Source organism: Phacochoerus africanus, chromosome 15 (genome assembly GCF_016906955.1).
Source record: "Phacochoerus africanus isolate WHEZ1 chromosome 15, ROS_Pafr_v1, whole genome shotgun sequence".
NCBI lineage: Eukaryota > Metazoa > Chordata > Mammalia > Artiodactyla > Suidae > Phacochoerus > Phacochoerus africanus.
This window is the reverse complement of record NC_062558.1, coordinates 101,424,976-101,561,639: the sequence shown is the minus strand read 5'-3', so window position 1 is coordinate 101,561,639 and position 136,664 is coordinate 101,424,976. Positions and strand designations below refer to the sequence as shown.

The following is a 136,664-nucleotide window of genomic DNA, read 5'->3' as shown; positions in this document are numbered from 1 at the left end:
TTTGGTTAACACTCACTCAAAGTCACTATTGTTTTGGAAAAGATGATCTGTTTAGCTAGTTCTGCAAGGATTTTACAGAAGGGAAGTTTGTATAATGGCATCATTAATGAGCATGTTTCTGAAAGTAGTTCCTAAGCTGGGCACAGATGCAGGGGTCAGTATCTCTGGCAACGTCCACAAAGCTCTGCACCTCACTCTGTTGCCCATTAAGAATCTCCTCCTTCCCCTCCTTCGGCCTGACCTGGCGCTGGCTTGTTCCTTATCCGTCAGATTCCCTCTTGGAGGACATTTTCTTCTGCCTTTCCAGGCTCTAAAGCCTGGGTTAGGTCACTTTCCGAAATACTTTCATTGACCTTGTGTTTTGCCCTGCAGGGATGGCCAAGTCTTGTAGGTGTTGCTTTGCCTATCTCTGCCTCAGCTCCCAACAGACTGTTAGTGAGTGTTATGAAGAAGACTTTGGCCCGGAGTTCCCATTGTGGCACAGGGGAAATGAATCTGACTAGGAACCAGGAGGTTGCGGGTTTGATCCCTGGCCTTGCTCAGTGGGTTAAGGATCTGGTGTTGCCCTGATCTGTGGTCTAGGTCGCAGATGTGGCTTGGATCCTGTGTTGCTGTGGCTGTGGTGTAGGCTGTAGCTCCAATTCGACCCCTAGCCTGGGAACCTCCATATGCTGCAGGTGAGGCCCTAAAAAGCAAACAAAACAAACAAACAAAAAAGAAGACCCTGGCTGGCCAGTCCTGTTCCTACAGATCATAGCACAAAACAGAAGTGAATGGGTGGTGGCAGATGGGGGAGGGTGGAGTGGGATGGTTATGGAGACTCTGTGTCTGTGTTATCTCTGCAACATTTCTATAAACCTGAAACTATTCTGAAATTAAGATTTATTGAAATAAATCATAAAAAGAAGGAAGGGAAGAAAGGAGGGAGGAAGAGAGAAAGGAAAGGAGAAAAGAGAGAGAGAGGACAATTGACAAAATCAACATCTCTTATGAGTGCACCAGCAACTTTTACAAATGGTTCTTCCTTATTTAATATTTACCATTTTAGCCCAGTGAGGTAGATGATTATTAAACTTACTTTACACATAAAGAATTGGAGCCAAAAAAAAGTTTAAGCAACATCGGCGGTTTCATTAGTCAATAAATAGCAAATCCAACAATTACATTTAGATATTCTTGTTCCTGAGGCCCTGCACTGCCTAAGATCCTCCCCATCAACACACACACCTAATTCCCCTCAAGTTCAACAAAGTAATAATCTATGCCTCGTGGGGAGAAATGTGATTGATGAGCAAAGGAATGCAGAAAATTTGGGGTTGACTTAAACAGCTCTCTTAATCCAAGGCTTCTCAGAGCCTTTAACATGCTCATCTGCATTGTGAATTAGGGGCTATGATATACACTGTTCCCCAGGCTTCTTGTCTTATTTATGGAGTCCTTGGAAGAACACCTACTGAATGAACACCTTATGGATGCTTGTGTTCTGGGGAGAACAGTTGAGACATCTCTAAAGGTCATTTTTATTTATTTATTTTATTTTGTTTCTTTTTAGGGCCTCAGCTGCAGCATATAGAAGTTCCCAGGCTAGGGGATGAATCAGAGCTGCGGGTGCCGGCCTACACCACAGCCACAGCAACTCAGGATCCGAGCCACATCTGCAACCTACACTGCAGCTTGCAGCAATGCCGGATCCTTAACCCACTGAGCGAGGCCAGGGATCAAGCCAAACTATGTCAGCTATGTCAGGTTCTTAACCCACTGAGCCACAATGGGAATTTCGTTATTGTTATTTATTTATTTATTTGCTTTTTAGGGCTGCACCTGCGGCATATGGAAGTTCTGGGCTAGGGGTTGAATCCGAGCTTCTGCTGCTGGCCTATGCCACAGCTGCAGCAATACGGGATCTGAGCCTTGTCTGTGACCTACACCACTGCTCATGGCAGTGCCAGCCAGATCTTTAACCCACTGAGCAAGGCCAGGGATTGAACCTGTATCCTCAAGGGTACTAATCTGGCTCATTATCACTGAGCCACAACAAGAACTTCCAAGAACTCCATTATTTTTATTTTAATAACACATTCCTATGGGCCTCCAAGGGCAAAGAAATACAATTTTAATGATGGAATTTTGGGCGCTCTACCAGATGTGGGAGATATTTTGGCATCCATCTGCATTTTACTCAACCATGCCATATAAGTTCAAGCTTGTCTCTTCTACTCTAAAGATATCCTTACTATTGAACATTTCATTTCAAACAACATTTAAACATGCATCTTCCTGGAGTACCCATTGGGACTCAGCTGTAACAAATCCAACTAGTATCCATGAGAATGAGGTTTCGGTCCCTGGACTTGTTCAGTGGGTTAAGGTTCTGGTGTTATTGTGAACTGTGGTGTAGGTCACAGATGCAGATCGGATCCTTCATTGATGTGACTGTGGTGTCGGTGGTAGATGCAGCTTGGATCTGGCATTGCTGTGACTGTGGTATAGGCTGGTGGCTACAGTTCTGATTTGACCTCCTAGCCTGGGGATTTCCATATGCTGCAGGTGTGGCCCCAAAAAGACAAAAAATAAATAAACATATCTCTTCCTATTTTAAAAAGCTGGGAAGGGAGTTCCCTAATGGCTTAATGAGTTAAGGGTCTGGCATTGTCACTGCTATGGCTCTGGTTTCAGCTGTGGCATGGGTTCCATCCCTGGCCCAGAAACTTCTGCATGCTGCAGGTACAACCAAAATAATAATAATAAAGCTGGGAGGAAGAAAACCCTCAATATCTTTTAACCCCCAAGACAACTTTTATTTCTTCTCCTCTAATATTTTAAAAGTCATTGTCAACCAAAATGCCCTTACTAAATAGCAACAAATTGATTTTAATACCCCCTCTGCATGTACATTCATGAATACCCTACATTTTTTCCCCTTCTTCCTGGTAATAGCACCTCTGAGCTGCCTTTGAAAAAATTGTTCCTCTTCCCCCTTCTTAGCTGTTTGATGTGTGTGGCTGTATTAGTTGGGGTTCTCTAAAAAAACAAGACCAATAGGATATATATAGTTATAGCTATAGATAGGGCAATCTATATAGTTCCATCTATCAATAGATAGATAAATAGATAGATAAATAGATAGATAGATAGACAGATAGATAGATAGATGTATACATAGAGAGAAAGATGTATTTTAAGGGATTGTTTTATGTGATTATATAGGCTGGCAAGTCCCAAATCTACTAGGGTAGGCTAGCAGGCTGGAAACCCAGGGGAAAACTGCAGCTCGCCTCTAAAAGCCATCTGTTGGCAGAATTCTCTCTCTCAGAAGACGTCAATCCTTTTCTTAAAGCCTTCAACTGATTGGTTGAGCCCCACACACTTAATGGCAGACAACTTCTTTACTCAAAATCTACTGTTTTAAATATTAATTCCATCCAAAAAATATACCTAGACACACCTATAATAGCACCAAACATTTGGCTACTGTGGCCTAGTCAAAGGGACACATAGAATTAACCACCACGGTGGCACTGACACCAATCCCAGGGCCTGTGCCTGTACTTAGCCGGAGAGGGGGACCGGGAGTTCCACTTGGTTAAGGCAACTGGCCCATCAGTTTGGTTGTGAGCTTTGCTGGAAGCAGCAGAACACAAATTCTTTTTTTTTTTTTTCTTTTCTCCACTGTATTTGAAGTGGGAATATTTGAGGTGTTGAACTGATGAGGTTGTGAAGAGAGCTTGTGTATCTGCAAGAGCGGAAGGCAGAGTCAACCCACTCTGAGAGGAAAACCACACTAAGAGGCCAAGCCTGGCAGTATCAACCGAGACCTGGTTGATTTAGTCCTGAAATTGAAACCTAGATTACCTGCTGTTACTCAGCTCAATACGTTCTCAACGTTTGCTTAAGCGGAATTCTTACGGCTAAAAGAATCTTAACTAATATGTCATCAGAACTTAGGATCAGCATAAGAAATTCTCTCTTATCAAAGTTAGTTGTTACAAATTGACTGTTACAGAGTCAGGCTCAAGTAAGAGTAACAGCCTAGACAAGCCTAGGAGAGATGGCAGAACATGTATGACCATCGCTTCTACCAAAGGATTTTTTTTTTGTCACTAGAGGGCGCCAGATACTATATCAGCCAAAGGTCAGAAGACAATTGAATACTGTTTCTATGTAGAACTGTATTTGGGTTCTTGGGAAATGGAAGGAAAGAGGAGGGAATGCTTTGATTGGGAAATTTTGTGAATGAACCTGATCATACAGACATTTTCATCTTCCTGAGAACATCTTATTTTTTATGAGGTTAAGAAATGATGTCGCCAAAGCACCTAGCACACTCAGTAAGTTCTAGTTACTGTTTGGCACTGTTCTACCTAAATGAGGTACCTTTACAGGGCAGGTTGCTAACTGTTAGCAGGTTTCTAACAGTTCAGGTGGAAAGAAAGACAGGTTTAGGAGTTCCTGTCATGGCTCAGTGGTTAATGAACCTGACTAGAATCCATGAGGACACAGGTTCCATCCCTGGACTCGCTCAGTGGGTTAAGGATCCGGTGTTGCTATGGCTGTAGTGTAGGCTGGCAGCTACAGCTCCAATTAGACCACTAGCCTGGGAACCTCCATATGCAGCGGGTGTGGCCTTAAAGAATACGAAAGAAAGAAAGAAAGAAGAAAGAAAGAAAGAAAGAAAGAAAGAAAGAAAGAAAGAAAGAAAGAAAGATTTAAACCCTAGTTCAATTACTTCACTGGCTGTGCGTATCTTTGCCTAATATTTAATCTCTCTAAGTCTCAGTCTTCTCAGTAGGCAAATATGAGGGATTTCAGTGATAATAATTTGCCTGGGAGTTGGTCTTGCATCGAAAGGAAGGAAGAAAGAAAGAAAGAAAGAAAGAAAGAAAGAAAGAAAGAAAGAAAGAAAGACAGACAGACAGACAGACAGGTTTTTAGCTTACAACCTCTTTTCTCTACTACTGTGTGAGTGGATTCACGGGCCTAAAGGTGCAGCCCAAGGAAAAGTGCCTGGAGTCTGGCTGACTGGGGCTGGAAAGCTTGGCCACAGGGATGTGAAACAAGTTATTAGATCTCTCAGTGTCCCAGTGTGAAAACTGATATGCTCACTTAACTCATGAGTAAGAACTTCAAAAAGACAATGGATTAAAGAACATTTAAACTTTAGTGGTTAGGAAACAGAGCATTCTGGGCAGCAAGTGGTTAGAGGAAACAGCTCTTCCATAGATTTTATAATCCAGTTGGGCACCCCTCGCCTGAGTGCTCTAAAAGCACAGATATTCTATGAATCCACACTTGGGAAGTGGGCCCGCTCCCAGGTGTTCAGAACCAACACATATGAAAAGATACCACTTTTCAAGAAGTGCTGATCTTGGGCAAATGAGATTTAGGGCTTAGCTTCAGATAATGTTTCTTAAGCCTCATTCTACCTTTCATCATTTCTGTGGTCCATTTGTACTTTCATTTAACTACTATATATTTTTAAGTCAACTTGCTTTGTTTCTTAAGTGGTTTATTTTTAAAAATAAAATGTTACATTATAACCGTAAATGGAAAATCAGCATTCCTTGCCAAAGATAGAAGGTATTTATAAAAATAAATACACAACTATTGAACCAAAACATTTGCCTGCATACCACCAAAAAATCTTTCCCAAACCACCAGCAGTAAGGGCACTATACTTCTGGAAAGTTTGATTTAAGGCATGGAAGTCTGTTTTCGCCTTCCTCTCTGCCCTCAGCTGACCATCAGAGAAAAGAACAGCAAACCTGGGCATCAGGCCCATCTCTAGGTGATGTCAAGAGTGAAAGATGTCAGAGCAGCATAGAGTTAGGGGAAGCCATTGCCTCTCATGCCCCATCTACTGCTGGAGGAGTCCAATTGGGGGGGGGGGACCCTCTACTGGGACACAAGTCTTTCCCCATTTGAACAGGCCAACTGGTGGTTCAAGGGAGATGATGGATGGGGAAGAAGAAAGGGCTGCAGAGAGTCCTATGAAGCTAGAGAGAGAATGTGGGGTAAGGTGTTAGAGGAGAGGGTGTTGGAGAGCAGGAAACCAATTTAGAGCACAGAGAACTTGGAGAGAAGGGAGAAATAGATGGTTTTGTGCCGAAGATGGCCTTAGCCACCTAATACAGAAGAGTGAGAAGGGTAGACCCATGGATTTAAACCCTAGTTCAATTACTTCACTGGCTGTGCATATCTTTGCCTTATATTTAATCTCTCCAAGTCTCAGTCTTCTCATTAGTCAAATATGAGGGATTTCAGTGATAATAATTTGCCTGGGAGTTGTTCTTGCATTTGTAATTTCATTTTAATTTTGGCAATGTGCAAATGGTCCTCGCAGGACCACCAAGATCACCAACACATCTTAGAGTGACAACTTACGTGGGCTTAGCCTAACGTTACCAACATCAGTGCCCTTTTATCTACTTGTACTGCTGCTGCTTCTTCACTTGGTTAGAGAGCATCAGCCTGGCCTTCATCCCATCACCTTGGCTTCTCCACAGAGAAAGCAGTATATTTTGAACTTTCTGGAAAAGAACTACAAAGAAATCACAGGCTCAGGCTCTCTGTTCCCATGACCATCTGTTGTCGCCTCTGATCAGGTCTGGAGGTGATATGATGACCCTCTTTCTCTTTATACATGACCGGTAGACAGTCCAAAAAGCCTCATGAAGAACTAAATGCAGCCTTCATGTCTAATTTGTGCAATACCTGTGGTTCATTTACTAGCTCAATTTCACAACATGGGTACTGACAAAGATAAGAACCAAGGTCTTAATAACCTGCTTTGTGATGTGCTTCAGTAATTATTATAAAGTGATTCAAAAACCATAATGAGAAATACCCAATAAGAGAGGGTGGCATGGATATTTGATTTTAAATTGTCTTAAATTGCTTTAAATTTCATATACACACCACCTGCTAGGAAGGATGGTTCTCTAGAAGACTCTCTAGAAGTAGGTCTCTGTCTGCTGGTTTGGAGAGGCTGGGATGGAGCAAAACTGACATGGCACATGGGAGTTCCTGTTGTAGCTCATTAGTAATGAACCTGACTAGTATCCATGAGGATGTCAGTTCAATCCCTGGCCTCGCTCAGTGGGTTAAGGATCTGGCATTGCCATTAGCTGTGGTGTAGACTGCAGATGAGGCTCAGACCTGGCATTGCTATGGCTATGGTGCAGGTCTGCAGCTGAAGCTCCTATTTGACCCCTAGCCTGGGAACTTCCATATGCTGCAGGTGCAGCCATAAGAAGCAAAACAAACAAACAAAAAAACAAAACCAGAAACAAAAACAGAACCTGCTGTGCACAGGAAAAGGAAAAGGGCGGACGATTTTAAGTGGGGGTAAGGATCTTTGGGTGGGTAGGGTTGGGTTAAGGCAGGAGCCAGGGAAGTGATGTCAAGGTGAGATCAGCAGGAATGACTTGCGGAAAGACTTTTGTTGTTGTTGTTACTGTTTTGTTTTTGTTTCTGTGGCCACATCCATAGCCTATGGAAGCCCCAGGGCCAGGGATCTAAACTACACCACAGCAGTGACCCATGTCGCTGCAGTGATGCCATATTCTTAACCCACTGTGCCACAAGGGAACTCTGGGGAAAGATTTGTTTGATGGGATTTCCCCCCTCCCCCCGAAGGAATGTTCTGCATTGTGCCTTGTTTGATGGATCCTCTCATTGTGGAGAATCACAATAGGCTTGGTTGGATTGGGTTCTTTTGGAAGGGTGAAGGGGTCAAACAGAAGCATGGAGGAAGGGGGTCAGTGGACCTCAGATATTTATGTACACTTAGAATAAGACCTGTCAGAGGTCAACAAAGGCCTGGCTCAGAGAACTTGGGCCACATCTGCCTTTGGAGGTTGTCATAGTACATTAAATAAAGCCAACAGAAATCAACACAAATATCGGAATGGGTTGCCAGAAACTGTGGGATGCCTTACATGTTTCCATTTGGCAAACTGATGCTTTTTACACTTAAAACGTCAGTGCAGAATCTCATTTGGAGCTGGTGGCAAGAATCTAATTTGGGGCCCTTCTTGGATGTGAGACCCAAAACTTTCATACCCACTCCCGACAGCCTCTGACCTCCACCCACAGAATCTCAGGTTGGAGACATCTTTGGGGCCACCAGAGTAACACCTCCCTCTTTGATCCCGACTCTCCTCTGTGACAGTCCCAGGCTTAGCACAAATCCTTCCATTGATGGGTCCAGCTCTTTCCCAGCGTGGTTCATTTTAGGACACTTTCCAATGGTTAGAAATTCTCCCTGACATTATAACTTGTAGTTCAGCATCTGCTCTGCAAAGAACACTCCTTATAAACAGGACTGGAAGAGTGAAAAACGGGTGATAATAATTCTCCCCTCAACCCAGGGTGGGGAGAGGCATTTTTGCCATGCTAAACCTCCCCCCCCAAGCCCTTCACACACTTGCATGTAAAGAGTTTTTATCCAGGGGACAAGAATAACAAAGCCTGACTCCTGATCATAATAAAGCTGGAGAAAGGGAGACTTCTACTGCAGCCTGCACACTGAGGAAGGACACAAAGCAGGCATTCCCCCACTCACCTGGCTTTGACATCTCCTTGGAATTTCCAAGTCATCTGAGGGGTTTATCAAAATTCTTTTAAGTTTTTCTTTAAATTTATTTTTATCTAAACCATGAACATATGTTGGGAAGGATTGCTTATGGAGAAAGGAATCTTGAAAACCAACAAAACTAAGGTATTATGAATAATAATATCTAGAGTTCCCGTTATGGCTCAGTGGGTTAAGAATCTGACTGGTATCCATGAAGATGAGCATTCGATCCCTGGCCTTGTTCAGCGGGTTAGGGATCCAGCACTGCTGTGAGCGTCGGTGTAGGTTGCAGACGTGGTTTGGATCCTGTGTTGCTGTGGCTGTGGGGTAGGCTGGCAGCTGCAGCTCCAATTCGACCCCTAGCCTGGGAACTTCCATATACTACAAGTGTGGCCCTAAAAGAAAAAAAAAAAAAATCTAATGCTTAATACTAACACTTGACACAGACATTTGTGTGTTCTTTGCATTCTTAGCAACTTATCTAAGCCTCCTAACTACCCCATGAAGTAAATCCTCTTACCATCCCATTTCATAGACAAGAAACTTGTAGCAACTTAATGAAGTCACATGGTTCCTAGGTGGCTGAGGTGTATCTGACGTCCATGCTGAATCCAATTCCTCTTCAAAAATATTACATTAATGACCTTATGATCAAGATATAAACTCTCTAAGGAAGTACAGAGCCTGATTGTTTTGTTCTGTTGAACATGTGATTGATTTCCTGTTGATTAATGTCATACTTTCTTCATTTTAGCTTCATAAATGTCAGGCTTTATTTCCTAAGTTTCCATGAGCTAAGTGAATCCATTATTGGACTGAGCAGTTCTAGCAAGTAAGAAATTTTGCTGTGTTTACATCCATTCGCCCCTTCTGAGAATTATAGCTCTTGTCCATGTAAACTGTATTGAAGCAAAGACCATAAAGATGAGGATTGTGTGGTCATAAGGCCACACTCCGACTCGATGCTTTCCAAACCTTGGTATGCAGATAAATCACCTGGTGATTCTACTCCAAGTCAGAGTCTGAGCCAGTAGGTCTGAAGAGAAGCACGAGGCTCTGTATTTCTCATAAGCTCCCTCATCCTGTCCTTGGCACATCTGGAGAGGTCACTTGAATTGGCAAGTCAACCAGCTCAGGGAAACCATCCATCAATCCAGTGGTCTGATCTCATACAGATAAAAACAACCTGACTCCATTTTTAACATTTTGACCAGGTGTGTTATTAATGGAGTATCTCTTTTATGGTACGAGGTAGGAAATGTAGGGAAATCAACAAACTAAATAAGGCCCTAATAAACATATTTTTATCCAGTTTCCATTTAGCTTATTATTATACTCCTTGGGCCAAATTTTCACTTAGCAGAAACCAGTCATCCCTGACTACATAAACAAAACTTTCCTATCGAGAAAAAAGGGGAAAAAAAACTTAGTTCATTTTCAAACACACTGAGTTTTTATTTCCGTGAACAGAAAGAAAACTGGCCACAAGCTTGCCGATCCCTTCAGCCAATCAGAATAATGTGACCATAAATGTCCATGAATTCCCCCCTCAGTGAATCTCTGCCTTCTTTATTTCTGTCGTGGGGACATGTATCTTACAGTTCTGTGCACATACTCTGCCTTTTATGTCTCACTTTCCCCTTCTCAAAAAAAAAAATAAAAAAGCTCAGTGGAATTGCTCATGTAAAATTTTTATGTTAAACTTAGTATATATAGCATTTGATTACTTTTTAATGATAATATCTAACACTTGTAGAGAAAATACCATGAGCCAGGTACTATTCTAAGGGCTTCATAAATATGTCACTTAATGCTTATAAAAATCCTGTGAAATAGGTCTTCTTATACCCATTATATATGTGCAATAAAAGGTGAGGTCTAAGGTTAAGGATCTTGCACAAGTCACACAGCAAGTCAATTGTCGAGCTGGGATGTGAAGCAATTGATTCCTCTTTTTTTTTTTTAATGTATTGATTTGAAAAAAATTTTTTTGACTTCACCCATGGCACACAGAGGTCAGGGACCGAACCCACACCACAGCAGTAACCAGAGCCACAGCAGTGACAATGCCAGAACCTTAACCCACTGAGCCATCAGGGAACAACCAAACAATTGCTTCTTGCGTTTAACCATATGCTCCTCTCTTCCTGAGCCAGCACATATGAGCTAATTGAACATTCACTAAGTATGAAACACTTTTCCAAATATTACTTTAATTTTCATACTCACATCTACGAGGAAAGACTGCCGTTTCTTATTCCCATTAGCAGGTACCTTGATCTAGAGTCAGACAAAAGGACTCGGTTTTGTCTGACTCTAAAGCCTGTGCTCTTTGCACCATATATAGATCTCTCCCACCCTTTCAGTGAATGAGAATTGGTGTCCTGCTTTTTTTCTTCTTTTTTAAATATAGGGCCAATCTGAAACCTTTGCATACGCTGGAGCACGGACTAGAATATATATTCTCTGGTTCTTTCTGGAAGGATCTAAAATACCTTGCTAATTTTTCCCCAGCCTTTTCCCTATCTCAGCTTTCCTACCTCTCTCACCCCTCTTCCTATGACAGCATATCTCCCACCCCCGCCCATCTACCTCTCTGTGGTCTCATTAACAAAGTAGACCTCGGACAAAATTGGAAATCATGCCTCTTGTCTTCCCTTGGGGCTTCCCCACGCCCTAGGATTGCATCTCTTCATGTTGCTTTCTTTTCCTTAGGTCCTTGTCTAACCCTCATGCAAAACAGAATTTATTTTCCTGTTTTCATGTTGTAAAGATAGTGAAAGTCCTTAAGCCACGCTGTCAATGCTGCACCACAGCCAGAACTCCTCCCAGGCACTTCCTGTGTGTATCAGGAGATTTGTGATGAGGACAACAGGCGTGGCAGATGGCCTCAGCTCTTTTGATATGGACCCACCTGGCATTTGATTGTGGGGTTAGGAGGAGACAGTTAGCAAATTATAAGGTCGAGTACCTTTAACCTTTTCTGATAGAATTAATTTTGTCCTGATTTTTGATAGAAAGATCAAAACAATTATATCCATGGTCTCCTTGCAATCTCTCAGGGTTTAGAGACATGTTAAGAAAAACAACAATGGGAGTTCCCCTCATAGTGCAATGGAATCAAATCCAACTAGGAACCATGAGGTTGCCGGTTCGATCCCTGGCCTTGCTCAGTGGGTTAAGGATCTGGTGTTGCTGTGAGCTGTGGCATAGGTTGCAGACATGGCTCAGATCCCACACTGCTGTGACTGGCATAGGCCAGCAGCTACAGCTCCCATTTGACCCCCAGCCTGGGAACCTCCATATGCCGCGGGTGCAGCCCTCAAAAGACAAAAAAAAAAAAACAAAAAATAAACAAACAAAAAAAACAAAACCAAAAAACAAAAACCAACAATGGAAAAACAGGAATTCCTATTGTGGCTCAGTGGATTATGGACCTGACATAGTGTCTATGAGGCTACGGGTTTGATCCCTTGCCTCGCTCCGTGGATTAAGGATCTGGTGTTGCCACAAGCTGTAGTGTGGGTTGCAGATGCTGCTCGGATCCCCTTTTCCTGTGGCTGTGGGGTAGGCCTGAAGCTGCAGCTCCGATTCTGCCCCTAGCCTGGGAACTTTCATATGCCACAGGTTCAGCCCTAAAAAGCAAAAAACAAAAGAAAACAAAATGAAAACAAAAACAATGGAAAAGCAGAGACAGACAGACAGACAGACAGACAGAGAGAGAGAGGCTTCAGCTTGAGGCCTTCGCGTTCCTTTTCCCACTCTCCGTTAGGGTTATTGCTACTACACTAGCCAGAACAGAATAGCCTCCCAAGATGAGTAGCCTACATTTTAAGGGTTTCTGACAGTTTCTTGGCCAGACTCTCCTCCTTCTTGAATGCTGGCATCTTCTCCTGAACATCTCTCTTTGAAGTCAGCAGGAATCTGGTCTGTGATGAATCACAAGGCTGGCTTCCTCAGGAGCCAGGGCTGCCAAAGCTCCTTGCTGCAGAGCCTGGAAACTCACCGACCCCATTTTTTTCTTCCCTTTATCCCAGGTCGCACCTTCCTTCCCTTTGTCCCCATACCCCCCCACACCCGTGTAGATCATTAGAACCAACGTAATAGCCGCTAAAGAATCTATACTTTGAATTGTGCTTGTTTTTCCTCTGTTTTCCAATGTTTCAGGCAGTGGACCATGTTTCTAAATATAAAATAACATTTTTTTTGTCCTCACCAATGCCAATTTTTTGATGCACATTTTTTCTTCTTTCTCTGCTTCTGGTCATCCTACTTTTTCCTCCAATGAACAGAGGAGACAGAAGGACAACTTGCTCAGTGTGGATGAGGACAGGGAAAGTGCCCTGTGCTCACATCCGTCCTGAGAGACTGTTGGGGGCCAGCATCCTCTTAAGACTGAAACTTCTCTCTGTACAAGCTGCCTTCCCCTATACTTGCTGCTTTTAAAGGCTTGCTTGTATTAAAAGGTCTTTCTCTACTGTTATTGTTGGGAAGATGATATGATGCTGGCTGTGTGCGGTAGGGCAGCCAAGTGAAAACAGATTTGGCTTATTAAACAGGGAGAGGGAGAAGAAGAACTTTCCAGTAACCCTGACAATCAACATGGTTTGGCTTTTCCTTGATTTTTAATTCTGAAGGTATACAGGGAAACCTTTTTTATCTTTAATTCTGTACCCAAATAGTTTACTGCTACATGTCACTTTCATATCCCTCAATGAGGAAGTAATGACAAGCCAGCCTGCCCCTGCCCAGAAATGAATCTAAAGACCAGTTTCCTTCTGGGTTTTAATTCCAAAACCGTGTATTGAAATTTTGGGCCAGTCTCTGTCATTGCGATGGCAGGAGAGAAGGAAGATTTAGGATGCCGAGATAAATGGGACAGGGGTCCTGTGCCCTTGAAGAACATAGGCAACATGGATTCTGCAGGTCAAATTCTGGCTCTACAATGATTAAGTATGTGGAATTGGGGCAGTTAATTTTTCTGAGCTTTCAGTATGATCTATAGAAAGAAGGTAACCACAGAGTGTACTTCATATGCTTGTATAAGGGTATAGGTAACTCATGGAAAGGATGTTGCACAGTGTCTGGCCCATAGTAAATATTACTTCCTTAGTGTTAGTAGTGATATAAGAGATAAAACTGCTAAGAGGACCATGAGGACCAAGTGTTGCTTCCAGCTTCAGGTAGCACAGGATCTTTCTGGAAGCTGCGGCTAGGACTGGCACATTCACCCTGTGTTCGTGGGAGAGAAGACCTTCTAATAAATTCCTCCTCTCAGGGTGGTCCTCAAATACGCTGGACTGCTAGGTTCTCTGACAGAAGGGTGAGCTGGAGCTTTAGTGCAAACAGACCAAGCTTGACTAAGGACTAGACCAGCTCTCAGCCTGAGCCTGATTGTTTTCATTTCTTCCTTCCTTTGTGGTTGGTTCCAATGGAACAGAGTTTTTCTGTCTCCTTTGCTGACAAGTCAGAGCGGTGTGCAGGAGCTCTCCCAGTGTCCACAAGAAACAGGCTCGTGCAAATTTATAAAGTTCTGACAAGTGTATTGACAGTTATGTTTTCTCGGCTTCACTTATGTATGAGGAAGGGACTTCTTTTAGCTTTTCAGTAATTCAGTCCACAAAGTATTAATTCGTTCAGTGCCAAAGATGCCTGGAATAAGTTTCTCCTTTGGGATCCGGAGGAACACATTTTGCTGCTTATTCAAAGGAATCTGGGGACATAGGCAAAACTCCCTAAACCAGAGTTAGCATCTCAAACAATGTAAACATCTTCTCTAAACATTAGTATTGGTTTAAGCTTCTAAGCGGGTCTAATAATGTTTGATAAATTATTTAATTTTAAATTAAATAAATTTTAAAGCTTAACTCTACCCAAGTGCCTAGGCAGTTATGTGTTGCTTTATTTAATGAATTATTTTTAACTAATTCTGTCCAATCTTTTCTTTCTATCATAACTTCTTGATTATGGATGCACATTTTGAAATGTCAGGAGAACACAATTGTGTTAATTTAAAATTACAGAAGTTCTGACTACAGTGCAATGTGTTAAGGATCTGGCTTGCATTCGATACCAAGAATTTCCATAGGCCACAGGTGCAGCCAAAAAATAAAATTATGGTCAGGAGTCCCCTTCTTGGTGCAGGGGAAACGAACCTGACTAGTATCCATGAGGATGTGGGTTTGGATCCCTGGCCTTGCTGAGTGGATCGGGGATCCCACATTGCTGTGGCTGTGGTGTAGGCCAGCAGCTATCGCCCCCATTTGACCCTTAGCCTGGGAACCTCCATGTGCTGTGGGTGTGGCCCTAAAAAGCAAAATAATAAATAAATAAATAAATAAATAATTACCATCAGTCTCAAAACCTAGCATATATTTAAATATAATAAAATACAATTTTGCTGAATTATAAAGAATTCAACACTATTGCAGATATGTTAGTCATTTTCAAATCAGTAGAGTAGAAGTTCATTTTAACTATAAAATTACAAAATTTGTGCAGTCCCCATGGGACTAAGGATCTGGCATTGTCACTGCAGAAGCCCGGGGTGCTGCTGTGGCACGGGTTTGACCTACAGGAGTCTTTTTCTATCTCTGATTTATCATCTCTCTTTTTTTAAATTCAGCAATCTTCTTCACAAGCTTTAAAATACCCAAATGGGAGTTCCCATTGTGGCTCAGTGGTAAAGAACCCCACTAGTAACCATGAGGATGTGGGTTTGATCCCTGGCCTCTGTCAGTGGGTTAAAGATCCAGCACTACCATGAACTGTGGCATAGGTCACAGACACATTGCTGTAGCTGTGGCTGGCTGCTGCAGCTCTGATTCAACCCCTAGCCTGGGAAATTCCATATGCCCTGGGTGAGGCCCCGAAAAGATAAATAAATAAATAAATAAATAAATAAAATACCCAAATGTTCAGAGATATAGAAAACATAGAGGCAGTATCATTGCTTGCCCTTTCTTGAAAGTTGTCTTCTTTTTTATTTTATTTTGTGTGTGTGTGTCTTTTTAGGGCCACACCCATGGCATATGGAAGTTACCAGGCTAGGGGTTGAATCAGAGCTGCAGCTGCCAGCCACAGCTACAGCAATGCCAGATCCAAGCTGTGTCTGTGAACTACACCACAGCTTACGGCAACGCTGGATCCTTAACCCACTGAATGAGTCCAGGGATTGAACCTCTGTCCTCATGGATACCAGTCAGATTCATTTTTGCTAAGCCACGATGGGAACTCCTTGTCTCCTTTTTTAAATTGATGACTTGAAACACTGTTTTGCTTTGACTTGAGTTAGTAATTTAATGTGATACCCATACAATCTGTGATAATAGTTAAAAGGCATGAGCACTAATTACATGCAAGGCATTGCACTAAACAATTTGCAGTATCTCATTTGATTGTCAGAACAACCATAACATTTCCCCTACTTTATTTTTTTTATGGCTGCATTGCAGCATATGGAAGTTCTAAGGGTCAGGGATCGAATCCAAGCTGCAGCTGCAATATACACCATAGCTGAAGCAATGCTGGATCCTTATCCCACTGCACCCAACCAGGGATGGGTCCTGGTGTGGGATCAAACCTACACCTCAGCAGTGACTGGACCTGCCGCAGAGACAACCTTAGATCCTTAACCCACTATGCCACAGCAGGAACTCCTCATCTTCCCTATTCTAAAGATGCGGTTTGGAGAGGTAAAGTAAATTGCCCATGGTCACAAGTCCCTGATCTGGAGTTTGAAACCGGCTCCTATTTTAACCTCCTGCTGTTTGTTCCAGAAGGTTGTCCTGCCCCTGGCAACCACCCAGAATATTCTTTAAAAGAGGGGCCACATTCCACATATTTTTTGACCCTATAGTGTTAGAGCATTAGTCAGGATCCCCAGACTGCTTCCTAATTAGCAGGAAAGAGATTTATTTTACCAATCAGAGCCTTATGTGAGTTATGTCAAGGTCACTGATCAGGGAGAATTCACAAGGACACTTTTATTACTTAATAATCATTAACCGATCTATCTGAGTCCCCTCCCCTGGCAAATTCATTTTGAAAAAGGCCACCAACGTTTAATAAATTGCATTCTATGACAATTACTTTTTCCATGCTTTCCAATTAATTGGGTAGGGCTTTAGCCTCAGTCTCCCTTTTAATACATAATGCATCCTATCTCAGGTTCAAACTCTTTGGACATCTATTTTGGGAAAAAGACTAAGAACATTTTTCTATTTGCTGCTGGTTTCCTAAATCAGGGTCTTGAGAGCCTGGTTTCTTTACCAAAGTTTTAAGCCAAATAAAATATCGCTGTAGTCAAGTTATACTTACAGTTCATCTCAATGTCTGGTTTAGTCCCAGCTTTAAAAGTTAACAAAAATCTGTAGACCTGGAAGTACACACTTATGTAACCTGCAAAACACACAGGCATTTATGCAGGTGCATGTATATATACTTGTTTGTATTTGGCCTGACAAGAACTAGATTGCCAGGTGACTTTGGTTCAGTTGTCAAAATGAATATAGATTTTATCCGCATGTCTACAAATGGAGGAGGGCCATTTGGGGTTTGTTCATTTTCAGCACTTTGTCCCTGAAGAAAGCATGGCCTGTGTTAAAGAGGCTTTGGGGGCCCAAGAATGCAGATGAGCTCTGCTCTGCATCCCAAATAGGACCTACGGGGCATGTTGCCTGACATCCATGAATATGCAATAGATTGGTGAATCAGAATGAAGTGATACATTTTTCTTGAGAAAAGGGCAATCTCTGGGGCTGCCTATCTCCCACTCAGGTCATTTCCTTTCCTGTCTCTCTTAGATCTGTTCAGATGGAGATGATGACCTGGAGGTCCATCGGGTGCAAACTGAGATCTCCAGGGTCAATTTCATGGCCTCTGTCTCCAAAGCAGTCCCTGAAATTATCCCAATAAGGAATATCGGACTCTGTGGGTCACACAGAGGAAAGAAGGGGGTTGAGGGATGCAGGGGGAGGTCCAGGCAAAACCAAAATAGAAAAGTGAAACTTAGAAGTTAAAATTTATCTGGGGAAAGACCAAGGACTTAACAAAGTTGGCTTTTAAAATAAAGCCACCACAAACACCTTATGGGTTCAATCTGCTTAAGTCTCCTGGAATGGCTCTTTTTTAAATAGTTCAGTTCTTACAAACACACATACACACAAACACAATTTTTGGATCAGCCATCTAAAACACATTGAACATTACACAATTGCTTCTTGAATTCTCAGTTGCAATAGATATTGGGGAAGCAGATGAGAAATGGATCAAAAGATAAATGGGGTACTCACTTTGACAGCACATATACTCAAATAGAAATAATGCAGAGAAAGTAAAGCAAAAATGATACAGAGAAATAATAGAAAGTAAAGCAAAAATTGTATGGGATTTATAATGGGCACTGAAACAGGATGAGGGGGTGAAAGTACTTCTATACTTGTAAGGTTTTAACTTTTTCCATGCAGTGATACAATGTTAACTCAATGTTGATTATGAATATTTAAGGATGCATAGTGTAATCCCTAGAGCAACTGCTTAAAAATAGTGCAAATAGATACAGCTAAAAAGAAAATAGTTAAGTTAAAGTGACTTTTAGGAAATATTTAAATAGTACCAAAGACAGCTGGAGAGGAGAAAGAGAAAAACAGCAATCACTCTTAAAAATATCAGTGGTCAGGAGTTCCCTAGTAGCCTAGTGGTTGAAAGATCTGGCCTTGTCACTGCTGTGGCTCTGGTCACTATTGTGGTGAGGGTTCGAACTCTGGCCTGGGAACTTCCGCATGCCACAGGTATGGCCAATAAAAAATAAAATAAAATAAAACAGCAGTCAATCCATTATTTTCCAGCTTCCTGAAGACCAACCATTAGCTGAATTGAAGCTCCTGTCCTCCTGGTAACAATTGATGGAGTAGTTTCATTTCATTACAAATGGATAAGTAGTAAGTGGTTCCACTGAACATTAACCTCCTAGTTCTCCAGAAACTAAGTCTGGCTAAAATAAATAATGAACCCTTGAAGAAGCTACAGATCTGTATGCCAGCTCATCATCAGAGGCCACCCTCTGAACGCCCATTCTGGCTGTTTTCTAGGGAAAAACTATGCAGCAGGGGCAACAAGAGAGGTATTGAACAAACTGCTGAAGTCGCTGCATGCTGTGACTCCATCTGCATTATAGTCTTGCTTTTACAAATGCTTATTAGTAAAACTAAACAAAAACAAAAGCCAAGCAACAACAAAAATCTCTTCAAGTGGTTAGCTTTTTTCCTTCTGCTTCTGACAAACCCATTAGAAAACATTAAACCCAAATTGTTGAAAAAGGAAGGAGTTAGTCAAATGAGGTGTGGATCTAAACCTTTAGCAGATGGGATTTAAGGAAAGATGACTTCCACTCATTCTTACATTATTCTAATCTTACCTAAACACCTCCGTCCTAACTAGAGTTTTCATGGGCCATGTTGCCAAAGATAGAGACAGAATCCTATAGTTCCACCCCCATAGACACCATTTACAATATGTACCACATGGGCTTTTCTCATTTTATTTTTGAATTTGTCCTTATCTATTCTTATTTCATCACATTAATGATTCGAGGATAAAAAAATACATCATCTATTATTTTATACACTTGGAAGTGAGATACTCATTTAAGCAGCTGAGTTTTAAACTTTAGGAAAAGTGAAGATAAGAATGCCTGCCTTCTCCAGCTTAGGGGTTCTGGAAAATCCTTTCTGCCCAAATCCACAATTGTCTGAGAAGAGCTTGAAAATCAGACTCTATTACTCATGAGGACCTCGATTACCAGTGTCTTTTGTGGGTAGGGTCAGGGAAGACAAAGTCTGTCATTACGTTTTGTTTTCTTTTGGTGGTGAAATCCCAATGTCAGTCTCAGGCATATCTCTTGTCAGATTCTGGATTCCTAAATATCCAATGGAAAATTCTAGAACTGTGAAGACTGTCTAATTTCAGGCCTATCCAAATACAACATTGATAGTCTGTTGTGACGTCCTATTTCCCACCCCGTAGTGCTCACTGCTGAGTTGAGCTGTGCTTAGCTAGAAAGAGATCTACTCAGAGGGTCCCTGCATTGCTAACTGAGTGCCCTCTCTGCTGAGCAGGGGCCTGAGCTCCAAGGAAATCTTGGGATAAAAGTGGTGACGGAAGTCAGGGAACACTCAGCACTTTGCCCTGTTCAAGAGGGTACTCAATAGAAAGGACAGTCAGGTCTATAAGACTACTGGGATTTTGGACTATTTCTGGAGAGTGGAATAGTGGATATGGGAGGAGTGCTTCTTGGAGAAATAGATCTACTTGAATGGAGTGGTAACTTTGCCTCTGAGTAGAGAAAGAACTGATAAGCTCCTTGGCCCAGGTACTTAGAAGTAAAAATTTTTCTTAAGCATCAGGTCCTTCTTCTTCTTTTTTTTTTCCTTTTCTCTTCTTTTGAGGGCCACACCTGCAACATGTGGAAGTTCCCAGGCTAGGGGTTGAATTGGAGCTGCAGCTGCCGGCCTATACCACAGCCATAGCAACATGAGGTTCTGGCTGAGTTTGCAATCTAAACCGCAGCTCATGGCAACACAGGATCCTTAACCCCCTGAGTGAGTCCAGGGATCGAACCCACATCCTCATGGGTACTAGTCGGGTTCTTGCTGAGCCACAATGGGAACTCCCAAAGCAGTTTTTTAAAAAGATGAAATATTGACATGAAAGTCAAGAAAGTTTTTTGGAAGTTGAAGGAAGTAGCAAGGTGGACAGGGTATTAGAAAAATCTATTTTAATCTTATGGAAACAACGTATGCCACTTTCCCCCACTCACATTGTTTAGGATTACAGTTGTTGGTTCAACAACCAAGATTCTACTTATAAAATTGTCTTGAGTACTATTCAAGGTGAGGAGGAAAAAAATCCTAATACAATGCAGATAATAGCTTTCCAAACCCTTAACACTATGTTTTCTGGGATGTTTCTTCTTATTCAGAAGGATCTTACACTCAGACACATGTTCCATCTGTATAGTCTGGGAAAAAAGAAAATAATGTCATGTTTTACTCCCAAATGCCACACCCATGCAAAGTTCTGATGGACAGAAACTTTTCCTTCTGTAAGTCTGGGAAATCTTCCATCTGCATCCACTTTCCAAGAAGAAGGCTTTAAAAGGGGTGAGTGAGCTATAAGGATCTGCAGAATTTCCACAACACATACACACTCTGTTACTAGAAAAGAGGACAGAAATTCCTAAATCAACAGCTGCCTGAAACATTTTTAGCAGAGCCTCATTCCAGGCCAGCCAGTGAAAACTAAGCAGGAAGAGACTTTCTGTGACTCAGAAGCTGCCTTCCCTTATAAAGTCAAGCTTCTCCGGAGTGGTATTTTGACTACTTTTGGAGGAGGGGTTGCCTGCATCCAGTTCTCTGAAGAAGCCAGAATTTTCTGTTCCTTGCTACCAAAAAAGTACTCCATCGGCAAATAGGCACGCAGGATACAGACCTTGTCTGAATTCCTTCAGGTCAGCGGAGTGCCTGTGTTACCAGCCTCCACAACTGGTTTTTGGATAAAGCCCTTATTGTCATGGATTCAGGAAAACAAACATGTTTTATTACTCTGAGTTTTAAATTCAAGGGGAACAAAGAACCTGCCTGCAGACTTCTTGGGTTCCTGTGCCCGACAGGAATAAATTATATTACATATAAGAATATGAGGAAAATAAGGAACTTATATATGTTATAAATATATATGTGTGTACAAGTATAAAGAATTTCATTAAAGCATAGATGTGACCACACAGAAACATAATTTTTTTTTTTTGCCTTTTAGGGCTGCACCCTTGGCATATGGAAGTTCCCAGGCTAGGAGTCGAATCGGAACTACAGCTGCTGGCCTGCGCCACAGCCACAGCAATGTGGGATCTGAGGTGTATCTGTGTCCTACACCAACAGCTCATGGCAATGCCGGATCCTTAACCCTCTGAGCAAGGCCAGGGATCGAACCCAAGACTTCTTGGATACTCGTCAAAATTCGTTTCTGCTGCACCACAACAGGAACTCCTGGAAACATAATTAAATATTGTTATTAGTCAGATATTCTGGATAAATGAGAGTTGTTAAATCTCACATATCCAAGTTAGAAGTGTTCAAAGACTTACATACAAATTTAATAGACAACATACAAGCTGGATACCAATATTTATTCATACAACCCCACTGAATTGGATACTTTGCTTCTGAGGAAATTTCTGGACCATGCCACATCTTCAGGCCACAACTGGAAAATCTCCATTATTGTTATATGTTATGACAAAAAAAGCAGTTGTTAAATGGACAGTATCGTTGTTTTAATGCTGGATAAAATATAAGCTTGCAGTATCAACAAGATCTTGAGATTCATTTAAAAAACTCAACTTTATATTTATTTCAGTTAGAGTTTCCAGATGGGAGGGTGGGAGAAGGCGTGTCAGGGGTCTTCCTATTTTTCATTCAGTGATGATCACGTGGGTTCAGGGTATAAATTTAAAAATTGTGAATCAGTATATTGTATTCCTGTATCTTATATGCAACATTGTACATCAAGTATACTTCAATAGGGGAGTTCCCTTCGTGACTCAGCAGTTAATGAACCCAACTAGGATCCATGAGGATGCAGGTTTGATCCCTGGCCTCATTCAGTGAGTGGGTTAAGGATCCGTCATTGCTGTGAGCTGTGGTGTAGGTCGCAGATGCGGCTCGGCTCCTGCATTGCTGTGGCTGTGGCAAAGGCTGGCAGCTATAGCTCCAATTCCACCCGTAGCCTGGGAACCTCCATATTCTTCAGGTGCGGCCCTAAAACAGCAAAAAAAAAAGTGTACCTCAATAAGAGAAAAAGACTAAATGCATATGGTAATTAGACATATCACCCAGAAAAATGAAATAAACTGGGTTCAAGGGTGTGAACTATCATGGCTTCTGGCCTGGCTAAAGTAATTCACAGAGATTCAGCCTGTTTTTCTTTTATTGGCCTTTACAAGACACAGCGTAGGGTAAGAGAATTCAGAAACAATTTGTTCTACTTCATATATTCATCTTCCATCTTTGAAAGTTTATGAAACAAGGGTTCTTAGGCTTATGTTTGTGGTTGAAGGTTGCCAGGATGTGCCACCTTTGCAGTTTGGTACAGGCAATGCAGATGGTGATCAAATGCATGTAAGAAGGGATAGTGCTGGAGTTCCCACCATGGCTCAGCTGGTTAAGGGCCCAGAGTTGTCTCTGCAAGAATGTGGGTTGGATCCCCGGCCTCAATCAGTGGGTTACGGATCCAGCGTTGCCTAAAGCTGTGGTGTGTTCATGGATGCAGCTTGGATCCAGTGTGGCTGTGGCCATGGCGTAGGCCTGCAGCTGCAGCTCTGATTCAGCCCCTAGCCTGGGAACTTCCATAGGCCATAGGTGCAGCTGCAAAAAGAAAAAAAAAATTTTTTTTTTTTAAAAGCAAGGGATGGTGCTGAGGGACCTGTTATTGAAAGTCACCAGGATTCAGTTCTCCACTGTTCTCTCTTCAGTCCTCACGGCAACCTGATGAAATGGATATTACAAGATTCCTGTTTATAGATGAGGAAACTGAGCAGCTGAGACACTGGATGATTTGCCCAGTGACTCCAATGAGACTGTTGGAAAAAACTGGCATTTGATTCCAACTTCATTCCAAAACCCACGTGCTCTCTCCTACTTTAAGATGCATTTCATCATAGAGAGTAAGAGTCTTGGCCTGTTCCAACTATCTCAAATTCCAATTAGGTTTCAAAGAACTGGGAGTTCCTCTCTGAGATTACCCTATAGGGTCTCAATTTTGTTGGAAAAGGAAGTGAATGCTTCAAATTCCAAAGTGCAGCTTTTAGAATTCTTGAAGCATCCAAAGATCTCTTGCTGGGCCCTTCCGGTTCACTTTCTTTTCTAGGGACTAAAAGTATGTCTGAGGCTAAAACGAGAGTGTTGGGTAAACTCCCGGCAGATCTTGGCACAGAGCCTACCCACCCTGTCCAATCAGGCCACTTTGCTCTCTATGGGATCTTCTCACTCTGACCTCAGGATCTTTTAATGGAGCCTTAAGTTCCCAGTGCTGCCCATCGCACTCTGGACAGCAAGCATTTAATCATCGCCAGACATCCAATAGCTGGATTAATCCTCATTTAGGTGACAACTGATAATAGGCCTCTTGATTGGCACTTGATACTATTCAAAACCCTGGAGCAGTTTATGTCTTTCTGTAAGTAAATCTTAGCTCAGGAACCACATGCAGTGGCTGAGCAGGTGTCATTCTCATGTTGCACAAGAGGAAACTGGGGTGCATGTCAACTTCTACAGCTGATTTGCCTCAAAGATGCCATCAAGCCTTTTATACTTTATGTCTTCAAATTTAATATTTCAATCAGAGATAAGTGGAGGGAAAAGGATATTAAAATCTAAGGCCATATACTTATAGTTATGGATGACAAAACCAAGGCCACAGGGGTTAGTGAACTGTTCAAAGCCACACAGGCAATTAGTGACTGAACCTAAAATAGAACAAAGGCTTCCTGTCTTGCTCAATTGCCTTCCCTCATCTCTGTATCTGCTCTCTGAGAACACGTGCCTGGGACCCAAGATCTAGCAAGAGATGGTAATGCTAGTGACAACACAATCCACATTCTTTTCCTAAAATTTTGAGAGTTCTATGTCACATTATCCCTCTACCCTCTCTCTGCTCCAGGGCTTCTGGGTGGCTCGTTGAAATACACATCTCCAGACCCCATGGCAGGTGAGCCCCAGGAATGTACATCTTGACAAACTAACAAGGGATCCCAATGGCATAGGTTCTATAAGTTTAGGCCACCCTTTAAAAAACTCTGCTCTAACTCACTGTTTTCCCAAGGACTGGGATGGGAAATGCATTGGTTAACTACGTGGAAGGGTCAATGTACTTTTTGTCCCAGAGACCAGTTATAATGGTGACCAGTAATTGGTTAGCAGCAAATCAGCCCAAGCCAGTGTCATATCATGAAATAGTGACCCTACCAATGAGCCTGCTGTTCCATTAATACAAGTTTTCTCCACTCAGAAATCCTGGGAAAGTCAGCCCTTTGCAAGTGCAGAGAGAAGCTTGATGGCCACCCTGGGCTGCTTTGCAGAGTGACCTGACCTCATGAACTGTGGTCCAGCCTGCTTGGCTGAGGGCTCTGTTCTGGGCTTTGGTTTCTAGCAGTAGATACAGACTGATACATCCTATGGCTGGGGTACTAGACAACCACACTATTTTTGCTTTGTTTTTGTCTGCACCTGCTCCATGTGGATCCCAGGCCAGGGATCAGACCCTTGCCAAAGCAGCGACCTGAGCTACGGCAGTGACAACAGCAAATATTTAACCTGCTGCACCACCGGGGGACTCCATAGACAGCCACACTGTTTAAGGAAAAGAGCACAATGCTACTGTATTGTAAGAATCCTGCAATGTGCTAAAGAAAGTTTAAGGCCAGAGAGCTTCCTTATCAAATACATCTTATCTGTTCTTTTCTCAGAAAACTTTGGGAAAACGTTCTGAAAATAGCAATGCCCGAGATGGTTACTGCAGCTCTTTTAAGGTTTGGAGGAAATAAGAAGTTGCTTAAGTGCATTCCTGAGCTCCCACTCAGTGTGGGTGAGCTCTATGCCCTGGGGGAATAACCAACCCACAGGCTGCCCCCAAAAGTTTGCAACCTAATGGTGAGTGCAAGGCACAGAAGAGAAAATATAAGCGCTTATAACAAGGAAAGGAAATGAGGGCATCGCTGGAGAGAAAGAACATTCTCCATGTAGAAAAGTTAATCTAGGAAGCTTTATTTGAGTAGGCTTTTGAAATAAGGCAGAAACAGGATTTAGCAGAATAAGAAGTAGGAAAATATCTCAAGTCTTCAGAAATGGGATGCCTGAGGGCCTAGAGGTTGAACAGTATGAACTTTGGGGAAAGAGGAAGTTGGGGATATTAAAAATGTTTGTAGGAGTTCCTGTTGTGGCTCAGTGGTTAACGAATCCAACAAGTAGTCATGAGGATGCGGGTTCAGTCCCTGACCTTGTTCAGTGGGTAAAGGATCCAGCATTGCCGTGAGCTGAGGTGTAGGTGGCAGACATGGGTCAGATCCCTTGTTCCTGTGGCTGTGGCATAGGCCGGCAGCTACAGCTTCAATTCGACCTCTGGCCTGGGAACCTCCATATGCCACGGGTGTTCCCCTAAAAAGACAAAAGACCAAAAAAAAAAAGTTTGTAAAGCTTGAAGTGGAAATTACAAGGGGGCAGCAATTGGGAGGTGTGGAAGGACACCTCCTTCGAATGTTCTTGCTCTATTGATGGTTGTATTCTTGCAGCTACGTAGACAGAAAGAGGCCAGTTGGTACAAAAGATCTAGATACTTTATGCATATCTGAAATATTCTTTTTTGAGACAACCACTTTCACAGAATTTGTTTAAATTCTTTTTTTTTTTTTTCCGTCTTTTCTAGGGCCGCACCCAAGGCATGGAGGTTCCCACGCTAGGGGTCAAATTGGAGCTGCAGTACCAGCCTATACCACAGCCACAGCAAAGCAGGATCCAAGGGCATCTGCGACCTACACCACAGCTCATGGCAATGCCAGATCCTTAACCCACTGAGCGAGGCTAGGGATTGAACCTGCATCCTTATGGATAATATTTGGGTTTGTTAACCACTGAGCCACGACAGGAACTCCTAAACTAACTCTTGATAGCAATTCACACTTCTGCTGCTCCCTTTTAAAATGAATAATTCACTGAAATACTGTAGGGCGGAATCTCAGAGAGCAGTGGAGTTGTGATTGGATTAGTCGTTATTATTGTTGGTACCTCAGTTTACAAACCGAAGACCCCCCAGAAGGGATTGATTTTAACCCCTTTAATTTTTTTAATGTGAATTAATTGTCATCATTTAAAAATCGTGGAATTGCCCATAAAAATTGCAATTTACTTTCTCTTAAAAAGTGGAAAATTGAGCAACTCTGAACTAGCCTATCATCAACAGACAGGAATTGAGTGGTGGCTGAACCCTTTACAGGATCCCTGGATTCCCTGTTCATCAAAGTTATCACTTGTCATTTTCAGTCATTTTTTTTTACTTTATGGGCCTTTAGATTTGCAAAACTGGCTCTAAATTTTGGGACACAGGTGACTCACCCATGACAAAAATGTCATATAAAGGATTGTGCACACTTAGAGAAATTAGGAACTAGAAAGATCAGTCAATACAGTAGCAATATTTCTGTTGTTAATATTTTCTGGAGCACCATTAGCAAAGCCTAATCTCAGGGCTTTTGATTTTCAGTGAATGGTAATGCCTAGTATTTTTTCATTGGGATTTAGCAAACACTGGCTGAAGATAAGAGCAAAGGAAATATTAGAGAATGTAAGAACTAGCAGAAAACCGAGAGGCAAAGTAGCTCTAACTTTCATTTCAGAAGTAAATTATGGAGATTTGGTGATGAAAATATCTCATCCCAAGTCACAATAGTGACTTAGTGGCAGATTCTAGACTGTGTGATTTCCACATCAGGGGTCTTTCTCTTACACTGTGGCTCTTCTCTGCCTGCCTGCACTGTTTTCTTCTGATGTGTGTAGATCAGCCAGACTGGGAAAAACATTGCTCTGTTATTTATTGCATATTTGTGAATATGTATAATTTTTCTCATTTTTTTTAAGGGCCGCACCCACAGCACATGGAGGTTCTCAGGCTTGGGGTCTAATTGGAGCTACAGCTGCCGGCCTACTCCAGAGCTACAGCAATGAGGGATCCGAGCCTCGTCCGCGACCTACACCATAGCCACAGCAACACCGGATCCTTAACCCACCGAGCAAGGCCAGAGATCGAACCCGCAACCTCGTGTTCGTAGTCGGATTCGTTTCCGCTGTGCCACGATGGGAACTCCTCTTTCTCATTTTTTTAAGGAAGAAAGATGGGCAGTAATATTCATTTAAGACACTTAGCATTGTGTCATTCATACTGTATCAAAAGATAGGAAAGTCGGAGTTCCCATCGTGCCTCAGAGGTTAATGATCCTGACCAGTGTCCATGAGGATGCAGGTTCAATCCCTGGCCTTGCTTAGTGCATTAAGGATCCAGCATTGCCGTGAGCTATGGTGTAGCTTGCAGACAAGGCTCAGAACCCTGAGCTGCTGTGGTTGTGGTTGTGGCGTAGGCAGGCAGTTACAGCTCCGATTGGACTCCTAGCCTGGGAACCTCCATATGGCACAGGTGCAGCCCTCAAAAAACCAAAAGACCAAACAAAACAAAACAAAACAAAAACAAAAACAAACAAAAAAAGAAGATAGGAGAGTCAAACAGCTAAAGGGTACTTAAAAGTCTCTTCAAATTTCCTATGTAGTATAGAAACCCATTCTTGAATAGCCCTGAAACCATCTCCATTCCAATTAGTTAATTCAGTGGTCAAGACCTCTCCACCTCATAAGACAATTTGTCCTCAGTGTCATTGGGTTGTTAGAAAACCCACTCCATCATGAGGATCCTTACTGGCCATTTCCGTGATCATTAAAATGAAATACTTTGCTGATCAAAATACTTTGCTTAAAATACCGACAGATTGCGTCTCTAACTGCAGCTTGTGGCTCAAGCCAGCCTGGGATCCAATTGCAGAGATTTCCTGTGGCCTACAAACAGTAGGAGTAAGACTTTCTCCTTAACGTAACAGCTTTGTTGCAAGTTCAAGTCTTCATTAGTAATAAATGAGTCTCTGAATTACCTTTTCCACCATAAACTCTCTCAGCGGTTCACGTGCCAAACCTCTTACTGATGATGGTTCCATCTTTAGCTTGCCTCCCCTGCGCTACTTCTCTCAAGTCAGCAACTTTCATAAAGGTACTTGATTTTTCCACCTTCCCAGGTAAGAGCATAGTTGCCTCTCACCTGTTGTATATGTACTATATCCTTCACATAGCTTTGGGAGTGTCCTATTCCTCTAAGACTATAGCTGACCTAATCGTTCCCTTTAAACTCAGGTCATACATGCTTGAGTTTGAATCCTAAACCCATCACTCAGTAGCAGTGTGACTGTGGTAAGTTACTTAAACTCAGCTTGTTCCCTCATTTAGAGAATGGATGTATTAGCAGTATTGCTAATTGATGCCTGATACGTGCCAGTGGCTTAATAGATGTTTGCTGTTAATAACACTGTTATGGCTCTCAAGTGTCCTGTACTGCTCACATGGCCCCATGTATATATGACCTTCCTCACATGGCCCCATGTACCTTAGAATCCCTGGCTTCACCATGACACCATTTCTCTAGCTGACACAACTGATGCTTTTTCTTCTTTAGCTGATGCTCCCATGGCATCTATGACTCCAGCCCAAAGCACTAGGTATATTCTCCTTGGTATGGCTGTTTTCTCCTCCAACACACTGGATCCAATTCCAAAACACTCCGTGGTGGTAATATCAACAATTCTATATTTATCCACTGTTTTGTGTCTAGAGGGTCCGCAACTTGGTTTCTAGACTAAATACATGATTATCAGTTAGTCTTTACAGAAATCCAGCAAATCCGCCCATTCACCATATCATCCACACTCAGACAAACAGAGAGTCAGCAAGTTGGAAGGAACCCCGGGACATCACATGATTCTGCCCTTCGGCTAAGTGATTTCCAAATTTCAGTATGGATAAAAATCACTGGGGATCTGGAGTTCCCATTGTGGCTCAGCAGGTTAAGAACCCAACGTGAGGTTGTGGGTTCGATCCTTGACCTTTGCTCAGTGGATTAAGGATCCAGTGTTGCTGTGGCTATGGCTTAGGCTGGCAGCTGCAGCTCTGATTTGATCCCTTAGCCTGGAAACTACCATATGCTGCAAAAACAAACAAACGAACAAACAAAACTTTCCATATGCAGCTCTAAAAAGAAAGAAAAAAAAAACAGAAAAAAAAATCATTGGGGATCCTTCAAAAGTAGATCTCTGTCCTCCCCCATTGTAAGATTCAGTTTTATGCATCACAATTAACATGTCAACAGGCCCCTCCACCCTCCCCTGTCCACATTGCTGTGTTGTGAGGTGCAGCTGGTCACTCCTGTGACCCGTTCTGTGACCCATATTTAGCCGTGTTTGGGACTCCAGGTCTTCAATGGTTTGTTAATTGCTATTACAACTTGTGCGAGTAGTTATCTTGAGTTCTTGCAGTTAAAGTGTCCTTCTGTCTATTTACAGTTGGTGTTAGTGTTAACTCAGTTTGTCTTTAAATAGTTAACGGAAGGGATATGTCATCTGTGAATGCTTTTGTGAAGTGCATTAAACGAGCTTTCTGTATCCTAATGCTTTAGTGTTGCAGTTTTATAAGCGAAGATTTTATTTAAAAAAAAAAAAGTAGATCTCATGCTGGGCAAGTTACATAGATGCCCTGCCCTCAAGGAGATGGAGTGAAGCTTTCTGTTAAGTGTGGGTGGGAAATAGTGACGTCCTTTCAAAGACCACAGTGTGTGTGTGTGTGGGGGGGGTTGGGAGAAGGACAGTTTCACAGTGGAGAGACTTGACAAACCTCAGCCAGGAGACTGAGACTGACATCTACAGTGACAAGTCATCCTGAGAGCTTGGACTTTGACCTGAAGTGATGAGAATAGCATTTGACCTCTGGGCTCTTCCTCCCCAAGACACAGAACCTCAGTTGAATCCTGAGAAAAACATCAGATGAGTCCCATTTGAGGGACATTTTACAAAATGCTTGACAAGTAACTCCTCAAAACTGATGGTCTTTAAAAATAAGAAAAGTCTAAGAAACTGCCATAGTCGAGAGGAACCTCAGGAGACATGACGACTAAATGAAACATGGTGTCCGGCATGGGACCCTGGCACAAAAAAGGGGGATTAGGTTAAAAACTAAGGAAATTTGGATACTGTATGGACTTGAGTTCATAACAAGGTATCACTACTGGTTCCTTGATTGTGACAAATTACTAATGTACCACATTAACGCAAGATGTTAATAATTAGGGAACGTAGGTGCGGGAGACGTGGGAACTCTCTGCACTATTCTCACAACTTTTCTATAAACTTAAATCCATTCTAAAGTTAAAAATTAATTTAAAAATTTATTCTGGGATCTTCCCCAGGGGTTTACATTTAGGAGGTGTGTTTGGGTGGTGGAGCGGGTCCAGGTCTGTGTATTGTGAACACATTCTCTTGTTAACTCTGATGCACTCAATTCACAGACCATGCTTCAAGAGCCAGGTCTATTTGGAAGGTCCTCATCCTTGGCTGCTCTTTGGATGCCTGTATAACTCCCTGGATGCTCTGATTTAATTGATCTGGAGTATGGTCTGGGCACTGGGATTTCTTAAGCCCCTTAGTGATTTAGTCAAGTATAAAAAAAATCACTTTTTATACTGTGCTGCTCCCTATGGTAGCAACTAGCCGACTGTGGCTTTTTTAATTTAATTAAGTTGTTTTTTTTTTTTAAATAAGAGTTCCTGTTGTGACTCAGTGGGTTAAGAACCTGACATAGTGTCTGTGAGGTTGCGGGTGTGATCCCTGGCCTCGATTAGTGGGTTAAGGATCTGGTGTTGCCATAAGCTGTGGCATAGGTCATGGATGTGGCTGGGATCCTGTGTTGCTGTGGCTGCGGTACAGGCCAGCAGCTGCAGCTCCAATTTGACCCCTAGCCTGGGTACGTCCATATGCCACATGTGCGGCCATAAAATTTTTTTTTTAATTAAAAATTCAATTCCTTATCTACATTGCAGGGAGCAACAGTAACATGTGACCAGTGGCTACTATAGCAGACAGTGCAAATATTGAACATTTCCATCATTGCACAAAGTTCTGCAGCACAGTGCTGGTCTAGATCACTGGTGTGAAAGGGATATTCGTGGCTTCTCCAAGAGCCTCAGAGAGGAAGAGAACCTAAAGATGCCCTGGGAGTGGCACATAGGACAGGCCACTCTTAACACTGGTGAAAAATAGAGTAAGTGATCTGTCCTCGTTGTCTGAACGTCTTTCAGCACTGAGAGTCCTGTGTCCTGGAAAAAACACAGCAGTCATCCTAGAGCTCCAGGCTTTGGTGAAAGAGAGCTTCATCCTGTAGGAAGCTGGGGGGCGGGGTTGAGTCTAGCCAGGACAGGAGGGACAAGCTGATGGTGGGACCTTTTCTCTCCCTTGAGACAGCTGGTGCCTCTGTTGTCCTATGTGCCCAGGAGTTCATGAGGCGTGATTGTTAAGTAGTGAAGTCTTCTCCTTTGCATGATGGTTTAACCTCTTGCTGCCCTCTGCCTTGGTGGGTGCTAACACCCAGAGGATGATCCACAATTCTGTGTATGTACTTGAACTCAATCTCTGGTCAAGTGCAGACATGCAGGCGTGGGTCCGAATCCACTTACTAGCTATGATGCCTTTCTCAAGATACTTAATTTATCCAAGTCCCCATTTGCTCAACTATTAGAGGGAGTCATAGTGTCCCTTGGCTGATGTGATGATTAAATGAGCCCAAGTCAGTAGAGAATATAGGTCTGATAAAAATTAACTGATACTGTTATTATTTGCTCTCTCAGAATATCCTTGACCTTCATTGTTTAAGAATAATTTGTTAAGCATTTTCCGTGTTTGATTCAGTTCAGTACAAGAAACATTGAATGTTCTAGACTCTAGGAGTATAAAGGTGAAATCAATTTAGTCTTTGCCTTCAAATGCATTATAATCTGGCCTGGAAGTTAGGTGTATTATAGAAAAGCAATGTTGTGAGTCCTAGGAGAGAGGAGAACACACTGTGGTGTGGGCAGAGCAGGTGCATTTACGAAAATGGAGGTGGTGGGGAGGCTAACTGGGGCTTAGGGACACCTGAGTTGAGGAGGGTGGGTAGAGCAAGACAGAAGAACAGGAATGGAGTTAGAAAGTAAATGGGGAAAGACTAGTCCAGGCAGAGGAACAGCAAGAGCAAAGGCCCGAAGCTGCAAGCTAGTCCAATTTATTGGTGGAAAACTCCACTGTTCAGTATTACTGGGGCAATGTTGGAGCATACTACTTCTGAGAGTGTGTGTGTGTCGGGGGGGTAAATAAGATGGGAGAAACAGGCAAAAGGTAAGTGCTATTAACCAAGGGACAACAAATAGTGTCCTTCTCCTCCAGGAATTTAACCCAGTTTTTAAAGCTCTCTATTCTTCATGATTAAAGTTATCCTTTTTTTTTTTTTTTTTTTTGGCTGCACCTGCAGCAAATGGAAGTTCCTGGGCCAGGGATCCAACCTGAGCCAGAGCAGCAACCCACGCTGCTGCCATGACAATCCAGGATCCTTAACCTGCTGCCCCACAAGAGAACTCCCCCAAGTTATCTTTTGATGACAACCAGACTATTAAAATGTACGCTGCCTCCAAAATCTAACAGGGTGCTATTCTGTGATCCATGTATACATTTTATTCTTCTTTCTTCTTTCACAAATAAAATAGAATAAAATGAAAACTTGAAGGTGCTCTCTTAAGCTTGAAATGCATTCCATATTCTAGACACTCTGAAAAGTTTAAAGGAGTGATTAAGCTAACTCTGCTTTCCTAGTTGGCCTTTATGGCATCAGTGACAACTAGCTTTATAGTTTTCCGATCGCTTTCCTAGCACAGGACTATGTTATCTCTTCAGTGTCCTCTCAGTTACAAATGCGTTGGTGTACAACAGGAAATACATTTGTGTGTGATTGGATAAGTATATGTGGTACACGAAATAATGGACTCCCCAATACATCCACATCCTAACCCCCCAAACATGTGCATTTGCAGATGTGATTCAGTTGATCAGAAGTGATGCAGTTAATCATCTGGAAATATGAAGATTATCCTGGACCCATCAGGGCCCAATGTAATCACAAGGGTCCTTCTCTGAAACAGGATGGTCAGAATCAAGAAGAGAGATTTGAAGACACTACACAGCTGGCTTCAAAGACAGAATAGCCAAGGAATGCAGTGGCCCCTAGATACTAGAAAAGACAAGAAAACACGTTCTCAAAATGAATCTATCTGCAGAAAAGAAACAAACTCATGGACATGGAGAACAGACTTGTGGTTGCCAAGGGGGAGGGGGAGGGAATGGGATGGACTGGGAGTTTGGGATTAGCAGATGCAAACTATTGCATTTGAAGTGGATAAGCAATGAGATCCTGTAGCCACTTGTGATGTAACATTATGGAGGATAATGTGAAGAAAAGAATGTGTGTGTGTATAAATATATATATATATAGTGTGTGTATAAATATACATATATAGTATGTGTGTGTGTGTGTGTGTGTGTGTATCTGGGTCACTTTGCTCTACAGCAGAATTTGACAGAACATTGTAAATCAACTGTATTAAAAATTTTTTAAAGATGAAAAAAAGTAAATACTTTCTCCCCAGAGCTTTACAAAGAAAGACAACCACCCTGATTTTATCCCAGTGAAATCTACTTTGGACTTCTGACTTCAAGAACTATAATAGGGAGTTCCTGTTGTGGTGCAGCCGAAACGAATCTGACTAGTATGCATGAGGATGCGGGTTTGATCACTGGCCTTGCTCAGTGGGTCAGGGATCTGTCGTTGCTGTGAGCTGTGGTGTGGTCGAATATGCATCTTGAAGTTGCTGTTGCTGTGGCTATGGCATAGGCCAGCAGCTATAGCTCCAATTTGACCCCAGCCTGGGAACTTCCATATGCCACGGGTGTGGCCCTAAAAACAAAAGCAAAAAAAAAAAAAGAACTGTAATATAAATTTTTGTTGTTTGAAGCAAGTTTGTTGTAATTTGCTAAAGCAGCAACAGGAAATTAACACAGGGTGTGCCATTCTTCTGGTTAAGAATTTACCTCTGCCCACCCACCCCCCTTTTTGCCCGAGAAATTGTCTCTTTTACCACTAGATCTAACTTTCCCTTACAGAACACTGGATGATAATAATAGTTAGCAATTCCATGGTGTTCTCCATGGGCTAGGCAGTATTCCAGGCACTTCTCATTTATTAACATCTCACTACGACCTTGTGATAAGGTATGATTATTAACCCTATTTTTCCATTGAGAAAACTAAGAGGAAGAGAGAGGACATAGAGCTAGAAAGTGGCAGATCCAAAATTTGAACTGTGTATCAAAATCCCTTGGGTGCTGCTCTAAAAATGTCTGTCTTTGTACAAAGACAAGGTGTGAGGGCTGATGGGCATCGCCTTCCTTCCTTATGCTGCAGGTTGTTTCACACTTCATGTGCCAAGTGTCTTTTCTTAGGGGAGATTCTTTGAACTTCTTAGATTTTGAAATAAATGAGAACATTACGAAAAGACATACCTTCTACCGAGTGTTAGCATATCCCCCAAACACCAGCATTTACCTTCCTGTAGGAGGCGTCAAATCAAATTTGCCATTAAAAAAAAAAAAAAAAAAAAAATCCTGATTTTGCTCAAGCAAAGAACAGAGCCCGGTGAATCCCCGCAGATGCTGTCAGAGTGGTCACTGCGCCAGCATGGGCTGGATGAAATGCCTGCTTGGGCTCTCAGGAGAACTCAGCCTTTGGATCTGAGAATTCCAGAAGCTGGAGGATTCTGAGAATGAGAGATAAGAAAGGATGCCTTGCTCTCATTGAGTCTTGTCAGACAGGATGAACTCTGTGACCTGAACAAAATACTAATGAGTGTGATTCGTCTAGAGAAAACAATTTCTACAGCCCAAGTTCTCCACAGCAAGAGAAAATCATTATCCTTTCCAGACCTCCATGTTATGTGAATGTTTGCCGGTATAAACGTGGCCAATTTATTTTATGTTTTTAATTTTTTAAATTTTTATTATTTTATTATTTTAAAATGATTTTTAACTTGTCCATTATAGTTGGTTTACAGTGTTCTGTCAACTCTCTACTCTACAGACTCAGCCAGTTTAAATCCACACAGTACTGGGGATAAATGACTACTCAGCCATCAAAAAGAACAAAATAATGCCATTTGCAGCAATGTGGATGGAACTGGAGACTCTCATACTGAGTGAAATAAGTCAGAAAGAGAAAGACAAATACCAAATGATATCACTTATATCTGGAATCTTATATACGGCACAAATGAACTTTCCACAGAAAAGAAAATCATGGACTTGGAGAATAGACTTGTGGTTGCCACGGGGGAGGGGGATGGAATGGGATGGACTGGGAGCTTGGGGTTAACAGATTCAGACTATTGCCTTTGGAACGGACAAGCAATGAGATCCTGCTGTGTAGCACTGGGAACTTGGTCTAGTCACTTATGATGGAGCATGATAACATGAGAAAATAGAATGAGTACATGTATGTGTAACCGGGTCACCATGCTGTACAGTAGAAGAAAAATTGTATCAGGGAAATAACTTAAAAAATTAAAACTAAATAAAAATAAATAAATAAATCTACGTAGTACTGGGGATAAAGGATATATGTAGATAAATAAATAAATCTGGAGTTCCCGTCGTGGCGCAGTGGTTAATGAATCCGACTGGGAACCATGAGGTTGCGGGTTCGGTCCCTGCCCTTGCTTAGTGGGTTAATGATCCGGCGTTGCCGTGAGCTGTGGTGTAGGTTGCAGACGCGGCTCAGATCCCGTGTTGCTGTGGCTCTGGCGTAGGCCGGGGGCTACAGCTCCGATTCGACCCCTAGCCTGGGAACCTCCATATGCCGCGGGAGCGGCCCAAGAAATAGCAACAACAACAACAGCAAAAAAGACAAAAAAAAAAAAAATAAATAAATAAATCTACATAGTACTGGGGATAAATCAATAAATCGTTAGACAATTAGTGAGCACTCAGTGCTTACTCAGCTCTGGACTAGGCCTCAAAGAAAATTAAAATGGTACCAGATTTCAAGGAATTTATAGTACATCATTGCTGGATAATGTTACCAAGATGGTGTATGCTGTTTGTGGAACAACACATCTGGGGATGATTCTTGACTATGCTTATAGCCTGAGATTTATTTCATAGTTTTCCTGAACTGCAACCAAGTCCTCAGACACTACTACTGTTTCTCTAATTGGCTCCATAATTCCTCAGACACATGGCTGAGAGCCCCAGAAATTATCTGGCCACTTGACAGGAGATTTCTTGGTAGACATACACGCATACTCATCCACTGCTGCTTTCTCTCACTGAAGACACTTGGATGAGGTATGAAAGTATAAATCTCAAACCCAGACCACAAGGCCATTTAATCACTTGCTCAGAAACTTATTTTCAGTTACAGGTCCTCCCTGGTTAATGTCATAAATTTTAGGAAGGAAGGGAGGGAGGAAGGAAGGAAGAAAGGAAGGAAAAAACAACTTGTGAGAAAAATTAAACCTTGAATCATCGCCTTGTATGTCTATTTATGTCATCAGAGTCTGATTGCTATCAGGCTGTGAATGCAGCCTATAATCAAGGGAGAAAATGACATAAGAACCTTAAAAGTCAACATCCAAACTCTTATTTTTGGTATTTAAAGAACATTTGGAGTTCCCATCATGGCTCAGTGGTTAACGAATCCGACTAGGAACCATGAGGTTTCGGGTTCGATCCCTGGCCTCACTCAGTGGGTTAAGGATCCGGCGTTGCCATGAGCTGTGGTGTAGGTCGCAGACGAGGCTCAGATCTGTGGCTCTAGTGTAGGCCGGTGGCTACAGCTCCAATTGGATCCCTAGCCTGGGAACCTCCATATGCCACGGGTGAGGCCCTAAAGACAAAAGACAAAAAAAAAGAACATTTATTTCATAAAGCTGTAAAGGAATACATAGACACTGCTTGAGACAGAAGTGGGAGGAGGCGGGATCCTACCTCTGCCCCAGTTGACCCCCAATCAGGAAAATATGGATTTTTTTGCTTTACATGATCCTTATGATCAACACCCCTGGATTAATCCCAAATGCTCCGATTTATGTTGTCCTGTGTAGTCTTCCTGTTTGGACATTCAGACAGTTATGTTTTGTGGTGATTAAAAACTAGATACAGTTGACAAATGCTCAAAAAATACAAAGAAGTCTGTTCTCATGCAGTCTTAAGCTATATAAAATTATACAATCATCACCAGTGCAATTTCTCAAAGAAAAGTGTGTGTGTGTGTGTGTGTGTGTGTGTGAACCATAAATCAAACAGGTCAGACCCAGTAACATGAGTGAACAGCTGGCACAGCTGTAAAATGGAGACATTCATTCTGGGATTTTTTTACGTGTCAGCAGACATGCTTGGTATCCATCAAAAATATTCCTACCATGAATTTAGTTGGCACCTTGGCTTGGAGGAGGGGAAAAGGTAAATGTAAAACCACTGAAGGGATCCTTTGTCACCTGAGACTAACAGCTTAAGGCCAGATTTGTGTTCACTCCCTACCTTCCTCTGAGAAAGGCCTGGATCTCCCGGCTCCTCTGTCACCTGCCAAATGGGTCAGCAGAGAGAGAGGACGCTCAGGAAGCCTTCCCTTAAACATGCCCTTTTCTCTGCGACTGTTTCTGTGACAGGTTCCTACATGGACTCTTGCTCCCTATGGAAGTTCCTGTTGTGGCTCACAGGTATTGAACCTGACTAGTATTCAAGAGGATGCATGTTCGATCCCTGGCCTCACTCAATGGTTTAAGGATTGCCGTGGCTGTGGTGTAGGCAGGCAGCTGTAGCTCCCATTCGACCCCTAGCCTGGGAACTTCCATATGTTGCACATTCGGCCCTAAAAAGCAAAAAAAAAAAAAAAAAAAAAAAGGTGGCCCCTATCATGCAGCTACATTGCTCAGGACAAATCAGCAGACGTATCTAATGCATCAGGGGACCAAAGCGCCAAAGGCAGGGCTGACTTCCAAGCTCCTCTGTGAAACACGGGCCCTCAACCCTGTCTCCACTTCATCCCCTACTTCCATTAACCATGCTCTCCCACCTCAAGACTTGATTATAAACCCAGCATTGACGACCACAAAGTCCTCACTCCCTCTAGATATTTACGGACCATTGAAGAATCTCTTTCTTCATTGCAGCCCATGTCTGCGGGAGAATTTTTAAAAAGTCCTTACTCCTCAGAGACTGCTTCCGTCTGTGCTCAGTTTATGAGGAAATGCCCTGAAGTGCCAGCATGACAGCAGGCTGGCATCTCTTTCCTGAGGAATGTGCAAACCGTGCCTGCATCTGCCCCATGACACTCACTCAGTATTTCTGGGCATCTCAGCAGTTGTTCTGAAGGCTGGGGGTGTTTATCTCCCACAGGCAGCTGAGCTGCCTCCCGTTTCATGAGCAGAGCAGTGGAATGCAGTGGAAGAGACCCAGGCCTCCGGCCACCCAGATTAGAGAGTTTTGTGCTGAGGTCCCTATATGGTCGTGTTAGACTGCACGGAGGGCTCCAGTCTGTCTTTGTTCCTTGTTTGGGAAGCAAGTGGGAGGGGAGCAGGCCAAGGGGCTATATAACCCTCCAGCGTCCAGCTTCCCTGAACACCACCCAGAGCGGAGAAGCTGAGTCCAGCGCAATCAGGGTAAGTGGCACGGGCCCAGGGATGTGTCTTGGATTCCAGTGGCCCTGATATTCCCCAGCACGATCAGACGTCATCTGCGGGGATTTGGCCGGGCTCACGCACTCCGAAATTTTTGAATGAAAATTGTACTACTAAAAAGATTGCAGCTTTTAGCTCTAATTACCTAACATTAAAAAGAAAGCTAGGATATAGCCCGGTGTGGGGGAGGAGGAGGAGAGGAAGATGGAATTGAAACCTATGTGTGTCACCTGCAGAATCTGTTTATACTAAACTAACAGCCCAGGTCTTGCAGCAAATTTCAGAGATTCCGTCCAGCTGTTTGCAGTCAGTTTATACCATCATTTATATATGAGCCCTGGAAACTCCAGTATCTGCTTGCGGTTCAGATTTGGTGTGGGGATTTTTCACTGGACTGTACTTTTTGTGCCGCTAAGATATCTGGAAGTGAATTTTAGAACTGACCAGCAGTTAGTTGCCTAGCCTTTCATACTGGCTACCCGTGTATTTGCATCTGGGTTCCTCTGGCTCTAATTGGTCATTATCTTCTGTAAGAACATCTCTTGAGTGTTAACAGTGAGCTTACAGGTCAGGATATGTGTCTCGGTTGGTTGGTCCTTTGCAGCAGAGCGCAGCAGGAACCCAACTGAATCTTTATGAATAAAGAGGGGAGGGAGCTGGGGTGCATCTGACAGCTGTTTGCCTTTCAGCCTATGGGATGTCTGATTTGCATTTCTCAGCCAGGCGAGGAGGTGGGACTGTGGAACCAGCCCTGCCACCCCAGGCTGATCTGCACTGTAAATCAGGGTTTGGCAGCTTCAGCCTGGACTGGAGTTTTCATGCTGAAAATTTCCTTCCATTTTGTGATTCATGACTAAATATGGTTTGCATTTCAAGACCGAAGAGCTGGGAACTGGAGCATTTCCCTCCCACTAACTCCTCATTTTTTGGCACAAGATGCACTCAAGTCAGTTAGAGCAAACCCCCTGACCTGGGGGCTGTTCCAAAAACAGACGTTCAAGTGTGTTTTACCTAATTAGGAAATGCTTTGCTCCAAACCCAGCTGCTCATCAGGTTAAATAAAAAGTTGTAAACCACTGAGCTGGCTCCTTTCCGGGGACAGATTTCTCTAATGACAGTGCTCGTTTTAGAGATTTTGAAATTCTTCCTAGACATTTTTTTTGCCAAATAAAAATACATTTACTAAATTTTGGTAGCTTTTTTCCCTGCATGCTTGATGACGCCGAGGGTCAAGCCTACTTTTTCTGCGTACATTCCAATATTCTTCCTGTCCAATGCAAGAGTTATTAAGGACAAATGTGCTCATGGTGACCACACTATCACATTTGCAGAACCTTCTGATTCCAAATATTTCATCCTATTTTCAGCTCTTGCTTTTGATTTGAAAGGTCTGCTTGGCACATCCAGGGAGCCTACCGATCCAGTGCTGACCAACCTTCCTCAAATTCCACCTGCTTCTGTCTTGTCTCCCTTGCATTTCTCATCTCTATTCTTGCTTCTTAATCTGCCTAGAAGGAAGCCAAATCACCCAAATGCTAAACATAATTCAGTATCTGGAAAGGGAAATGTGTGGGGAAGGAAAGAACCAGCCAGGTACAAGCCCTGTTCTTATAAGTGGGATCCACAAGTTGAGGTTTTCTGTGCTAAACCTGAAGGCAGTGGGGAAAGAAAGCAAAGACTTGAAATTTAAAAAAGGAGCTGAATAAAGATAATAATCACATAAAATAGTATTAATAATAAGTTTCTAAATAATATTGAGAATTCATAAAGCATATGCCACTGTAAATGATTTTAAATGTATTTAAAAAATCTAATCACCATAAGGATTATGGCCTACCTCCAGATATTATTGCTGCTTTGTAGATAAAGAAAGTATGGTGTAGAGATGTTAAATAACTTACTAAGTCACACAGCTTCTAAGTAGTGAAACCCACACTCAAATCCAGGCAATCTGATTCCAGAGTCCAAGTTTCTAATCCTTGTGCCCTATAATCTCCATTATCCTACATGTAAAAGTGCTGAGATTTGGACAAGTTGCTCCAACTCCTTGGATCTTCATTTCCTTGTTTTGTCATTTGGTGATAATAGTACTTGCCCTGGATTTTCAAATTTATCCTCTCCGTTGAGGTTCATGTTCTTTGCAAAGGGTTATGCTACCATGAGGTATCACTATGGAAGTTCTAGGTGTTCAGGAAGACGCAGCGTTGGATTCATGGGTACAGTCTGGCAGAACTCAAACTGCAACAGCTTTTTTCCTTTACTTACTTCCAAGAAATCTCTTTAAAAGGGTCGCCTTTTACATCCAGGTCTGCGGTGCAGTGAGCTCACCAACTTAGAAGAATCTTCCTTAATTTGAAATCCTACAAAGGATTTTGCCTCAAAGTCAGGCAGAGAACTCTGGGTGTTTCTCTCTTTAAAGACTATTTCCACTTAATTCTGCTTGCAAAATGGAAGCCATCTGGTTTGAAAGTTGAAGGGTAGCCAAGAGGAACTGATTTCTGCTTCAGCTTTGCTTCTAACGCCCTGTGTGCCCTCAAGCAAGTCACTTCCCCTGAGTTTTCTCATTTGTAGGGATGAGGACATTGGACGAAAATGTTCTCTAATAAGCCTTCAATTTCTCAAATCTGTAAGTAGTTACTTTTGCTCCAGACTTCCAAATTTTGTTGTAGGATCTAATCTTAAGGGTGGAATATTTAAAAGATTAAATTTAGGAAATGTTACAGAATCCAGGGACAATAATTAAAAACACCTATAAAACCCCCACTTCAAAAATAAGCCCCATCAACATCTTTGTAAAAATAATCAGTCTTTTCTCAATGCATAAAAATACATTTTAATGGGATCATGCAATGTTACTTTCTCTATCATTATATAAGAATATGCCTGTAGTGTATCCTTTTGTTATTATCTTCCAAAATTCTACTGCATGATGTGTAATTTTTTGAATGTGCCTTGGCTTATTGGACTTATAGGTTGGCAGTGATTTTATTAATGGAATAACTCTGGCTCCTGACAATTAAAGCACCTTCTTAGAATGTTTTGATTTGTTCTAATGTCTTTCCAAGGGCAAAATTCAAGTCCTCGGGATCCAAGAGACAATTTTCTTTTAAACATTTTCCATTAAATATTCCAATATTTCTAAATTTTCACATGCTGCCCATTCCTCAAAATCTACCTTTTTGAAAAAAAAAAAATTTGAAGTTATATCATACCCAGAAAAATGTGAGTGTGGGGGGATACAGACAGCAAATTCTAGATACTTCTTCAACCCATAGTCTGATATTCCACCTGTGCTCTGCAGTAGTTCACACATGTAACAAGCCGATCATTTTGTGTGAATGTGGAAGTTAAAGTTTTGGCTTATAAAAAGCTTTCCCGTAAAAGCACTTTGAGACAGATGTTGTGTTAGATAAGGATCAGCAGAGGGCGCTCTAGGATACAAAGGAAGGGCCTCAACCCAGCCTGGAAGGTGGGAGTGGTCAGGTAAGTGCCCTGGCTGCTGGATCACAGCGGGGGCGCCTTCCTCCCTTTCCCCTGCAGGACCCTGTGAAGCACCAGCCAAGATGTGTGAAGAAGAGGACAGCACTGCCCTGGTGTGTGACAATGGTTCTGGGCTCTGTAAGGCCGGCTTTGCTGGGGACGATGCTCCCAGGGCTGTTTTCCCGTCCATTGTGGGACGTCCTAGACATCAGGTGAGCAAAATTCTCTCTAGACCAGAGAGAAACAGGGCTATAGATTTGGTCCCTCGATGTGAGTGTCTATGAGTATTTGATCCCTCTATGGGAGCTGTGAGTATCCGCAGATTGTCTACTGCCCTCTGCCCAGAAATTATGTAGACTTGTTAAAAATATACCTCTGATAATTGATTTCTAGAAAATAAGTGCCAATCTCAGTATACAATGTTGAGAGGTTATCTAGTGGGTGTCTGTGGTCTATTATGACTCTTTTGGATAAATCCTTTGTGTCTAAATGTAGTTGTCATCAGCATCAGCAGCAACAGCATCAAAACTACTTATGAGTTACCTGCTGTATTCCATAGCTCCTCTTTGGAGAGAAATTAAAATAAAAGCTCAGGTCACTCACTCTCAAAGAGCTTGATGTTAGAGGAAAGTAATCATTGTTACCAAATGTAATTTTACATCTCCTAACTGTCAATGAAATATACATGGACAGCCCCATGGTAATTTCACCTGACATTATGTAGAAACAAATGTTGAGGGCAGCCACAGGATAAAAAACTGAGAGTTTCATCTCTGAAATTCTCACACCAGAAATGTATTTTGCACATTGAGCCTCTCTGTTGATCTTTAGGCTTTCAGTTTGGCATATATTCGCAAGAACAAATAATAGAAGCCTTCCCCAGTGAATGAACTCTGTCTCCTTGTTGAACTTGTGCAATGGGGATTTTTTGCACAAACCACTACTTCTGGAACTATAGTAACCATGACTGTTTTTCAATTTTAAGTCACTCTGCTGCAATTTTAAATTTTCGTGATGAGAATTCTCTTTTTTTAAAGCTTCACCTTAGTGAATAAAAAATACATCCAACTCCTTCAGGCAGATGTGTTAATGTCAACTAGTATGAGTTTATCCATTAGAAATCAAGCACTGAGTAATCATTTGTAGAAATAATGCTTTTGCTTATAAGGGTTAGATATACTTGAATAGTTGACACCTCCAAAAATACATTTTAAAGGATTTATAAGGAGTCCCTATTGTGGCTTAGCAGGTTAAGGACCTGATGTTGTCTCCTGAGGATGTGGGTTCGATCCCTGGCCTCACTCAGTGGGTTAAGGATCTGGCATTGCCCCAAGCTGAGTCGTAGCTTGCAGATGTGACTCGGATCCAGTGTTGCTGTGGCTGTGGTGTAGGCCTCAGCTGCAGCTCTGATTCAGTCCCTAGCCTGAAAACTTCCATATGCTGCAGGTGTGGCCGTAAAAAGGAAAAAAAGAAAGAGAAAATTAAGGATTTATAAGAGGCAAATGGCATTTAACTAATATGTAAAATTTCACACATCCTTTCAACAAATAATGATGGAGTGCCAAACAGGGCCAGGCAATTTGTTAGAGTGGCGAGCAAAACGAACACAATCTCTGTCTTAAGAAAGCTCATCAAGAAACCCAGGAGATAAAATACGCAGTGTAGAGCTGCCTGACCCATAGGATCCTCTGCTATTTGGAGACCAATGCAGGCCTGTTTCCAATTAACTAAGGGCTGTGTCTGAAGAACTTAGTGACAGCAGGACTCAGCATATTGTGAGGCCAATGATTTAGCCCTTTGTGCTTGGATAGTTATCGGTTCAGAGGTTCGACGAGAGACTGACTCATAATGTGTTGAACCTTTTTAGGGGGTGATGGTGGGAATGGGACAAAAAGACAGCTACGTGGGTGACGAAGCCCAAAGCAAAAGAGGAATCCTGACCTTGAAGTACCCAATAGAACACGGCATCATCACCAACTGGGATGACATGGAAAAGGTACCACAATTCATGTCTAATTCCTATGGCTCCTGGTTCCAAACCTCATGCTACTGCTGGGATAAAAGACCTGGGTCACTCTGCCCAACTGTACTTTTACTTGTTGACATTTCTTCTAGATTGGAACTAGCTGGAAAAAGAAAAAATCCCGAACTGTTTCTTTAAAAAACAAAACACAAAACCTTTCCTAATAGGGTTTATAAACCAATTAGAGGGAGATAGCTGTGCAGCTGAGAACAGTCCTTCAACAGCAGTAGGAATGAATAGTTATTGCTCAATCTCATGGCCTGCTCTCCTCGGACAAGCCCTGTAGGAGCAGCAGCCAGGAGAATAAGGGATTGAGAGCTGGGAGTAGTCTTACTTCACCTACCCATCCTTCTAAATATATCATTAACTCACCCTAAAAGTTAAAATATATATATAGTTTTCACTATAGGAAAAGAGCTGTGACATTGTGGAGTTGGTACATTCCTGAATGTCCCTCAGCATAGAGAAGCTCAAGCAATTGACAAAAAATTATCTCCCTGTGTAGCATTAAGTGAAGTCTTTATCTCCCAGAACCATGCAAAATGAGAAGAGTTAAATCCTAGGATCTTGATGTTTGTTTTTAGGATCATGGAAATACAAGAGGTCAGAGAAAGAGTGGAAAGAATAATGAGAAAGTGACATAAATTTTTTTTAATACAGCAAAATATATTGGAACCAGAATATCTGGATTTTTATGTATCTGTCAGCTATACACACGCACACACACACACACACACACACTTACTAGTTTAAAAGAAGATTGTACTGCTAGAATTTATCAGTAATAATGCTGAAACCTCTGCTTCTCCACACACAAAAAAATTGTATTTCCTTGGGTTTACCGAGTCTAAGAGTCTGCATTTGGTTAATACTGAAGTTTGCACTGACGAGAAGATATTAATAGCAGTGGGAAAACACTCTTCTAAGTTTCTCCATGGAAATAGCAGCATTTCAGGAGGGATGCATGTGGAGAAGGATCCTTGGAAAATCAAGCATTCCATCATTTCTAAAAATTAAAATCAAAATGTTTTCTGAGGGGGAGGGGGAGAGAGAGAGAGAGGGATTAGTTTTTTCTTAAATGATGTTTCACAGTATCCACAATATCTAATACAATTGGTAGAATTTCTTTTCTTTTCCTTACTTTTTTTTTTTTAATTTCTTGAGCACTGTGCTGCTTCATTCCATCAAAGGTGTAGAACTTTCAGGAGTCTCACATCCTTTCTAGAAACCAAATTCAAAATCAAAGAAACTGAAATGAGACAAAGGGTCTTTAAAGTCGATCTAGCTTTTGTTAATCTATGAATTTTCACGAGCAGTTCTTGTTTTGTGTCCATTCTGAATGAATTTAGTATTTCTGGTGCTAGTGGAGAATTTTCACCCTTTTAAAAATAATTACGGAGTTCCCATCTTGGCTCAGTGGTTAATGAATCCGACTAGGAACCTTGAGGTTGCGGGTTCGATCCCTGCCCTTGCTCAGTGGGTTAATGATCCAGCGTTGCTGTGAGCTGTGGTGCAGGTCGCAGACGCGGCTCGGATCCTGCGTTGCTGTGGCTCTGGCGTAGGCCAGTGGCTACAGCTCTGATTAGACCCCCAGCCTGGGAACCTCCATATGCCGTGGGAGCGGCCCAAAAAATGGCAAAAAGACAAAAAATAAATAAAATAAAATAAAATAAAAATAATTACGTAACTGGACCCTTTTCACAATGGTTTGTTCTTTATGGCAGCTGAGTCTTAACAAGGAGGCTCAACCATGAAGCAAACACAGATGTGCAAAGAATATCACACAGACATTCTATAAATAGGCATGGCTTCTGTGAAACACCTGAAGGCCAAGTGTCTTTCCAGAGTGTGCCAAGCAAGACAGCTTGTCCCAGCCCTAATCCTTTTACCTCCTACGCTAAGTTGTTTGGCTGTGCATACTGACTAAAGGGGAAGCCAGGGGTAAAGAAGATACAGTTGAATAATAGTGACATTTACCCTGGGCCAGGGCCTAGGCTAAAAAGTAACTCTAGGGTTTCCTTACTTGAGTCTCACAAAGACATACAGATTATTTTTATACTACCCATGGGGAGATTAGAGCTGAGTAGGGTTAAGATTTGCCTAAACTCACATAACCAAGAAGTGGTTAAGCCGGGATTTGAACCTAGATTTGACTCTCAGAGCCTATGCCCTAACCCACTACCCCACCCTGGCTCACAGACCTGGCTTTGGGTGTTGGCTCATTCGCCTCCTAGGTGTGAATCCTTGGGTAGGTTAGTTATAGTCGCTGAGCTTCAGCCTCTGCATCTGTAAGAATGCAGATGCATAATGAGTACTCCTAGCATTTTAGCTGGACCTGGTTTCATGAGCTCGTACGGGTCCCTTTTTGGGAACTACGGTGCCCCTGCTGTATCACATCATTGTGCTTTCCTTCGGTCCCCCTGCTAGATCTGGCACCACTCTTTCTACAATGAGCTTCGTGTTGCCCCAGAAGAGCATCCGACCCTGCTCACCGAGGCACCCCTGAACCCCAAGGCCAACCGGGAGAAGATGACCCAGGTAAATATCCACTCCAGGACCCAGTACATGAGGTTTGGGGAAAGTCCTGTGTGAAAGAGGCCGTGCAGGACAGCAGAGAGCCGCCAACCCGACAATCCTCTCATGGGCTGACAACTTTCCAGGATTCTCAAGGATAGGATCGTCTTGACAGTACTGACGTCATTACTGTAGGACTAGCCCCTTGGCTCCAAGAACAACAGGGATTTCCAAGACTTAATTGAAAAGGTGACATGTTGAGGTTAAACACTTCTGAGGAGAAGTCATTTCAAAATGCAGGCTAACATAGGGAGTTCCCGTTGTGGTACAGTGGTTAACGAATCTGACTAGGAACCATGAGGTTGCAGGTTTGATTCCTGGCCTTGCTCAGTGGGTTAAGGATCCGGTGTTGCTGTGGGGAGGTCACAGATCCTGCGTTGCTGTGGCTCTGGCGTAGGCCAATGGCTACAGCTCCGATTAGACCCCTAGCCTGGGAACCTCCATATGCTGCAGGAATGGCCCAAGAAATGGCAAAAAGACAAAAAAAAAAAAAATGCAGGCTAACATAAATTGGGGACTTTGGCTTCTGGAGTCAGACAGATCTCCGTTGAAAACTTGATCTGTCCCTTATCAGCTAGGTGACTTTAAAGAATCCACTTCCTTTCTCAGAACCTCAGTTTCCTTTTCCATGTGTTGGGAATAATATTCGTGCTATTATTTTTCAAAGGATTGATGTAAAGGTTAATGAGGCAAGCGCTCAATGTGTTTCATGGATTCTGGTATAATACATATTCAACAAATAGTCACTATTGTCATTATTGTGACTTATCTGAAGCTCAAAGATTTTGGAACAGGAGACCATTCATTCTACCAGCCAGACAAGGTTTCCAGTTTGGATGAGCTACCCAAATAAATACACCTTGTGTCCATTTCATGCCTGCTATGATTAAGTACTGGGCTGAGTTTTCTAAGTGCACTGTCTCTTTAAATCTCAACGATGTAAAGCAGGCGCTATTATCCTGTTAATATGAATGAAGAAATCCAGACTCAAGTACATTCGGTGATTATCCCAAGGTTACACAGCTAGAAATGGCAGAGCCTGGAGATTGGCCCCAGATCTTTTGGCCTCAGAGAATAATAAATGTAAACTCTGCAGGGCCTTTTTCTCCCCAAAGAGCTCTGGGTGCCACAGCAACACACCAGTTGTCATTCTTTACAGAGGGACATCTGCATGCCTGGGAGGTACTCTTGCAGCAAGAGATGCTGTTTTTATGGCTGCTGCATTTCCTGTGAATGGTTTAAAAAAAAGTTGGGAATTATGGCTATCTAGGAAATGATGCAAAATATTCATTCTGGTTAATAGACCACAGAGGGTTTTGCAGATGGAGAAATGAAGGTCTGTGGGCTTCTCTCTGGACACAGATTTCTAATGCTTGATCTGGAGGGACTCTGGTTCCAACAATGTCCTTGGATGCATGAGCTGCCACACAGACATTGCTACTTGGGTCTCTGTTACCAGCAGGCAGTTCTTTTCTTCCAGGAATCAGGGCTCCTTTCCCGCAGCCACAGTGACCTCAGAGTCTAGGGCTGGCCTTGACCCTGCAACTGCTTTCAAAAGTGGAACAGATTAAATGGAACCTCAGACAGACCACAGAACAGGGCTAATCCCAATCAGACAGAGCTTCCGTTTTAAAAAGCCTGTTTCTTACCATGGAGAAGTCAAAACCCAGATGCTGTCTTTTCGTTTCTTTTGGCTTTGACAACAGTAATAAATCCTAGACTGTTCACACTGGAGGAGCCTCAGAACTCATCTCATCCAAACGCTTTCTCCATTTACAATCCAGAGACCTGGAATGAAGCCCGTTAGTTTGGTGAATTGCCTCAGGTTACATTCAAGTCAGAGGCAGGGCCAGGGCCAGAATTTGGACCCTGCTTACAACTGCCCACTCATATGTGTACCGTGCCACTTTGTCCCTCCTTGCCATCAGGTCACTGGTATGATGACTTCTCCATTTATACCTTCATTTCTCCTCTTCCAGTAACCAGAGTTGCCCTGACCTTCCTTTGTCTTAGGTTCCTTTGCCCAGAACTAGCAGGGCCCATCTGCATTCATCAACAAGATGCTCTCTTGTGCATTCTTGGTAAGACTGGCAGCATCACTAACTCAGCTCTTGGCATTGCTTTACAGATTATGTTTGAAACTTTCAATGTCCCAGCCATGTATGTGGCTATTCAGGCGGTGCTGTCCCTCTACGCCTCTGGACGTACGACTGGTAGGTGGCTGGAAGGAATGGGACCCTCAGTTGAATACACCATCAGTTATAAGATTTAATGATTTATAAACATGTGGGGTGCAATGGGCTGGGGGTTAGTTAGAATTGACAAGGCTATTCCTAGCCCTAAGAGGTCTTCTCCTCACCTTTAAAAATAAGCCCTCGTGGCTCAGTAGATTAAGGATTTGACATTGTCTCTGTCAGGATGTGGGTTTGATCCCTGGCCTCGCTTAGTGGTATTGCTGTGAGCTGGGGTGTAGGTCACAGATGTGGCTCAGATCCAGTGTTGCTGTGGCTATGGTATAGGCCTACAGCTACAGCTCTGATTCGACCCCTAGCCTGGGAACTTCCATGTGTCAAAGGTGCGGCTATAAAAAATTTTTTAAAAGTCCTTGAGCTTGTATTTCTAGCGGGACTTTTTCAATTATTTTCCTCTTCCTGCCTGGTTTTTTTTTTTCCCCTTACCCAGCCCTGCCCAACTTTTTCCATCCTATTAAATGCCTTCCTTCCTTTTAGACAAGAGGTTTAGAAATCCCCCTTCTTGACCAGCAGGTGATCACACACCAGCTGCCATGGTGACTTTTATTGTGCCCACTTATTCCCCAGGCATTGTGCTGGACTCTGGAGATGGTGTCACCCACAACGTGCCCATTTATGAGGGCTACGCCCTGCCCCACGCCATCATGCGTCTGGACCTGGCGGGCCGAGATCTCACCGACTACCTCATGAAGATCCTGACGGAGCGTGGCTACTCCTTCGTGACCACTGGTGAGGCTTGTGGGAAATGAAGGGAGGGGTGGAGCAGCGGGTGTTCCTCCTGGTAATTCACAGAACCACAGTGACCATCCAAGGAAACAGGGACAGGGAGCCTTGCAGATGGCAAGGTCCACCTCTAATGCCCAGGGCAAAGCGCAGCATATCTTGCCTGGTGAAACTGCAAAACAATCACACTCTTTTCTCCAGGAGAACAGCTATAGCCTTCTAGTATTACGAACTGGTCGGAGCTGCATTATTTAGACATCTTTTAATCCCTTCCATTCACACAAAGAGCCTGAAGATAGTGTTGCACAATGAGTGACTGTCTTTGGAGACTTCTGGGCAGGGCTTGGGGACCAGCTCTGCCACTCTCTAGCTGTGTGATTTTGGACAGGACGCCCCACCTCCCGAAGCCATAGCCTCTTCGTCTGCAAAGTGGGGGAATCATAGACCCTTTTTCACAGGGTGTTGTGAGCAGTAAGTAGAGTCCATGCATGTGGAATCCTGGCACGGAGGAAGCATGCAGTACTTGTTAGTGACTATTAATACCAACCCACAGTCAGCAACGCATTTATCTTCAGGCTATGAACCGGTGCCACCTGGTCTCTACTAGAGGCAGTGGCAGACAGTACTAGGGACGTCAGGATGTCCTCAGTGCCCCTGGCCCCAGCTGCCCGCCCTCCTTTCAATCTGGTCTGCTCCAAATGTTAAGGTTTCTGGACATGCCTGAGGCTTATTCAAGACTCCAGGTTTGAGCCCTGAAGATGCTAACCTCTCCTTTTGGAGTAGGGAGTCGAATGAATTCCATTCCTTCTCTGCTCTCTCTGAAGAATCCCCAGATGCCTCCAAAAGCTGCACAGGACCCAGATGAGACCAGTAGCTTAGAACTTCAGAGGGCAGGAGTCTGAAAGTTGTCTTCCATGCACCCCTGGGGCCCTCTCAGTTGGGACTGGTCCTGAGCCAGGGCCTGCTTTTTCCTGGAAGACAATGCATCTTCCAAGGATTTGAGCTGGAATCTACCTGGGCCAGACCACATGGGTTTCTGGAATCTTTTGGAAGCTTTAGGGGCCCCTAAGGGGCTGCTTCAGCAGAAATCTTCCTGGTCAACTGATAATCCAATATGATAAACTGATAAAGCACTTATAGCAGAGATTGATTAGTTAGTCTTGCAGAAAAGTTCATGTACAAAAGGCTTTCCTGCTCTTTGCCTGTCTCTGGCCAGCTTATTGTCTTCTTAGACACTTAATAGACACTATTTGCTAAGAACCTTTGCTGTGAGAGTCACTTTGCTAGAAACAGAGGTGATTTACTAGAGGGCCTGTATGTTAATTACCCTCATGGATTTCGGGTTGCAGAATATGGAAGTTATACATTTTTTTGGAAGAAACCTGTATTGCAGGAGAGTCTGAAGTGGGGCAGCTGGATTTTTACCGCCTGTGCAAACCCTAAGATTTGCCGCAATGTTTGCATCTCATTGACAGCCGAGCGTGAGATTGTCCGGGACATCAAGGAGAAGCTGTGCTATGTAGCCTTGGACTTTGAAAATGAGATGGCCACTGCTGCGTCCTCCTCCTCCCTGGAGAAGAGCTACGAGCTGCCTGATGGGCAGGTGATCACCATCGGGAACGAGCGTTTCCGCTGCCCGGAGACCCTGTTCCAGCCCTCCTTCATTGGTAGGCAGCACCGCCCTGCCCCAGGCTCCCGGGAGAGCACCCTCTCCTCCTGAACCCAGCCGCCTACTCCCCACTCTCCCCCCCCCGCCGCCCCCGCCCCGGCCCCAGTGCCCTTCTGCATGTGGGGACCTGTGTCAGTGGCCACAAAACCAAGGGCATTTCTAAACCAGGGCAAGGGAAAGAGGTCATATTTTTAAGGGGAAAAGACTTAAGGAAGCCACAAAAGGAGTTTTCTTTCTAAGAAAACATTGTCTCTAAGAAAACATAGTCAAGTCAGAAGCATTCTTGCTGCGTGGTATACGATGAAAGAACCAGATACCATCTGTGCTTAGGATAGAGTGGAGCCAGTGGATGGATGGGGATGGGCTGAATGTCGAGTTTGGGAATACTAGGGAGAGACACAAATGGAAACGCCTATTCCTACACTAGCATTGACCTTGGGAAACAGGTTAGCATAGTTATATAGAGAGAGCAGGCTCTGGGAGGGATGAGCCTGGGTCTGAGTCTTAGCTTTCCTTTCATGACTTTGGGTCCCGAAGCCTCAGGGTCCTCCTCTGTAAAATGATGGCTGTCATAGTACCTGTGGGATAGGATGGCTGTGTGGATTATGAGAGATGTGAGTGGAGCACTTAGCCCAGTGCCCGGCCAAATTAGATACTGGCAGTAATTAATCACTAAGTGTTATTACATCATAAACCTGCAAAAGGTGATGCCATGTAGAGGTTCTTTTCAGAAGACCCGTGTTGGAAATTAACAAGAGGTCCAGACAAAAAGAAATCTATTATCAAGATTGAAGAAAAATAAATCTTTGTCCAAATGAAGCATTTTTTGATGATTCAGCACTATTTAGCTTTAAAGGGTGAGAACGAGGCTGTGACCCAAAGGAGACTTGGGGGAGTTCTGAGCAATGGCCATGACATTGGCTCAGTGAGGGACCTTCTACAGGGAGTCTGAAGGCTTTGCTTCTTATTTGAATCATTTATAGTAGTGAGTCTACTAAAAATTAGGGATATATGTTGTAGCCCTCCCACCCTCCCAGAGATGCTTCAGCAGGGCTTCCTCCCTAGACAAGAGGTAGGAGGACATGGAGGCATTCGAAGACCTTTCAGTCCCGAGATGGGCGGTTCCTAGAGCATCATGCCTGCCCAGCTTCAGTCCAGTGTAAGGTCATCCAGTTGCTCATATCCAGGCTTCCATGTCAATCTGAGTTGTATTCACCACCTGAGGACCATGGCCTGGGTCTCTTTTCCAGGGATGGAGTCTGCTGGCATCCATGAGACCACCTACAACAGCATCATGAAGTGCGACATTGACATCAGGAAGGACCTCTATGCTAACAACGTCCTCTCTGGGGGCACCACCATGTACCCTGGCATTGCCGACCGCATGCAGAAGGAGATCACAGCCCTGGCACCCAGCACCATGAAGATCAAGGTAAGTTCAGAGAGGGACCATGTGGGTATGCCAGCCTTACTACCATGTGGGATGTGAAGGAGGCTACATCTTGGTCACATGCTCTTTTGGGTTTTAGAGTGAGCCGGGGGCACAAGTCCACAGGTCCCATACTTTACAGGATGGAAGTCAGTCCAGTTCATACAGAAGTTGAATTGGTAAAGGAGAAAAAAAATATGATTATCTAGATAAGGATCACTTGATAAAATTCAACAATCATTTATAGTTTTTTTAAAACTCGGTGACCTAGGACCAAAAGGGAGCATCTTTATCCTGATAAAGGGGATCCACAAAAACCATGCAGGAAGTTTTTAGTTAGTATTAGCTACAAATATACATATAAAGGCTACTATTTTATAGCTAATACGATTTGCTTTACAATTCAAGAAGCATTGTTGAACCTACTAAATTCTAGATCTGGGATACAAGGAGATAAAATTTATAAATCTTGACCTCAGGGATACAAAAAAAATCTGGTAATGCGGGTTGACATATAGTCATTTAAGAAACATCCTCATTTGGAGTGAGATTTGAACATATTCATTTTATTTATTTATTTATTTATTTATTATATTTTCTAGGGCTGCACCTGTGGCATATGGAGGTTCCACAGGTCTAGGGGTCTAATTGGAGCTGCAGCTGCCGGCCTATGCCTGAGCCACAGCAATGCAGGATCCAAGCCGTGTCTGTGACCTACACCACAGCTCACAGCAATGCTGGATCCTTAATCCACTGAGTGAGGCCAGGGATTGAACCCGCCACCTCATGGTTCCTAGTCGGATTTGTTAACCACTGAGCCATGACGGGAACTCCTTGATTTATTTTTTTAAATTAAAGTACAAATGTCTTACCATATTATATATTTCAATTGTACAACATAGTGACTTGATATTTTTATACATTACAAAATGACCACAATAAATCTAGTTACTGTCCCCATACAAAGTTATTACATCATTGACTATATTCCCTATGCTATAATTACATGCCCATGACTAATTTTATTTTATTTTAATTTTGTAATTTTTAATGATTTTTATTTTTTCCTTTAGAGTTAGTTTACAGTGTTCTGTCAATTTTTATACTGTACAGCAAAGTTACCCAGTCACACACACACACATACATATCTTTTTCTCACATTATCCTCCATCATGTTCCATCACAAGTGACTAGGTATCATTCCCTGTGCTATACAGCAGGATCTCATTGCTTACCCATTCCAAATGCAATAGTTTGCATCTATTAACCCCAAGTTTCTCTTCAGATCTAACAAATCTTTAAACATATTCATTTTGAATGTAAAGCAAAAAGAAAGGTTGTTGAATTGGAGTTTCCTGATGACCTAGGGGTTAAGGATCCAGTGCTGCATTGTCGATCCCCTGGTCTGGAAACTTCTGTATGCCTCAGGCGCAGGTGGAGAAAAAAAGATGTTGAATTATCTGGCACAAAACTGAATCTATACTTATCTTTGTCAATCAGCTATATTTAGCAACTGCATTGAAGGTCAATAGAGCAGCCCATGTGCCCATATCTCATTAAAATACACATCTTGTTGTTTTTTTCTCATTGCACATCTCACGTGCAGAACATTAAAAACATTAGACATAAGCCAAGCTTATTTTGGAAGAGTTTTAAACCCTGTGGATTCAGTAGCGTATACTCTTCTTCCAGTACTAAGTGTGACTCCAACTCAGTGGCCAGGAACTAGAAGTTTATCTTCATCTCTCTGTCTGGCACATCTTTTGATATAAGTGCTCAAAAGCACTACTTGACTCCAGGATGACCAAGCTCAGTCCCTGAGCCACCAGGACACCCACACGGGGTGAATGTTGAGTCACAGTCAAAGGAAATCAGATTGAAAGGAGACCATTCTTTGGAGGCAACCTTACTTCTCAAAGGCTGTTACCGCTCTGAAATCAGAAGGTCAGGTGGGGACCCTCTGATCCACATCCCAGGGAGCAGGAGACGGGGTGCAGTTCACACACATGAAGGGTTTTCAGACACATCCTCTGTTATTTGCACTCACTTCTCTTTACTTGGAAAGGGTCTGCAGCTAACATAAAAGGGTGTGCTAGATGCAAGCCTGCTCTCTCCTCACATGAGAAGCTTGGAGAGACGGTGAGGCCAAGAGAAGAGAAGCTGTTTTCTGAGGATTTGTATTTCTCGGATGCCCCTCCCCGTCAACCCTCACCCCTGGAGGGAGGGAAATGAAGCTAGCTGCTGGGCCCACTGACAAAGCCAACCCAGTTGGGCGTACATGGCAGGCACTCAGCTAGAGCTGGGTAGTTCCTCCTTCTCCAAACCTGGCCTCCTGCATAGAAGTGAATGTAGAACTTTGAGCTCCAGTGTGGTGACAGCAAACCATTAAAAACCTGGGGTGGTAAGATGATGACATTAGGAGAAACTGAAACTAGATTGGGGGTGGGAGAGGTGTCTATAGGAACTCTCTGTACTCTATTAATTTTTCTGTACATCTGAAATTATCCGAAAATGAAGTTACTTCTACAACAAAACAAAACAGACGTGAGAGGTCCAGATGTGCGTATTGGGTCTGATGTGTACATAACTGGTGTGACCTAGGTCAGTTAATTAAAGCCCCTCTCCATCTATTTTCTCATATGGACTATGTGAGTAATTCAGTACTTACTCTTCAAAGTGGTTATGAGAATTAAATGAGAAAGAACACATAAAATGCTTAGCACAGCACTCGTCACATAGTAAGTGCTCAGTGAATGTCTGCCTACTTGCAATAAAAGTAAATGTTCCAGGAGTTCTCTGGTGGCCCAGTGGGTTAAGGATCCGGCATTGTCCCTGTTGTGGCTCAGGTTTGACCCTTGGCCCAGGAACTTCCTCATGCTGCAGGAGCTGCCAAAATAAATAAATAAAATAAAATAAAATAAAATAAATGTTCAACCAGAGCTCGGGGGATAAATAGAAATTAAACCTTTTCACCACGGTTTCAGAAATAATCTTATCCGTTGGCCAAAGTATCCATATTCATTTCCACCCATGTAACCATGTTTGCAGTGGAATTTGAAGTGCTCGATTAGAGTTATTTTTTTTTTAATTTTTTGCTTTTTAGGGATGCACCTGCAGCATATGGAGGTTCCCAGGATAGGGGTCCAATTGGAGCTACAGCTGCCGGCCTATACCACAGCTCATGACAAAGCCAGATCCTTAACTCACTGAGCGAGGCCAGGGATCGAACCCTCAACCTCACGGTTACTAGTGGGATTCCTTTCTGCTGCACCACGATGGGAACTCCCGATTCTAGCTATTTGTAGCGCTGCACAAGTAGACATACCCTTGGCCTGATTCACTGCTCTCTGGGCCTAAACATTCATTTATTTAAGAAATGTCAGCATGTCCTTGCCTGCCAAGGCTGTGCCATGGGTAAGGCCAGCTGGTGTAGCCTAACTGGGACCTATCCCAGGGGCATGGTCATCCCAGTGGGGAACCCTGGGCCCCTCAGTGTTAAACAGTGCATCTCGGTGGACTTAGCCGAGTATATAGTAAGATCTTGTAGGGTAAGTTCTGGCACAATCAAACTGCTCTTTGGAGATGCTGGAGTTTGTATCTGTAGGATGCATGTGCCCATGTGCTGTGCTGAGTTCTGAAGAACAACTGATGGCAGTCAGGGACATGGTCAGGGCTTAAGTGGTAGCCAAGCAGGATTTGGGGCTAACTCTCAGTTTTCCCAAAGGTAGACTGAATGCAGCAGAGGCTTCACATGCTCTGGAGGAGAATGTGTAAAAAAGAAGCCAGGAAAACAATGCGCTTACTGAAGAATCTCTAAATCCACAGCTTATTCACACCTCAAGGGTTAGGAGGGTTGGACATCTAACAGCTAAGACTGTCCCTGCTGTCCATGAAATTTGAGCCAAGGTCACCAAATCCGGACCACAGCAGAATGCCCAGGCCCTGTCCTTGTGCACTAATGGCCCTTCTTTCTCATCCTGACCAACAGATCATTGCCCCTCCTGAGCGCAAATACTCCGTCTGGATCGGTGGCTCCATCCTGGCCTCTCTGTCCACCTTCCAGCAAATGTGGATCAGCAAACAGGAGTATGACGAAGCCGGGCCGTCCATTGTCCACCGCAAATGCTTCTAAAACACTTACCCTGCTCGCTGTCTGTCTCTAGCACACACTGTGAATGTTTTGTGGAATAATGCCTTCAATTCTTTTCCAAATCATTCCTAGCCAAAGCTCTGACTCGTTACCTTATGTGTTTTTTAATAAATCTGAAATATGTTACCTGTAATTTGCAGCTTTGGTCTGTGTTGGGTTGACCTCACCCGTTACAGAGTGGCTCCCTCTAGTGGTGCAGCCGAGGATATGACAACCAGGAGGTGTAAGTTTCCCAGGAAAGGGTAGACTCACATTAACACTGGAAGTTCCACATAAATGCTTTTAAGTGGGAAGAATTTGAAAATACACCGGAGATGAATATAAACATGGATTAAAGTGTATCAATAAGAGAGTCCACGCTGAATTCCAACTTGCGGAATCATTATACAACTCTACTTTCTTAGAACCTCAGTTCTGGTAGCCTGATGGCTGAAAGCAAACAGGTGTGTGTGTGTGTGTGTGTGTGTGTGTGTAATACATACACATATTTGTGTGTAATACATACACATATATCATATTTTTAATATGTAATATATTAACACATAACTTTTAACTTATGTATTAAACTTAATAAATATATATTAAAAGGTGGTATGACTTTCAGGTTTACCAGAAGACAAAAACAGAAAGAAATACTGCTCTAAAATCTCACTACACATCTAGATCATCTGTTTCCCTTTTGATCAATATTTGTCTCTGAAAACAATACTACAGATACATTCACAACAGGAGGGACGGGAAAAATAACAATACTTCCCAAGGACCACTGGTGTGAATCATCATGTATTTACAGGTATCCTCACTCATTTGTTCATCAGAAATACATGTGGAAAATACTATCCTGTCCATTTTATAGATAAATGGGAGTTGTTCCCTTAATACCATCATACAGGAGAGCTGCCACCCTCTGTTTCTCTTTTACCCATGTGGCTTGTAGGAGATACAAAGACATATAAAAACTCCTCTCTGTCCCTAAACAGAGACAAAGACTCCTGTCCTTAGTCTCAAGGCAGTGTTCTGTCCAGACTGTTGAGTGTCCTCAGCAGCTCTCAGGCTGGGTACCACTTGTTCTCCTGGGTACAAACATCTGGATGGGGTCATCAACCACCGATTGTCCTTGGGAGTGAGAGGATCTCCATTCACGTCAACATCTCACTGCAGAGACCTCAGGGCCCAAGATTTAATGGCTATTTGGTCCAGAAAACCCAAGCTCCCCTGGTCTTCTCTGCCCTGTAGCTTGAGGTAATTAGGATGATTATTACAAATAATATGAGCTGTCATGTGCTGGGCACCTGTCATGACCAGATCCTGCCAAGCCCTTTCTATTAGGATCTCATTTCATCCCACAACAGCCCTATGGAGTGGATGTTCTCATTCTCTCTCTCTCTCTCTTTTTTTTTCCCTCAAAGTTGGAGCAACTGAGGCTACCCAGGTTAAGGAATATACCCAATGTCACTCCACTGACAGAGATGAAACTTGAGCTGCAAATCCATACTTTTAGCTTTTAAGCCAGCATTTCTCAAAGAATAGTCCACACAGATCAACCTCTTTGGGGGCTCACTTTAAATAGGCAGATTTCTGAAAAATCCAAGGGCTGCTGAGCTACAACATCTGTTGATGTGGCTGCAAACCTGAGCTTTAATCAGATTTCTCTGGTGATTTTTTTTTTGGTCACTTCCATGGCATGCAGAAGTTCCTGGGTCAAGGACTGACCCCGCGCCACAGCTGTAACCAGAGCCACAGCCATGACAACACCAGAACCTTAAGCTGCTGAGTCAGGAGGGAATTCTGGTAATTGTCTGGCACATAAAAATTTAAGAATCTCTGTAACATGCTATGATTGAAATGCTCCAGTTGTGAATTTTTGCTTACCAGGCAAGGCACTCAATACCTCCTGGACTGAAATTTAAGGATTAGGCACTTGGGAATGGATCACTTTGAAAATTTAGGCAAAACTCAGCAGGCATTCCCAGAGTCATTGCAAGGTTTAGGACAAGTGAACCAAGTTGGCTGTACTTCATATTCACCACCAGAGGGCGCAAGCTCTCCGCTAAAGGAAAGGGCTTTTAGACCAGTTTCTCAATCTGGAAACTGGCAGGGCCAGAGGCAAAAATCAGGGAAACCAGAACCATCCACTGAACATGCATGATTGAAATGTTCTTTGTGAGCACCCAGCCACAGGGCCTAAGCACTTCCTCCAGCGTAGATCAGTAACTCCTGGCCTTGATCCCACAAGATTCGCATGACTTGAAGGGCTGGACTTGGTGGCAGAGTCCCATTATCCAGGCTCATATGAATCTCCCGAGGAGAAAAAACCCACAGCAGACAGGTTTGGCTGCTTCCTCAGTCCTCTTCTCGCCTTAACGATAGCAAACCAAACACTAAGAGCCTTCTTCTATGACAGCCAATTTTCCCACCACGGGCTTTTGCAGCCCCTGAGGATGACATGGGATTTTAATAACATTGATCCACATCATGCAGCCTTTGCACAGGAGGAAGCATGACTTTTTAAATAAATGAATAATTCTCTGTTGTCTTTCTGATCTCATTTGTGCATTCATGCTAAGCTTGGGTATTTTTAGCAGGATTTCAAAGAACAGCCTGGAGAAGAATTTGCATTTCCTGTGAGGGACAGGGGCATTGTCTGGGCCAGCATACTCACAGAGTGACCACAAGCCACTGCAGCAACTAAGCTTATACAAAAAGCCAGGAGAGAGAGAGAGAGAGCGAGAAAAAGAGAGAGAGAGGGAGGGAATGGGATTGCTAGGGATGTAGTTCTTCTGTATCAGAGTGTAAAAACCAGATGTTTAAGTAATATTTGTTCCTGGGTGAGCCAAGCCAATTTAGAAAACGTTTGAAAGGCACTTTCCAGATTTACAAAGAACAAGGTTCTGGCTGGATCAAACTTACTGTCTATGAGGAAATGGACATTAAACAAATAGGTAGAGTACACTGAGAGGATTACAAAAGTGGAAATACATGGGTTATAAGCTCTTATGACCTTGGGGAGGCTTCCTTGAGAAGGTGGAGTTTAAGAAGAGCCTTAAAGGAGTTCCCGTTGTGGCTCAGTGGTTAACGAATCTGACTAGGAACCATGAGGTTGCGGGTTTGATCCCTGGCCTTGCTCAGTGGGTTAAGGATCTGGCGTTGCTGTGAGCTGTGGCGTAGGTTGCAGACGAGGCTTGGATTCTGCATTGCTGTGGCTCTGGTGTAGGCTGGAGCCATATGGCTCCAATTTGACCCCTAGCCTGGGAACCTCCATATGCCGTGGGAGCGGCCCAAGAAACAGCAAAAAAAGACAAAAAAAAAAGAGGCTTAAAGAGTCACAGTTAACTGGGAAAAAAATGGGGGGGGGGGGTGAGGGTGTTGAGACTGGAGAAGAGGAAGTAGCATGAACAGGAATGTGCTCCAGGCAGAGGCCCAGAGATGGGAGAGGACGCATGTGTAGAAAAGAGAACCCCAAAGAACTGGGCCACACATAGACTTTAGAAGCATGACTCTAGTCGACTCAGTTTTCCAAAGCAGAGCTCATAGCGTTTTCTCTGTGAAATGTCTGTCTTGAAATCCGTCACCCATTACAAGCAATTAAGGCAACCCTGAATGAGAAGTTGGTAGCTCTGAGTCATTTTGCCCTTGGCAAACATTTCCTCTTGCAGATTAATTCAATTCTTCATCTCCATTTCATAAAGGTATCTGGGAAACAAAGACCCTAAAACTACCGCCTTTCACTCTGTTCTGTCCTGATGGCTCCATCTAGTCCAAACTTCTGTTCTTCTTGTGGTAACTTCATGCCCCTTAAAGACGGAAGGGAGATGTGCTCTCACGGCACAGTGGGTCTAGGTTCTGGCTTTGTCACCGCAGTGGCTTGGGTCACTGTTGTGGTGAGGGTTTGATCCCTGGTCTGGGAACTTCCAGACACAGCAAAAAAAAAAAAAAAGATGGAAGGGAGTATAAATGATAATATAATAATTTGCCTGATTGGTTTTGCCACATACATTATCTTCAAGGAAAGCAGATAAGGAAACAGGCTCCTCTGTAGTTTGGTTAATGACAATTTTCAGAGGCCTAAATAAAGCTCAAAGTCCGTAAGTAGGTTTCTTCTCATTGGAGAAAAACCACTGTAGTCACACCAAATCAAAATCTATTCTTTTTTACATTCTACATTCTTCTTAGATCATATCTTGTATTTCCCTATGCATTTTGTTTTGAAACTTATTCCTCGGTCCTTTCATTGGATCACTTATTTATTTATTTATTTATTTATTTATTTATTTATTTATTTTTTTAGGGCCACACCCAAGGCAGAAGGAAGTTCCTTGGCTAAGGGTCGAATCGGAGCTGCAGCTGCTGGCTTACGCCACAGCCACAGCAATGGAGGATCTGAGCCACATCTGTGACCCACACAGCAGCTCACGGCAACACTGGCTCCTTAACCCAGTGAGCGAGGCCAGGGATCGAACCAGTGTCTTCACGGATGCTAGCCACGCTTGTTACCGCCGAGCCGCCACAGGAACTTCCTTCCCCTTAGATCTATGTACATGTGCTACAATGTAAAACGCCTTAAGAAGTGGCCTGAAATCATTTAGCGTCATCCTTACTTTGCAAAATAGCATCCCTACCCGGACAAAAATGTATTAAGCAGGTGGATTGTCGTCTCCAAATTAAAGCCAGCCCTCGTTGTTAAAAACAGAAAAAGTTTGTGATTTCAGATGTGTGTTCTAATGTGGTCTTCTCCCTTTTGAATGTATAACCACTGCATTTACTGAAAAGCAAAAGTAGCATTTGAGAGCACCATTACTGTGGCTCTAGTGGGTTTCTCTCACTTCTGTATTTCTAATCCTACCCAGTCCAAAGTGTGGACCATCTTTGATAAGGTCCTGCTTAGTAATGTTTTGTCAGCTGCCCCCAAGTAACCAGAGCCAAGATGTTAGAAAACAAATTTCTTAAAAAAAATTTGTTAGAAAACAAATTTGGATATTGATGGTCTTCACAATAAACAAGCTAAAGTCTTCTAAGAACAAAGAGCTGAAAGTTTACCTCTCTCCCTTTATCTTTGCCAAATACATGACATTTCTCGGGCATCCTCTTCACAGAAGATGTCTTTCACTAGGAAATTCTGCAAGACATGCTAGAGGAGCAACATCTGCTTTCCACATTTGGGACAACTGTTGCTGGTTTTGTAACAGAATTCTTTTTTTTTTTTTTGGTCTTTTTCTTAGGGCCACACCCTTGGCATGTGGAGGTTCCCAGGTTAGGGGTCAAATTGGAGCTGTAGCTGCTGGCCTACACCACAGCCACAGCAACGCCGGATCCTTAACTCACTGAGCGAGGCCATGGATCAAATCCTCATGGATACGAGTCAGCTTTGTTAACCGCTGAGCCATGATGGGAATTCCTGCAACAAAAATTTTAATTTAAGTCCAAACCATTGTAATAAGGCACTTTCCAGCATGACCAAAGCAGCTGCGGCAGGGGAATACTGAACCAATTTTAGGATGTGGCCTTAATGGACACTGTATCTCAAATATAAGGGCAATTTTTCCAAAGCAAAATTCTCCTAGAAGAAACCAGACACAACTTCAGTAGCTGAGAAGAGTCGGCAGACATCCTGCTTGGCTCCTCTGTACATGATAAGGTCTATGGAGAAGAAGGTGATTTCTGCATGACAGCAAAGAAAGTCATTTCCACTCTGTCTCTGAGAAAAAAGAAAACAAACCACTCCAGTAAATATTTATTGAGCACAGCATTAGTTCACTAGTGTTGCCATGACAACACAGGTTGGGTGGCTTAAACTGCAGAAAGGTATTTGCTCCCAGTTCTAGAAGCTGGAAGTCAGAGATCAGGGTTTTGGCAGATTGGGCTTCTTCTGAGGTCTGTCTGTATGTAGCTGGCCATCTCCTCTCTGTATCTGTGTCCTGGTCCCTTCTGACAAGGGCACCAGCCATAGTGGGTGAGGGCTCCCTCTAGTGGCCTTGTTGTAACAGTTACCCTTTGATGGTTTGGTCTTCAAATCCAGTCACTTTCTGAGGTACTGGGTTAGGACTTCAACATACGGAATTTGGGGGAACACACTTCCGCCTATAACAAGTACATAATAGATGCCTGGCACTAAGTACGAACAGACTAGCATAAAAACCCAGAGGAATCTTAGGCTTAACTGGGTCATTTTCTCCAGATACACACATCTGAAAAGAAATGATTTTTACCATAGAAGAAGGTAAGGAAAGGGCAGATGGGGCCCTGGAACAGATTCATACTCAAAGGAGGGAGCTATACTGCCTGCTGTGATGAGATCTTCCAGAGGAGGCTCTCCCAGGGAACCGCTGTGGTCACACACTCACTGCTGCCCCCCCACCCCAAGCCCACTCACGTGGGCCTCCAGGGTGACTCAGGGGTCTCTGCCTCCTGGCCAGCCCATCCCTCTGTGTTATGGCTGTATCTCTGATGCTTCCTCTTTCAGACATAAAGCCTCAGAAACTCTTTCTTCCAGGCAGTGCAAGTCACAGCTTCTCTGCATCTAAGCGTCCTTTAGCTTGGGGACAAAGTCTTTCTGGGAAGTCTGATGAGTTGGGTTTGCATCCGGCAATAAGAAAACCACAGGCCCTTCAAAAGACGCTTTTCAAAGTTCATCTCAGGCCTGAGACTTTGCTTGTCTTTGCAAGGGAATGAAAATGCCAAAAAATGCTTCGTTTTTTCAGGGGATATATCTTTTTAATGAAAAAATGGGTTCTCTTCTAATTTGCTCTTCAGAAGGGATATAGTTGGTTCTACATACTCATAGTAGCTCTTTCTATTCTCTCCAGAAGTCTAAGAAGCAAAATGTTCTTGCCTTTCAATCAAGGCCTTTCTACCTCTAGGCACAGTTTGTTTTTCAATGGCCACAGTTTTTTGTTTTGTTTTTTTTTTTTTCAATCCGATAGCTTTCATTTACATCCTCCTGGTCTACCACTGTATCTTTAGTTTCCACCTTGAGGACAGTACTCATTTCTCAACTCTCCCTAGTCCCAACAGTCATTTTCCCTTGAGGAAGTTATATATAATCTTTTCCTTTGATCAAAAATGTCACAGTATCATGGTGTCCTTAAATGCTGAAAGGACAGCATCACTCAGGGAAAAGTGGATCCATCTTGTGGAACCAGCCCCGGAGAGTTAATTCATCCTTAGCTGGAGGTGACTGCAGACTCAATCCCCATGCTTTGGGCAGGGCAAGCTTTGCCTCCAGAGTCTGGGACCTAAACTTTCCCACCTACATGTTGTCATATAGCAGAAACAAGCCACCAAGCTACCCATGGTAGGCTCTTCATGAATGAGAAGTAGAGTAGAATTTGGGTGGCATGACAACTTTCTTAGGGATTAGACAAGAGGAGGATTGTCACCTTGTCCAAGCACAGAGTACAGGGAATTTCTCTCCTAGGAATACAGAAATTTCTGGCCTAAAAAATGGTCACCAGTACATGCAGACAAGATCATTCAGGCAACTCAGCTATGGCGCCAGGGGGAAAACAAAGTCTGGGAAAGCTGTGGTTGACACACAAGACACTGGGAAGAGAGAAGATTAGGCCAGGTTAGCTTGACTTCCATTCATATCTCCTTTTATTTGGGTTCAATTTTCTTCATAATGTTTTCACCCTGAGGTTCTCTCTACAAATTCGGCTTGCTGACATACTCCAGAAGTCCCCCATCCTTCCATTCAATCCATTATCTTTTTTTGGCTGTGCCCAAGGCTTGCAGAAGTTCCTGGGCCAGGGATCGAACCAGTGCCACAGCAGTAACCAGAGCCACAGCAGTGACAACACTGGATTCTTAACCCACTGAGCCACCAGGGAACTCTGACTCTTTCAATCCATTATCTTTTGATCCAGGTAAAGGCTTTTATTGTTGAGGTACCAGTCACAAATCCCATTCCAAGCTTTGGTAATACCACAACATTGTAGTCATGTTACCACATTCAGTATAAACATATTTTTTCTTCCTACTTCCAGTGCTTTGGTTTATAGAGATAATTTTAACTTTGAATATTCTTTCCAAATTATTTTCTTTCTTTTTTTGTCTTTTTAGGGCCGCACCTGCAGCATATGGTGCTGCAGGCTAGGGGTTGAATCGGAGCTGTAGCCACGGGCCTATACCACAGCCACAGCAACGCAGGATCCTAACCCACTGAGCAAGGCCAGGGATCAAACCTGCATCCTCACGGATGCTAGTCAGATTGGTTTCTGCCAAGCCACGACAGGAACTCCCCAAAGTATTTTCTTACTTATTCTTTTTGGCTGAGAATTATGAGTATTTCCTATGCCTCATTTCTTCTCACTATCCCCCCCTGTTGACTTGCACAGAAATAGCCTTTTCACTTCCATCTGAGCCTTTTTTTTCATTCCTCCCTCAAGCATCTCTGCATCTAGTCCCCTAAATCAAGTTAATGAATTATCTGCAATCTCAGACCCTCTGACACCAGATCCCCGAGTAGAAGTGTGGGGCTCTGGTCGTCTGCACGAGGGGTGTGCATGGACACAGCTCCAAGTGGGGATTCCATGACGCTGAAAACACAGGACGGGCTCAGCTGTCTGTAGCCCTGTTTCTTCTCACACTGGAAACCCTTCATCTTCTCCAACCACACCTTTACCTTCTCTGTTTTCTGCGGAGAAGAGCCGCAGAAACTGATGGCCCGCTTAGAGACAACCTGGTGCTCAGAATTTCTTGTTTGGAGCTACATTTTACAGGAATAATGATAATAATAATACCGTGAAACATTTACAGTTCTGAAAAGCTATGCAGAGATGTCTAAAAATACCAGGCAGGATAACTTTGAAAAATTATGAATCACTATGTTGAACAGCAGAAGCTTATATGATATTGTACATAGCTATAGGTTTAAAAAAAAAGTTAAAAAAATCAGACATGTTGTTGTTTGCAGCACAATTTATTATCTGCTCATAGGATTTGGGTACATTAATAGGTACTGATCTAACACCATCGTGACCTCTCTTGAGACAGAGCAACCCAAAAAGAAAGCTTCAAAATGTGCAAAAGTAATAAATATCAAACTTTCTGATCTAAAATGTATAAATATAAAATATCAGTCATTTCTGGAAACATCTTAAGAAAATCCAGCAACCACGGGTCCATGGGTTTAAGTGTCTGGCACTGACGGTGCTAGTCGTTGGGCGTTATCACCTCAGATCCAGCACGATTATTTTTATGTCTTTTACCAACACATGTTTGCAGATCTAGGAAAGAAAAAAACTGACTTTACAACATGATGTTTACATGATTCTTTTTCGGGAGGAAGTATGAATTTCCTCATTTAAAAATGTTCCTGGAGTTCCCACTGTGGCTCAGTGGGTTAAGGACCCAACATAGTATCTGTGAGGATGTGGGTTTCAATCCCTGGCTTTTTTTTTTTTTTTCAATCCCTGGCTTTATTCAGTGGGTTAAGGGTCCGATGTTGCTGTGGCTGTGGTGTAGGCCAGCAGCTGCAGCTCCAATTTGAGCCCTAGCCCGGGAACTTCCATATGTGGCAGGTACAACTGCAAAAAGAAAAAAAAATCTTCCTAATTTTTGTTTGTTCATTTGTTTGGTTTTTTTTTTTGGGGGGGGGTGGGCGGGGTGGAGGGATTTGGCCATGCACATGGAAGTTCTTGGGCCAGGGACTGACCCTCGACACAGCAGTGACAAAACTGGATACTTAAGGTGCTGCACCAAAGGGAACTCCAAAATGGTCCCAATTTAAAAAAATAATGTCTACTTAGAGTAAATATAATCATATGTATTCATTTTCAATAAGAAAATGTTTACAAAAGATGCCATCTAGTTCTCATTTTAAATAAATTCTAACTTCACAATAATGTTTCCCTGATATCACAGCCAGAGAACAGCTAAGCAAACAGAAAAAGATGGAGTCAAAGCATGCGGAAGTTCTTGAGCCAGGGATCGAACCCTTGCCACAGCAGTGACAAAACCGGATCCTTAACCCGTTGCACCACAAGGGAACACATAGAACAGCCAGGCAAACAGAAAAAGATGTGGCCAAATAATGTTTCTTTGGGCCTATACAAAGCTAATCAAAAGTCAGGATTAGATGTTTCACTGAATTGTTATGAAAAACTAACTTGGCCTTATCAAGCAGGTATAATTCAGGACATATTTAATGCCATTTTCTTCCATAATTGTTTGCTTACTTGGACTCCTGAAGAAAATTGTATTTGTTTAAGTATCACACAGTTAATGGAAAGGTAACTTTATGCATAATCAACTCTGCTACAGAAATACTGTCATTCCTTTGTAAACAAAATAGGTACGAGAAGAAATTAGAAGAAAATACAAAGATAGATTACTTTTTTGAGATAAGAAAATTCCAAACTAAGCAGTAAAGTATTTTATCCCATATTTTAAGGCTATTATTTCTCTCTCTCTCTTTTTTTTTTTTCAAAGAGGCTTATTTGTTTTAACCGAAGGTTTGTATCTCTCAGTCTCCTTTACCTATTTTACTCTGCAAACCCCCTCCCCTCTGTCAACTGCCCATTTGTTCTCTGTATTTATGACTCTGTTTTTATTTTTTAGGATTCTACATACAAGTGAAATCATATGGCATTTGCCTTTCTCTGCCTGACGTATTTCACTTAGCATAATACCCTCTAGATCCATTCAGGTTGTTGCAAGTGGCAAGATTTCATTTTTTGTGGCTGAACTGTATTTCATTGCATGTATATATACCACATCTTCTATAGCTACAGGACTATGGCCAATAATATTTTAATAACTTAATATGAGGACAGATGGTTATTAGACTTATCATGGTGATCATTTCATAAGGTATGAAAAATGTCACTATGTTTTACACCTGAAATTAACATAATATTGTACATCAGCTATATTTCAATTTTTAAAAAGGAGGGGGTGAAAAATAAATATTACGTGCAAAAAATAACCCATGTTGTCTACTCACACTGAACAGCCTGGGATCCTTGGTATGTGGATGAAAGCCCTTCTTTTTACACGCAGAAACCTCAAGCATGCCAGCGTCTGTGAGCCTGAAGATGCCAGTGCTAAGTTTCAGGGTGAAAAAAAGGTACAAAAATTAAGGATCATTTCGGCTTTCCAGATTTTTATTTTTATTTGAATGACACAAGCATACATACTCCTCAAATGGAATGGAGAAAAAAGCTATGAACTAAACATTTTACAGTGATTTTTTTTTTTTAAATCAATCTTGTGCTGATGGCCTAGGGAGAGAGTGACCAGTGCTACCACCAAGCACCTATAGAACTGTGATGGGCTGAACTTCTGTGTGAGACCCCATGGGAGGAAATCACAGGTGACGGGTATTTCTAATTTTTCTAACACAAGGGTATCTTGTTTTACTGTGCTTCACTTTATTGCACTTTGAAGATACTTTTTTTTTTTTTTTTAAATTGAAGGTTTGTGGCAGCTCTGCATTGAGCAAGTCTACTGGCACCATTTTTCCAATAGCATCTGCTCACTTCATGTCTCCTTGTCACATTTTGGTAATTCTCCCAATATTTCAAACTTTTTCATTGCTATCTTTGTTATGGTAATGTGTGATCAATGATCTCTCTCTTTTTTTTTTTTTGTCTTTGTAGGGCCACACCCGAGGCATATGGAGGTTCCCAGGGTAAGGGTTGAATAGGAGCTGCAGCTGCTGGCCTATACCACAGCCACAGCAACACGGGATCCGAGCCCTGTCTGTGGCTTACACCACAGTTCATGGCAACGCCAGATCCTTAATCCATGGAGCAAGGCCAGGGATCAAACCTTTGTCCTCACAGATACTAGTCAGATTCTTTTCCACTGAGCCACGGCGGGAACTCCTGATCAGTGATCTTTACTGTTACTACTATGACTCGCTGAAGGCTTAGGTGATGGTTTGCATTTCTGAGCAGCCAGAATTTTTATGTTTATTTTTATTTTATTTTATTTTTTGGCCATGCCCATGGCACGAGGAAGTTCCTGGGCCAGGGATCAAATCTGTACCACAGTTGTAACCAGAGTCACAGCAGTGACAACACCAGATTCTTAACCAACAGAGCTACCAGGGAACTCCAAAATATTTTTAAATGAAGTATATACATTGTTTTTTTAGACATAAAGCTACTGTGCACTTAATAAATTACAATGTAAACTTTCTTACACACACCTGGGAACCAACATTACTGTGACTAGATTTATTGTGTTATTTACTTAGTGTGGTGGTCTTGAACCACACCTGCAATCTTTCTGAGGTATAACAAGTATTTATAGATACAGCAACTATTTACTGAGTGCTGGCTATGGGGCCAGGCACTAGACTAAGTCCTTTAGGTTGCCTATCATCTTGTTTTGCTTCACATCAATCTGCGATGGGCAGGTCTTGGGGGTGAGGCTCACAGTGGACAGGTATCAAGCTGGGATTCCAATATCAGTTTGGCTGACTCCTCTGCTTGTAATCGTGCTACAATAGTCATTGTCCCCCAAACTTAGGAAAGTCTTAGAGACAATGAAGCTAAGACCGCAGATTTTCTCACAACCAAAATAATGTATTAGTTCTATCGCAATAGAGCTAAGATCTCACTGGCAAACTGGAATAACATCCTGTTTATCCATTTCAAGGTCATGCTAACTAAAGAAAGAGAACCAGTAGTTCTACCAATGAAAGGACTTTAAAAAGCAAAAACTGCAGAGCTACAGGTGTATGGAAGCCAGTGGGCAAAAATCTCTTTTTCCCTAAGGCATGAGGTGACTGCTTACCCAAGTCCCACAACCTGGTGCATGGACACACTCAAACCCCAGGCAGAGCCTTACTTGAACCCTCTTGATAGTTACACTTACTCTTTATGCTTTGGTGAACAAACAATGGCAATCGCTTCTGGCAACATAAGCTGATAGGAACAGTGAGTGTGGAGGTCAACACTGGATAAGAATGCAGTCTGGGTCGGATGTGTCTGTAAAAAGAAGAGGACAATCTTATTGGGGTAGCTGAGTCTTAGCCAAAGCCATAGCCCATCCCAACTCCAGTTATTTTCTTTTTCTTTTCCTTTCCTTTCCTTTCCTTCCTTCCTTCCTTCCTCCCTCCCTCCCTTCCTTCCTTTTCTTTCTTTTCTTCCTTTTCTTTCTTTCTTCCCTGTCAGGGCTGCACCTGCAGCACATGGAGGTTCCCAGGCTAGTGGTCGAAGTGGAGCTGTAGCTGCTGGCCTACACCAGAGCCACACCAACTCGGGATCCGAGCAGCATCTGCGACCTACACCACAGTTCACAGCAATACCAGATCCTTAACTCACTGAGCAAGGCCAAGAATTGAACCTGCGTCCTCACAGATATTAGTCAGATTTGTTTCCGCTGAGCCACGACAGGAACTCCCTGCTTTTCCTTTTTTACCGTCAGTAATCAAATGAGGATTTTGAAAAACGTCTTGTTGACAAAATCCTTCCCTTTGTGCTTCCCATAGTTATTCCCATAGTTATTCCAGAGACTTCAAGAGGCTCTAGGGAATGTGGATGTACTTTCTTCTTATTGGCAAAGATGAAACTGGACATTTTTCAGAGGCTTTAAATAGATTCTCGTTTAATCATCACAACTCATCTGGGAGATGCTTATTATCTCAGTTTTACGTACAAGGAGCCTGAGGCTCCTTTAAGTAACTTGTCTGCAAGGAACAGAACTATGACTGAACCCAGAGATACTTCTATACACAACCATGGACACAAAAGGAAAAGTTTTCACTAAATATACTACACTTGGCTGGTATCCTTCTATGGATAGCCATTCCTGAAAAATGGAGGGACAGAACTCTCCAAGGTGTGGAAGGTGTCTGGGACTCATCTTACATGATGGGAGGGAAGGGGAGATGATAAATTCAGAGAACTGTCTTCCAGGTTTTTGGCTATACACAAACGTGTGTTTATGAGAGACAACTCAGAGGTTCATATTTGAATGAAAAATACATGCATCCATAAGGATTTGTAATTCACAATAAACTCCAGCTACCCTTGAAAAAAAAAAAAAACAAAGGATTGTGATCATTTAAATCAGGAATCCAAGGTACTAGTCCTGCTGGGTCCTGGCTCCATCACTTACTAATTGTGTGACACCACGAAGATTCCTTAACCGCCCCATACATATTTCATCAATTTTAAAATAAGAATAGTCATTTTCTTCATGGGATTATGATGAAAATTAAATGAGACAATCCATGTAAAATTCTTAGAACAGTGCCTAGCACATAGAAATGAATCAAAAATCATTAGCTGTTATGATTGCTCTTATTGCTGCTATTATTTTAATGTTGTCATCATCATTGTTATTTTTTTTTTCCTTTTTTGGTTGCACCCTGGGCATATGGAAGGTCTTTGTCCAGGGACTGGATCCAAGCTGCATTTTCAACCTACACCACAGCTGTGGCAACAGTGGATCCAATGCCTCAGAGACAAGCAGGATCATTAACCCACTGCAGCACAGTAGGAACTCCTAATGTTATCAATATGAATTAAGAGGTTTAGCCCATAGAAACTGCTTCATACCTTTACACATAGCTATGACCTGTTGAAGAAATGCATGGTATTAAAACTCCTTTCTACTTTATTTAATAGAATGAAGGTAAAAATCCACTGATACCTATTTCTAGAAAGATACACATTCTGCCAAGGAAAAATAACTCTTGGTCTACAAAGACCTAGATCAACTGAAGGATAGAAATTAACTTAATTTTTAAAACCTAAATCTTTAGTGAGGGCATGAGTGGGAGGGTCTGACTGCTTATAACCTGATTCGGTGAAAACCTTTTATTCATATACTGAGCCTTCTATGCCTTCATGAAAAAGTAAGAAGTATTTAAAGAAACTTTAGTGCTGTGGTGGCAGCAAGTAGATGGTCAAAGAGACAAATCACTCTCCTGTCAACTTATTTCCAGACTGCAGGCACACTGTAAGACATTCTTTTGTTTCTTTTTGTTTTGTTCTTATTGTTGTTTTGTGATTTTGTGTTGCATGTTTTGCACCTTAGGATACTCTGAGCCCTTCATTTCTGCCAAGAGGAATCACTCTCACTCCCATAAGAACAACTCTCCCAAAGGAGAATGATGCTCCAACCCCACGCCCCACTCATGGAAATAAAGATGATGATAAGATGATGATGATGGCGGTGGTGGTGGTGATGGTGAATGACAGCAGGAAATGCCATTATTTCAACTGAATAATGTGCCAGGCACTGAACCAATCACTCTCCATGAATGACCTCATTTAACGCTCAACACAAGGTGATATAAGTGCTACCATTATTCCTATTTTGCACATGGGACACTGAGCTAAGCAGAAGAGTAAATAACATGCTGAAGGACACAGAACTAGTTAAGCTGAAGTCTAAAATCAAATCCGGATCCATCCATCCGATTCTTTTCAGACATTTCCTAGGACCAAATTATAGCTGAAAAAAGCACTGGAATGTGTTGCTATAGCTAGGCCATTAAAAATCATCACAAGGAGTTCCCGTTGTGGCACAGCGGAAGTGAATCCGACTAGGAACCATGAGGTTTCGGGTTCGATCCCTGGCCTCGCTCAGGGGGTTAAGGATCCGGCGTTGCTGTGAGCTGTGGTGTAGGTCACATACGTGGCTCGGATCTGGCGTTGGTGTGGCTCTGGCGTAGGCCTGCGGCTACAGCTCCGATTTGACCCCTAGTCTGGGAACCTCCATATGCCATGGGTGTGGCCCTAAAATGACAAAAAGACAAAAAACAAAAACAAAACAAAACAAAATCATCACAAAAGGACATTACAACCTCTGAGGTTCAGAAATACATTTTAGTGTTTTCACTGAATCACAATAATTTGACATGGTGAAAGGAACTAAAGGCAAAGCCCTGGGATTCTAAAATTATGCCGATTTCTTATTTAAATGATAACTTCATTACTGCATACATCATGTGCACAGATCATAAAGGAAAAACCTTTGTTTCTAATCTGGGAAATGTTTTGTGAGATAAACTAACACTGACTTTTCAATATAAGCATAACTTTACTGTCATTCTTTCTCAATTTATATAATAATTTTTTTTTCTATAATTTGTTTTGATTTAAAATACATTCTTGGGAGTTCCCATTGTGGCTCAGCAGCAATAAACCAGACTAGTATCCATGAGGATGAGGGTTTGATCCCTGGCCTCGCTTAGTGGGTTAAGGAGCTGACACTGCCGTGAGCTGTGGAGTAGGTGGCAGACTTGGCTTGGATCTGGCATTGCTGTGGTTGTGGCAGAGGCCAGAAGCTGCAGTTCTGCTTTGACCTCTAGCCTGGGAACTTCCATATGCTGCAGGTGCGGACCCAAAAAGAAAACAAAAAATAAAAAAGTAAAATTCAGTCTTGTTATAGAAAATTACATTACACTAAGTAATGTCTTTACTTTCAGCTATTTCTAGGCAAACAATAAGGCACATACTGCTAAGGAAAACAAATATATAGAAAGCTTTTGCAAACTCTTCATCATAAATAATTTGCTGTATTTGAGAGGTGGTATGTTGTTTACAGCTCACACAAATTCGGTGAGGGAGAGAAGGCATTCATTAGCCCCACTTGATCAATGAGGGGACCTGGAAATAAGGAGGGTAGGAGTCCTGACCAAGGGCAAACAGTAATTTGCAGGCGGAGTGAGGACTACTTTCTCCTCTGCCCTCCTAAATTACACAACACCAAATGCTCTGTGTGTGAGAGTGTGTGCAGCTGTGGGTGTGAATGTGTGTCCTGCCCCGACTCAGTACCTCTATAAAGCAGGTAAAATAAAAAATGGTCCCTTCTCACTCTTCGGGAGCCCTTGAGGTCCCCAGGATATGCCTGGAAACCCGGGCCACCATCCAGTGGCCAAGCGCCAGTGGGACGGCTTGTCCCTACCCCCGGGCCCCGGTCTCAGATGCACGAGATAGATGCAACCATGGGTAGGAAAAGTACAATACCCTCACTAAGAATAACAGCTACAATTTTCTGAGTGCCTAGAAAAATGTGATTAGAAATTCCCTGACATTATCTCACCTTCACAGGAAGTACAAGTCCATTATTATGATCCCCTTTTTATAGGTGATAAAGCTGATGCTTAAATACCTTGCCAATATTCCTACAGTGAATGTGCAGTAGAGCTGAGATGTAAACTCATGTCTTCTGATCTGTAAGCCTTTTCCTGCTCCTATGGTGGCCTGGTGGATGTTGGAACCCAATATTTTTGTCCCTACTCTGTGGCTGTTTACATAGTGACTCACACATCCTTGGCCTGTAGGGGAGGTGCTGTGGCCCCTATTCGATATGTACAAATGCTTCTATTTTTTGTGGGGGGTGTCATTTTGTCTTTTCAGGGCCACACCTGTGGCATATGGAGGTTCCCAGGCCAGGGACTGAATCAGAGCTGTAGCTGCTGGCCTACACCACAGCCACAATAACACAGGATCCAAGCCGAGTATGTGACCTGCACCACAGCTCACAGCAACACTGGATACTTAACCCACTGAGCAGGGCCAGGGATCTAACTTGAGTCCTCATGGATACTAGTTGGGTTTGTTAACCACTGAGCCACGATGGGAACTCCCAAAAGCATCTTTAAAAGAAACATTTTCAGAAATTTTCTTAAAATAATCTCTTTTTTTTTTCCCCCAGGGCCACACCCGCAGCATAGGGAAATACCAGGCTAGGGGTCAAATCAGAGCTACAGCTGCTGACCTACACCACAGCCACAGCAACGTGGGATCCGAGCCGTGTCTGTGACCTACACCACAGCTCACAGCAACACTGGATCCTTAACCCGCCGAGCAAGGCCAGGGATCTAACTCGTGTCCTCATGGATACTAGTCGGGTTTGTTAACCGCTGAGCCATGACAAGAACTCCAAAATAATCTACTATAGACCCACACCAAAGGGAGAGAGAATATTAATAACTGTCTAATCATACTAGACCATTAAACACCTGACGAGGCCTCCATGAGATTATGTAAAATCATCAAAACAAGTCTCCTGATTTCCAAAGGTTTTCCTCTCTCTTTTAACTTTGGATGGTGGAAAAAAGCACACTGTGGGCCTCTCCAAATCCAGATTTGACTGATTTAGACATTGAAGAAAATGCTTTCATATGATGACATTTGTTACACTTGAAAACATTAAAAATAAAAAATGATTTAAACGAAACATTAAAAATAAAAAATGATTTAAACTAAGCTAAATTTCCTCCAGGAAAATTTAAACTAAGCTAAATGATTTAAACTAAGCTAAATTTCTTCCAGGAGGAAAATAGCCCATCAAACTCATGTGCACAAATGCACACATGTGCATGCGCAGCCCCCCCCCCCCACAAAAAAAAACAACACACACACCAAAACCCTCTCAAACCCCAAAGGTCAAACATACGTGGATCCATCCTAGAGTGAGGAGATCGTGTTGATCCTGAACACTGAATAATTCCTCTACATTCTCCACGTCACAATAGTCTGGTCCCGCAGACTGCTTTGGCACAATTAAGTGGGTAATAGTAAATTCATTATGCGTCTGAAAAACAAACAGCAAGAAAAATAATAATCACCTGACAGAAAAAAAAAAAAAAGCTTGAGTAGGAAGTGCGGTGTTTGGATAAAACTAGAAAGTGCCTGACCACCGCTTACATCATTGTCATCCTCAGGCCCCCGTCACAACTCAAAAATAAAGCCTGGAACTTGAACGTGGATTATTTGCCAAAAATTTGAGCCAGTTGTTTGGAGCTGGAAATCCATTCTCACAATAGAAAATGTATCATAAATAGGAATCAGCCTCCCAGACTGGTCCCTGGAAGTTCAGTTAATAAATAATGTTGTGTGATAGTCCATCTGCAATGGAAACACTAAACAAGAGCAGGTTTATTTGGACGGGGAGATGCTAATGAAATCATTTTATGGTTTTATTGAAGGACATTCTAAGGTTTGTGAAGGTCGATGGTCCTGTTTTTGTTACTATTTCATTTCACTTTGAAGACCTAGGATGTTCTTCTACTATGGGGGGAATTACTGGAATTTTCCATAATTAAGCTAATGTTTTGAATTTGCAGTTAGATAAAGAGAAAGGAAAGACAGGCTTCCCCTCCCCTCTTAGGTAAAAGTGGTTGAAGGAAGAGGGTTGTAAAGTGATAGGATCCTCAGATAAGAGATGCTTGTGCCCCAAGGAGCTGTCCATCCCTGGCAGCACTGTCTTCTTTCTAGATTCCAGGCTTTTCTGCAAGCTGGGAACTATTCCTTCAGCCTTGATTACACCTCTTCTCTTCATCCCACCCCCTTCTTTCAGGGCTAACTTTATGTATTCTGCAGGCCTGGTGTAAATATCACCTTTCAAAGAAGCCCTTGTTGACCCTCCTAGATGAGGGTTCCCACTTACCCCTTCCTATGACACCCTGCACTTTCACAGACAGCACCCAGCACATTTATGATTAATCATTGGTCTGGTTCTTTATAAGCATCACAAAGGCTTCATCTGGCACAGACTGTGGCTCTCATAGGCTACTGAATACCAGCACCCAGCACAGCGCCTGTAAATGTCTGATGAAGGAATGGATCGGAGTTCCCCTCATGGCTCAGCGGAAACGAATCTGGCTGGTATCCATGAAGATGCAGGTTTGATCCCTGGCCTTGCTCAGTGGGTTAAGGATCCGGCATTGCTGTGAGCTGTGGTGGAGGCCAGCAGCTATAGCTCCGATTCAACCCCTGGCCTCGGAATCTCCATATGCTGTGGGTGGGGGTCCTAAAAAAAGACAAAAAAAAAAAGGAATGGATGAAGAATGAATGAATCAAACTAAGTACAACAGGTGGTCTTGGGGAGGAAGCAGCCATAGCACACTGCCCCCTTCAGGGCAAAGAAGGTGGCTGTGGGGAGGAGATGGCAGGTCATTCTGTGCTTGATTTTTGAGCTTCCTCTCTCCCCTGGAGGAAATGCAAAGACACAACACCAGACCACATAGGAAAACATGTGTTGAATGAAACTTTTTTATTTTTAATTTTTTAGGGCCACACCTGTGGAATATAGAAGTTCCCAGGCTAGGGGTGGAATTGGAGCTGCAGCTGCCAGTCCACATCACAGCCACAGCAATACCAGATCTAAGCCACATCTGCGACCTACACCAAAGCTTGCGGCAATGCCAGATTGTCGTTAACCCACTGAGTGAGGCCAGGGATCGAACCGTTGTCCACTTGGATACTAGTCATGTTCTTAACCTGCTGAGCCACAATGGGAACTCCAGAATGAAACATCTTATTCAATTAAATAACAGTTCCTGGAGTTCCTGCCGTGGCTAAGAGGGGTGAGGACGTGACATTGTTTCTGTGAGGATGCAGGTTCAATCCGTGACCTCGCTTAGTGGGTTAAGGATCTGGTGTTGCCACAAGCTGTGGCATGGGCCTCAGCTGCAGCTTGGATTCCACCCCTAAACCTGGGAATTTCCATATTTCACAGATACAGCTGTAAAAAATACATACATATGTACATACATACATAAACAGTTCCCTAGTAAATGTTTAGGAATGACAATGTGCTGGGGCTCATAAATATAAACTGATACCCCAACAAGAGTACCAAGGGCAATTCCAAAGACACAATGTTCCTTTTTCTTAAAGGAGGAAATTAAATGCATCTTCTCTCATTTATCTCCTTGTATTTTGATGTTGATCTTTCATCACCTATTCCTGAAAAAATCTTCCATACTTAAATATGACCTGGGCTATAAGATTTCAGTTTGTTGAAACCACTGCCTTAAAGAAAACAACAAAACCCTAGCTTTATTCCTCATGTATCTGAAAAAGGGTGGCAAGATAATACCTATCACAGATAAAAGAAGGTAGAGTTAACATATGAATGTATGTAAAACTAACACTTGCAATGGAATCTGATTTAGAAAACTAGATGGGTCTGGAAATGTGAAGATCTGAAAGCCACCATTTTTCTAAAAAATGATTTAAATTATGGTTTGATTAGTTCTTTACAACAAACTTTTACAGTATTCCTGAAATTTTACAATCCATTTTCTAGAAGGATAATTTCACTTATAATGACAGTGGTTATTGAAAGTTAATCTATATGAAGTTAATTTTGTAATGTTTATGACACTTAGGATGCTTTTATTCTGCTCAGCTTATCACAGAAAGCCAATCCTAGTAAAAGTACCCTGTGCAGAAAAATACGAAACAAAGACCATACCAGTTTTCCACAGAGAATTCCACAGGTTTCTATTCCTCTCACTGTATTAGATTCTGCCAGCAGCAGAAATCTGTGGCAAAGATCTCTTGATAAAACTACATATCGCAGTCCTTCCACCACTAAATCTAAGAAACAAAAAAAGGGAGAAAAAGCTAAAAAATAAACCTTATACCCCATCCTTGAAAACTGTTTTTATCAAGTGACTGCAGGTAAATATAAATTTAAAAAATGAAATTATCAGGTGCTCCACTTTTTGTCTTTTATTTTAGCACTTGTAAAAGTGAATACTGACTAGAAGGAAGGTAAAATTGCACCTTGCATATAAATTATTCATAAGCATTTTATATCTTTGTGCCTGGATCAACTCTTTACATGTACGTGTATGCATGTTTTCTTTTGGCACACATTGCACAAGCTGCATAGAACACATTGCATATTGCATAAGCCATAGGATAGACGTGTGTTTACCACCCTACTTAGAACCTATAAAGTTGGCAATCATTAAGTAAAAGCATCACGTTTTCAGAAATCATCGGCAGCAGAATATTTTATAAAATGGTTGTTTATCATGACTCTTTCAAAATAAATGGAAACAAACTCCATCTGATAGTGTCTGCTGGGAAAATCCACCCCCCCCCCCCCAATTTGGTTTTGGAAACCTGCCTACACTGATGTAGCAGCCCCAAGCAGAACTAATTTTTGGCAGAAACACATAATCCATTTGGAGGTTAAATACCCATGTGTACAGATCCTCCTGGCCCAGGGAAATGCTAAATATTTAAATTTAATGACTGAGCAGCATTATGGGTAAATAAGTATTTTAGCATCTTCTTTCCTCTCTGGTGTAAGTGTGGATTCATGTGTTTCTTGGTTAAAATACATAAAAGATAAAAATATTTGGAATTCTTTTTTAAAATCTCTGTACCAAGACCAATTACAGTCCAGTTTAATATAGAGACTCTGCTCTATCAGGGGAAAAATCACATTTCCTGAAAAAAATACATTTTTTTTTTTTAATGGCAGTACCAAAGGCATTTGGAAGTTCCCAGGCCAGGGACTGAGTCCAAGTCACAGCCATGGCAACTCTGGGTCCTTTAAGCCACTGCACCAGGCTGGGGATTGAACCCTTGCCTCCAAGCCGCTGCAGTCACTTTCTTAACGCACTGTGCCACAGGGGGAACTCCACATGTCCTGACCTTTGAGGTTACATATAGCAAAAGCCAGATGGTACTGAAAACTACTGTCATTCACACCACATCATCTAGGGGCATAATCACAACCAATAATAAAATGAGGAGACCTCTCCCAGATGTCACAGAAATGTGGTTCCATTAGAAAAGATTCCACGTCTTGTGGGAGTGCATTTCCTCACTTACTCTGACCAGCACTTAGAGTAGCAGCTGGTTTTAAGGCCCTGTTTACCGGAGGAGAGTGGCCAGCATAATTGGTTGCATCACTTTTATTAGGCTGATCTGCAAATACATCCAGCAAGGAATTGTTCTGGTGAGTGGAGAAGCAGGACAAAGCACTCCCATCAGTCTGCTCCGACAGTGCTGGGGTTTCCTGGCTTCGCATCTGACCCCGGGCTAATTCTTGCTTCTTGAGCTGATCTTCAAAAAACAAAAACTGTTCCGATTCCAGCTGCTGCTGGCGCATCTGAGCGACCCGCTTCCTTTCCGCCTCTATCAATCTCTGATGCTCCAGTTTTTTGAGAACTTCAGCTTTATATTTGTTCTAACAAAAAAAAAAAAAATGTGGTTGCCAGAATAAAAGGTTAGCTTCCAAGGCAAAGACATCAAACTAGGATTAGACACCGTCAATCTTCGAGCAGGCAGAGATGCTGTGATATCTCCACAAGGATGTGCGTGAGACCGCAGGGAAATATAACCTCATGGTAGAAGCCCCTTAATCTGACTATGGGAGCAGTTCTAAATCCACTCATGTTCTAGCACAAGACAGGCCAGGACAATCAAGTTCCCTCCAGTCTCCAGTGCTTTTAGATATTAGAAAATCAAGGTCAGGATTGTCTGCCCAGGCTGACTGAGAAGACCCTATCTCAGAAATGGTTCCATCCCCCGAGGCTGCTCAGTCCAAGATAATAGCTGCTAGCCACATGTGATTATTTACATTTAAATTAATCAAAATGAAATGAAACTAGAAATTCCATCTCTCTGTCTCACTCACCACATTTTAAGTACCGCAGGCTGGTGGCTCCCACATCAGAAAGAGCCAAATAGGACACTGCCATCATCACGGGATGTTTCAGGGGACAGTGCCACCTTAGGACCTTTGGCATTTGACTCTAGAACTCACACTGCTGGAACTTTAGGGAGAAGGGGAATCACTATGAAATGTGGTCTAATTAGCTCTCTCAGAACAAACTAGTTTTGTTTAAAATGAAGATTCCCAAGCTCCACAGTTTTAACAAAAATGTCCAGACATTATTGGGTCAGAGATAAAGCTTTAATGAGCTTCCTAAGTGACTTTGATGACAGCTAGACTTTGGGAGCTACTGTAAGGCCGGGGTGGGGTGGGGTGGGGTGGGAGACGCAGCTTACAGCAGCACTTGGAGAGACACACGGATCCCCCTGGGTCCTGTTATAGGGCAGGCTGGCATTCAGTGGGTCTGGGGTGGAGCCTGAGAATCTGCATTCTAACAGGCTCCCGGGTGATGTGAGTGTTGCCAGTAGCAAAGGCTTTACCCATGTGTCTGCTGATCCCTCTCAGACATAAAGGGTGCCATTCTATCCCCCCACATATTTCTATAAGTCATATACTTGGGATACTATTGTGGGCTCTGAGGTCAGTGGGATCACCAAAGGTAGACCAGGTAACAGCTCCTGAGGCCGTTCCTCCCAGAGAGATGTTGTGGGGACGACCGTACACACTGCTGAGTAGAAAGGAGACTTCACTGGGCTTTCCTTTGCCTTCCCGTTGCTCTGTCTGAGTGGCCCAAATCACTCTGATCTTTCAAAGTTCAAATCAAATCATCAGTATCCACACTGGAGGGAATCTTCCGATTCCAACCTGCCTTCTGTCACAGAGTGAAACACTTGACTCGAACCTGCCTTCTAGCTACGACAAAGGAAGTAAAGAAGGCCTGTGACCGCCTGTACTGAGAGGTAGGGAGACTGGACTGAACTGAGAGTCTGTAAGACTGACACCTTTCAAAATACATAAACACACACACACAAAAGCAAAGCAACCTTTATCATAATTCAGTAAATAGTATGAGGTCAAGTGGTAAACTTGGGTAGTCCATAGACTGACAGGTCAGTTTCTTCTTTCAATGCCCTTCAGTCTCTTGACTTCATTTTCATTTTCAGTCTCTATTTAATAAGAATCCAGAAGCTACCACTTCTCAGTGATGCAATTACATTCCACTCCTATGGTTAGCTCTCATTCCATCTCAATGTAATACTGACTCTAATATTTAAGAGTTCAATTTACATTTCCAAGGTGTACATAATCGGATTCATCAGAAACCATACATTGTTCTCTCTACCTCTCTTACTGCCTCCTTTTATCACTAAGGAGTAGCCATCTGGCTCAGGGTTACATTGGCAAGAGTTGGTCAAAAAGCTCTGTTGAAATCGCTGCATGAAGTCTACTTTCTTTTCTTTTTTATGTATGTATGTATTTATTTGCTTTTTAGGGCCACGTTTGCGGCATATGGAAGATCCCAGGCCGGGGGTCAAATTGGAGCTATAGCTGCCAGCCTTCACCACAACCACAGCAACGCAGGATTGAGCCATGTCTGAGACCTACACCACAGCTCGTGGCAACACCAGATCCTTAACCCACTGAGTGAGGCCAAGGATTGAACCCTCGTTCTCATGGATCCTAGTCGGGTTCATTACTGCTGAGCCACGACAGGAACTCCCAACGTCTATTTTCTAATGCTTTGCTTCACTAGCTATTGGAGGGAAAATAAAAACACCACATCTTTGGTGCAAGTGCTTAACCTAGACATCAACATGAATTTTTTATGGGGTTTACATCACTGTCTCTTTAATTTTTAGCTGAAATGCATATGACATTTGACAAACACATGAAAATGAAATTCAAAAAATAGCTGCACAGAAAACAGTCATGAAATAAATGCACCAACTGAACTTACTTTGCTTTGCAAATATTCTTGGTATTGTACGTTATATTTCTTTAAAAGGTCCTTTTTCAATTCATCTGTCCTTGGGAATGCAATCTCCTTCAGTTTCTTTTAAAAATATATATACATATTGATTAGTAGGATTTTCAGTATAGTCTTTCAGATCATCAGCTGAGAAAGAAAGACAGCTGGTATGTGTATTAGACATCAAGACACAAGTAACCAAAGATGATGGTGGAAAAGCTGCTTTTGTCTGCAGCTCTGAGATAAAACTTTTCAGTAGGGAAGAGAAAAAATTATCCCCTGCGTAAGACTTTTGTTGATTCCACTGCTTAGATAAGCATTTTGTTTAGGTAGGCACCTCATTTTTAAGTGGTAGGTTTGCAAATGCACAGTCCATGGTATGTAAATTACATGGAATCACGGTGAGAAGGGACCCTGGAGAACACAGTCAACAGGGATGTAGATGGTAAAGAGCAGCTAAGGCACCTTTGATAAAATACAGATTTCCAGTCCTGGCCCAAGATCCACTTCATCAACATTTAGTTTTTCTCTTTAGGGCCGCACCTGCGGCATAAGGAAGTTCCCAGGTCAGGGGTTGAATTGGAGCTGCAGGTGCCGGCCTGCGCCACAGCCATAGCCACACCAGATGTGAGCCGCATCTGTGACCTACACCGAAGCTCGTGGCAAGGCCAGATCCTTGTTAACCCACTGAGCGAGGCCAGGGATCAAAGCTACATCCTCATGGAAGCTAGTCAGGTTCTTAACCCACTGAGCCACAATGGGAACTCTACGAATCAACATTTTTTAGGGAAGAGATTGAGGTCTGGATCTCAAACATCTTCTCAGTGATTCTTAATGGCAGGAAAATCCAAGACCGTTCACACGCCCACCACCCACCTTGGCAGAGATGAGAAAACTTAGGCTTAGAGAGATTGAAAGGCTTGTCCCATATATACAACCAGTTAGTGGCCCCATAATGACTAAAACCCAAATCTCCTAACTCTAGCCAAACTCTTCCTTTAAAACTTTTGTGCTCTTAATCTTTTGTCATCTCCCCATCCATTCATTTAATCAACAAGCACAAAAAGAGAAAATGTATATGCTCTTGGAGAATTTTTTCCCAAGTAAAAATACGAATAATGTTAAATTAGAGTAAAAGAGTCACCTTGGTAGCCTAAGACCTTTGGTTTCCATACAGAACTGTCTGAGGTTAAGTGAAGAAGAGAATTGAGGAGAAATGCTACCTTAAAGGCCTGGGAATGAATTACGCTTCAGATAGTGTGGAAATGTAGACGACCTTTTGTCAAAACTTCTGTTCTATTTACAGGCAGCCTCAGGCCTGACATAAGTGGTAAGAAACCTTTATTCCAATATTTTTTGAGAGTTAGTTAAAATTTCATGCTGTGATTGGCTCTGTATATATTATTTTATCTTCCATTTTATAAAACCAACCTAAACTATTTACAATAAATAAATGGAAAACATTTAAAAATGTTATTTAAAAGGATATATTCTCAGCTAAAGATATGTGAAACTATATATGTAGCAAATGTTAATAATAAATAAATAAATTTCAACAACCTTTCTTTTCTTTTGGAATAGTTCAGGTCGTCCGCTAAACACTATATTGTCTATTATGCTAGTCCTATAAAGAAGAAAGTAATTAAAACCTTGTGGCTGCCTTTATAATCAACACTGATGTTCAAACAGAGTTGGGGTTCAGAACTGTAGGGAATAATCAAAATCAGCCAAAATGACTATCTCAAATAAGTATGGAGAAATAGAAAATCCTTCTCTCAGTCTCTGGGAGGAATCGTGAAATAATTCTTTTTCACATCTCAAGGTTACTGAGTACATTACTGATCTTTTTTTTCTTTTCTTCTCCCCGTTTTAAGACGACATCTCAGAGTAATGATGATTAAAGGTCTAAGAAGAAATTGAAACATCACAGCTAATAGCATGGATTTTTGAGCTTCAACTCTCAAGAGAATGAGACAGAAGAGGAGAAGGGGGTGAATCAATACTGGATACTTGTGGAACGTATGATCCCCCTGGGGAGAGCCGATGCCACAATACCTTCATAATGTCCTGCTTTTCGGGTACCGCACATTGCTGGTAATCTCGATGGCTGGGAAGCTTTTCTACAAACAAACTGGAGAAAGAGAAAACATGGCCTTAGAGCTTTTAACAGAAAAAAGTTCAATGATGGTTTCCAATAGGATAATGGGCCTCCATTTCAAAAAGGGACATCGTTAATAACATTATTTAACCTCTATTCTTTCCATCTGCCTTTCCATCAAAGGTTGGCCTGAGAATGATTTTGGCATTACAAGGTAGTTATGCTCAGCAAACTAAGACCTGAGGTTTAAAAGGGTTGAGGTCGGGAAGCTCCCTGAACAGACCACATCACTTTGGTTTTTCTCAGCTCTTGGGCATTACATCCCACTCGAGTACCATTTTGCTTAGGTGAAGTGCTGGCAACACTGAGGATCACAGAGTTCCCTGGTGGCTCAGTGGGTTAAGAACCTGGCATTGTAACTGCTGTGGCTCTGGTTCCTGCTATGGTGCAGGTTGGATCCTTGGCCCGGGGAACCCTCTGCCAGAAAACAACAACAACAACAAAAAAACAAAACCAAAAAAACACTGAAGATCATGTGAAAATGTAGGAGTTTAGAAAGATGGATGTAATCCCTTCTCACCACTGAAAGAGACTCAAAGCACCACCAGTGAATCGGTAGTGCCATGGTGTATACATTAAAAATTCTTAAATGAAAATTTATAACTTAGAAAAATGTCAGCGTGAATCTCTAATGGATTAAGAGGTGCTAATTAAGAGTTCATTTTTTAAAAATCGCCTCTTGAGGAACAAGGGATAATAAAAATGAAGAGAAATCCCTACAGCTAACTGGACACATTACTTCCAGGTAAAGTGAAGATATCGCTTCCACAAGGGCAGGGAATTCTCCTTGTATCCTCAGCTTACAGAATAGTGTCCACCTCACAATAAGTGCTCAATAAATATTTGTTAAATGAATGACTGGCCTGTAGATAGAGCGCAATGGACTCTAAACACTTTTTTTTTTGATCAACTAATCTGTTATATCTGTTATACCTTATAATTACTGATGTTCTGTTGTTTACATATCACACAAAGATTCATCACCTCATCTGCAGAATACATAGGAAGGGTATGACAACTGAGTCCTCAAATGAGAAAATTAAAGCTGAAAGAAACGACATAAGGTGTCATCTGCCTAATGCTTTTATAAGTAAAGTCATAGACATTTGAATTGGAGAGACCTCAGAGATTTTCACACATAAGTTTCTCATTTATGTAGATGAGGAATTGAACTCTTATAGGACTGCTGAATTACAAAAGGGCCTATCATTCATGACAGAACAGAATTCAAACATTCTGATTACTCACTAACTCAGAGAGTATAGTGGCCTTTAACCACACTTACGTGTTATGTACCAAACCCAGGAAGAAGGTGAAAAAATATTATCAATCAGTAACGTAGTGTTCAGAAGCTAAAATGGAAAATGTGTGCTGTCAATGACAATTGATGGTCCAATTTCATTGATAAAGTCACTGATTAACTTTCTATAAATTTGACTGTTCCCAGGTAGGAATGAATATTGCCAATCATTCTTTAGATTTCCAAGAAGTTCATTAACTTGAATACAATGCAGAGCCCAGTTTTTGTACCATAGTAACTGCTTTTAATTTCACTCATGGTTGAATTGTGGAATGAAATGCTTAAAACAGCTGATCTTTTCAACTTCTCAAGTGTTTTTAGGTTAAGTACCCAGCAAAACCAATACAGCTAAATCACGCATTCAGTAATTTTTGACTAAGACAAGAATAAGGGGTTCAGCTCCGATGAAATAATTTTTGGTAACAGAAGCTCCTCCCAATTAGTAAGCTGTCAAATTGCTAGGGAAAATCCAAATCCCCTTTCTATTAACTCAAACTAGGTTTTTTGATTTTTTTTTTTTTAATGTTAATGGTATATTCAGGTGCTGTAGATGGACCCACAACACAGCTTCTGCTCTCATAAAGCTTGCATTCCTGTAGAGGGAGAATGACAGGAAACAAGCAATTATATTTGCGAAGAGAGAGAAGGGGACACGCAGGTTACTGTGCTGGCCTCTTGAGCGGGTGTCTGATATACCTGGGCCTCACCCCACCCCTGGGCTTCCAGAGATGACAGTAGGTAACTTAAAAACCTGGACACCCCACGCTTTTAGAAATCGGAAATCTGGTTGGAACAGGAAAACATGCCTGGCGTCCAAGCCGTCTCACCACCGTGCCATGTAAATAGTTTTTTCCAATTTCTTCATTTCAAAGACGTCCAAAATAAAATACTTACGTTATAAATTTATTATAAAGAACAAAGGCGTTTTCCAAGTTTCCTTCTTCCAAATACACCGAGGCCATCCTCTCCATTTCTACTCCGGATCGAAAGTAGCGGCGCGGAGTGATGTCTTCGTTGATGGTAATATTACAACCCAGCTTGCTGAGGGCGCGGACTCGCTCTTCCGGGCTGAGGGAAACGTCTGTATGGTCAGGCATGGCGGCTAACTTTCTCTGCAAAGCAAAATTTGAATCCTTGGTTATAATAAGCAATGAACACGGCTGCAATTAGAGGTGCATGTTCTGTACTAAATACCTGACATTGATACCTAGGGAATATTTCTCATAAGAGTTAACGATGCGATAAAAGTGAAGACTCTTTGCTTAAACAGGTGGTCTACACACCAAAAAGAGACACATTTCATGGTAAATATGCAGTTTCATTGGACCTTTTGTAGGTTTTAGCTACAACGATGTGGCAGTTCCTGGGTAGGCGAATGTTTTGGGTCATTTTAGGTCGAATAACGTTGACCTGTATATCCTCACAGTGGTAGCAGGACAGAGATGGATGCCTGCCAGGGTTGCATCATGTCATTACACGTGAAGGCTCTCTAAGAGATAGCTTGGATTCCAAGTTACAATAAAGATTCAATTCTATTTAGCATCCTTGCATCTTTACCAAGTGAATAAAACCCCACCAGCAAGTCCTGAAGAAGCCTTTCAAGCATATGGACACCTCCCTTTCTTCCTTTTTTAACCAATAAAGAGACTCTTGGAGTGCCACCTATAATAATTACACTGTTAATTGGTTCCCTGAGACAATAATGATAATTTTTAAAAGCCCATGATTTTAATTAAAAAATATGTATTTTATTAATAAAAACAGCGACACATTTGAAAAAAACACAGAACATACACACTCAGGATAATTATTCAGTTATTCAATAAAAAGTCAGTACTTCTAAAAGGTGAAAAAGTCAACAAATTTTTTTTCTGTTAAAGACCAGATAGCAGGTACAGTGGGGAACCTAGAAGTTAGGGATCTACTGGTGTCACTGCTGTAGCCTGGGTTCCATCTCTGGCCCTAGGAATGTCTTCCTGCCCCAGACAAAAACAAACAAACAAAAAACCCCATATAGCAAATATAATCTCCACCACAGCAACTTAGTTCTGCTGGTGTGAAAGAAACTCTAAACAGTACATTAACACAGAATCCTGGCTGTGTTCCAAAAAAATCTTTATTTCCAAAAACAAGCCAGTGATGTGGCCCTCAGAACTTAGTTTGCTGAGCCCTGCTTTAGACCAGTGCTTCTCAAAGTATGGTCCCTGTGGCAACAGCAGCAACTAGAAATTTCTTAAAAATGCACATTCCTGATAGACCTCAGCTCAGATCTATAGACCCAGAATCTCTGGAAATGGGCATGGAGTTTTAACTAGTGTTCCCTGAGGCACCTCTGCATCCAACAGCTCTGACCACTCTGCACTCTTTTGATGATCCAAGAATGGAGTTAAACTGGGCAGAACAAATTTAGCTTCCCAGGGACCCCTCAGTCACTCAAGGGCAGATTGTAAGTCTGCCTAGAGTGTGGGTGGAACATCTGAGTAAGGTTTGTAGAAAGTTGAAAAAGAAAACCAGGTAGACATTGTTTTGTTTTGTTTTGATGGCCACATCCTTGGCATATCAAAGTTCCCAGGCCAGGGATTGGATCTTTTGACCCATTGCACTGGGCTGGGGATCGAACCTGCAGTTGGAGTCTTAACTCACTGTGCCACAATGGGAACTCCAGGTCTATATAGTTTTTGTCTGGCTATGAAATGCTGACTGAGGGGGGAAGGATCAAGATGGAGGTGGAGTAAGATGTAGCACTCATCTTCTCCCACAAACACATCAAAAAACACAGCTACGTGTAGAATGACTCACACAGAACATCTACTGAATGATGGCAGAAGAACTTAAACCTCCAAAAAAAAGGGCAAGAAACTCTTGACATAATTGGGTAGAACAAAGAAAAAAAGAAAAGAGAGAGAGAAAAGGAATCAGGATGGGACTAGCATTCAGAAGAGGGAGCTGGGAAAGAGAAAAGGAACCCACACCCTGGGAAGTCACCTAACCAACAGGGAGATCAGCTGAGCTGGAGGGACTTCAAAGTTGCCCAGAAAAGCACAACAGCTGGACTGAGGAGGGTGAAACAGAGTGAGAGCCACACAGATCATCTGTATCACCATCCTACACACCACAGCCTGAGACGCTCGGGTGTGGGCTGGGTGCTGAGACTCAGGCTCTGGAGGTCAGTCGGTGGAGAGGACTAGGGTCGGCTGTGTGAAGACAGCCTGAGGGGCTAAGGAGCCATGTGCCATGGGCTGGGGAGAGGGGTGCTACAAGCTGGGGAGTGGAATATCACAGCTGAGAGAACCAGGGAAGAGGTCTGGGCCTGCAGGAGAAGCAAGGCTCCATTGTTGGAGAGGAGGAGGGATGGACCACCATAGGAATCTCCATGCATGGGCTCTCAGAGGATGGGGCACCTCTGGTGCAGGCTATGGGTGGTAAGAGGCCTCTTGCTTGGGATACAGGAGACCAGGTGCTTCTTGTGCGGACTGCAGGTGGCCAGGCCCCTCTTGTGTGGGCTAAGGGCAGTGGGGGCTAAGTGTGATGTGGTGCCTCTTGCATAATCTGCAGGTGGCAGGGTCAAACCACAGCCGTCATCTCAGAAACCAGAGGGAGGCATGGCTTGCTACCACTAGGGGTCTGTGAACAGGCTCCACCTGTGGCCCCAGTCACCTCAGAGGTTGACAAAAAAGAGGGCACTGCAACCGAGCATCACCCGTTATTGCTTTCACTCCCCTGGGAACACACCTGTCTTACTGCTGCCACTGCCAAATGCTCTGGGCAGATCCCAGATGCTTGCTCACTGTCACTTCCTAGGACCCTGCAACTAGGATCAGCCTGTGCAGCACCTCCTGTGTGGCTAAGTGGGATGGGGTGCTTCTTGCATGGTCTACAGGTGCTGGGAGTAAACTGCTGCAGTTATCTCTGACTCCAGAGGTGGGCATAGCCCACCACCTCTAGGTGTCTGTGAACAGGCACCACTTGTGGCCCCAGTCACCACAGAGGGCACCCAGAGAAGGGCACTGTGACTGAAAACCACCTGGTGTTGCTCTCACTCCCCTGGAAACTCACACACCCTGCTGCTGCCCCTGCCAAATGCCCTGGGCACCTTGTAAATCTGCCTAATGATCATTACTACTTCCCAGGGCCCTGCAACTAGGAGTAGCCTGTACCACCTTCCTGCAGGTCCTTGCTATTGTTAAGAGCCCAGTAACCAGGCACTGACTACTAGCCCATTGCCTCCTTCTCCTTGGAAACACACTCAGCACCCTGGGAATAATAGCCTGCTCACAACGAAGGAAGAGACAGCAAATATCCAAATACCAATGCAAAAATAAATAGTAACCCCCCCCAAAAAAATACAAAGGGGTGCTCTTGCACAGAAATAGCCCTCCCAGACTACAGTTTGGCTTCCCTAAACTCACAGAAAAAGAAAAACATAAACCGAATGAAGAAGCTCAGGAAACATTCCCAGTTAAAAGAACAGGAGAATTCACCTGAAGCAGCAAACAATGAAACAGACCTCTGCAGTCTAATAGACACTGAGTTCAAAAGGGAGATAGTGAAAATACTGAAGGAATTAAGGGTGAATATGAAGGAGTTAAGAGCAGATATAAACAGTAATGCAGATTACTTTAGAAAGGAACTAGAAAATATAAGGAGAAACCAAGGAAAATTAGAAAATTCATTTGCAGAGACACAAACTGAGCTAAAGGCACTAAAGAGTGGAATGAATAATGCAGAGGAATGAATTAGTGACTTGAAGATAGAATAATGGAAATCACCCAAGCAGGACAGCAAGAGAAAACAAAAAGAAAAAACATGAAAGCAATGTAAGAGATCTAAGGGATAATACAAATGGGGCCAATCTATGCATAATAGGAATTCCAGAAGGAGAAGATAAAGAAAAAGGGATTGAAAATATATTTGAAGACATTACAGGAGTTCCCGTCATGGTGCAGTGGTTAACAAATCCGACTAGGAACCATGAGGTTGTGGGTTCAATCCCTGGCCTTGCTCAGTGGGTTAAGGATCTGGCATTTCTGTGAGCTGTGGTGTATATTGAAGACATGGCTCAGATCCCATGTAGCTGTGGCTCTGGTGTAGGCTGGTGGCTACAGCTCCAATTAGACCCCTAGCCTGGGAACCTCCATATGCCATGGGAGTGGCCCTAGAAAAGGCAAAAAGACAAAAAAAGGAAAAAAAAGAAATTACATCTGAAAACTTTCCAAATCTAAAGAAAACAGATATCAAGATACAGGAAGCACAGAGGGTCCCCCAAAAGTTGAACACCAAACAGGCCCACACCAAGACATATTATAATAAAAATAGCAAAAGTTAAAAAGACTATTCTAAAGGTAGCAAGAGAAACACAAAGTGTTAATTAAAAGGGAACCCCCATACAGCTATCAGCTGATTTCTCTACTGAAACACTACAGGCCATAAGAGAGTAGCAAGATATATTTAAAATTCTAAAAGGGAAATACTAGCCTAGAATACTCTACCCAGCAAAAATATCATTTAAAATAGAAGGAGAAATAGAGAATTTCTCCAATAAACAAAAGTGAAAAGAATACAGCAATACTAACCCCATTTTAAAAGAAATACTGAAAGGGCTCCTCTAAATTAAAAAAGAAGTAAGAAGAAATAGGATGGAGGGAATCACAATTGGAAAGCAATTACTTAAATAAGCCAATATACTTATTTTAAAAAAATCTACTGTAAAAGTGATAATAAACATAAGGAACAGCAAGAGGACAAACATGAAGACGTTAAAAAAGGACTTCGAAATCTTAGAATGTGGGGAAGGAAAATAAGAAAATCTAGACTCTTTTTGTGTGTGTGTTTTGTTTTGTTTTTGTTTTTTTAATAATGTGTTTGGGCCTATATGACTGTCAGGCCAAAGCAAGCAGATACAGGAAGGGGTTAACACACTTAAAAAACAGGGCAACCACAAGTCAAAACCAAATATTACATTCACAAAAACTAAAAAGAAAAGTACACAAGCATAAAATAAATAGAAATTATCCAACCAAAAAAAGAAATGAACAAAGGAGAAACATAGAATCAATTGGAAAAAAAGGTTTAAAATGGCAATAAATACATATTTATCAATAATTACTTATCGATGGAAGGAATGCTCCAATCAAAAGACACAGAGTGGCAGAATGGATAAAAAAGCAAAAACCTACAGTAGACTGTCTACAAGAGACTCACCTTAGGGTAAAGGACACATATAGATTGAAAGTGAGGGGATGGGAAAAGATATTTCATGCCAATGGACAAGACAGGAAAGCAGAAGATGCAATACTCATATCAGGCAAAATAGACTTTAAAATGAAGGCTATAAAAAAGACAAAGAAGGACACTATTTAATGGTAAAAGGATGCATTCAAGAAGAGGATATTACAATCATCAATATATATGTCCCTAATATAGGAGCATCCAGATACATACAACAAATACTCACAGACATAAAAGGAGAAACTGATGGGAATACAATAATAGTAGGATAAGTCTACTCACAACACCCAACTCATACTGATGGACAGATCTTCTAGACAGAAAATCAATAAGGCAACAGAGATCCTAAAGGACACAATAGAAAAGTAGACTTAATCGATATTTTCAGGACATTACATCCAAACAAATCAGAATATACATTCTTCTCAAGTGCACATGGAACATACTCAAGGATTGACCACATACTGGGGCACAAAACTAGCTCAACAAATTTAAGAGTATAGAAATTATTTCAAGTATCTTCTCTGACCACAATGTCAGGAAACTATAAATCAACCATAGGAAAAGAAATGAAAAAAACTAACTACATTGAGACTAAACAACCTGCTAGTAAAAAACTAATGGATCAATAAAGAAATCAAAAAGGAAATTTAAAAATACCTCAAGACAAATGATAATGAGGATACAACTATTCAAAATCTATGGGATGCTGCAAAAGCAGTGCTTAGAGGAAAATCCATAGTGATCCAGGCCTTCCTCAAAAAAGAAGAAAAATCTCAAATCAATAACAACCCACCACCTAAAAGAATGAGAAAAAGAAGAACAAACAAAACCTAAAGTCAGCAGAAGGAAGGAAATCATAAAGATCAGAGAAGAAATCAATAAAATAGAGATTCAAAAAAAAAATAGAAAAAAATCAATAAAACCAAGCACTAGTTCTTTGAAAAGATAAAAAAAAAGACAAACCTCTAGCCAGACTCACCAAGAAAGAGGAGAGAGAAAACCCAAATAAGTAGAATAAGAAATGAAAAAGGAGAAATCACAAGGATACTGCTGAAATTAAAAGACCATAAGAGAACTCTACAAACAATTATATATCAACAAATTTGACAACCTAGAAGAAATGGACAACTTTCTAGAGACATACAGCCTGCAAAAGCTGAATCAAGAAGAAATAGATCAAGTGAACAGTAAATCACTTGAAAAGAAATATGTAATAAAAATACTCCCTACAAACAAAAGTCCAGGACCAGATGGCTTCACAGGAGAACTCTAACAAACATACAAAGAAGAACTTATACTGACCCTTCTTAAAATTTTCCAAAAGGTGAAAAAGAAGAAACACTCCCAAAGACAGTCTATGAAGCCACCATTGCCCTAATACCAAAACCAGACAAAGATACTACCAAAAGAGACAACTATAGGCCAATATCTTTGATGAATATAGATGCAAAAATTCTCAAAGAAATTTTAGCCAACCAAATCCAACAACAAATAAAAAATAAATAAAAAAGATCATACACCACAACCAAGTGGGATTCATCCCAGGTTCACAAGGATGGTTCAACATTGGCAAATCAATCAACATCATACACCACATTAACAAAAGAAAAGTCAAAAACCACGTGATCATCTCAATAGAGGCAAAAAGAGCATTTGACAAATTTCAACATTCATTCATGATCAAAACTCTTACCAAAGTGAGTACAGAGGGAACATACCATAACATAATAAAAGCCATTTATGACAAACCCATAGAAAATATAATACCCAAAAGAGAAAAGCTGAAAGGCTTCCCACTAAAATGTGGAACAAGATAAGGATGCCCACTCTCAACACTTTTATTCAACATAGTATTGGAAGTCCTAGCCAAAGCAATTACACAAACGAAAGAAATAAAAGATATACAAATTGGAAGAGAATAGGTAAAATTGTCACTGGCTGCATATGACATGATACTATATATAGAAAACCCTAAGGATGTCACACAAAAACTACTCAAACCGATCAACAAATTCAGCCAAGTAGCAGGATACAAGATTAACATTCAAAAATTGGTTGCATTTCTGTGTACTAACAATGAAATACTAGAAAAGGAATAAAAATATATAATACCTTTTAAAATCACACCCCCAAAAATTAAATACCTGGAATAAACCTGACCAAGGAGGTGAAAGACTTACATGCTGAGAACTACAAAACATTAATCAAGGAAATTAAAGAAGATGTAAAGAAATGGAAAGATAATTCCATGCTCCTGGGTTGGAAAAATTAATATTATAAAAATGGTCAAACTACCCAAAGCTATCTACAGATTCAATGCAATCCCTATCAAATCACCCACGACATTTTTTCACAGAACTAGAACAAATAATCCAAAAATGTAAATGGAACCATAAAAGACCCAGAATTGCCAAAGCAATCCTGAGGAACAAAAACCAAGCAGGAGGCATAACTCTCCCAGACTTCAGGCAATACTACAAAGCCACAGTCATCAAGACAGTGTGGTACTGGTACCAAAACAGACATATGGACCAATGGAACAGGGTAGAGAACCCAGAACTAAACCCAGACACCTATGTCAATTAATGTTTGACAAAGGAGGCAAGAACATAAAATGGGAAAAAGAAAGTCTTTTCAGCAAGTGGTGCTGGGAAAACCTGGACAGCTGCATGTAAATCAATGAAACTGGAACACACCCTCACACCATGCACAAAAATAAACTCTAAATGGCTTAAAGACTTAAACATAAGTCAAGACACCACCAAACTCCTAGAAAAGAACATAGGCAAACCATTCCCTGACATCAAGCTTACAAATATTTTCTCAGGTCAGTCTCCCAAGGCAACAGAAATAAAAGTAAAAATAAACCAATGGGACCTAATCAAACTGACAAGCTTTTGCATAGCAAAGAAACCATTAAAAAAAAAAAAAACATACGGAATGAGAGAAAATAGTTTCAAATGATGCAACTGACAAGGGCTTAATCTCTAAAATATACAAACAACTTATACAACTCAATAACGAAAAAGCCAACAACCCAAAAATGGGCAAAAGACCTGAATAGACATTTGTCCAAAGCAGATGGCTAACAGGCACATGAAACAATGCTCAACATCACTGATTATTAGAGAAATGAAAATCAAAACTACTGTGAGGTACCACCTCACACCAGTCAGAATAACCATCATGAATAAATCCACAAATAGCAAATGATGGAGAGGGTGTGGAGAAAAGGGAACCCCCCCTACACTGTTGGTGGGAATGTAAGCTGGTACAACCACTATGGAAAACAGTATGGAGGCACCTCAGAAAACTCAATATAGAACCACCATATGAGCCAGCAATCCCACTCTTGGGCATATATGTGGACAAAACTTTCCTTGGAAAAGACATATGCACTCATATGTTCCTTGCAGGGCTATTCACAATAGCCAAGTCATGGAAACAACCCAAATGTCCATCGACAGAGGATTGCATTAGGAAGACGTGGTATGTATACACAATGGAATACTACTCAGCCATAAAAAAGAATAAAATAATGCCATTTGCAGCAACATGGATGGAAATAGAGATTCTCAGACTGAGTGAAGCATGTCAGAAAGAGAAAGACAAATACCATATGATATCACTTATATCTGAAATCTAATATATGGCACAAAGGAAACTTTTCACAGAAAAGAAATTAATGGACTTGGAGAACAGACTTGTGATTGCCAAGGGGGAGGGGAAGGAGTGGGATGGACTGGGAATCTGGGGTTAATAGATGCAAACTATTGCCTTTGGAATGGATAAGCAATGAGATCCTGCTGTATAGCACTGGGAACTATATCTAGTCACGATAGAGCATTATGGAGGACAATGTATGTGTGACTGGGCCACTATGTTTTATAGTAGAAAACTGACAGAACACTACAAACTAGCTATAATGGAAACAGTAAAAATCATTAAAAAAAAAAAAAAAGAAAGAAAGAAATGCTGACTGACTTTCAGAGGCAGAGTGGGGCGAATTAAATATATACAGTTTTTCCAACACCATCTGTTCTTTGGTGGTAATTTTATAGCAGATAGAACCCCAGAGACCTGTAAGGGTTCCTTCTTCTAAACATTTATTATAGAACCTGGGAGACTTTAATGTGGTTCTCAAGGTCCCATGAAGTCAGAAGCAGGCCATGCCTCTTGTATCTTCTGATCCTCTTTGATCTGGCCTGGAGCAATGCGTCCTCCTTCCTGTGTCTTTTCTCCTAAGGGATCTCTCAGGGCCTGAGCTTCCTCATCCTGAAGGTCTCTAGCTACCCCTTCTGTGGCTGGGTGGGTAAGATAGGTCATTTTAGAGCAGAAGAGACAAGAAGACTTAGCAATCACCCAGGTTCTCCAGGTCCAAATTAAAAGGAATAAAGAGCGCGCTTGATTCTGATCCTCACCAAATATCTTATTTTTTAAAAATTTTTATTTGTTTATGTATTTATTTAGTCTTTTTAGGGCCACAACCATGGCATATGGAGGTTCCCAGGCTAGGGGGTCTAATCAGAGCTGTAGCTGCTGGCCAATGGCACAGCCACAGCAACACGGGATCCTTAACCCATTGAGCAAGGCCAGGGATCGAACCTGCATCCTCATGGTACTAGTCAGGTTCGTTAATCACTGAGCCATGACAGGAACTCCATTACCTGGCATCTTAAATCTATTTTCACTTGGTCCTGAATTCTGAGGTCAGAGGGGTATGACTAGCAGCAACACCAACATTCAGATTCTTCCTAAGTGATTTCATCTCAAATTAAAGCACACTTCCTTCTCTCCAAATCCTGTTGTGCTGCTCTTTTAGTTCTCTGAAAGACTTTCTAATTTTAGAGAAGCTATTGGAAGCTTCCCCTCATCAAAGGCAAGAATCAGAGTATGTGAACTCTCAGCCTAAGCCCTGAGTATACGCTGTCTTTTCCAACTGAGATGTCTCAGACACCATGGCAACCCATCCACATCTCCCCAGTCTTACTCACCTGTGGAGCTGGATGCCACTAAATGAAAACATTGTTATTCAACTACTGCATTTAGAAGGGATAAGCCATGAAGTCCTACTGTACAGGGAACTATGTCCAGTCTCTGGGGGTAGAACATGATGGAAGATAGGATGGGAAAACAATGTATATATATATGTGGATGACTGGATCACTAGGCTGTACAGCAGAAATTGACACAACACTGTAAATCAACTGTACTGTAATTCTTTCTTACTTTTTTCTTAAAAAAGAAAATATTGTTATTTGACCACAGATAAATACTGCAATGACATCAGAAAATGACTGGTAAAAAAAAAATCTATGGGAATTTGGACATTTTTTAAAGGGGACTCCCAGCCCTGTATGCACAAAAGTAATGTGTCTATTTTTTTTATTACTATACAGTCTAGACTGAGTTATAATTATTTGTATACAAGTATTTTTATCTGTTTATGAACTCCTTGAGGGGAAGAATCATTTTACATTCATCACTATCCTCTGAAATGCAGTGCATTCCCCGCAACACAGATAATAATCAACAAAAGTATCCAATAAAGGAGGAAGAGAGAAAGGAAGCAATGTGATTATAATTGAATTATCACTTTACTTGAAGATAATTCAGATTTATTTTCCCTTTAGGAATAGTGCTACCTTTCCTAATTTTAAAATTGATTTCACAGATAAACTGGGAAATAGCTTAAAGTCTTCATCAACCTATAGTGTTTCATCTGCATATGAGCATCTTAGATGTAAATAAAATTTCCCAGGTGCAAAAGCCTTAGTGTTCATTTTTACACTGACGTGTTCACTAAAATTTGAATTATTCCTACACAATGTTCTAGAAGAACACACATGGCACTCCATAAAGTTAACTCCTTCCTCTGCAGAGGTGGAAATGGGGCAGTCTTTTTTATCCCCCAGTGCCTTGACAACATGGGGTCAGAGGGTGAAAAGTTTCTGTAATTTTCTGTTCCTCAAACATACTCTCAAAGCAACTGAGCATCTATGAAGGACTATCTTGGCAGAGAGGGAACACTGAGTCATAACCTGCTTCAGAGCATGAATAACACCCCCTGTTTCTTTGTGTTCTGGTGCTAAACTTTGTGTGTATGGCGTAGTCAGTACGGGGCTGCTCCCAGCACTACCTCTACAGGTTGCATTGAGGGGGTTTGGGAGGGTCGTCCAGAAGAGGGGAATGGTAATGACAGCTTTTGTTTATCAAGCCTCAATGATATGCTGACACATTGAAAATATGATCTCTAGGGTATTTCCTTTGTGGCTCAGTGGGTTATGAACCAGGCCGGTACATATGAGGATGTTCGATCCCTGGCATCGCTCAGTGGGTTAAGGATCTGGCATTGCTGTGAGCTACGGTAAAGGTTGCAGACCCAGCATGTTGCTGTGGCTGTGGCACAGGCTGGCAGCTGTAGCTTGGATTTGCCCCTTAGCCTGGGCACTCCCACAGGCCGTAGGTGCGGCTATGAAAAAAAAAAAAAAGATCTCCAGAAGTTCCCATTGTGGTTGAGTGGATTAAGAACCTGACATAGTATCTGTGAATCCTCAGTTGAACAAGGTTCAATCCCTGGCACTTGTTCAGTGGATTAAAGATCCAGTGTTACCAAAAGCTGCACTGTAGGTCGAAGATGCAACTTGGACCTCATGTTGCCATAGCCATGGTGTAAGCTGACAGCTGCAGCTCCCATTCAACCCCCAACCCTGGGAATGTCCACATGCTGCAGGTGTGACCATAAAAGGAAAAAAATATATATGATATCCAAAAAGTCAAAAGGTACAAAGTACAAAAACAGGGCCATGGAGATTATGTAATGTTCCTATATTCACACTCAGAGACTGATCTGGGACACAGAACAACCCCGTGGGACTCCAAGCCCCTGTTATTTCCTCTTTAGCACATTATTTCTTCTAAGATGTCACTCAAGAAGATGTGGACCATGTTGGCTGTGAGGGGGAATGATGAAAAGGACGAGAGTTTCGAGTATTCACACGTTTACACAAGGGTCCCAAAGCAACATTTAGGTGTTAAATGTGAAATGTTTTCCTTGGTCATTACTACACAAGGTAAACCTCCAATTTTGATCTGTGAATACTCAGAGGCACAAAAGAGGTGAAGTAGCTGCTACAATCGTCTCATCTGTAAAACCCTCCTCTCTGGTGTTGAGCTAAAAGACTACACTCATGGAATCCAACCAGATAGAGTGCGATTAAAATTTCACACTTTTATGGAAAAAAAGAATTATTTTTAATTCTCACAAAGATGGTTTTATTAGTCACTTCCTCAAAGGACTGGACCACACAGATGGATGGAAACGGCGAGTGCTACACTTCTTGAAGTAACTGTGACTCATTTCACATTCTTTGTGTTTCTGTTCTTCATTTGGGGTTTTCAGACCATATGTAAAATATCAGTTGGTGCCACCTACCAGAGCATTCACAGTGAATGGCTGATCCATGTCGCGCTGGTCACAGAATGAAGGCGTTTACTGTTTCTTCTCAATCACTTCATCTGTTTCAAAGACAGAAAGCAGAGCAAGGGTTATTTCTTGAGAACTCAAGTCTCAAATCCCAAACCCCAGGGTTCGTTCTGCCTCAGAAAAATATGAACAAATTGAAATGACTTATATAATATGAGACTATTGGAAATCTCTTCCTGAAATTATAAAACTGCAGGGAGTTGTGAGGTTTCTTGAAGCAGACTTTTCAAACAGGGGGTCTGAAGAGATTGAATGATCCCCCAGGACCCAATATGAATCCGCTGGGTGTGATCTTTTACTTCGAACGCTAGGCAAAGTTACAACATGGCTTTGCTTGCTTCAAAAAGAGAAAGAAAATCATTGCAATTGAAAGCCTGGACCCTTAGACCTGGAAGGGCTCAAACTAAGTCTTACTGACTGTGATCGGTGGAATTTCAAGATGGCCCTGTGAGTCCCGCCTGTTAGTATCCACAGGTTTCTGCAATCTCCTCCCTTGAGAGTAGACAAGACCTGTGTCTGGCTTCTGCTCTCAGCAGAACATAGCAAAGGTGATGGGATATTATTCCCATGTTTGTGTTCTTTCACGTGGCAAAGATGAAGAGATTCTGCAGGTATACTAGGTTCCAAATCAGGAGTGGGAGACCTTTCAAAGAAGGAGACACTCTCTGCTGATCTTGAAGACTCAGCTGTCATGAGTCACAGCTGCAGGGAGATGAATTCCGCCAAGAACGACGTACATTTGGAAGAGGACTCGGAGCCTCAGATCACCCTGGTTGACACCTCTGTTGCTGCCTTGTGAGACCCCAGCAGTGGGCCTACTTAGGCAGTGCCTAAACTCCTGACCCACAAAACTGTGAGATAATAAACGTGTGTGGTCCTAACACTTGAAGCTCAGGGTAATTTGTAATGCAGCAGTAGAAAACAAATACTCTAGCTGTGTGACTGCAAGTAAATATATAGCCTTTCTGTGCATCTGAAAAAGGAGGGGAGGGAATAACAATACCTACCTCATGTCCTTGTGGTAAGGCATTAAATGACTTAGCATATAAAGTGCTAAGAATAGTTCCCAGCTCATAGTCAATATCATATCAATGTCAGCTATTATTAGACTCTTGATTTTGCAGTTGAGGAAACTAAGGCTCAGAGATGTTAAGTGCATATAGCCAAGTTCAAATAATCACTCAATAAATGTCAGTCTCCTTCATTTTTATGCTAGTGTAGGTCCAGCTCTGCCTTATTACTTCCCACTTCTAAATTTATTTTAGCTTTTATACTCTACTGATCACTTAGGTGAAGTTGGGCATATTTCTTCCCCTCGGTTCCTCATTTATAAAATGAGGGAGTTAAGCTACATGCTTTCAAATTATTACATTCTGTGAGTCGAGAAATCTCAGGAGTAGATTATTTAATCCTTCTGTGCTTTTTTTTTTTTTTTTTTCTGGCCTGAATCCATGGCTGAAAAACCTTTCAAGGAAAGTCACTTAGGGTGTTCTAGTCTGTCCCCTTTGTCCTCCCCAGTGGTTCCTGCAGTAAACATCAAACTCTAGGCTTGCAGGTTGCAGAAATGCCCAAGAAAGAAATGACTTGCAGAGAGCCCCAGTCACAGTGTCATGTAAAACCCAATTAATCCCAGAACCACTGAATGTAGGCAATCCCATTTAGGAAATTATGACTTCTTAGTGAGGATAAACCAGAAAAAAAAAAAAAGATATTAAGAGAGTTAAAGAGATAGAACAAAGAGGCTTGGGAGAATTTAAGGCTGGGTAGGGAGAGAAGACAAGGAAATACTAGTTAGTCATTGCTTAGGGTCTCCTAAAAGTTGAGAATTAATTCTTTTAGAGGTTACTCAGATCCTTAAACAGAGCACAAATAATTTTTTTTTTTTTTGGCTTTTTCTGGGGCCACACCCGCGGCGTATGGAGGTTCCCAGGGTAGGGGTCGAATTGGAGCTGTAGCTGCCGGCCTACACCACAGCCACAGCAATGCCAGACCCAAGCCGCGTCTGCAGCCTACACCACAGCTCATGGCAACGCTGGATCCTTAACCCACTCAGCGAGGCCAGAGATCGAACCCGCAACCTCATGGTTCCTAGTCGGATTTGTTAACCACTGAGCCACGACGGGAACTCCTAATTTAAGAGATTGGAAAGGTTAGGACAAGTTCTAAAAGCATGTAAACCTGAGACTTATTTAAAGTGCAGATTCCAGAGTTCCTGCTGGGGAACAGTGACATCCACAGCATCTCTGTAGCACCAGGATGAAGGTTTGTTCCTGGCCCAGCACAGTGGCTTAAAGGATCCGGCATTGCCACAGCTGCAGTGTAGGTCATAACTGTGGCACGGATCGCAATTCCTGACCCAGGAACTTCATATGCCACAGGGTGACCAAAAAATAAAATAAAATAAAATGCAGATTCCTGGAACTCAAAAGGAAGCTGGATCCACTAGTTTTAAGTGCACAGATAGGCCCTGATTGGTAGGATGTGGTCCAGGCAATTTTGACACATAAGATTTCCAAACAATGCTTTGAAAGACACTGCTTCTGAGAATGTATCAAGCAGGATTCTTCACTGCCAGCAAAGGCAGTGAATCCAAAGAATGATAAGGGGAAGATCACAAACTTCCAAGAAAACTGGAGGAATTTGGCTTGGAGGCTACATACCAGTAACACCATCCAGAGTCCCACAGAAGCACTGGTCTGCTGCTTATCCCTAATGGGTAGGAGAGCCTGAAGCTTCCACCATCGATACCAGCTGCTGCCCTGGAACCACCTGCCACATAATTTTTGACGTCACTAGTTTCTATCTCAAAATATGATATGGAGGTAGGTGCCTGACTGGCAGATCCTAGGTCACATGTCTGTTCCCAGGCTGCAAAGGTGGTTTTTTAGTGCTATAATGCAAATATCTAGCAGTTTAAATTTCCATGGGAAGCAGAATGGGATGTGCCAAGTGAGGAAAGGTGGACTGAGGGCTGGGTGGCCAAAACCAATGATAAATGTGCACAAAAATTAAACTTCTCTCTAACGAGCTTCTTTAAATGTATAAAATGTTAAATTCAATTTATCTCAAACATCAGAATTTATTATATTGCTCTAGATGAAAGCCAATAGTTAAACCTCTCTTTAACCCTATCAACTCCTCTCAAATCTAAGATGAAAGAAGTTTAGAGATTGGTCAGTTGACTGACCTTTGGGGGCCATTAACTACTCATTGGCAGTGACCCTATCTTAATTTCTTTATTTTTAATCCCCAGTCCTAGCAGTTATCAATATAAACAATTACCAATGCCAGCTTAAACAGGTTATATTCTCAAGGCCAGGAGATGTCCAAGTATGATACAAGGTCCCCAAGATCCTTTTAAGGGGTCTGCAAGGTCCGTATCATTTTCACAATATTGTACAATATTGTACAATATTATGAAATTATATTGTATACAGGAGATTTCCAGATAGTACAAATTAATAGATATGCTCACTTACATATTCTTGTAAATGCCTGTTTTCATGTTTAATACAGTAAATATAAATAGACCCATATAAAGAAGCTTTGTAGTGTCCTTAGTCATTTTGGAGAGTGCAAAGGGGTCCTGAGATGAAAACATTTGAAAACTCACTGCTCCATGCAAACAAAACAAAACTCACCATGCGCTTCAAACTAACCAGAAATACAGTGAGCCATAAGAATCTTAATGATGAACTTCCATTTGCACTACTGAGGTATTACTAAACTAACTAGAAAAATGGGGGTACAGTAGGAGATACCTTACTTCACAGAACCCAAGACCCACAAGAGTAAGTGCAGCGGACTGCTGTATAATCTGCAATACCCATTCTCTTTTTCTAAATAAAAATATTTTTTAGCTGATATATAGCCATTCAGGCAAACCCTACATTTTCCAGCCTTTCTTGGAGGTAGACCACATCACCAAGTTCTGGCCAATGGGGTATGTGCAGAAGTACTGTGATCAAAGTGTGGATCCCGCCCTTTAAAGGAAGGGTCATGGCCTTCTCCACCCACCTTTCCCTTCCCTTCCTTCGGGCTGGAATGCTGATGGCCAGGGGACCCATCTTTGGGTCATGACGATGAGCCTCGGCAAAGCAAGAAGAGAAGAGAACACTCTAGTTTGCTTACACTCAGACCATTATAACAGAGGTAAGTTTCTATCTTATCTAATACTTTGTTTAGGCAGCTGGACCTAAATCCTGACAAGTGCAATAACTTTAACCTAAAAAGGATGGCTCGGTGTTAACCCAGAGGAGATTACTGCCATTGCTGCTAAGAATAGGCATCCTCCATCACCCTCCCCCGGCCCCAGCCTCAGCATCCCACCTGTCCTGCCTCCACACCTTTGCCCCAGGTACCAGAGGCTGCAGAAATACACTCCTTCCTCCTCCCCTCCACATGGTGCACCTAAACCCTGCTCAGCCTCCAAGATCGACCTCTCCATCCAGAAGTTTCAGACTTCTTCCAAATTGGTACCACATTATTCTTCAAACTGGTATATATTATAAACCACATCCCCCAAAGCAACATTTTGTTATCATTTGGTTGTGATAAATGTCTAATTTGGTTATCACAGTAAACTTTAAATACCTAAGTTTTATCAACATTTAAAAATAGATTTCATGTAAAAATTCAGATTTCAGCTTCACTTAAAAAAAAAAAAAGGAAGTTCCTGTTGTGGCTCAGTGGGTTAAGGACCCACATTGTCTCTGTGAGGATGTGGGTTCGATCCTTAGCCTCACTCAGTGGGTTAAGGACCTGGTGTTACCGCAAGCTGTGGTGTAGGTCACAGATGTTGCCTGGATTCCGTGTTACTGCGTCTGTGGCATAGGCCTCAGCTGCAGCTCCAATTTGACCCCTAGCCTGGGAACTTCCATATGCTGCAGATGTGGCTGTAAAAAAAAAAAAAAAAAGGAGAGAGATAGAAACAAATGAGAAGTTCTGGCACCAAGGAGCCCAGTACTTGGAATACTTATTTGTTATTTTTTGTCTTCTATCCTTAGTTTAGAACAGTGCCTGCTATATTATAAGGACTCAATAAAGATTTGTTGAATAAATGAATGAAGAAGCAATTCCCTTTCTCCCCATCACATTCCCAGGCATAGTAACTATTTGGCTGTAGATCTGTGCTAAAATATATATCCCCCCAAAACACTAACCAGCCTTCAAAAACTTACAGGTAGGTAGGTCATTTAATTGTCTTAATACAGGTCTATTCATTAATTCAATCCTATATTTACTCAATAAACATGAATTTAACACCTAAGATGCGCCAGGTATTGTTCTAGGTATGTGGGGGTCGTCAACCAACCAAACTGGCAAAGACTCCTGCCCTTGTTGCATTAACATAACAGATAATAAACCTTTTAAGTAAATGAGTTGTATAGTAAGTTAGGAGATCATATGTGTTATGCAAAAAAGGAAACAAGCCAAGTAAGGAAACCAGGCATGAGGTGGAGAAGGATTACCGTATGAAATGGAGTTTTCAAGGTGAGTATCACTTTGAAATGGAAATGAAGCAAGGGCTTGAAGGAGGTGAGGGTTAGGAAAGAGCTAGTGCAGAAGCCTTAAGGTGGAAAATGCATCCACTGGTGTGATGGAGAAGAAGCAAGAGGAAGGAGGTGGGTAAGTGGAGAGGAGGGTGGTCAACCTAAAATCAGAGAGATGAGGACAGTAAAGGAGGACATAAGCCTTCCATAGGAACACATGATCACCACGTGGACTTCCACTTTTACTTGGAGTGAAATGGGGAGCTATTTAGGGCGATGAGCAAATGAGCGACATAAATAGCATTATAATTTAAAAAGTGACCTTTGGGTGTGCTTTTGAAAACGGACTATGGGAAGCAAGGGAGGAGGTGGGAGATCAGTGGGGAGCAGTGATGATGGTTTGAGGGGTACAGAGAGGTGGTAATTGCAGAGGATCAGGCAAGTACAATGCTTAATATTTCCTCCATTTCCAACAGGGGGAAAGAAGAATTAAGTGGCATAATTATAAACAAACGTATTTAAAGAAGGAGGAAGTAATCCATGTAACATTAACACACAGGAGAGCTGGCAGGACGTTAGCAGTGCCATCCTCTCAAGTTATCGTGGGAAGACAGGCTGAAGACGACCTCAGGTGCTAAGGAGAAGATAAACGCTGCAATTTAAAGGATCGGAAATGCATTGAAACAAGACACCCTGAGAATGCCAAAGGCAAATGGGAAACACTCAACTTCATGCAGTATTAAAGGGAATGCATACATGCGTGTGACTGGGTCACTATGCAGCAATTGGCACAGCAGCAATTGGCACAGCATTGTAAATCAACTATACTTTAATAAAAAAAAATAAAACCAAAAGATTCAATATATTGAAAAAATAAACTCCCTTTTCAAAGTGGAGGCTCCAGGAGCACACGGCACAAAGGCAGCCTCAGGTGTCAGCTGGGGGTGTGCGTCTTGGCTTCATGATCTACTTGCTGGTCAACCTCGCTGGACCCTCCCAGGCTCACTTTCCTCCTTCACAACTGAGTGTATCAAAAACATTCATCAGGAGTTTCCGTCATGGCTCAGTGGTTAACGAATCCGACTAGGAGCCATGAGGTTGGGGGTTCGATCTCTGGCCTTGCTCAGTGGGTTAAGGATCTGGCGTTGCCGTGAGCTGTGGCGTAGGTCGCAGACATGGCTCAGATCCTGTGTTGCTGTGGCTCTGGCGTAGACCGGTGGCTACAGCTCCAATTCGACCCCTAGTTTGGGAACCTCCATATGCCGTGAGAGTGGCCCAAGAAGTGGGAAAAAGACAAAAAAAAAAAAATGTCATCAGGAATGCCTGCTTTAATCTCATCCCACTCCGTATCCTCTGCAACCCCCTCCCCGCATAGTGCCCACATTCCTGCAACTGGATAACATCTGATCTAGGGCCTTGCATGCCTTTAACATGCAATAAACTTCTCAAGAGAATTCTTTTTGCTTTCGAGCTCCTGCTTTCTTGCCATTATCTCCAGATCCTTTTCTTCACTGTAGATTCCAAAAACTTAGCTTTTTTTCCTCTTTAAACTGACCTTTTACAGAGAAGCAGAGAGGGTGTCCACGTTCTGTTACTCCTTGCACACAAAGGTGGGGGAACCAGGCAGAGAAGAGGCATCAAAACGACATTCACCATGACCACACGGAGGCCAACCCCCATCCCAGCGGAGCAGCTAACAAGCAGCTTCTAGAACCAACTGAGCAATTCCGGACTGTGCCCAGAGGGGGTGAGGGAAAAATCCAGTCTCATCCAAGAGTGGCCTGGGAGGGGGCGGAACGCCCTCCAGACTGACAGTTTTCAGCTCTGCATTTTAACAGTTGATTCTCTCTATGCCCTCACTCGGTCTCAGCCTGATAGCAGGATGCTTCTGGGTGCTGGGTCCGAGTCAGATGACTCCATGTCTCAACTGTCCCCAAGGACCTGTGCAGGCAGTGCCATGGTTCTACCCTTTCCAACCAGCAGCAAGTCGGCCAAGAACAGAAGAGGAAAATATCCAACCTGACACAGCGTCTCTTTTAGGACCACTTTTAAGCTTTAACTTTCATCGCCTTAAAGTTCCTTTGTTTTCTTTTCTTTTCCTTTTCTTTCTTTTTTTTTTTTAATACTTTTTGTGTGTCTAAGCTCAGAATCCTGACTTTCTTGCACACACAGGGCCAGATTTTCTAGAGCACAGGAAGGAGACTAACCAGGCAGTGAACAGACCCTTCAGGGACTAGGCACATGGAGAAGGGCCAGTGAGACCACCGCCCAAATGTGTCACTTGCTCCCTGGCACTCCTTTCAGGCTGAGTGCTGTAGGGAACTGGATAAGGAGGTGTAGACTGCTGGCAGGAGGGAGAGGCTGGAACATCTCACGCTGCTTCCTGGAGTCTCCTTTTTAATTGGCTAAACCAGCAGCCTTTTCTCTCCCCACTGGGTTAGAGGTCATATTTTCCAGGAAGAACATGGTGCAATTTACTTAGTTGGAGCTAAGGAAGGAAATGATCATAACCTAGACTGTGAGCTGCTGTGACCTAACCTGACTTAGATGAAAGGAGGCAAAGGGTCACTCCCACACCTTAAATGACAGAGGTAGCAAGAAGGATCTCCTGAGTCACATTCTTGCAGATTGGGACCTGCTTTAGGGGGGAAAAAAAAATGACCTAAGCCCATCCTTGCTGTTCATTTGGAAGGATTCAGACATTAAAACCAAAGATTATTTTTTTATACTCAAAAGATTATTTTTATATAATAACTGTAAAGCGGAAATATGATATGACCCAGATAATATTTTATTTCTGCCAAAATATTGTTGAGATAAATATGAAACTTGATCTGAATGTCAGAAATAGATTTTATTGCCTTTTTTAAAATACTTGTAAGTACTACATGTGAGTACCTGCTAGGTATCAGATGTTTGTCATTTATCCCTAGAGGGGAAAGTTAAACATACCTCAGCAGTGCGGTTTAGTTTAGATCAATCAGCAAGAATGCAGTTGCTCCAGGAAACATTATTAAATAAATCACCATGCCCAATGTATGCTTTTAAATTACTTTGAGGTTAAGCCTAGCCTACACTGAGGGTAATCAAGGTGCACTTTGGACCATAAAAGAATTATTTTCTGCACCATAGTACAGTTTTTATCCTGACATATGATGAAGTGGTTGGGTACCTTTATTATCAATAGCTCAAGCTTTGGGGCCCGACAGACCTGGAGGAGAATCCAGCTGATTCTGTATTTAACCTTTTTGTGCACTCTATCTACATCTATTAAATAGGGAGAAATAACACCCTTCCAGGAGGACTCAATGGAAGCATATATGAGGTTAAAACAAGCCAACAAAAAAAAAAAAACCCAAAATTATATTACAGTTCCTGGCATGCAGTAGAAAACTTTAAGAAAATTAGATCTTTTTCATATGAAATAGAGAAGTAAGCTTATATAGACTTCTATCATCAATATCAGAGATGACTCATGTTTAACTACTTGTTTCATTATAGTTTTTGACAGACACTGTTAGTTGTCCATCCAAAAGCTGCCCACTCCCTCCACCACCTCTGCTTCCTGCCGGCATGGCCCAATCTCACTAGAGATATTCACTTTTCTAGGGTCCCTGGCACTCAGGACATGACTAGTTGGCAAATGACCGAGTCTTGGACAATGGGACTAAAAGAGAGAAATCTGTTGGGAGGACTCTGAAAGACTTTCATCTCTGATACAAAGAGACAGTCTGGAGAATACATGCCTTTTCGTCAGCTGGACATGTGTCTTCACCTAAGACACGAGATGCAGCAGCCATCTCACGACCCAGACAGGTCAAGCCTAAGAAGTGGCTGGTGTGCAGAGGATGGCAGAGGCTGAGGGCAGAAGGAGCCTGGCCCCTGCTGACACTGTTGAGCTGCTGAGTTTATCCTGAAATCATTCTCCTCTCAATTTAAATTTATTTGTAAAACTAAAGTTTAATTAGACAGGGATCTGAAGGGATCACCTGTGAGTAAGCTATTTGCTATTTGCAGTGACTATGCATCATGATTTCTAATTTGGCTGCTCAAAATCCATTTTTCTTACTTTTTCCTCCACTGTCTTCTAGATAAGAGCAAGCTAAGTTTTGGGCAGATGAAGTAGGACTATGTATGTCACCTTTGATTCAGCAAAAGAGCTATCTTAGTAATAATAGGTACTACTAACTGAAAGCTTTCCTTCCCTGGTTGACTGAAATAATGCACTAACACACGTGCTCTTGGCCCTCACAACAGCCTCTCAGGTAGGAGGCAGTTCAGTCTAGAGATTGGATAGGCAACCTCCAGGGTCAGACCATGTGGTTTCAAATTCTGACTCTAACCACTACCTGCAGAATCAGAGCTACTCAAACTGCAAAGTAAGGTTTGGAAAGAGCTGTCGAGAATGAAAGGTGAGACAATGCCTGTGGAGCAGGGCATACTGCTTGGTGTCAGGAAGCACTCAATGAATGATAACCATAATCTCTGTTTTATGGAAGAAGAAACTAGAGCCTAGACTAGGTATGCACCTTAAGCAAATGGTGGAGCTGGGACTGAAAACTAAGTGCATAAGATTCCAGAGTTCATACTCTTAGTCACACAGCGATACTGGCAATTAATATTTAATAGTGAAATCAGGGGAAGGTCAAATTCTTGGGCTTTGAGTGATAGAATTTATTGCAGAAATGAGACTTCGGTTCTTCTTCCTGCCAGAGAAACCAAAGGGCATCCATTCCCTCTGCTTGTTTCTTAGGCAGAATGATTCAGTGTTTGTGGGCTGACCACCTGGAATATGTAGTTAGGAAATTCAAAGGCAAGAGTTCCCACTGTGGTGCAGTAGGTTAAGTATTCAGCATTGCCACAGCTGTGGCATAGGTCGCAGCTTTGGTTTGGGTTTGATCCCTGGTCTGGAAACTTCCATATGCCAGAAGTAAGCCAGTGAAGTAAGCCAGAGAAAGAAAAATGTTATTTGACATCACATATATGTGGAATCTAAAAATTATAGGAATGAACTTATTTATAAAACAGAAACAGACTTACAGTCATAGAAAACAAAGTTACAGTTACCAAAAGGGTAAAAGGGGGAGGGATAAATTAGGAGAAGGGGATTAAAAGATACACACTGCTACACATATGACAGATAAACAATAAGGATTTACTCTGGGAGTTCCCGCTGTGGCACAGTGGAAATGAATCCGACTACTGTCCAGGAGAATGCCAGTTCAATCCCTGGCCTCGCTCAGTGGATTGGGGATCTGGCGTTGCCGTGAGCTATGGTGTAGGTCGTAGGTGTAGCTTGGATCTCACGTTGCTATGGCTGTGGCATAGGCTAGCAGCTATAGCTCCAATTTGATCCCTAGCCTGGGAATTTCCACATGCAGTGGGAGCAGCCTTAAAAAAAAAAAAAAAAAAAGATTTACTGTTTAGCACAGGGGACAGCATTCAGTATCTTATAATAGAAAATAATAGAATATAATAGAAAATAATTGGAAAAAATATGTACAACTGAACCACTGAGCTGTATACCTAAAACTAACACAATATTTTAAGTCAACTATAGTTCAATAAAAAAATAAAATGTGATATTCAAAAGGCATTTCATTTCAAGTGCTCATAAATGTTCTAATTTAGGATTCTGTTGGATTTTTTTAAATGACATGATTCATTTAATATCTTCATAAAACAATTAAATATTCATAAAACATTCAGAAGATGAAATTGAAGTACTGAGGAGAAATTCATACGTGTACGTGTACACAGTTATTTGTCATTATAAATCCATAAGAGCTTAATTGCATTAACTCTATGGAAATACTAAAGTTTTTTGGAAATAATGCATTCTAAATGTAAGCCATGCATAAGACACTAAACTCTAATGTACATTTTAACATTCTTCCTTTTTTATTACAATTTGCTTTTAAGAAAATACTATCCAGAAGTTATCTAATTCAAGGAAGCATAATGAGTCAGAACTAATTTTTTTTTTTTAATAACATCATTTTCTTGCCTGACAGTTGCCTGAAACTCAGAGAAGAGGTCAGTGCTTGGGCATTATTAATCAGTTTTATTTAGTTTTCACAAATTTCCTAAAGGTAGTACTTGAGCAAGATGAATTTAGTCCAGCCCTACTTTCAAAAGCAAAAGCTATCCTTTTTTTTTTTTCTTTTTAGGGCCACCCCTCAGTATATGGAGGTTCCCAGGCTAGGGGGTTGAATTGGAGCTACAGCTTCTGGCCTACACCACAGCCACAGCAATGCTGGATCTGAGCTGAGTCTGTGACCTACACCACAGCTCGTGGCAATGCTGGATCCTTAACCCCACTGAGCGAGGCCAGGGATTAAAACCCACAACCTCATTGTTCTTAGATTCATTTCCACTGCACCAAGATGGGAACTCTAGCAAAAGCTATCCTTGAATATCTCCCATTCATTGCTTCTCCAGTGTTCTTCAACTGCAGGAATCTCACTGTTCAACATGTTTCAGGAGACAGCTGCAGTCCCAAGACACTGCACTAGATGATCTCTTCAATACAGTGAACAGAACCAAACCAGGCTGTAGACCTCCTTAACTTTCCCCAGCAGGTTTCTTTTGAATGCTTAAAGGGCCTCCTAGCCTGGCAAAGTCAGCAGGTGGTTGTCCACTGTTCCTCCTTGCTCACCCCACTCACTTCCTTCCTATTTTTCTTCCTTGCAGGTGACACCAACATATCTCTACTCTGAAGTAAAGATTCTTCTGAGTGTGGTTCCCAGACCACCTGCACCATAATTACTCGGTGGAGGAAGAGGGTAGTTGTTGTTAACAAGAAACAGATTTCTAGGCCCCATCGAGTCAGAATTTCTGGGAAAGGTGCCCTATGAATCTCTATTTTTATCAAGCAGCCCACGAGATCTTTACGCACTTCGAAACCTGAGACACACGGCATCAGATAAAACTATCCTAAGACAGTTACAAACAACCCCCTAAATGCCTGGCTTTGATCAGCTGAAGAGTCTTTACTTTAGAACAAAACACCTGCCTCCTTCTAAATGAAGTAGAGGTATTATTTCCTTTTTTCCTCCCATTTCCTTCACTTTGCATCTTAACTATTAATTCTCTGTCTTTTAACATACTTCTATTCCATGGGACATATGTCTTTCAAGACTTCAGTTAAGGCTTAATCCAAGGACCGTGTCTTCACTCCATTCACTTTTACTAGGGCAAGCAACTGTAATTTCTCACTCAGGAGTTCCAAGACTAAATACACCTTTCCCACAAGTATTAGCTCCAACTAAATTCATTCATTCATTTATTATTCAATATTATTTACGAAGCTCCTATGTTGTGCTAGGAGCTAGTGAGCAAAAGAGACAGACAATATTGAGCTTATGAAACTTACATTTGACTAAAGGCAGGAGGGTGAGCAGAGATGGTACAAAGACACTAAACAACTGCACAGGTATGTCATTAAAATTGCGGTAACTGCTATAAAGATGAAATACAACAGAGAAAGTTAAGCATCATCTCTCTCTTTTTTTTTTTTTTTTTTGCAAAAATACCTCAGAAGTGATGGTGTGTCCTCCTCAGTGGACCCGGAGACAGGGATCCACCCTGTTATCTGTGCTGTTGACTTTGATCTCTTATTTAAGTTATGTCTGTCAGGTTTTTCCCCTGTAAAAGATACTATTTTGCCTTTTGTAATTACAAAGTATCTATAGGGCGTTACTTTGAGAATATGCAAATACAGTTTTGCCCATTCATTTAGCAGCCAAAGATGATTCTTTCCTGACGAAATTATTACTGTAGTGTTTGAAAATGGTGGATTTTCTATTTCTATCCTTCATGCTCTATTTATTCATTTAGTTGGAGTTTGGAGTTAAAGGTTATTTAATTTTTGTACAATATTTAAAAAATTAGGCTTTCAAATATATTTTATGATAGCTGAGTTTCTCATCATTCTTTAAAGGGTCTTCAAACCACTGATGATAAAAACTTCAAAAAAATATGGCTATCAATCTTTTCTCTTTACTAATTTTATGGTTACTTATTTTTGGATAAGTATCTTTGATCTGTGTGGAATTTATCTTTATGTAAGGAGTATGACAAGGATACAGTTTCTTTTTACCATCAGGCAAAATGGCCCGGAGTCTCTTCAATTTTGCTTAGCTTCTTGTTTAATTCTCAACTCTGCCCAATAAGGTGACCTGCCAAAACTAGGCCCTTAGTACATAGTCATTAAATTGAAATAGGCTTTGTTAATTACACCTCAATAAAACTGAAAAAAAGTGTGGCAGTGATGGATAAACTTACATAGAGAAGTGGTATTGGTGATTCAGAGAGGAGGCAAGTATGCAGCTGTGCTTGAGGTACCCCAGGACTGAGAGTGGTGAAAAGAGCGTGCGAGGATAAACAGCATCTTTCAGGTGCTGAGATGGTCTATGCGAATGGACCCCACTGTCATCTTTCACCCTTCTACTTCCTCTGGATCCTTCCAGTGTTAAAGCATCTCTCCCTCAGGCAGATATTTTTGACACTTCCAGACTAAGTCACACTCAATCATATACACATGAAGAAATAGCAGATAAACCCAAGAGATGATGAAAGAGAGAGAAAGACTGAGAGACTGTTTCAGATTTTAAAGGACTAAAAGACATGACAAAAAAAATGCAGTGTGTGATCCTGGATGGGATCTTGGACCAGAAGAAAGGCACTGGCGAAACGTGAATAAGATCTGTAGATTATACGATACAGTATTATAACCACGTTAATTTCCGGGCCTTGATAACTACTGCAATTATATAAGGTCTTAATAGCGGAGGAAAAGGGTAAAAGATACGAACAAATTCTATGTGTTATTTTTTCATTTTTTGAAATCCTGAAATTATTTTAAAGTAAAATATTTTTAAAATGTTGAGTTAGTACCTTAACAATCCCTTGAACAAGTAAAAACAAAAAAAGGAAAAGAGTTTGCATCATATGCAACAGATCTAATATTAATTCTGTCTAAACTATACAGCACATTTGCAGAATAGTAAGAAAGCGATACAAAGTTGAATAAAGATGGGCAGATGGAATGAAAAAGTCATGAGAGAAATGTATAAGCAATATGTGAAAATGTTATTTCACTAGTAATTAAGAAACCATGCATTTGAAATATTTTCATTTATTTGACTGATAAAAGTTACATGATTGACTATACTCAATAATGATGAAGACTAAAAGAAAAAATGGCAATTTAAAAAAAAATAACATGCATTCCTGTTGACCCAGCAATTCTAAAACTTCACCATAGACTGTCCTGCTGAAATGATACACTAATTCACACACATGCACACACATACACACACTCCCACTGCAGCATGGCTTAAAAATATTAAAATCTTGGAAATTAAAATACATAGCCATCAAAAGTTATTTCAGGAGTTCTCGTCATGGTGCAGCAGAAACGAATCCAACTAGGTACCATGAGGTTGCAGGTTTGATCCCTGGCTTTGCTCAGGGGAGTTAAGGTTCTGGCGTTGCTGTGAGCTGTGGTGCAGGTCGTGGATGCGGCTCAGATCTCGAGTTGCTGTGGCTCTGGCGTAGGCCAGCAGCTACAGTTCTAATTAGACCTCTACGGTGGGAACCTCCATATGCTGCGGGTGCAGCCCTGAAAAGACAAAAGGAAAAAGAGGAGTTATTTGAAATAAAGAATCTCTACAGCAGCTGAAGCCATTAGAAAAGACTTACATCTACATGCATGGAACCAGAAAACCATCCTAGTTACAGCATTATGTGAAAAAAAAAAAAAGCAAATTATAAACTAACATATAAAGTGTGACTCCTTTGTATTACTAATACATATGTATTTAATGTATGTTGACATTTGCGAGAAAAATGTCTGAACAACATACACTGGAGTTTTGTCAGCTATTCTCTCAAAGATGGAATCATGAAGGCTTTCATATTTAATTCATTCATTTCTGTACTATTTCTTACAAGCATGTATCATTTCATAAGCAGGTATACTTTTTTTTTTCTTTGTCTTTTTGTCTTTTCTAGGGCCGCTCCCACGGCATATGGAGGTTCCCAGGTTAGGGGTCTAATCGGAGCTGTAGCCACTGGACTATGCCAGAGCCACAGCAACACGGAATCCAAACTGTGTCTGCAACCTACACCACAGCTCATGGCAACACTGGATCCTTAACCCACTGACCAGGCCAGGGATTGAACCTGCAATCTCAGGGTTCCTAGTCGGATTTGTTAACCACTGAGCCACGATGGGAACTCCAAATTATACTTTTTTTTTAAGCCTATAAATTGTGAGTAGGTAAGTCCAGATTTGAAGCCAACCCTGCCAGTTTCCAGATATGTGGGGAAAAATTTTTTTTGGCTTTTTAGGGCTGCAATCAAGGCATATGGAAGTTCCCAGGATAGGAGTCAAATCAGAGCTACAGCTGCCAGCCTACACCACAGCCACAGCAACACCAGATCCAAACCATGTCTGTGACCTACACTACAGCTTACAGCAATGCTAGATCCTTAACCCACTGAGTGAACCCAGGGACTGAACCTGCATCCTCCTGGATGCAAGTCGGGTTCATAATCCGTTGAGCCGCAAGAGGAATACCAGATATGGGAATTTTGATCAATTACTCCCTGAGTCTATTTCCTTGGTCTAAAGTGACAATAATTGTGATTTCTTGCCTCACAATGTTACAAAGGTAGTGATAATTGAAATATTTACTCATAGTTTTCTAAACCCCATCTGTCTGGCCTGATAGCTGGGCTGGATGCCCTTGATATTACATACCATAATATGCAGCTGCTGGAGAGAGCAAGTTACTGGCTACACACCTTCAGGAGAACTCTGCTGAAGGAACCTTTGAGTCAGTCCTACCAAATCCAAGATCCCAAGTGCTCACCCTGCTACCTTCCGCCTTCTTTAATCTTCTGCTCTGGACTAGGTACCAGGTATTGGTAGCACAGGTGTAAGGCTTGTGTGCATCAGATTAGTCCCCTGCTCAAAAAAGCAGCTGGTGATCTAGCACCAACCAGAAAGGGTTCAAACACCCCTGCCAGCCCTGCGGTTCTGTGCATTATCAGACTTTGTTGTCCACTGCTCCCCAATATATGTCTCCCCTTACTTTCCTCTTTGATCAAACCCTCTCTGCCCTATCCCAACATTTGCCATTCAGAAGGAGGAGTGACACTCTCTAAAAATTCCTGCTAACTCTGTTGTTTTCTGACTTTAATCCATCTAAAAACAGGTATTAAGGACTTCCTGTTGTGGCTCAGCAGGTGAAGAACCCAACTAGTATCCATGAGGATGTGGGTTTGATCCCTGGTCTTGATCAGTGGGTTAAGGATCTGGGTTTGCTGCAAGTTGCGGTATAAGTCACAGATGTGGCTTGGATCTGGTGTTGCTGTGACTGTGGTGTAGGCTGGCAGCTGCAGCTCCAATTCAACCCCTATCCTGGGAACTTCCATGTGCCACAAGTGTGGCCCTAAAAATAAATAAAATAAAATAAATAAATAAAAACAAGTATTCATAAAATTAAAACAGTACAAGGTGCCATTATAAAAACTCCAAGGCAGCCCTGATGTATATGTTTTTATGTGAAAATGAGGAGGAATAAATACATAAAACTTAAAAGCAGAAGCACAGATTTGAATATAAAATTAGATTTGGCTCCTAAATAGGTTTTCCTCTAAGTGTGGTTTATTGACCACCCACATCAGAATTAAGAGAAGGCTCCCAGGCCCTGCCCAAATTTACTGAATAATAACCTATGGGGTTGATATGAAGGTCATTCTGTTTTTTTGAGACTAGTTTGAGATGAACTGCCCTAGTTACCTTTCTAAGTCTTTCAATAATATTACACTTGACAAAAGAAAAATAACCCTGATGCCCTAAGACTGTGGTCATTTATATTTCTTTCTACAGCCACATTTTAATGTCTTGAAATTCTCAGAAACTGCGCAAAAAAGTTCCACACCCACTAATGAATCCAATCATTTTCATCTTTCTTTTTTTTTTTTTTCCCCTTAAAGTATTGTCTTGATTCAGTAAGCAGTTTCTCTGACCTGTTTTTTTTAAAAAAACATATGAAGGGTTTATTCCAGACTTCTCTTTTCTAATCTCATTCCATCTACCACTTCCATTGTTCCTCCTGTTAAAGAAAATTTATCTTAAAGAAGATGTGGTACCAGAGTTCCCGTCGTGGCTCAGTGGTTAACAAATCCGACTGGGAACCATGAAGTTGCGGGTTCAATTCCTGGTCTTGCTCAGTCGGTTAAGGATCCAGCGTTGCCGTGAGCTGTGGTGTAGGTCGAAGACATGGCTCAGATCTGGCGTTGCTGTGGCTCTGGTGTAGGCCAGCGGCTACAGCTCTGATTGGACCCCTAGCTTGGGAACCTCCATATGCCGCAGGTGGGGCCCTAGAAAAAGCCAAAAAAAAAAAAAAAGATGTGGTACATATGTATAATGAAATATTACTCAGCCATAAAAAAGGAATGAAACAATACCATTTGCAGCAACATGGATGGACTGAGAAATTATCATACTAAGTGAAGTAGGTCAGACAAAGTCAATAATATTCCATGAGATCACTAACATATGGAGTCTAATAAAAAGTGATACAAAAGAGCTTACAAAACAGAAACAGACTCAAGATTTCAATACCAGCGTTATGAAAGGGAAATGTGGGGTGGGGGAGGAATAAATTTGGAGGTTGGTATTGTCATATACACACTGCTATATATAAAATAGGTAATAAGGGCTTAACTGTGTAGCACAGGGAAATCTACTCAATACTGTGTAATGACCTATATTGGAAAAGAATCTGAAAAAGAATGGATATGTGTATATATAGCTAATTTACTTTGCTGAATACCTAGATAAAACACAAAATTTGTAAATCAGCTATATGCCAATAAAATAAAATTAAGAAAGAGTTCCCACTGTGGCACAATGGGGTCAGTGGCATCTTGGGAATATTGGCCTGGCTCAGTGGGTTAAGGATCCAGCTTTGCTGTGGCTGTGGCTTGGGTCACAGATGCGACTTGGATCTGATCCCTGGCCCAGGAACTCCATATGCTGTGGGGCAGCCAAAAAGAGAAATAAATAAATAAATAAATAAAATAGAAAATTCCCATTTGTAATAATCCCAGGGAAATTAGTATCTTGGTAGATAAGGAGAGTTTCCATAATATAAGAATATATAAGAAATAAAAGGCATCTTATAGCCTATACACTAAAAAAAAGAAAGGAAAAAGAAAATGTATCTTGTGAAACAGTTTATAAACTAACTTTATAAACTTAAAGTTATAAAGAACAAACAGACTGGAAAATGAACTGGAGTCAATCCATCAGAAGATTGAAGCATGAACCCACTGGCTTAAAGGCTTCTCCATACTTCTTCTCAGTGGTTGAAATTCACGCTTCCAGTGTTAAAAAAGACATGACTCCAGCAATGTGATAGTAAAACTACAGGATCCTTAGTTGAGGTGAATTTAACCACAATGGCCACCACTGACTGCAGTTTTCTTTCTGCCTTTAGTTAAAAGGTGCACAGTTAATTATTGTCCTAGCCATTCAAGTTTGAAATTAATGCTCTTTTTAAAAATTCAATGGATTTTATTATAGTTATAGTTGTTCAACCATCATCAGAACCTGATTTTAGAACATTTCCATCCCAAACCCCCAGGCCACCCCTCCCTCCTCCACCAACCTGTCTCCTTGGGTAACCATAAGATTTTCAAAGTCTGTGAGTCTGTTTCTGTTATGCAAATAAGTTTATTTGTATCCTCTTTTAAGCTTCCACAAGTGATAGCATATGATGTTTGTCTCTCACAAATTAATTTCACTTAGTATGATAATTTCTAGGTCTATCCATGTTACTGTAAATGCCATTATTTCATTCTTTTTATGGCTGAGTAATATTCCATTGTATATATGTACATCTTCTTGAACTACTCCTCTGTCAATGGACAATTAGGTTGCTTCCATGTGGCTATTTTATATAGAGCTACAATGAAAAAAATTAACACTCTCAAAAAAGACTCACTCGGGAGTTTCCCTTTGAGTACCGGCAAAGGCAAAACAGGCAGGGAGTGTTCACCCAGAGCCGGAAAGGGTTAAAAATGAGTCATCACTGGCCTCCTGTTTCCAAATAACCAAAGTCAAATCAAGTCAAGCAATCAAAATGAATAATTTCTGATGAATCTCTGAATAGTTACCTCTTGTATGAGCCTGTGCTGAACTTTTGGTTTATTTACTATGTTCCCACTGAAACCTAAGTATGGCAAGTTTAAAAACAAACAAAAAAGCCCCACTAAACTCACCCAAACTCAAATTCCTTCATCCTTAATCAAGTTTAAACTCACAAAAGTTTAAAACAGTTCTTTTAAAAGAAATTGGACTTTAGTTAATATAGTTATGTAATTTATATGAAAGGCTAAAATCAAATGAGGCAGACTATATTTTTAAAAATGAGATCTAGGAGTTCCCTGGTGTCTCAGCAGGTTAAGGATCTGGCAGTTGTCACTGATGTAGCTCAGGTTGCTGCTGTGGCACAGATTCAGTCTCTAGCCCAGGAACTTCCACATGCTTCAGGAATGGCCAAAAAATTTTTAAAAAGAAATTACACAAAAAAGAGATTTAAAAAAGTTTCCTCAACTAAATAGCATCAATAGAAGACCAAGAAAAGCTTTTGGCTCCTTAGAAAAAGCAATACTAGTTACAGATTTCTGAAAGTTATTTACGAGAACAAAGATTATAAGGACTAATGCAATGTTAAAATACTGAAATTAATGATGACATATTCTTTCCCAAAGAAGTTCTGGAGGAATTCTGAATTTTTTATGCTTTGTTGTCATAGCAGTCTTCCCACCTATAATTAAAATCTGTGAGTTCCCGCTGTGGCACAAAGGGATCAGCAGTGTCTATGCAGTGCCTTTGCAGTGCCGGAACTTAGGTTCAATCCAGGGCTGGCACAGAGGTTTAAAGGATCTGGCATTGCTGCAGCTGCAGCTGCAGCATAGGTCACAACTGCTGCTTGAATCTGATCCCTGGCCCAAGAACTCAGTATGCCGCATGGCAACCAAGAAAGAAAAAAAAATTCTGGCTTTTTTTTTTCTTTTTTCTGCCTTTCTTTCTTTTTCTTTCTTTTCTTTCTTTCTTTCTTTCTTTCTTTCTTTCTTTCTTTCTTTCTTTCTTTCTTTCTTTCTTTCTTTTTTTTAGGTATAAAGTTCAATATAATATTAGCTGCAAGTCTAATAATAAATAAAAAAGTCCAGCCTCTTATAATCAGATGTAATTATTCCAACAAGTCAAAGAACAGCTAAAATTTGGTCTGCTTTACTCTATAAAATATTCTTTTTTTTTTTTTGCTTTTCAGGGCTACACGTGGGGCATATAGAAGTTCCCAGGCTAGGGGGTTGAATTGGAGCTACAGCTGCCAGCCTACACCACAGCCACAGCAATGTGGGATCCGAGCCGCATCTGTGACTTACATCATAGCTCACTGCAATGAAGGATTCTTAACCCACTGAATGAGGCCAGGGATTGAACCTGTATCCTCATGGATACTTGTTGGATTCATTCCTATTGCACCTCAATGGGTATTCTTACCTCTATAAAGTATTCTGAATGAAAATTGTTATGAAATGTCATCATAACTTCACCATGGCTCATGAATGGGAGATGTACGAGGCTCTGGGAGCGTGGACAAAGGTGGAGGCATAGAAGTTTTTCAGAATACTAATACCTTTCCAATAGTAAAATGTACACAAACTCATTTATAATGTCTCCTTACGTCCGGTGATTCTTTATATATAATGTAAATGTTTCACTAATATAATGTATTATATAGTATACACTACATATAATAACTATAGTATATTACATATATTGTATAATGTATGCATTATATATAATGCACATGTTACATTATGTATATACTACATACATTGTATAAAATGCATGAATATATATTATATAGCTAGATATTACATTACACATTATATAACATATAATGTATAAAGTTACATTATATCAGAGAGACATATCCTCCTGCCTCCAGCAAAGGATCACTAGGTATAAGGAGAGATGTTACAAATGAATATGTATTGTACATGTCAACTGTTAGCAAAAACAAAAAATAGGAATTCCCATCGTTGTTCAGCAGAAACGAATCTGACTAGCATCATGAGGAAGCAGGTTTTATCCCTGGCCTCACTCAGCGGGTTAAGGATCTGGCATTGCCATGAACCATGGTGTAGGTTGCAGATGCAGCTCGGATCTGGCGTTGCTATGGCTGTGGCCAGTGGCTACAGTTCTGGTTCGACCTCTAGCCTGGAAATCTCCATATGCTGCGGGTATGGTCCTAAAATAAAAATAAACAAACAAATAAAAATAAACTATTAAAAATAATTTGGGGGGCTGCGCCCACAACATATGGAAGTTCCTGGGCCAGGGATTGGACCCACGCCATAATAGCAACCTGAGCTACAGCAGTGACAACTGCCAGATCCTTAAGCTGCTGAGCCATCGGGGAACTCCAAATCACCTATTTTTAAAGGATATGTAAAAACACAAATTGGAACACTTCTTAATAAAGAATTTAATGAAAAATACCATTTGCAAAATCCCAAAACATCAAGGAAAAATTGCAAAATATTTGTCCAATAATCTGGGTACTAATTCTATATAGAAGATAACAAACTCTACAGTGGAAATGACTGGAGCTCCAGATCTCTATGAGGACAAGCCCCCACTTTTTTTGCTCCTGTGTCCTCAGCACGTAGCATGCAGTCCAGGGTCTACACAAGTTAGGAAAGCAGACATGGATGTCAGATTATCCGGGTTTGATGCTCAGCTCTATCACTCTATCCCAGAGTATGACCCTAAGCTGTTTACCTAGCCTCTTTATGCCTCAACTTTTTAATCTACAACATGGTATCTATTGCATAAGGCTGTTTAATGAATTAATAACAATAATAACAACAAACACATATAGCAGTTAACCTTGTGCCATTTTTCATTTATACCTAGGCAGGCATTTAACCCTCCACCAAACCTTATGAGATAGAAACTAATATCCCACCTGAAAAGATGAAGGAACTCAGCCGCAGAAAATTTATAACTCACCCAAGGACACACAGCTTGTAAAAGGCAATTCTCATGTCTAACCATTCCATCATCTTTGAGATAACATACATAAAGGCTGAGTACAGTGCCTGGCATATAACACATGTTTAATAACTAATATCTATTAATAAATTTTGTCAAATGTTTACAAGATTCTGAGGTTACACCTGGGCTTGGCAAGAAAGAATGCTGTGGTCAACTGGGGATGTCTTCTGTGGATGACAAATATGCACATGATCACATTGTGCTCCAGGTTCACTATTCCTCTTCCACGTAAAACAAAGAACATTGACGTCTAGCTGTCTGAGGTTTTCCCTTCTTCATCTCAGTGTTGCTGGGATCTTATATCAGGCTGTCACTAGCTGACACCAGATTACCACCTCTATGCTCTCCTACAACTCCCTACCCAGTTGCAAAAGTGCTCTTCTGAAAAGATGCTTTCATCACTTACTCCTTTCAAGGAAAATTCTTTGAGTTGTCTGTCTCATTAAAATCAAAATTCCACCCCCTTGCTTTCAAAGGCCTTCGTAAGACATGGAAGGAACACGCCTTTAACTCTAGTTCAGGTGCTCTGGGGCCTACTTATCAAATGAACACGTGATAGAATGGCTATGTTTCATTATGCAAAAATAGCCGTTCGTGTTACTTCAAAACAGTGATAAGCAACTTTTAAATTTTGTTTATTTATTCTTGACACAGCCTGATAAGGGCTCATTTGATCTTCATTCAGAATGAAACAAGCTTGATTGCTGGCCAAAAAGGGAAGAATATCAGAGAGAAAATCTGCATTACTAATATGTACCATAATGTTAATATCCAGGCAAATTTCAGTCAGCTTTCTAAGTTTCATCCTGAAATTAGATCATGAATCATAGGGGAAACCCCTAATGACTGGAGATGGAATCAGAACTATTATTTTAAAAAGGAGAAGGGAGTTCTCTTGTGGTGCAGTGGATGAAGGATCCAGCATTGTCACTGTAGTGATTGGGTCTCTGCTATTGCATGGGTTCGATCCCTGGCATGGGAGCTTCCACATGCCACAGGTCCGGGGTGGGGGGGGGAGAGGAAGATATAACTCGAGATCATATAATGCACCCATTTTAAGAGTATACTGAGAAGTTTCCATCATGGCTCAGCAGTAATGAACCCAACTAGGATCCATGAGGATGTGAGTTCAATCCCTGGCTTCGCTCAATGAGTTAAGGATCTGGTGTTGCCATAAGCTGCGGTGTAGATTGTAGACATGGCTTGGATCTGGTGTTGTTGTTGGGGCTGTGGTGTGGGCCGGCAGCTGCAGTCCCCATTCAACCCCTAGCCTGGGAAATTCCATATGCCAAAGGTGCGGCCCTAAAAAGAAAAACAAAAAAAAAGAGTATATTGAAAGGCTAACTAATCAATCAAAACATATGAATTACTGGTGCTAATATAAAAAGGCTGCATTGTTTGTATGGTTTTTGTTGCTTTTTTAGGGCCACACTCGTGGCATACTTAAGTTCCCAGGCTAGGGGTTGAATCAGAGCTACAGCTGCCAGCCTACACCACAACCATAGCAACACAGTATCCCAGTCACATCTGTGACCTACCCACAGCTCATGGCAGTGCTGGATCCTTAACCCACTGAACGAAGCCAGGGATTGAACCCACATCCTCATGGATCCTAGTCGGGATCGTTAACCACTGAGCCACAAAAGGAACTCCCTAAAAGGGCTGTTTTAATAAACTCAAATTACTAAGTAATCACAGGTCTGAATGAATGTTCATAAGCCAAATACATCAATGGATAAACATAACATGTAATTAATTTAAAATTCAGAAAGAAAATTGAACATGAACTTTGAAGACTTAGCAATTTACCTACTACATGTTTAATGGGCTTTTCCACTTAGCATGAGGAGATGTAGGATTGTACTGGAAGTTCATCTGACTTGCCTAGAAAAGCAACTAATTTCTGACAAAAGGCATATCCAGATCATTCCTGAGTTGAACATTCTGATGTCAACTCAGGACTTTTGAATGTATACTCAACACATCCAGTTGGGCGATTCACAGGTTTAGAGAGCTGAAATAAGCAAGTCAGTGTTTTTTTGTTTTTGTTTTGTTTTGGAGGGATTGTTATTGTTCCTTCAGCTAAGGAAGTTGGTCCTAATTGACTGTGTCAGTTGGCTTCAATTTGATGAAATGTTTCATGATTCATATAAAGTTAGGGCTCAACATAATCAATACCAGAAGAAGTGATGTAGTAAGGTTGGGAATATTCAAGAACTGGTATTCATTTAATAAATATTTATTGTACAGCTGCAGTCCATTAGCCCTCAGGGACAGAAAGCTAACTCTCATATTTTCAGAGATGACCATGAGTCATTTCTTGTAGTTTCAACTGAAGGTACTCCTAAATCTTTCACAGGATTAAGGAAAGAAGGCTAGGATTAGACAGAATCACAAGTCCTATGGTTTAAAATGTGCCTAGTTGATAAGTGTATTCTCCAGGCACCTGGCATTTCCTGGGCAGCATCTACTATTTCTCCCACCCCTCGGATTTTGAGCAAGAAGTACTAGGTTTTTCTTCTCTGTAAAATGCAGTCTCACTCCTGAGACTGTAGCTGTAAGTAGGCTTCAGAAGAGTCCTTGAAGGAGGAACGTGATCAAATTGTATTTAGGTTAAGTCCTATGTGCCGAAAGTAAACAGAGGTAACTATTACTACAATTCTTTAACTATTTCTATCACTCCTCAGAAGCCAATCCCAGAAAGAGTCTCCTCTCCAGGAGCAAAAATCTCTCTGCTGAGGACACCCTTGGGACAAAAATGCTCCCATTTCTCCCTCCAAGCCACCCACTGGGAATGAGTCCTACGAAACAGGGTGAAAGAAGGCAAGACACTGGCCCTAAAGATCGCAATACCCATAAAGAACTAGGATTCTCTATCTGCTGATTTAAATGGTGCTTATTTTACAAGAGTATAAGGAAATAAAATTCTTCTTAAAATTCCCAAGAAACAGCTGACACATAAATTCCAGTTGGGGTAGTATATTCAAGAGCAGATTCTCAAGGCAAGCAATTTGCTGTATATATGCTTGAATGGAGAAGAAGCAGCCAATTCCTTTTCCAGGGAGATTCCAATTAACATTTCCTGTCTTTGAATGAAGAAGTAATGGAGCAAACAGTAAACAAGAGGAGCCTATTTCTCAAAGGCATTGACTCATAGATATTAACAGTGTAGCTACAAAATTCTTGCTATCATAGAGTAACAGAGTACACTTTTGAAGTTCAATTTAGCACCCCTCCCACAAACATAAGATTGCCAATTGAAAAGAGTCTGGAAAAACATAGAATACAGAGGCTTAATCTGTGAAAAACAACCCGTAGAAAAACTACCCACAAAAACGTGAAACAGGAAAGCAAACATTAAGGCATAATTGATCTGCTGGAACAAATCTGCCATATTGACCTTGACAGGGCCTTGAATCATAAGATCAAAAATCAGCATTCTGGTGATACCCATTACAAACTTGGAAAGGCCTTAAAACCTAGGACTTCATTTTATTCTCAGTGATTAGCAGGATGGCTGGAAAGCAACGTGCTCCTTGGAGCTTACTTTGAAAGATTGCTGTTTTACTTATTACCAAACACTGATTTCCAGACAGCCACCCTCACACTTAAGATTTTTTTCAATCTTCTGGATCAGGTTCTGTTTTCTGAATTACTTATTATTTATTTATTTTTAAATTTCAGTAATAGCACCTTGGGCTCTTGGCTATCACTGGTGTGGGTTGTTTTAGAGTTTGGGAAATCATATTTTAGGGATATGGCACTTCCTTATGCATTTCATTCAAGGCTTTCAGGTAAGGCTTACACATCATTCGGGTGAGGGAAAATGTCTTCAGAGTGATTCATAAAGGGCATAACAGTAAGTACGCATCTTCTAGAAAGGCAGGGCACACATCCTGCAGGGATGCCTGTTTCTCCAACCCTGGTCCCTTCCTTCCCCACACCACGCACCCCGAAAGACAGTGAGCTGGTTTCTCTGAATGCCGCCACCATCTCGGAGGCCACATCCCAAGTTTGAACCAGAAACACATGCATGTAGCTAGATCACTGCCAGCGTCCCGCCCTGTCCCCAGGAGCCACAGCTTCCTGCCTTCCCACCAAGGTGAAACTAACCCCTGAGGGCCGGCTGCGGGGCGGACAGAGGCAGGCGATCCCAGGACTGGCAGGAAGGAAGTGAGCAGCCACCAATTTTTCTTCCAGCCGACCAAGCCCCGGACCACACGTCGCAGGCGGAAAAGGGGCAGGCGCGCGCCAGGCCACCGGGCACACGCACCCAGCGTGCACACTCGCCTGTGCCAGTGCGCGTTCACACTTACGCACACACACAAGCGCACGCGCATGCCTACTCACCAGCAGCCCCTAATGTCCGGAGCCCGCGTGGGACGGCGACTGCAGCGGCTGTCCCCGCGCCTGCCGTGTGGCCTTGGCATCCGTCTGGCCGCTGCAGCCCGGGCCGCGGTGGCTTTTGCTAGACGGCACTGCAGCTGGGTGATATGGCACCCAGCGAACAGGCTCTGGCTCCCTTGCCTTCGCCAACCCTCCTCCTCTTCTCTGCGGACTGATGGAGCTTTGCTAGTTCGACTCGCTGGAGCAGCGTGCTTTCCTCTCCTCCTCTCCTTCCCTTCCCCGGAAACCCACGCGCAGGCCTGCGGATCCTGATCCTGCAGCAGCCGTCCCTGCTGCCGCCGCCGCAGGAAAATAAACTGTCACTGCGATGGTCCCGGCTTCCCCTGCCTTGGCCCCTAGGTGCCGCCTCCGCCTCTGCCTCCGCCCCCTCCTCGTCGGCGGCTGCTTCCCGCAGTCTGCAAAAGACAGCTAGCGGGTGGAAGCAGGTCCTCAGGGTTGGTCTACAGCAAGTGTGAAAAGATTGGGTGGGACTTTCTCTTCTGAAACTGAACGTTCCCTCCTCAGGCCAGAACCACCTGGTTTCTCATTTTGATCCATCGTCAATTTCACTGAGGTGAACCAGAGTAGGTACCTTTTAAGACTGCAGGGTACATGTGCCATGACACAGCTGTATTTGACCATGAACCCTCATACCAGTTGGAGGAAGGATAAGGTTTTGATGAAAATCCCACTTATACCTCGTATGAGGAACTCCACTTAGAGATTTATCCACTAACCCACCACCATCATGAAACACTTTAGTCTTCTTCCCCTCTTCCCACTACGGTACCAGGGTAATGCAAGCTATTACATCTTCTGCATATTATAGTATTACCATGTGCAGTGTTTTAGAGGGATGGGACTGCCCACTGGCAGTACCAGCGGTGTCTTGGCACTAAGCCGGATTATATATGAAATCTTATTTCATCCTTATAAAATGTCCTCTTTATTTTCCCTGTGACTGAGACACAGACAAGCAAGGTAATTTGTCCCAGTTTACCCACCTAGAAAGTTGTAGAGGTTAAGAATTACACTCTTGGAGCTCCCGTTGTGGTGCATAGTATCCGTGAGGACGCGGGTCAGATCCCTGGGTTAGATCTCAGTGGGTTAAGGAGCCAGCAACTGCCCGTGAGCTCTGGTGTAGGTCATAGAGGTGGCTGGAATCTGGCAGTTGCTGTGTCTGTGGTGTAGGCCGGCAGTTGCAGCTCTGATTGGACCCCTAGCCTGGGAACTTCCGTATACCATGGGTTCGGCCCTAAAAAGCATTAAAAATTATATATATATATATATATATATATATATACACACACACATTCTGATATTCTGATCAGACACTAAAGCTATTTCTATTGATTTTTAATGTCTGAACCTAGGAATGTTTAAACATTTTACAAACACTCCTACGGGATGAAACAGACCTTTTTTTGTTTGTTTGTTTTGTTTTTTACTTTTCCTGAGTTTGGTTGGGAAGTTATTACTTCCAACAGAGGGAAGTAACCACAGAGAGGACTTTTCTTAATATGCTTTTCCTGAAGAGACCAAACTTCTAGCCCTGGCTCTGCCACCTGCTGAGCTGTTTGGCCTTAGATCTCATCTCCCTGCACTGGTTTGTGAAATAAAATGTCTGGCTATTACAGACAGCCTGCAGCATTGATTTTTAAGAAGCAGTGGTGTCCTTGTTTTTTGTTTGTTTTTTTTTTCTAACTTTGAATTTAAGTGTAAAATTTAAAATTGGGAAATTTTACAGAAATTCAGACTCTGGGTATGTCCTGGAAGTTGGAAGAACTGGTGATTTTTGGATCACAGCAGGTTCTAGCAGCCATCAGTTGGAGCCAAGTAATAGATGTATCCTTTAGACTGGGAAGATGCCCTTCAATTTTCCACAGTACCCACACTCCTATATGCCCTATCCCACTGATATTGAGGCTATGGTAGACATTCAAGCTTGTAGTTCTGAACTAGATAATCCCATGACCTATTTGACAATCTAAAATTCAGTGATAATTAAGATTAATCAGATTCCTAAAAAAAAATACTACAAAACGAAGAATTACACATAAATATTTATAGAGGCCATTGACCGTGGTCTTGCTGCCTAGAATCCAAATTCTTATAAAAGCCAAAATGGCCCAGCACTCCCTGTCTCCACCTTTAGCAGCCAGGGCACCATCATGTGACCTAAGTTCAGCCCATCGAAGGCATCTAGCCAAGTCTCTGAATCTGGAGTCTGGTTCAGAGAAGAAGAGCCATTCTAGGAATAATTCCATTATCTGTGAAGTAGCTTTTGTGCCCGCAGATCACAGTGCCAGAGGTGAGAGATGGGACTGTCCAGTGGCAGTACCAGTGGTGTCCTAAGTGAGCTGTTTGGGTGGTGTGACCTGTTCTGATTCCAGCTGTTCTAATTCCAGCTGCCTGTGAGCCTGATTTTCCAAACTTCCTTCCTCTGTGGTAGTCTATGCAGTGGCCTTCCAAGACATTTCTCTTCTAAGTTAACCAGAATTGGTTTCAGTGTTTTCCAGGAGAACTCTATCACAGTGGAGCTGAGTTGATCCAAGCTCTGCCTCCTTTTAGTTAACTGAATTAATGAAAATAGGCACATGTTTATTTTTACAACTTTTATCTTGAAGAATTTTTTTCTTTTTCTTTTTTTGGCCCTCTGCGGCATATGGAGTTCCTGGGCCAGGGATCAGATCCAAGCCACAGTTGCAACCTAAGCAGCAGTTGCGGCTGCACTGGATCCTTAATCCACTGAGCTGGGTAGGGGTCGAACCTGTGTCCCAGGATCCAAAGATGCCATGAATCCCACTGTGCCACAGTGGGAACTCTTGTTTTAGAGAATTTTAAAGTATTCTATAATTTTGTTTGCACTTTTAAAGATTGTATTTCAATATTAGTCCCCAAATGTAAATATTTTAAAAGATAAGATTTTTTGCCTCTATCAATTATGTTAACAAAGACTGTATATAAATAAATGTCCTCAGTGAGGATGCAGTGAAACCAGCCCCCTCATCCTGTGGTGTAATTTTGATACACTCTCGGGGAAGAAATTTACCAGTGTGTTAATAGAAACTGTAAAATATACACATCTTCTTCCCCAAAGTACTCCCACTCCCAGGAATTTATCCTAAGGAAATCCAACACGGAGAGTAAGATTTTTCCCTTGAGATATTTATCTCCAACTTTTGACATTAAAGTTATGTTTATGATAAAGCTGCTTATGATACAATGTCACATAAATAAGAAGCACACAAAACAGCATATACATATAATCTCAAGTAGGTAAAAACACAGGAATAACATCCAGGAGAATTTACTAAAATGACCTTTTAGATATTAGACATAGGCAATTATAATTGCCTTCTGTATACTTTATGGTAATTTAAATTTCCTGGAGTTCCCACCATGGCACAGTGGCTTAAGAATCTGACCGCAGGGGCTCAGGTTTCGAGTTTGATCCCTGGCCTGGCACAGTGGGTTAAAGAATTTGGCATTGCTACAGCTGTAGCATAGGGATTCAATCCTTGGCCCTGGGAACTTCTATGTGCTGTGGTTGTGGCCACAAAAAAATTCCTGTAATGGGCATGCTTCTGTTTTATTTAGGGAAAAGAAATATTTGATAGTTAAAATAAGCAATATTGGTAGCCAGAAAAATTTAAGGTTGTATCTATCATAGTGCCTCAATCATAATAAATGCATAATAAATGTTTCAGAAGAGATGGAGGAAGGAAGGGACGTCATACTATTTCCCAAAGAAGGGTGATGAATTAAAGGATTGCGAATTAAAGGATTTGCTTAGTTTATGGTACATTTAGAGACAGGACATTCTAAATTGCTTTATTAAGTAAGGCTGCATTTGAGTCTGTTCCAACTGTGACAAGTGGCAAAACATTAATACCTTTCTTCCTGGATAAGTAACATGGAGCCAATACTATTAGATGTATTTCCTGTCCCATCACATCAGAGGGTAGATCTGTTCTGAGAAGATGGATGAGCCTTAGAATGTTGTTCAAGTCAAAGAGGCATCATTTTGCCTCTGATTAGCCATTGCAAGGAGGTCTGCCACTCTCTTTGGGGTACCCAAATGTCCAGGAATTTGAAGTAGACTGTTTTCTAATAGGATCTCATTTGTTAGAGCTGACAGTGCAAGGAGAAAGTGGGTGGAATTGAATTTACCTTAACGGAGAAACCAAAATTATATCCTTCTACTCCTGTAATTGTTTGATGTTTGCACAGAAAATGGCAGTCCCTCCGGTAATAACTGCCCTTACTGGTGTTCTTTGCTGAGACCAGATAGACTGGAGTTCTTGTTCTTTATTTCACAGATTTAGAATTTCCTAGCTCTGGATTATATTTAAAATCAAGGGGGAAAAAGTGAATGAAAATACCCAACTGATTCTATTGGAAGAAAAATTCATCTCAGAAATTATATACTTAAAATCATGTACTCCAGAAATTACTATCTTCTTGAAAATATGTGTTCTTAAAACTCTGGGGTTTGCTGTGGTTTATACCAAGGATTCTCAAAACATGGCAGTGACCCTTGAGATCTTTTTGACAGTCAAGACTAGCCAGTCTCTTCAACAAGGTCAAAACTATTTTCGTGAATACACAAATCCATTATATGGCTTTTTTCTGCCATCATTCTCTCATGAGTTTTGCAGTGGAGTTTTCCAGAGCTGCACATATGATGTCACCACAGCTGGAATCCAGACACAGACATGAGAATTTCCTCGGAAGCTAGGTGTGAAAGAGATTTATAATCGTTAGTGATTTTCTCACTAATTTTTGTTTTATTTGGGAAACATATATCGTAATGAAAAGGAGATGGTTAGTTTAATATATGATTAGGTTTTTTATTTTTAATACATTGATAAACATTTTAAATTTCTCTTTTATTTTTTAGTATAGTAAAAAATGAATAGATATAACTCACATAAATGAAAGCTCTCTGGAGAGTTTTTAAGATTGTCTAAGACTGTGTAGAGTCCTGAGGCTGAGAAGTTTACAGATCACTAATCTAGGCCATTAAGGAGCTAATAAGTTCTAAATAACCTCCCCCCCCAAACCTCATTGAGGAATGATATCATAACTATGGCAACTAACCTGTGTCAGTAAATGCAGGAAGCAACTGCTTCAAAAATGGAAACACCAGGCACGTTTGACTTTTTCCACTTGTGAGATTTGGTTTGATGCTCTCTTCCTGTTAGTTACTTAGGCTCAGAGACTATTAGGTCCATTCTGTTCCCATGTCCAATATCCTGGATACTAGCTGAGATTTCAGAATTCCTGGAACCTTGTGCTGTCCTAACAAACTGCCCTGGGCTTTATCCCTCTGACCTAGTTTTTCCTTCAGAAACATGGGAATGATGGCCACATTATGAAGGTGGCTATGAGACTCTTAAGGTGGTTATAAAGCTGATGAACATAAATGCATTTTGGAAACTACAATGCGTTTTGCAAGTTACGGAGTCCCCTGGTGGCCTAGAGGTTAAGGATCCGGCATTGTCACTGCTGTGGCTCGGGTCATGGCTGTGGGCTGTGACACAGGTTCAATGCCTGGCCAGGGAACTTCTGCATGCCATGGGCACAGCCAAAAAAAACAAAAAAAAAGTGTTACTACTATTTAACATTTTTTCAACATGCAGGCAGACATTCTTTGTTCAGTTGAAATTATTTGATCTCTTTGATTTAAGTGCATAAGATAAAATATAAATAGTGTTTAGAGTGATAGATGTTTTTCTTAAGACTCCTTTTGCAGGCTAACATATAGATACAAAGGATGTGTGTAGGACAGAAAGGTGGAAGGAGGTGGTAGAAGAACCTCTGACCCTCATTGTCAAAACAATGGCAGCTCCCCTGGGGCTGCTTCATGCAATGGAAATCCCTCCATGGTGAGCTTTGATTATTATTTAACAGCTGTTCAGCAGGTTAAATAATAAAATATCTTTGGTAAGCAGAAAAAAGAATGTCTTTTGTTTACAGAAAAATGTGCCCACTGAAATTTTCACTGGGATAAATAATATCATCCTAAAATACACTTTTTATTTTATTTTATTTTATTTGGCTTTTTAGGGCCATACCCAGGACATATGGGAGTTCCATGGCTAGGGGTCAAATCAGAGCTACAGCTTCCAGACTACGCCATAGCCACAGCAACACAGGATAGGAGGCGCTTCTGAGACCTACACAGCAGCTCACGGCAATGCTGGACCCTTAAACCCACTGAGCGAGGCCAGGGATCAAACCTGCCTCCTCATGGATACTAGTGGAATCATTACCACTGAGCTACGAAGGGAATCCCAACAATTTTAAAATTTTTCTATGGCTATAAGCAAAGAGATGGCCTTTTCCAAGGACAAGTAGTAAAAATAGCAGATCTCTAAATATACATTCAGGCATGTGCTACTGGGCTGAACATTTACTCTCATAAGGCAGATAAAAAAGCATGCGTCTTTTTCTGCTCAGGCTGCTGTAGCAAAATACCACAGACTGGGTGGCTTAAACACTAGAATGTTTTCTCATAGTTCTGGAGCCTGGAAAGTTTATGCCAAAGGTGCTAGCTGACTGGGTTCCTGGTGAAAGATCGCTTCCTGCCTTGCAGACACCCAACTTCTCGCTGTGTCCTCACGTGGGGGCAGGAGGGAGACAGAGATCTCTCTTCCTCTTCTTTTAAGGGCACCAATCCTGTAAGGTTAGGACCCCACCCTCTATGCCCTTATTTAACCTTAACCACTCCCTAAAATGCTGTCTCTAAATAGGGTCACATGGAATCATATTTGAGGGGAGCCCATTCAGTCCCTAGCTGTCTAGTTGCCTTTTGAAGTAAGCGCAAGATAGACTTGAATGAAACCATATAGGATTCTTTATCTCCATGGCACAAAATAATCATGAATCTGTCCTTTTTTGGGGGGTGGGGGGGAGCCACCCCCAAGGCATATGAAAGTTCCCTGGCTAGGAATTGAATCGGGGCTGTAGATGCTGGCCTACGCCACAGCCATAGCCATGCCAGATCTGATCCATGTCTGTGACTTATACCATAGCTCATGGCAATGCTAGACCCTTAACCCACTGACGAAGGCTAAGGATCGCACCTGTGTCCTCATGGATGCTAGTCAGACTTTTTTCCACTGAGCCACGATGGGAACTCCCAAATTTGTCATTGTCATGCCCTTATTTACTCAGCTTCTCTGGCTAAATGTCAGGCTTTGCCATCTTAGGTCATTGTCATCATGCCTTACTTATGTTTTCAGAGGTTCAAATAAACACAAACACACTCTGCTCTCCAAACATAGAAGGGGGAAATTCTAAGAAGTTGTTATTTCCTTTCTTTGATTTAGTCGTTTTTTAAATCAGAGGGATCTTTATCATTCTTTGGGGTAGAACATAGGGTACATTTTCCTGAACAAGCAGAACCTTCAAGTTTGAGAATCAGAAGTCAGCACAGATATCATCTAGACCAACTTCCTTACTTCATAGAAGAGGAAACTGAGGTCTTAAAAGAGGCAGTGACTTGTCAAGTCACTGTAGATAGCACCGCAGCCGAGTCTGGTGTCTGTTCCATTACAGTCAGGAAATGTGGTTAGTTCAGCACTAGCTAGTGTTGTTCGATTGTACCTTTACTGTTTGTACCTTGCTTTCCCATCATCTTTACTGATATACTGATTGTACCACGACATCAGCTGGTTCTCTCAACCCTGTGAAATAGAAAGGCCATATGTGAAGCCAAAGAGGAAAGTATTCTACTTCAAGAAGGGGTACAGAGCAAGGAATGGAGGAGAGGAGACTGTAAATCTGGGAGACATGTGACAATAAGGGTCAGAATTAAAGACCTCAATGGCTACATAGAAGCAAATGGGTATCTGTTACATTTTATAAAGGATAAGTGAATTTGTGAATTTGGATATGAAGGGCCAGGATAGTTAAGGATAAAAAGTGCCTACTTTTAGATGGACAAATTGTACATCAAAGGCAAGTTGTTTAATTCCTCCAGGCCTCAGTTTCTTGATGGGTGAATACAATAACATTCTAAGAAAACTAAATGAAGTCATATCTATGCAGCATCTGACACTCTGTGTAAGGCACGAAGGGGTGCAGGTTTTGCAGCCTGGACTACGAAATGAATGGTGTGATTGTTAACCTAAAGCAATAAAATAGCCAATTATTTTTACCACTATATAGGTTTATTTGGGAGAAGCAAAGAATTGTAATTCGGGACATGCAACTATGGCAAACCGAATGCAAGTCCGATGAAGCACAAGAGAGGAAATTCTACTTTTATAGAGGAGAATGGGAAGTTGGGAGGGGATGTTATTAAAAAAAAAATCCTTTGGAGGAAACTGGGAATTCAAATCACATTGGTTTTTCACTGGCCAAATTGTGACTGTCTCTCATTAGCTGAACTGTTGCCAGACAAGGAAAAAATCTTTCTTCCTCCTGCTAGTGGTTGTAAAGTAGTGTCTCTTCCTGCCAGGGGTGCAAGGGACCTTTTTCTGTAGGGATCTGTATTGATGGCAAATGGTGCAAGTGTAAGAGCTCCTCCTTCTGCCCCCCACCCCCAATTCCATTTTCCTGAGATTTTCTTTTATTAATGTCCACAGTATTATTACCAGAAAAAATCAAGTAATAATGCAGACTATATGAGATAGTGATGTGGTGGAGGTAAATGCAGAATAGCCAAATGAAAATGCCTAGGAATCCGGAGACATTAACCTTAAAGTGCAGAGTTGGAGTCTGTTTGCTGAGTGGTGATAAGTAAAAGCCAGAAAATGGATGAAAACCTCAAGGACGGTGAGTGGAGAAGGTCTGAGCACCACGGATTGGACCTTCACAAATACCCAGGTGTACTGAGCAGCAGAAGGAAGAGGAGCCAGGAAAGGGCCATCTCAGGAGTGAGCCAGACATAACCTAGTGGAGGGGGACTATTAATTGTCTGTGCCAGGCACTGTGCTGAGTGCTTAGCTTGCATCGCTTCACTTTGTCCACACAACCCAACAAAGTGGGTCATTCGTTGAAGTGATTAAGAGAAAGAGCGTTAGTGGCAGACCTTGGTTTGAATCTTAGTTCTGTCACTTGGCTGCTGTGTGACCTTTCAGCAGTGAATTAACGTCTCTCAATTTTAGTTTCCTCATCTATAAAGCAGGGATAATAATACCACTTCAAAGGGAGTTTGCAACTATTCACTGAGCTGGTATACCAAAGTACTTAGCACAGTGATCAGTACCCTGTGGGTACTCAATAAATACTCACCCTTATAGTTAGCAGTGAAAGAGGATTCCTGGTTAGGCGGTCAATCAGGTAGGGGCGGCGGGGGGTAGGGGGAGTCAGACAGAGAGATATCCGTGAGTCATGCTGCAAGTCACAGAGTAATAAATTATGTGTGTGTGGTATAGAGGCCGGAAGGGTAAAGGACACAGAGAGTCTGTGTAGGTACTTACAGACCATTTAGCATGCAAATATCCAAACTCACTTTCCTGGAAAATGATGTGCTCTACGTGTGAGCATTTGGATACTCTTTCAGCCCCAACGTCAGAGCCAAAAGGAGATGTTTGCTAGACTAAGGAAACAAAGTACGCCTGTCAGCAGATGTTTCATTAACCTCTGATTTAATTTGATTGAAAACTGTATTGACTTAGCCTAAGGAGGCTGTTGCAATAGAAATAACTTACTCCAGTATTATATCAGTGCCTAGAGAGTGATTTGAATTCTGGAAGTTCATGGATGATGGGGAATGGATTTATGTGTGATTTTTAGTTTCTTTGTTTTGGGATAGTTTTTCTAATTGTATTATTTTTCTATTCTTTCAATATTTCTGCGAAGAATATCTATTACTTGTGTAATCATG

The 136,664-nt window shown here is 41.9% G+C and overlaps 2 protein-coding genes across 7 annotated transcripts; one reads left to right on the top strand and one right to left on the bottom strand.

The window, feature by feature from the left end:
- Positions 1 to 38,717: 38,717 nt before the first annotated feature.
- On the top strand, positions 38,718 to 57,451 carry ACTA2 (actin alpha 2, smooth muscle). Its single transcript, XM_047762240.1, has 9 exons — positions 38,718 to 39,000; positions 42,559 to 42,710; positions 44,366 to 44,494; positions 46,949 to 47,059; positions 49,224 to 49,308; positions 49,915 to 50,076; positions 51,546 to 51,737; positions 52,990 to 53,171; positions 57,157 to 57,451. The coding sequence occupies exons 2-9, from the start codon at positions 42,582 to 42,584 to the stop codon at positions 57,298 to 57,300; spliced, it is 1,134 nt and encodes a 377-aa protein (XP_047618196.1). The 5' UTR covers positions 38,718 to 39,000; positions 42,559 to 42,581; the 3' UTR covers positions 57,301 to 57,451.
- An 8,765-nt stretch (positions 57,452 to 66,216) lies between these two features.
- On the bottom strand, positions 66,217 to 127,212 carry STAMBPL1 (STAM binding protein like 1). Of its 6 annotated transcripts, none has more exons than XM_047760239.1 (11): positions 126,788 to 127,209; positions 99,743 to 99,825; positions 86,971 to 87,188; positions 84,674 to 84,749; positions 82,607 to 82,702; positions 79,863 to 80,220; positions 78,487 to 78,611; positions 75,682 to 75,819; positions 70,141 to 70,253; positions 68,261 to 68,360; positions 66,217 to 66,542 (listed from the first exon to the last, which is right to left on the bottom strand). In XM_047760239.1, exons 2-11 carry the CDS (start codon positions 99,770 to 99,772, stop codon positions 66,486 to 66,488), a joined length of 1,311 nt encoding a protein of 436 aa, XP_047616195.1. In that variant the 5' UTR covers positions 99,773 to 99,825; positions 126,788 to 127,209; the 3' UTR covers positions 66,217 to 66,485. The 6 variants fall into 6 exon arrangements, with proteins under 6 accessions (XP_047616195.1, XP_047616197.1, XP_047616191.1 ...); XM_047760241.1 differs by lacking the exon at positions 126,788 to 127,209 and adding an exon at positions 126,551 to 126,756; XM_047760235.1 differs by lacking the exon at positions 66,217 to 66,542 and having other exon boundaries at positions 68,163 to 68,360; positions 126,788 to 127,212.
- Between the last annotated feature and the right edge of the window lie 9,452 nt (positions 127,213 to 136,664).

What these genes read in the sequence shown, in the direction of transcription:
- ACTA2 (XM_047762240.1), top strand. Translation starts at nt 42,582, where the DNA reads ATGTGTGAAGAAGAGGACAGCACTGCCCTGGTGTGTGACAATGGTTCT. An exon ending in ACCGGGAGAAGATGACCCAG is followed by an intron (nt 47,060 to 49,223) that starts GTAAATATCCAC and finishes ATTGCTTTACAG; the next exon opens with ATTATGTTTGAAACTTTCAA. An exon ending in CTACTCCTTCGTGACCACTG is followed by an intron (nt 50,077 to 51,545) that starts GTGAGGCTTGTG and finishes TCTCATTGACAG; the next exon opens with CCGAGCGTGAGATTGTCCGG.
- STAMBPL1 (XM_047760235.1), bottom strand. Translation starts at nt 99,772, where the DNA reads ATGGATCAGCCATTCACTGTGAATGCTCTG. An exon ending in AAGAATATTTGCAAAGCAAA is followed by an intron (nt 80,221 to 82,606) that starts GTAAGTTCAGTT and finishes TTTTTTTGTTAG; the next exon opens with AACAAATATAAAGCTGAAGT. An exon ending in TCACTCTAGGATGGATCCAC is followed by an intron (nt 70,254 to 75,681) that starts GTATGTTTGACC and finishes TTCTTTTTACAG; the next exon opens with ACACATCCGACCCAGACTGC.